Raw genomic sequence first — 121,896 nt, 5'->3', positions numbered from 1 at the left:
AGGCCCAATAACAAGATTGAGCACTCGCTGTGAACATGTTCCGTTTAGCAGCTGACGTCACGTTCACCTGTGATTGACGTCCGTTGCTAAAAGAGACACAAACAGCCAACACACATAACATTTAACTCTGCTTGGGGCCAACAGAGGGAAAAACAAAAGAAGAAAAACACGCGAACACACACACAGTCACACAAAAAACGTTAGCCAGAAACCCGAGTTCATTAATAAGGCATATGGTAGCAGAGGCCTTGAACCATCATCCGTGGGCCCTGCGACGTCATTGGCAGCGGCAGCGCTGCTTCTCTGATTGACCTTTGGAGCGCAACAGGAGAAATGCCACGTGACGTCATTGAGAGCCTGCTGCTGTTGCTGTTGCTGCTGCTACATAACCATTACATCAGGTTACGTCAATGCGCAAGCTCTTGCGCTCTCGGCAGCCACCGTTCTTACGTTCTCTCGCCCGTGTGGCAACCCTGTGCGTCGGTGGCAGCAGCGGCCTACGTGCACTTGTGAAGGTGCGTGGGCACGTGGACATTGGGTGGCCGTCCGCCCCTTTCAGCCTGTGGGTGGGTATTTGCGAGCTTGCAGTCGATACGTAGGCGGCCTCCAAATGCGTGTCAAGGCAAAAGGCGTACAAGTCCCGCACTGAACTTGAACTGCCGCCTGGAACCGGAATCGTTGCTAATTTTAGATGCCCTTCGTAATGCTGATTAAATTGAAACGTACATAGCTTAATAAACATACACACAAGAAAAAATAACTATGCTTGTGCTAATACTCAATTTGTATGGGTGGGCCGCACCTCTCAATGATGGGGCAGGCTTTCAATTGCGTAGTGCTCTATGCATTCAAAAAAAAAAGTATACATACAAATAAATAAATAAATAATGTAAATATTTCTACTGCAGCGAAAAGAAGAAGCAGAGGCAGCCCATTTACACACCCACGAAACATTATTATTGCACTTGAGTTCCGTACAAAACTTAATTCCGTTTCCAATAACAAACAAAACACGCAACAACAAATACCCACTCCCGTAAGCACTCAAACAAGCTCATGTACACACACGCACACATGCACGCGCACGCATACAGACAGCCATAAATAGTGAAACAAGCACGCCGCCTTCTGCCTCAGCCCAGCCCGACCGTCCGCACTGGCCTACACTCACTGCTGGCTGTGCTGGCAAGTATCAACAAATGTTCACGTGAACATCATGAGGTCAACGCGTGATACACAGTATGATAATTCACAGACACATTCATACACACACACACGGGCACACTCTCTCGCGCGTGTTTTGTATGGCGTGCTAGTTTCAGTCTCGCTCCCGCCCGTTGTTGTTTTTGTTGCGCAAGAGCGCAACCACAATATAAAATAGTCACAGCTGTTTGATGGAGACTCTCTTGTTGGCTCTCTCTCTCTCGTTCGTTGTGTGGCGCTCTGCCGATTGACGCCTATAAGTGGCACGAGCCCCTTTTTGCTTGTGAAACTGTTACGAACATAGCGTAGCCAGCATTGCCAGATTCAACTGTGTTTGACTAACTCTTAGCGCATTATGTGCAACGAGGAGATAAACGTGGGCATAAATTTATCATATTAACCGCAACAAGCAAAATTATTCCACACAATCTGTGCTCGATTTTCGTCACAGCTGGCAACGCTGCATTTGCTCAACTGGTGAGCGTAACCATAAAGTCAGCACCGCCCTCTCGCACCGACAAACTGGTTTCGCCCATCAATGAAATCTGTCTGCGTCTGGACTTTTGCACGACTTTGCGTTAGCTGCCCCTTGCCGAACAATGCGGCTAATGTACATGCAAATATATGCAGCCTGGCTAATATATTTTTGATCCAATGTATATATCGGCTGTCTGGCCGATGCCACTGACCAGTCTGAGCTCTAGCCTGTTTTTTATTCGTCTCTTTTATCTTCTTCTCGAAGCGCTTAATCACGAACTTCCGTAGCAACAAATGCGTCAGCCGCAGCTTCAAGCTTTGGCGGCGTCGTCAATGGGACGGCCGGGCCTTAGACTCAGCCATGGCTTCGGGGTGTGTCTGTGTAGGCCTCTCACAACTACAAACATATTCATATATGTATGTATATACATGCACGCATATGTGTGTATGGGAGTGCTGTCTTTGCTTTGCACGCTTTATATGCATGAACAGCGGCTATGAATAGATAGCTCCATGGAATTTTGTATTTCCCCCAAACGCCCCGCTGCTCATTGCCCTGAGGTAAACAGCTGATGACGTCCATGCGCTCGTTACGTGCGCTCTCTCTCTCCCACTCGACCATTCAGCCGGGTAGGCCCACTGTGCGTGGGCACAGACCTGACCTTTTTGCCGCCAACACGAGCTCCATGTCTCAGCTAAATGTCACCCCGCTGCGGAGGCGTACTGTCGAATCGCCAGCAAAAGTGGAGAGCGTGTCACGATCCTTTAGCGATAGATAACAAGAAATCAGCTCAACACAATGTGTCTACATTAGCTGAAAATCGAGTTTAATCAATCAAATCAAAGAACAAATACAAATAAAATAATGTTGCGTCTCGTGCTCGTCATGTATGTATTAAGTCGTGGGTTTTGAGTTAAAGCTCGTGCTTGGGTCGTGACACACGCACGCCTCTAGCAAGCGCTGCCCACGTTGCCAACGCCTGGCCTGGAAAAGCAGTTACAATTGTGTCCTCCCATTGCACTGGTTGCTTTGCCGACTCGTTCGATGACGATTTTTAAAGAGAGACTCCCAACACACCCGCGCACGTTGACGAGCAGCCCACTTACAACTGATTACGTCGGCAACGTGCGCTCCCATCTCTCACACTCTCTTACCGTGTACGTCTGTGGCTGTGTTTGTGCTTGTGTGTGTGCTGCGACTGCGACTGCGACTGCGATGGTCTGGTGGAAGTTCGCAGTCTGTGTTTTGTTCATTCGTCTGTTGAATTCTGAACGCTACGGTTCGCTCACACGGTCTCCTCTAGCAGCCGCTTCAAGTGAAATAAAAAGAAAGAAAAAACTTTATAAGCAACCAGCCTTAAAAGCTTGTGTAAATCAAAAGTGCTAACACCGATTTAGATAAGTGATAAGGCGGACACCAACTGAAAGAGAAATTAAAAATTATTAAATAAATATATAAACTCCAGTGCCCCTGCAACAATACTTGGTGCAGGAGCCAAAGATAGTGTGCAAGTGCAAAGTGCATCTAAATAAAAATAAAACAAAAGATAATTATTTATCACCCACACACACACATACAATGGACATGGATACGTTGCTGCTGCCATCACCGCCTGCAACGCCCCCGCTGCGAGAGAACAAAGTGGAAAATGTAAGTCCAAGTGACTCAGAGCTCGCAAGAGATTGACCTACAAAGTGAGGCGTATAAATGAGTGCAGTGCAAACTAATTAAAATTAAATGCGAAAAAATGCAGCCTACACACATACACACACAGAGACAGACTTGCACTCGTATATACAGTTACAGCAAATTCCCGCATTTTATTCGTGCCCCCAGACAACACGCCTTCGCTTTTGACAAATCACGCAACAAAAAAAAGTACATGGCAAGGCAAACCATTAAGCGTAGTGCCTGCCTGCTTGCACTCGTCGCGTTTCTAAAAACAAAAGTCTCGCATCTCGCTCGCACCGCAGTAACGCTATGCGATCACGCAGCGGGCACGCTTTCACGTGAACACCGCATGCACAGCGAGTGATACACCACATACACACACATACATATATAGACCACATGCACACACACAGGGCGAACATTGGACTCCACGGCAATGTGGAACTGTCGTAGTTATTTGCGCGCCTTGCCTGCAAATGTATATGAGTGTGTGTGTGTGTCTGATTTTTTGCTGAGAGCGTCTTAAAGAGAGCCGCCTGCTGACGTAGTCAGAGCACAATTGTTTGAGAGCATTTGCCCGAGTGAGTGTATGTGTGCGTGAGCGTATAGACTGTGCGAAGGTGCGTTGTCAATTAGAAACAGCAAGCGGTATAAAAACAAACAAAACCAAGCCCCAGACAGGCAGAGACTTCAACAGCGACGCTTCATATAAAATATGTCACATTTTTCTGCTTATCGGGTGCACAAGCGAGCAAACAAACAAACAAGACAGACACACACACTCACACGCACGCACAAAACGAAGGCAACTTGCCGAGCCCATAAAAAAAAACAGTTTCGCTGCTAGCTGCGACGCATGCTGCTCAAATTTGTAGTGCATGCTTTTGGGCTGTGCCGCTAATTCGAAAGGCGCCGCAGTGGCTCTCAACAGTTAGACAAACTGCCAGAAGAGTGTCAGAAAATACGATCAAGACTAGTTGATACCCTGTAAGAAATTCCGCTTAGCTATTCGCTAAATAAAATATATATAAAATATGTATATATATATATTTAGTATCACGAGACAAATTTTTTTAAATGACTCATTTTGTATGCTATTTGATGTGAGGCTTACTGAGTATATCATAAAGTCATAATATCGTAATGGCATTAACCCCACGTTAGGCGCACCAAATTTGCGTGGGGGCCGCTGCGTCGGGTTAAGGTTAAATGTGAACGGCCTTGCCGCTTTTAACCAACGCCGGCGTCGCCGTCGCTGTCGCCGCTGACGCTGATGCCGACGCCCGCCCACATAATTAGCGAATTTTTCTCTTGGGGGTTTTTTGCACTCGCCAAAAAGTTATTGTAGGTCAACGTCAGACAGGGAAAAAGTGAATGTGAATGTGAATTGTATTTTCGGGGCCAGAGGCAGTGAACTCGCCCGCCTTCGTTTATTGAACCCAGTTACTAATCGAATGCTTCTCTCCTCTGCTTTTGCTTCTTCCAGGCGGCCAAGGACAAACAACTGGTCAGCGAGAATCTGCTGAAGGCCAAGCTAAAGCTGGTCGCCAATCAGCAAAGCCAAAAGAATGGCATCATCACGCCCAATCCCTCGGACACCGAGGACGATACCAGCGATGTGCGACCCTGCAAAAAGGCGCGCCTAGAACAGCCAGCAGTCACATTGACACCGCCGCCAGATCAGCAGCAACAGCTGAAGTCGGAGCACGACCAGGATGCCGAAGCCCTTGCTCAACGTGTCAGCGTCATCATGCGAGTGAATAGTCTAGGCACCGTCAGCTCATCCAATGAGGAGAACAGCTCCAAATCCACCTCCAGCTCGAGCAGTTGCTCTGCTGCCGCGCTCGCCACTCCCATTTCCGATGACTATCCGGAGGAGAACGTTTGGCGCAATCTCAAGTACAAAATGAATCGCAAACGTGCCGCCGAGGTGGTGCTGCCTACAGCCACAGCCACAGCTACACCTACTCCAACAGCAAAGCCAACAACTACGGAACAGCTGCCTCAGGCGACATACGCAACAGCAGCTTGCCCTGTCTATATACAAGCGCCCGCTCCTGATTCACAGCTGCTGATCCTGAGCAACGTTGCAGCCGCTGCCGCCGCTGTCAATGTACCATCGCCTTGCCAGTCCACATCCTCTAGCTCCGCATCCTCATGCTCCTCTTCAGCGTCCTGCTCTTTGGCAGGCAAACGCATTACCGCCGCCCAGGCAGCAGCCACACGCAGTCGCATCTACGAGTGCAGCTTCCCGGACTGCGGCAAGAACTACTTCAAGAGCAGCCATCTGAAAGCCCATCAGCGCGTCCATACGGGCGAGCGTCCGTTTATCTGCAAGTGGGAAAATTGCGACAAGCGCTTCTCTCGATCCGACGAGCTATCGCGCCACAAGCGGACACACACCGGCGAAAAGAAATTCCAATGCATCGTCTGCTCCAAGAAGTTCATGCGCAGCGATCATCTCTCCAAGCACGTCAAGCGCCACAACAAGGACAAGGCGAACGGTGTCAATCGCAATGTAAACTTCAGCACAACGGCCGCCGAGGCAGTTGCCGCTGCTGCGGCAGCAATGTGTGAACCCACACTGCAGCTGCGCGCCATTGCACCAGCCACCACCACCACCGCCGCCAACAGCTCCAACTCCAGCTCCAGCTGCGCCTCGAGTCCAGTACAAACGCCCGCCACATCCAGTCACTCGCCCAGCAGTCTGCACATCTATAGCGCACAGGATCTGCTGCGACTCCAGCAGCAGGCGTCCACATTGGGTACCTTTGTGGGTACATTTGTGGCCAGCCGATAAGCAATCATCGGCAACCATCATCCACAATCTCACCTCGACACAGTATGACCAGCTCAATCGTGCAAACTCTGGAGCAGATCCACATGCGGGCCGGCTGGCGTAGTCTTAAGTTTTAGTTAGGAGCTACTTCTTGTCATCGTTATGTTAGGCTTCACATACAAATTATCCCTATATAAGCACGTGGGCACGCCTCACACACACACACTCACACCTATTCATTCACACACTTTCCTCGCACACATTTAAGTTTAGAGCTCTTCTGATTATACCTAGTGCATAAAACTATATATATAGCTACAAAATCTGTGATATTTAAGTTTTCTTAACACTTTTTCTATTGTACAATAATTATCGCTCTGAAATTTTTAAATCTGATCAAAAATGTATTTATTGCTGCATGCGAAGAAAAGATACCTGGTATACCTAAATAGTATCAAAGGTCCAAATCTCAAGAAAACATATAGAAAAAAGAAGAATACAAATACTATGTGAAAATATATTTTCCATACAATAATTTAAACCACGTCTTTGAAATGGGTTGGAAATGTTTGATTATATTTACAATCTCATAATCTTACCCTAACATGCTTTTGTGCCTAACATCTATATTTTATCTACAATTATAAGTCATCAATTACTTTCATGCATCAGTACAGCAGCTCATGTATAAAATATTTGCTAGGGTATTGCATATTCGTATATATTCAATCCAACTATTTCTTCGCATCAACTGAGATTCGAAAGCCTAAACTCCCAGGAGCGTGGTCAGCTCACACATGGCTCGGGGCTTGGCTTGTGGAGAGCAAGCCTGTCGCACGGCCATCTCCCAAGTGTCCAATAGGTGCGACAGCGAATAGTTTTTGGGTAACTTTGACATGCGGGCGATCAACGCCTGTTGCACGGTCTGCAGAAACGGCGTTGCCGAATATTCCTGTTCGGTGAGCGAACAGTCGGGCGATTGCCATGGATACTCCTCCGGCACGCTCACACTCACTGGCGGAACGCTGGGTAGACATTTATCGTCCAGGCAACAGATCAAACGTATTGCCCTATTGTTGTTCTGGGCAGTTGTATCCAGCTTGACCTTGAACTTGGTATCCAGGCGAGCTATTTCGCCCTGCAACACGTGCGGCACATCTTGTTCAAATGGCGACGACTTCTCCTCCAGATGCGGCTTCTTGGGCGCCACTGGCGCACAAATATCTGTGCCAAAGAGCAGCTCCAAGCTGGGCCTGAAAGTTCGATGCAGCGTATGATTAGCCAACGGGCTCTGTAGTGTGGTATTGATGACCTCCAGCAGCGGATTAGACGATTTCTGAAAATCAATTGGAAAAGAGTTAGTTGGAGGTCTTTTAATACGAGCATCCACTTACGCCAAACTGTTGTCCCGAGTATGAGACTAGGTCCATTTTCTCCAGCGCCTTCTCGCACTTGAGCAACGTGTCCAGTTGTACACGTTGCGTCGGGTTGCAGAGGATTTCCAATAGCTTACTCATCTTGGTCATCTTTTCGACATCTGCAAGTGGAATACATTATTTAATATAACATATATAGAATATGAGAGACAGCTCACTGGTTCCATCATTGCTAATCTTGCCCAGCATGCGCTTCAGTGGCTCAATGTACTTGGTCAGCTGCTTGTACTTTTCCCTATAGAGGGCTTCCTCTTGTGGATTAAATGGACTGTTGCCCGTCACTTGGCCGGGCGTATTGATCGACGCACTCGGCGATTGCTGCCGTATGTTGCGTTGTTGGTTCTGCATCATCATTTGCGGACTGGACTGGGGCACCAATGCCGGACTGGGAATCATTTGTGGTGTGGGCATCTGTGGTGTGGGCGGCTGCTGAGTGGGCGTTTGATTGCCCACCAATTGCTGTTGTTGTTGCTGCTGCTGTTGTTGCTGCTGTTGTTGCTGCTGTTGCTGCTGCTGCTGCTGCTGCTGTTGCAACTGCTGCAATTGTTGCTGTTGTTGCAACTGCTGGGCATCCGCTGGTGAGGGACTGGAACGCATGAAGGGCTGCTGCGGCTGCTGTTGGCCGCCAACAACGCCACCTCGATTGCCCGGAAACATTTGGCCCGCTGGTCCCATTGTCATATTCGGCTTCTGCTGCATGTTGGGTGGCATATTCACAGCCATGGCATTCAGGGGATTCATAGCTCCGCCCTGCTGCACTGCGTTCGGTGGCAAGCCACCTGGCCCACCCACCTGTTGCTGCCCAGCCGGCCCGCCGACAACATTGTGCTGCTGTTGCATATTAGAGGGCATGCCCTGCATGCCTTGATTTAGCCGCATCATCGGATTGCCCATGCCCATCTAAAAGAGCGGCAGGTATTAGTATACATACATAATGACATGACCTCTGCTTACCACCATGGGCGACATTTGATTGGGCATGCCACCAGTTGCACCACCCGTAGGTCCACTATTAGGTCCCGGGCCCACCATCTGATTGGGCATTCCGCCTGCATTGCCAACGATCTGGCCCTGGCCCTGCGCCACAGCAGGACCCATGGCATTCAGCTGCATGCCTCCTGCGCCAGGTCCATTGCCTCCAGCCATTTGCTGCACTTGCACCATTTGCTGCCCACCAGCGCCAGCGCCCATGGGCAGTTGACCGCGTATATTCGGCATCGGTTGCATTTGTTGTTGGCCGGGCCTCTGCTGGTTGAGTGTCTGCAGTAAATTGGATGCAGTGCCTGGGCCACCTGGACCAGCCATTTGATTTGGTCCCGGAGCCCCGCCCATTGGCATCAATTGAGGATTTCGATTGCCCTGGCTAGCCAGATTTTGAAGCGCATTCAATGGATCCTGCATTATATTTTGCTGCCCCATCTCGGCATTAGGCGGCGGCTGTTGCTGCTGTTGCTGTTGTTGTTGCAGCTGCTGCTGTTGTTGCTGTTGTGCCTGGGACTTTCGCGACACATCCTTATAATGCATAAACAATTTGGCCACCAACCCCAGATACTCATCCTTAGTGCGAGACTTCCGAAATATGTGATTCTCCATCATGCTAGCATTTTTATTCGAGTCCTGTCCATTTTGGGGCAAGATGTCGTGGCTGTGAAACCCATGGCAAAATTCCATTAAAACTGCTTATGCATAAGCGAACTGCTTACTTACATTTTGGAAATCACATTTTGACGAAAGTTTTGACTTTGCCACTCTTCAGCCATATTTCAATTACGCGATTGCGATTTCTTATCAAAAGAAAAAATTTTTCACAATGGACGCAGTCGCTATTTACGCTTGGGTCTTCCACAGTAATCGACAAGACATATCGCTTAAATCAGTAGAGTGGCAGCACTTTTCGCGTATTTAAATCACTTACCACCGACCGTCTGGCAGCGCTGCGTTTCTCTTACGTCAGGCTGGCAGCACAGTGTTTTTTAGGCTTGCAACTCTTAGTTATTTATGGCGCGCAAATTTGGGGACAACGGAATAGAAACATTTACCAACTAATTATGAGCCGGTACTCTTTTGTTTTGTTAACTGTAAATAAAGAATAACATGTTCAATTAGCACCAACTCTGGCTTATGTATGCCATGGCTGTCAGTCAATTACCTGCTTAAAACACCTGTATGAGGTTCTCTGCAGTACACCAAACACGCATACACATACACACACACACACACACATAGATACATATGCATATGTAGATACGCAAAACACTGAGAACAGCTCGCGCGCTCTAAACTTTTACTAGCTTTCGTTTTGGCGCGTGCTTCTGCTCTGGCTCACCGTTTTTTACCGTTGCTCATTCGTATCTCGACTTTCAGACAGAGCGCACGTCCGTTTGTTGGTTCGTTCGACGGTTCGTTCGTTCGTGTGTGTGTGTGTTTATTTCTTTGCGTTGTTATTAACTTTTATATTTACTACGTCTACGTTCCTCGTATATATGTATGTTTGTACATACAAATATGTACTAGTACATCTCTATATTGTATGGGTCGGTTATATTTAGTTCTCTACAATTTACGCGCTGATATTTCAATTCGCCACGCTGCTGCCACCTGTACAGCGTTCGTATAGTGTCTTCTGCCGCGGGCCCCTCTCCAACAGCAATCACAGCAACAAAAACGACAACAACAACAGCAACAATCATAATAATTGAAAACGCTGTCAATGCCGGCTGCATTCAAAGTCGCGTTTTGTGTACGTGTATCTGTATCTCTAACTTGAATTCGTGCAAAAAGCGCCATCGACAGCGGCAGCAGCAGTAGCAGCAGCAGAGGCCACCAAATTACTCCAAAATTGTTTCATAAACGTATCTTTTTACAAAACAGCCGTAACAACAACAACAAGAAGAACAGCGGTAACCAAAACAAGTAAAATAGAGTGTATTATCAGTTACCTTGGCGAATGAAAATTTGTGCCAGACAACAGCAGAGCAGCCGCGTCGCCGTCAACGTTGACGTTGTGTGTTTACATGTGTGGTGCGTAGAAAAATGATAATTGAATGCAATAAATAAAAATTCACAGCAACAACAATTACAACAACAAGTGCAGCAACGACAACAGGAATAATATCAAATTATATCACAACTAATAGTGCACATAGCGCAGCACAACAACAATATAATCAAGCGAAACGGGAGATACAAAACAAACACACACAGCAACAATAACAAAATAACAAACGGCAGAACGTTTAAGTGAGCAGCAGCAGCGACGCATCGTCACGACGCGACGTTGGCAGAGACAGCGAAAATAGCAACAAAATGTCGAAAAACTGTTGAGGTTCGTATTTGTATGTATGTATGTTTGTAAGTGTGTGAGTCTGTAATATTAACGTAGTGTGTGCTTTATGAATGCCGTACGCTCTTCTATATGTATGTGTATGTGAATACGTGGTTTATTTGCTGCTTCAGTGCATACGCTGGCTTCATGCTGCCCCCTCTGTGTTCTCTTGCACATGCACATTCACTCTCTCTTTCTCTGTCTCTCGCGCTATTCTCCTTCTATCTCTGCTTTGAGTGTGGCTTATGCTGCCAGCGTCGCAGTCGACGCAGTCTTGGGGTGCTCTACTTATTCTGTTCTTTTGGCATGTTTTTTTTTGCGCCCCAATAGCGACAGCAACGATGTTGATTACAGCCTACAGCCCAAAATGCCCCAACACACACACACACATGCGCACAAATTCAGACAAGCCATAACAATGGCAGCGGCAACAGCAAAAGTGTGTTGACATTTTGTTGTTATTTTTGTTGTGTTTTCCCGTCTGTTTTACTCGATATGTATGTATGCATGTATGTATGTGTAGCAGCATATATGCGTGTGTAAGTGTATCTACCGCCTGGCAGGGGTAGTGTACGTGTTTAAATTATCAAGCTGAGCTTGTCAGCGCTAGCAGCACGCATGCATATGTATACATACGTATACGTACATATGTATGTATATACATACATCTGTATATATGTATGTACATACATACATATATGGAAATACAGCTGTATAACAGTGTGTACACATGTATACATGGGTATAAGTATGCACGTATTTATGTACATGCGTTTGTAACTGTGCCGGTGGGTTGGAACTTGGACTGGTAGTGCGCAAAGGGCTTCAATTCACGACGGCAAATGACAAAATGACAAACAGACGGCGGAGAGAACGCAACCTATTGATTTTCAATCAATATTTATGGTGGCTTCCCTCACCCTGTGCTTCCGCTCGTGTGTCTTTTCTTTCTACTTCGGCCTTTCTAGCTTTTGTTGTTGTTGATTTTGTTTTACGTTCGCTTTGCTGTTCGATTTTTGAATATTGTCTTGCATTTGAATTGCTATTGCTTCTTCTGTGGCTTCGGCGCCAACGCCGCTGTCGCTGCCGCTGTTGCCGTTGCTGTTGCTATTTTGTTGCTGCTTGTTTTTTGCTCTATTCTGGTTTCACCTTTGGGCGACGCGAGACTCACTCACGCATGCATAATCAACAACTGTATTATTTCGCTGTTTTTGCGGGTGTGTGTGTGTGTGTCAGTGCGACTGCGCTGCCAACTTTGCTGCTTTTGATTTCTGTATTGTTGTTGCTGTCACTGTAATCGCGGCTTTTTTTTATTATCATTTGATTGCGCTGCTTTTATGGTTGCCGTTGTTTTTCATTTTCTTGCCTCTTTTGTCGCCTGAGTGTGAGTGTTTTATTTTTTCTTTGCTTCATATATGTATATATTTTTTTTTGCCAATTCTCTTTTTGCGGCGCAACCGCAAGACCTCTTTTGGCTTTGTTTTCATATCAATTAGTTTCTGTTGCTGTTGCTGCATTACTTTATTTATTTACTTTTCTTTTCTTTTTTCGGTTTTGTATTTATTTAATTTGCTTTGTAGCCACGTTTGGTCCTATATTTTCACCTGGCCTGTCAACGCCAGCGGCTCAAATAATTTGCCGTATATTTTCTTAATTCGTGTTTTGTTTTTGCTTGTTTGTTTGTCTGCTACTTGTCTTGTTTGTTGCTGCAGTTAACAGCTGCGTCGTTCGCCTGTCGCTTGTTTGTCACGCTTCACCATCGAACCGTTAGGCAACGGCGCGTTGCCTCCCATAATGGGAGCGTGTTCTGCATTTCAGCCGTCGCACAGTGACGCTCGGTTATAAAAATCCAGGACATAACTTTGGCTTTGTTTGCGTTTTGCTTCATATCAAGCATCCGAAGACATTGGCATGAATATTTTCTTAGATATTTATACATATATATTATATTTTGATGAATAAACAAGAATTTCATTCAACATAGTCAGTATTACTCACTTAGTAAATGTAGATTAAAAGTTCAATCATTCTTATTTTAAGCTTTATTCTTATCTATGACAATAAATATCAATTTATATATTGCATCCACTGGGGCCCCTTGCTTTTATTATTGAATGTCCGCTTAAGATTGGGTTTTTTTTTTTTTTATTTAATTCCTCTGTTTGGTAATATTGTCCCACTGTGTATCCATGCAACTGTCATGTTTGCTTATGAGTGTACGTATTGCATGTGTGTACTTGTGTACGCCTTTCATTTCCGCCGGCGCTTCAGCTGTCAAATGTGCAGAGACGTCAGGTACCAGCTATCCCTGCCCACTATCCACCCCGATAACCAAACCCTTTGGGGCTGGCCAGCCGGCGCTTTAGTTGTGTGCGCCACGTTTTCTCACCACGGCAACCACTTGTTTTCCCAAGCAAAACAACACACACAAACAGACACACATATACACAAGCACACATACACATTCACAATAAAAGCGCTCACTCATTCAGTCTCTCTCTCTCTCTCTCTCTCTCTCTCTCTCGCACACACACACACACTTGCTTGAACCCGCCCTACTTTAAGCAGGACTTTCCGCTCTGTTTGTATGTGTCGCCTGCGTTGACAGCGGCGCCAGCGTCACTGTTGGCGTCAGCATCTGCGTCGACGACAGCCGCAGCCGCAGCCGCACAATTCACACATTCCGTTGCGTCTCTAACGTTGCGGCAACAGATGAAAAAGTTTCTCGCGCGCACACATTCGAAAGCCACAAAAACGCTGCTAAGAGTTTAAATAGAATTTCGTTGTTTTCGTATTTGTTGTTGTTGTGCTTGGGTTTTATATCGAGTTATTTAATTTAAAAAAATTACCCATACGCAGCGCTGGCAGATGTCAGCCTGTAACTAGACTACACAATCGAGTGCGGTCAAAAAACGTGCACGGTCCATCAACTACAGTAATGTGAAACCTCTCTCGTTCTCTCTCACTCTCATTCTGTCTTTCTCTCTGTATATGTGTGTATGTGTGAGTGAAGCTGTTGCGCGCGTTTTTCTCTTGCTCTGTCGCCTTGAACATCAACATATGGCAACATAATTGTGTCGTCTCTGAAGTCGCTTTCGATTTGTGCATAAATTGTGTTGTTTACGGTGCAAGTTTGTTGTTTTATTCAACAGTTTGTTTGTGGAATAACTCAATTTAATCTAACATCTGGCCTGGTTCATATTATCTATATGCATACATAAATAGAAAGGAAGAATATCAGCATTGTGCTTTTTGGTCTTAAAGTTAACTTTAAATCTACTGAAAATACTTTGAAAAAGGTTATAATCATTATGTTATTAAATAATGAATATGAAGTTGGAGAATTTATAATTTTTAATCATACAGTTTTTCTTGGAGAAGTAATATTTAAGTGATGTTATGCTAAGGGGACTTGTTACAGATATTGTTTACATAAATATGTGTTTATGTACATATTGGTGTGTGGAATCGAAATATATATTATTGCTGCGGCATCACATTATTATGCTTTATGTATTATTATATATCAAGCTAAGGATTATTAGGTATAAGCTCATAAGCTTCTTAATTCCTACAAATTCCGAAGTAATCAACTCTTTCTTTTCTAAATGGAGAAATTTAAAGTTATTTGAATGTGTCTTATATTCCCTAGACTTTTGCTGTTTACCATATCAGGTTCTATTCCAGCTGCTAAGATCTTAGAGTATTCAGAAGCTCTGTGCCTCCATCAGTTTGCTCTTCAATAATCATTATAAAATTGCATATTATTATATCAAAATTCCCGATGGTATTCAAAATTTTGCAGCTTAATGCCAATGGCAATACGATTTCGATCGCGATCTCATTTATCGATTGGCATAATGATGATGATTTGGCCACTTGGCTACGCTCAATTAGATTAAAAGCCCATCAATAATTGTGACCTGCGTAGTTGACCATTAGGTGATTAGTGCTGGGCATCCAATCCAATCTGTTAGCCATCATCAAGCTAACCAGCTCCTCGGCTCACCAGGCCATATATATCGGCGCGTATGGCCAACAATCGCTATATAAGAGAGAGACGTGTGCTCGCGAACAAACGAAAGTGAATTAACATAATGGATTCCGTGTACTACAGGGCTACAGCGCCGCCTTGCATTTACCATGCGAACTGCCAGCGCAAGCGGGCGAGAGGTGGGCGTGTACGTGCTGCAACAACGGAGGCAACATCGGCTGCAACAGCGGCAGCGGCGGCGGCAGCAACAGCAGCTGCCACTTGCGCTTTCGCTGACCGCTGCCTGCTGGGTCTGCTGGTCACAGGTGGTCAGCGTCGTCGACGACATCGTCATCATCATCACCGTCATCATCATCATCGTCGTCGGATTGTGTGTCAGTGGGAAAGACTTAAACGCAGTTCATTATTTATGCTGGGCCGAGGGCCCGAGGGGACAGTGGCAGACCGCAATTAATATCACTACTTTGATGTCCATGTGTGTGTGCGTGTGTGAGCCTGTGTGTATGCGTGTGTGGCACACTTTGTTGTGGGCGTTGACATTGAGAATCGTCCGGCGTAACGCCCAATCGTGTACTCCAGACATGCTGTCGTCGGCCCACTGTCCCCTTGCACAGTGGGTCAAAAGGCCAGCTGATGGATTAATGCATATAATTACTTTGCGAAGAGCATATGAAAAATACATAATTGTAATCGTAAAATTGGCGTCGATCTAGTCAAATTATCCTGTCTGTCCGTCTGCTTAAATGTGTTGAACTCGAAAACTGTAAAATCGAATTAAATTAAATTTGAATTATATATTCCAACATATATAACGCAGAGTAAGAGCAATCATTTTTAATTTTATATACATATTCCTCAATTCCTGAATTAGAAATATTTAAATATAGTTTATTAATATATATTAAGCCGATATTTAGACATTTTTTATTGGATGCCATTCTCAAGAATTTTTCTTGAACATTTGTGATAGATTACGAGTAGAAAGAAACTGTTATATATATTATTTTAAATAATATTAAAAAATATTTTTTATTTTGTAGCTACATATTTCCACTCACATAATTCACACTTTTAGTTCTCCTACATAACCTATTGAGCTATTTAATGTAACTCATTTTGTTGTCTAGCTCTTTAGTATTAATTGAATCCACTGTGCATTGCTCATCCGTCATGTTGGCCATGCTAGCGTTTGGTGGCGGCAATCGTTAATATTTAATGAACAATCGCATTTCACAAAGTTGACGCGAGTACGTTTCATTTCGCTGACCTGAACGGGTTGGCGGGTGTCCAGCAAAGAGGGAAGGTTGGGTTATTCCCATACAGCTGGCCAGCATTTAGACATCAACCCCATTGACACACTTGAATGAGGACCTGCGCGTGGCTCGTAGTGCCGCGAAATGCGACATTTATGACCATTAAAGTCGCTAGCAGAAGCAGCTACAACAACGGCGACAACAAAAGCCAAGGGGGGAGGTAGTGGGTGCGGGGCTTTGAGAGGTTAGGTTTGGGGCCTTTTCCATTTTTCATTTAAATGCCATGGAATAATTGCTTTTTCCTGTAGTGCAGCGCACATGTGTTTGTCTTCCTATGTGTGTGTGTGTGTGTGTGTGTAAGGTAGAGGGGTGGAAGAAGGGACAAATTGGGTACACTGTAAACAAAGAGGGCATTACATACATGTACATGCACATATATACATACATATATACACACACATTACACTTCCACAAACATATGTATGTGCATGTATTTGTGTAAATTGTCAACTTTTGTTTTGTTCTAATGCCCTTCAAAAATAGCATAATGAGCTGTATTTCATTATGTCTGCTTAGCATTGGTCGATTTTTATGAAAAATAGTCTACAAAAGAGCAAAGCGCAACAGAGAAATATAAATGCAATTTGGGGGATAAATCCATTCTATGATCTAAATAGGAAGAATTGAAACCGATTTATAACAGAGATTCCCTATAGGACACATATGGGGAATTTTTAACAGGTTAGCTTAGCTTTCCCTTAAATTTCTTTGAATTTTTATAGATCTTATAGTTGGCATATAGAAAAGCTTAAGGAAATGCGTGTTGAAAGTCATAAAAAATTGACTAGATCCCCCACACATGAGCGTAAACCTTTTCTAGGAATAATTTTCATTCTTAAAATAATTTTCATGTCTAATTTGATGTTCTCTCATATTCTCGATGACATTAATCAAGTATTCTCTTTATTCTCTGCATTACCTCTAATTTGTAGGGCACTTAAGCTCTGACCTGTCGCTATTTGACGCTATTTCAGTTTTCTTTTATGTCCTTCGACTAGTTTTGCTTACCGTTTGTTGTTGTCATTGCAGCTGGCAGCATGGACTCGGCCGCCATGGCCATTGCTGTGGGCAGCAACTCGGGCCCCGGTAGCAGCAGCAGCGCCAGCAGCGGCTATGGCAGTGCCACGACCACGCCCACAACCCCGCTGAGCTCCGGCAGCCATTACGAGGGTACGCCAACGCCAATGGCCACCATTGCGACCGTGGCGCCCTTCTACAGCGAAGCATTGACCAGCCTGGATGCGCAGCAGCGACAGCAGCAGCAACACCAGCAGCACCAGCAGCAACAACAGCAGCAGCAGCAGACGCACTTTTATCATCAGAACTATAACTATGCTGGCATGGAGGCGTACAACTACAGTGCGTACAACTATAGTGCGCCAGTTGTGCCGCCCAGTGGCTATCAGAAGCTGGCGGCTGTCAAGTACAACAACAGTAACGGCAGCAGCGGCAGTAGCAGCAGCAGCAGCAATATTGGCGGCAGCAGCACAAGCAACAGCAGTGGCGGCAACAACAACATCAGCAACATAAGCAACAATAACATCAGCAGCAGCAGCAGCAATATTATGAGCAGCAGCAAGCCGCAGGCGGCAGCCACGCCCTTTTATGCACAGCCTCAAAGCATGTCGATGTCGATGTCCATGTCGATGCCCATGACAGCTGGCGGCTATATGAGCCAAGCGAATCCCTATGAAGCGTACAAGTACAAAATGCCGACACAGCTCCACACACAGCAACAGCAACAGCAGCAGCAGCAGCAGCAACAACAGCAGCAACTACAGCAGCAACAGCAGCATCAGCAGCAGCAGCAACAGCTGCAGTCAACGCAGCAATATCACAATTTGAGCCTGGCTCAGAAGCAAAACCAACACCAGCAGCAGCAACAGATGCCGACACAGCAGCAACAGATGTCGACACAGCAGCAGCAGCAGCAACAGCAACAGCAACAGCAGCAGCAACAGCAATTACAGCAACAGCTGCCGCCGCTGGAGCCCAACTATGCTGCAATCAAGCCAAGCAGTCGCTATCAGAATATGCCGCCATCTCTGTACGGCAGTCCAGGTGCGGCAGGATCGGGTGCTGCTCCCACGACTGCCCAGTTGCCCGGGTCGTACTATGACAAGTATGCCATGTCTCTCTACTCGCCGAACGGCGGCTTGAGCTTTGGCGCACCGGCGCCGCTCTACAGTCCGCCGGAGCTGGGCGCCGAGTCGGCCTATCGCAAGTCCAGCCACTGGAACGTTGACTACAATGCGGCCAATTGTCGCACCATATCGGGCAACAGCAGCGCCTATCATCATGCCGTGGCGAATGCTCCACCCCCACCTGCACATCCACATCCACATCCGCCCAATGCCAGCAGTAGCGACTTGTACTACAAGTACGACAAGTACGCGTCGTCGCAGCCAACGGCTCCTTATGCGGCCGCCAATCCCTATCAGGCAAACATCACACAGCCCTATGCTGCACGCGGCATCTGGCCACCCAATCCTGTGGAGAATCCGCTGTCCAACAGCAGGCAAAACTGCTGCACTCAGCCGTATCCACAGCAGAGCTGTTACTATCCACGCAGCAACGGCTACGGCTCGCAGCCATCGCAATATGGCGGCGCCCAGGCCAGCAGCCACAAGCTCAAGCATCCGACTGATCTCTATGGCTCCTATGAGCCACTGCCGCCCGCCCAGCTGGGCTATGGCTATGCGCAGCCAGGCGCTGCGGGCGCACCACCGAACCCAGCGGCGCCCGCCAGCAGCAGCCAGCGCTATGTGCCGCCACTGGGCCTCAACATGGGCCTCAGCATGGGCGTGGGCGTGGGCGTGGGCATGGAGGCTAATGTAAGCAGCGCCTACTACAATGATCTCAGCAGCATGGATGGCTATGGGCCGGTGCCAGTGCCCGGCCAGCAGTCGCATCGGTCTCAGCCTTACCAAAGCGCCAGCTCCTTGGAGTACACGTACAGGAAGCGGGCACCACCAACGGCCAGTGGCTGCTATTTGTCGGCAGGTGGCGCGCCGCCGCCGCCGCTGGGCAACCTGGAGGCTCACGTGGACAGCTTTGTGGGCTACGACCTGCATGCATCTGCGCCGGCACATTATCCAGCGCAGCATCAGAAGCAGCAGGCGCAGTCGCAGTCAGAGTCGCTGGCGCAACCACTGGCACCACCCAGCTCGAATAGCTCCAATATACGCGACTTTCTGTCCAGCTGGAACGACGACGAAGAGGATCAGTCGGCGCCGCAGCCAGCACGCTTGGAAACCGAACTGCAGCAGCCAACGGTGGCTGTGGTGGCGCCCGTTGCACCACCCAACCACTCGAGCTTCATGTACGAAACGCTGCCGCCGACGGGTCCGGTGGCCACGGCCGTCCTGGACGCCCAGGCGAACGAGTTGCCCCAGTGTCCGTCGATGAATTTGCCGGACATCATTATCGATCACCACCACGAGAAGTCAGCGCTGGCGCAGTCCAGTGTGGCGCATGTGGAGGATTCTTTCGGCAGCTTCGATGTGGAAAAGGAGCTGGATGAGCTGCGTCTTAAGAAATGCGGCGTGGATGCCAACGAGTCCCAGCCCAGCGATACAGACGCCCTGGCCGAGATGCTGCGAGAGCCGGTGGTATCGCAACCGGAGGAGTCACTCGTTTTGCCCCTGCCACTGCCGCTGTCCAGCCAACTGCTGTCGGACCCATCGCCAATTGAGTTTGATCCGAGCAACAGCAACTCAAATGAGTCCACGTTCGCGAAGGAGTACGAGACGTTCATAAACAAAAACGAGGGCAGCGACAGCGATCCGGATCCGAATGGCCAGCTCAACAGCGAGTATCCGGATCACGCCAATCGCTTCAAGTTCTACAAGCGCAAGCGTAAGACCACGGATCCAGCAGAGGAGGCGACGACGGAGGCAGCAGTCATAGAGAGCACAACGGCAAGTGCTGCTCCAGGTGCTATCTTAGATGATGCTACAGTTGCTGTACCAGCTCCGGAGTCAGCTCAGTCTCCGGTTTCTGCCCCTGCTTTCTCAGCGGCTGCTGCTCCTCCTTCTCCTGCTCCTACTCCTGCTCCTGCTCCGCTTGCGCCCAAAGCAGCGGCACGTGCCAGCCGCAAGCGCTTAGCGCGCCGTCGTCGCAATCGCATCAAGATGCTAAAGATCCTAGAGTTTGAGAGTCCCAAGATCAAGCATCGCTTCTATTTCCGTACGCTGAAGCTGCTGCGCCGCCGATTCGCTTTGGCTCGGCTGCGGCAGCAGCGTCTCGAGCGCATTCGTCGCCATTTGGCACTCAGCAAGGAGCGTCGCCTGCCGCTGATCAAGCGCGAGTCGGCTAAGCAATACAAGGCTCTGATCACCACGGAGGCTATCTCGGCTCGGGAGACGGTCATCAAGAGTGGCTATGCGCTGCGAGAGAATCAGGTGCACCATGAGCTGGAGCATATGAGTGGAGAGTCAGATCAAACGGTACACTCCGTGGAGCTGTTGGGCAGCTTCAAGGGCTTCGATGATGTGGAGAATACGAATCTATCGCCGAGGGCCAAGCTGCATGCCGAAACAGAAGTGCAAGAGGAAAAGCCAATCAAAGCTGCTGAGGAGACGCCCACAAGTATGGAGGCCAAGCAGCTGGAAATACAGCGCTGGCTAGACCACAGCATGGAGGAGCATCCGGCTGCAATTGAGTCCACTGAAGCCACTGCAGCCACCGTCATCTGCTTGAGCTCATCCTCCTCTTCGTCGTCGTCCTCCTCCTCCTCTTCCTCCTCGTCAGCATCATCCTCCGCCAGTTCAACTAGCTCGTCATCTAGCTCCTCGTCGAGCAGCTCCAGCGGGCAGAGCGAGAAAAACGCATCAAATTCGAGCAACAACAGCTGCTCTGGCGAGGAGAGCGACTTCAATGAGATGGCTGCACTGGAGAAGGAGCTCTCGCTAACCGCCTTGCCAAAGCCAGCGACGGATCTGCAGAGCAGCGAGAGCCTGATGCAGGCGTCCAACAATGACATAGCAAAGCTTAAGCAGATACTCGAGAGCGATGGCGATGATGAGGAGCAGCAGCAGCAGCAACAGCAGCAGCAACAGCAGCAGCAACAGCAGCAGCAACAGCAGCAGCAGCAGCAACAGCAGCAGCAGCAGCAACAGCAGCAGCAGCAGCAGCAGCAACAGCAGCAGCAACAGCAGCAGCAGCAGCAGCAGCAGCAGCAACAGCAGCAACAGCAGCAGCAGCAGCTGGCTAACAACGTACCAAAGCTAAGTGACCTTAGTAAAATTGCCTTAAATAGTTCCTTAAAATCTAGTGACATAGTCAAAGATGCCGTCGAGGCAGCCACTGAGGCGCCGCAGCCACAGCAGCACCGTGAACTCAGCGTCGAGGAGGCGCTGGCCGAGATGTATCAGCAGATAGGCGTGGCCTCCGATGCCGAGGACAATGAAACGGAAGCGGATGCCAAGCAGCTGATTGACGCCGCTGCCGGCTCTGGCCAGGATGTGCTGTTGATCAATCTGGCCGAGATTTTCGACAATAGCAGCAGCGATCTCTACGTGGTGCAGTGCGACATGAATGAGAACATCCTGGGCGTGGTCGAGTCGGATGATCTCGAGCAACAGCAGCCGCCAGCAGTAGCAGGAGCGGGAGCAGGAGCAGCAGCAGCAGCAGCAGCTGTTGCTGAGCAGACAAATACGCAACAGCTGATCGAACTGCTAGCCGAACCGGAATCGGATCACTTTGACGCCACGCCCCTCATCCATCATGAGGAGGTGGTGCCGGATAGCTGCAGCAAGCTGAGCGCCCGACGTGAGTTCCTCAAGTATCTGCACGGCAAATATGTGCAGAACAATGTCAGTCGCTACGATCATGGTCAGCGTGTGCTGCGCAAGTACAAGCGGCGACTCCTGCTGCAGCAGAAGCAGCAGCATCAGCAGCAGCAGCAGCAGCGGCGGCGGCAATCAACACATGGCACGCCCACAGCGCGTAAGCATTAACCAAAGATGGCTGCAACAAAAGAGTGTGAAGGCTTTCCATTTCCAGCTCAGTTGCTGGCAGGGGGTGGTAATCGTTGTCGCTCTAGCGTGAAAAATCAACATGACGTGCCTAATGGATTAGAAATTTAAATTCAAATTATTCACCCACATACACATAGAGACAGATTTACACCTACACACACACACATACATCTACTACACCCACACATTTGGTGAATCTCAAAAGACTTGTTTATATAAAATCAATTTTTTTGGCATTTGTTTAGTACATACCGTAGTAGATATACTAAATCTAATTAATCTATATAATTCTTCTTATTTTTTTTGTATATATTTAAAGCATAGCAAAGGCTTCGTTTTTAATACAAATATGGACATTTTCAGGTTTAAAACATTTTTCAGTGCGACACAATATTAGAAAAAGAATTTAAATTGAGTTATATATTGATATACATATATAGTTCGACTCGAGTACCTCAAGAAAACACAGTTTAAATTATTTGTATGCTGAAAAAATTGCAAATTACCAACAAATTTATAGTTTTATAAACTTATAGAAAGTTGTTTTTAAATTTTAAAAAAATTTTATGTTCATACATGAATTTGTTATCTCTTTTAATACATGTTTGTTTTACCCATACATTTTATTCTTAAAAATAACACTTTAGAATATCTGAAAATATTTTTAAGCTTTTTACGAAACCTTAATTTCAGCCTTTCTTAATGGATGCTCATAGAGTGAAAATAGAGGCAAAACCCAGAATAATAATAATATAAATATTGAATAATTAGTATTATTTTTTAAAGTAGAGCTTTATTTCTAAAAAAAAGTATACGAACTTTTTCAAGCATCTCAAATTTTAATCAAATTTTATTAAATATTTTTAAATTTTTTAAATATTTTTTGTATACCTTTTCTTCAATATAAAGTCATACCAAATCTGAAAAAAACCCTGAAAATGTCCATATAAAATGAAAGCAGTTTTATATACATATATACATACATATGTAAATTCATATTTTTTAGCGAAACGTGCAATATTTTTGTTAAATGTGCAATTAATGTGTTTTTTTTTTCTAAATAACAAACATATTTAAAAATTCGAATCTCATGCTAAGTGGGGCCACGTTGCGGCGAGGGGGCGTGTCTGGGTGCGTACACCTGGCGTATACGCGATTAGCCACATGCATCTGTGTATGCGTGCTGCTCCAGCTCGCGTGCAATTAAGTTTACAGAAAAATAAAACAAAAATCGAGCACATATGTCATTTCAGCCATACATATATATTAATACTTATCTATATATACTTATAAGTTAGCATGCTACACTGCGAGTGCGAGTGCAACAGTGATAGCTAAACAACATTTATATTTCAGTTTACTTTTTTTTTAAACTTTTTTGTTTTTATTTTTATCAGTTAAGTGTATCAGCATTTTAGTCCGTGCGGGACAATTTAAAGCCGTCGCTCATCAGAGGTCAAACAGCAGATAGCGAAAGATATATAGTTACAGATATGGATATATGTATACATATACAAGTGTATATATGTATATATTATTAACAACTATGTGGCATGTCTCTTGCGTGTTAAAACTGTTAACTTGGCTATGTGTGTGTAATTATGGCCCAAGTAAAGCCCTTTTATGTCAAGTTGATGGCCATGTGGTTTTAGAATACAAAAAAAATACAGCTAAGTAGACATAACACTCCCCCACATTGAAACACCCAAAGCGCCCTGTTGCTCATGCTCACTGCTTTCAAATTGACAAACAGAGTTGTCTGTCTGACTTGTTCTTCATTCATCTTTATCTGTCACCTTTCACTTTCTACAAAACTCTTCACAGAGTAATAAATCTTTATACATACATTCAACTTGCTATCTAGAGTATCTAGCAGTCGTTACTTGCCGTCTGTCAAAGTCTTTTATTTTGTTTAAATAGTTTCGTCGATTTTAAGTTAAGATTTTGCCAACTGCCTTTGTTTAATGAAGGCCACCAAAATGCAGCCTAGACCAAAAAATGCAACAAAAAACGGAATGAGAATAAGAGAAATATATTTAAGAGACATATACATTCATTTTTAGCGAGAAATACTGTTAGCTTAAGATTGTTAGAGAGAAGCTGTTGTTTCAGTTAGTGCAAGACATGTTTTTGTTTTCTAGTACAATTTACGTTAGGATTGGGAAATTGTTAAACATAGCAAAAATTAGAAAATATAAATATTTTTTGTAGCTATATAGACATTTTCATATACATATAGAATTATATATAGTATAGTATGTCTGGAAGACTATTGCTGTAGCACTCTGAAATGGCCTTGTTTTTACACAACTTTGATGGAATATAATATAGCATATTGTATAGTAAATCCGGAACTGTAGATAAAATCCGCTATAGAGATTCGCTATGCAGTTGAAAATGGATTCGCTATGGCTTATATAAGACCAGGAATAGAAAGCGTTGCACTTTTTAGCCTTAATTTAAAAAAAATAAGAAAACAAACAGATCTAATCATGTGAGACCAACCACCTATAGCTAAACTGAAACTACGTGCGACACCATTTCTTCTAGCAAAACAGATTCCAAAGGACCAAAAATCAAAAACACTAAATAATTGTTATTTATAATTGTAAATTACATACGAGTAAAGTCAAAGCAAACCAAAATTTTTTTCGGGCACACATTGTTGTTGTTGTTTGTTTCTTTTGCAATTCATCAAGTTTTTGTGCAATATGAAATCATATTTAGTTAAATATAATACGCTTAATTTTAGTACAAAAAGCAAAATGAAAGAAATGCCCACTTAATGTAATATTTATTATATATTCGATTTATATCTCTAAAATGTATATCATCTAAATGTCATACACATACACACACAGACACACACACACACACACCTTCTCTATATATGTATGTATAAATTTTAAAGTATAATTAAATATTTATAGCCCGTGTACAAGGGGAAAGTTTTTTTAGTCCCTAAGCATTATACGATATGTCCAGATTGTGACTATATACATATATATATTAATATATAAATGTGAATGTGAGTGTCTTTTTGAGCATATATTCAAATGAAAATTCAATATTATATAGATGGAGAAATCAACACCAGCAACAACAACAACTAAAATTGTATTGATTGAAATAAATGTTTTATGTACATGTTATTGCAGTATGAAAACCAAAAGTCTTTTCTTACTCAATATATTTATGGTATGTATAACTCTATAGACGTAATAAACTATTTTCAGATATCTGAAGAAGGCTCTAAGATACCAATTGGAACGATTAAAAATGAATTCAGATGTTTTTATAATACAGCAATATAAATTGCGATTTTATTCGTTTGTTTTTTTTTTGTAGAATTCAAAAATACAGCACAGTTCACAAATCTAGAATTTGCAGGCTAAAGTAAAAAACCAACTGGGTTTAGGTTGCTTCATTGTCCTTCGCACCAAGGACTCGCTTAGTATTTGCATGCCTTTCGTTTACGCAATTCCGCTCTCTCTCTCTCTCTCTCTCTCTCTCTCTCTCTCTCTCTCTCTCTCTCTCTCTCTGTCTCTGCCTCTCGCTCTCGCTCTCTTTGGTCCTACTCGTACTTGTCAAAGTAGCGCTTCTTCAGATCCGGCGGATACGTAACATATATGTAGTGCTCATTCTGTCCACCCACCTCACTCTGCACGATCTCGTGCGTGGAGGAGGAGGCGCGTAGCGATTGCTGCGAGGCGCCAACATGACGATGCCGCGTGTCCAGCGGCCGCGGATGTGTGTTGTAGTGAACACCACCACCGATGCCAGCACCGGCCGCACCAGCAGCTCCAGAGCCGCTCATATTGCTTACCACGCTCGTGGCGATTGGCCGGCCAGAGTTACTTGTATAGTCGCGTCGGTCTAAAATGTCCTGTGGGTAGACCAGGCTCGTCGAGTGCCGATGCAGCGGCGTATTGGCGTTGGACGAGGACCCCACCACTTGCCGGCCGCCGGCCGACGAGCTGGTGGGCGTACCCTGACCCACCGCCTGCGCCGCTGGACGCTGATCGGCGATGTAGTGACGCGGACTGTGCCGATGGTATTGAACCTGTTCGGGATACAAATCGCGAGCCTGCTGCTGCTGCTGCTGTTGCTGCTGCTGCTGTTGCTGGTAGTATAGCTGTTGTTGCTGCTGCTGATGCTGTTGCTGTTGATAGGGATCGGCAGTCCGACCAGGTATCCCGCCGGCGTCCAGCTGGAGCTCCTGCTGCGTGGCATAGTCGAGATGATAGTGGTGCGGCGCTGGCATGTAGATGCTGCCGCCGGCTCCGACGCCTGCATAATGGTTGGCATTGATTGTCGTTTCTTCGGAGCTGAAACAAATGACTTGGGTTTGCTCAATCTCACATTGACGGACAGTAGCGGTTGCTGCTGCGGCCACACAGCCACACTTACTCAAATAGTATCCAAATGATGTAGTAGCAGAAACAGATGCCCGTCGACAGCACGAATATCAGTATGACAATGAGACCCCAGGGAAAGGCACGTGGTTCCAGTGGGCCATCCTCCCAGTACCGATCACAGGTGAGGTACCAGCAGACCGCCTTGTTCATCTCCTCCTCCATCTCCTTGAACGCCTGATCGGACATGGCCAGCAGCAGGCCGCCAATGCAGCTGCGTAACAGCAGCTCGCAGCGTGCCTTCAGCTTGCTCAGCTCCTCCGGTTTGCAATTGGCCCGTACCTTGGCCTGTCCGTTCGACCCGTCCACTGTTGTGCTGGGATCTGGCTGGCCGCTGCCTTCCGCATCGCCGCTGTGCTCAGCCTCGTCCGTTTCGTTTTGCTTGGACTCGGCTGAGGTCGACGCCTCAGTTTCGGTGCGTTTCAGATGCGTCTGACTGAGCTCCTTCAGTTTCATCAGCAGCTTCTCGCCGGCCGACATTGGTTTGGCTGCTGAGCCATCGCCGGCATTGGTGGCATCGGCCGGCGACTGTTTCTTCGTGGGACTTGGCTTCTCTTGGAGTAATTGACGATTTTGTACTTTGGCTGCACGAGTGGCACTCAATGTGGAAGTTCTGCAAGAGATTGGATAAAGAGATTGTGCGAGAGAGGGAGAGAGAGCGTCCTCTACTTGCCTTGGTATTAAGCTCAAGTATGCGGCATTCGCTTTGGCCAGGGCGGAGTTCTGACCCAGAGAGTCGCCCCAAACTTCGATATCAGTGACGATGTGCTGATCGCCAAACTTGAGGCTAGATGCGTCCTCCGTTTGGAATACCTCACAACGCATTATATCGCAAAAGTCGGCCAAGCAAACGGAGTCCTCTGCCTGCGTAAATTATCTCGTCAAAATGCTTTCTGTTTTGCAATTACACTTGGTTTTACCTCATTGATGATGTGCTTGTGCCGTGTATCGAAGTGCAAGTCAAGATACTTCTCCTGGTAGAAACTCTTGCCGCAACGCCGGCAGGTCCACTGCGTGGGCCGATCCCGTTGCTTTTCCTCCTGGCGTGGCGCAAACACATCTCTCAGCGGATGCAGCGGACACTCCAAGGGCAGTTTCACCTAAAATACGCCAGAGTACAATTATGGCCTAGGCATTTTATCTGCTCCAATGGTGCACTTACCTGATGCTTATCCAAAATGGGCGTCCACTTGGAGCGCACTATCTTGCGCACCAGGCGGCTGTTATCTCGCGAGCAGAGTATCTTGATAACGTTGGATGGTGGCCATGGTATTAGCAATAAAATGAAGATTAGAAATTGCCTGGATGTCATCAAACAGAGCGTGAGTGAATGCAATCTGTAATGGATACAGAGAGATAAATATATACATATATAGTAATGCGGTGCAATCGGACCTACTGACCGACTGGCCAGTTAATTACGAATGCCGCCCACTAGTTAAGCCAGTCAAGCCCTGAGCACGCAACCCTTGGCTGCGTGCCTGCTTGATTATGTTTTTTTTCTTTTTGGGTCACTTCAAGTAATAAAAAAAAGGGCAGCGCGCACAGAAAATCGATAAAGGAATGCGGCCGAGCGGGTTGTTAAGGTGTGTGTGTGTGTGTGTGTGTGGGGAGGGATGAGGCGCAGGGGGAGTGGCTGTTATTTGGCTCATCCTGACAGTTGCTAAACAAAAATTGGCAACGTAAAGTATTTGCACTCACCTCGAATTGATGGATAATCAGACGACATTCATTATTTCTCGGCACTTTTTTGTTGCTGAAAAAAGTTTCTCTTGAATTTTTAATGACAATTTTTGAGGTTAGATGTGCCTGTAACGGTTTCTATCGCGCGGTCGTTATGAATGAGCCTAAAGTGCATTCGATGTGCAAAAGAATAAAATAATAAAGAAATAGCTTTTTTTTTTGTTTCGTTTTATTCGTTTTGTTATAAATAAAAGCTGCAGTCCCGTTACTGCACGTTCGCACTGCTGAAAGTTTCTGCGCTCTTTAACCCGCAAACGGCGAGCGCTCGCTCTTTCTCTCTCGCTCTCTATTGGCCTTTCACCTCATTGTCCTGCGCCGGATCTTACAGCTGTTTCGCAGAGTTGCCAGATAGTTGGCATGGCTTAGACTGCAAAACAATATATATTCGCCGCATACTTTCAGGCAGTGCAAATAAAAATAAAACCTTTACTTTTTAAATTTAATTAAATTTATTTTTTCCTGTTCATGTTGTTTGCTGCTACAGTTGCACTTGTGGCATGTGGAACGACTCCGAATTGATTTATATTTTTACAATTACTAGACTACATTAAGGTTTTCTTGCGCACAACTTCCTCTGGCAACAAAAGTCTTCACATCTACAATAAATACTACTTAATGTACAGCCCCGATGCATGTCCAAAGATTCACAGCCCATTGTAGACGCGATTAATGGACGACTGTTGGAGTATTTTCTTGAGAGCTGAAAACAAAAACAAAATTTTTGATTTACATATATGAAAATCCTTTGAAAATGTTGTAACCCACCTTCTTTGTCCTCCTCTGTCAAGTCCTGCTTGGGGAACTCCACATCGAATGTTATGTAAAGATTGCCCGTCAGATTGTTGTTCTCAAAGTTTGGCATGCCCTCTCCCTTCTTACGTATGCGTGCGCCCGGCCAGGTGATCTTCTCACGCGTTACGCTAACACTGTGCCCATCTAAATGTTTAATATCCATTGTAAAACCAATGAGTGCATCCTGCAGACTGATGGTCACATTTGTATACAAGTCATCGCCCTTGCGTTGGAATCGTGGATGCGGCATCTGCTGAACGCGCACAATCAAGTCTCCAGGCTCGCCATCAATGTGTGGCTCGCCTTCGGCCACAAATCGTGTCTCCTGGCCATCAACCATACCCTGCTCCACCTCAATCTCCAGGGTGCGCTCCTCGTTGACCAGCTTCACGTTAGGACACTCATCGCAAACAGTTTGTTGTATCATCTGGAAGCGTCCAGGTCCCAAATTTCGTGTCACCATCTCCTGCCGACAATTGCATTTGCGCGTACCAGAGGCTGGTTTCATTACGGGCTTGTTGCGCACGATTTCCACAAAGTTGCCTGAGTAGAGCTCCTCCAGGGAGACATACATGTTCATCACAATGTCTGCGCCACGGGGCGTATCGTGCTGGTGGGGATCACCATTGCCAAAATGGAACCCAAAGTCGCCAAAGAAACTTGAGAACGGATCACCACCATGGTCCATCATACCCTCCTTCTTAAGGCACTCCTCGCCGCAACGATCGTATGTCTTGCGTTTATCCGGATTTGAGAGGACCTCGTATGCAGCACCCAGATCTTGAAATTTAGTTGACGCATCCGGATCATCTTTATTTTTGTCCGGATGCAGCTCTTTGGCGAGTCGCCGATACGCCTTCTTTATTTCATTCGTGTTGGCATTCCGTTTTACTTTCAGAATACCATAGAAGTCTCGCCCCGCAAGCGCCTCGTCAAGTAGAAAGAGCGCTAGCTGCACAAGTAACAGGCCTTTTATTAGCTGCATTATGTGTGAATCGTTTGTTTGTTTGCTTTTTTGACTACGTGGTTAGTATTCTCGTTGTGTATTATTTCACTTAAACATTATTTCCTTATCTTATGAATGATTTTCAGCTCGTCAAAACAACACGGCTGGCAAATTTATCAAAAAAACTATCTAAGCTTGTGTGTGTGCATCGTGGTTGCCGTTGATTGGTCGAAACCGGCGTGGCGGTGCTGCCACCTAATGGCTTATACCAGCTGTTTGTACTTCTAGTATTTTTGTTCTTTGGCGGTCACACTGAAAACACGTGTACACCAATTATCGATATTAAAAATAAGTCAAGTATTAACTCTTTTACAACTTAGTCATTGCCTACTGGGTCTAAGCGGATTTCAATTTAACAATTTCATTCATTCAAGACAAGCACATAGGAAATAATATGTTCGCATCGCAATTTGGCAGCTGTATAAATAGTGAAATTAGATAAATATTCAATGGTGAATTCTATTATTTTAGATGTTTACACGCAAATCTGTTTTTCATTAATCACAAAAGCGCGAGTATATATGAAAATACCCATCTCTAATAGCAGTGTTGGTTAGCGGCGCATTTTAGTAACAAATTTGTGAAACACCAAGCGCAAGTGTTTATTATTATTTCATGAAAACAGACAAACAGTTAGGCTTGGATAACTGTTGCTGTCAGTTGTTGAAACTCTCGAAAAGTCCTTAGTTTATAAAGCTTTTTTAAATACAATTGCTTTTGTTTTTTGGTTAAATTCACGAAAATTGCAAAACCAAGGAAAGGTATAAAGCCTTGTGTTATGTATGCTCAAGGTTAACAATTAGTGTCAACAACTAACCGAAGACGAAAAGGAGGAGGAGAGGCGAATACAGAGAGGGAGAGAGAGAGAGAGCCATTTGAATAGATCAACAATAAAAGTAGTGAGTAATACATGCATTTTAATGAGCTGTTGTATTCTCAGCAACTTATTATGCACTTTGACAACTAAAATTCTAAGTGAATCACCGGCTAAAGTAGAAGTTCAGAGTGTTATATGAGTTGCATTCTTATCGAAAATATTTCTTTACTTTTCCAAACAAGGCATTATCAGCAATACCCAAGCAGTACAGTAAATAGCAAACAAAGAAGTGTAAATGCTATTTATTACTTACATATACAGTCGACTTGCGGTATTCCAAACCTCCGATATTTCGAACCTCTTATTAATTCAACGTAATTACGAGTCCCCTACGAAATCTCTATAATTCGATTTATGGCCATACATTTTTATGCACTCAGTAATTCGAACTAAAAAATCATTACTCATATGATTGAAACATTTTATTTATCTCAAAAACTTCAAGCCATTAATAAAACATTCCAAATATTTTAGAGTCCCTTGAGTTTTGATTCCTTTTTCTTTATTAATTTTATCAGCAACAGTCTTAAGCTGTGGGTAAACAAGCCTTATCGTTTATTAACTTTTGTTTTCATTATTATAACTAAAGCTTTTTTCTCAATAAAATGTCTGAATCTCAAGTGTTCGTTCACAATAGGCTTTACTGTTTGATACGGGTATTACATTACATGAATTAGTTTAGGACAAGCTGTAAACTTATCTATGTATATAAAAACGTGTTAGCTGTTATCTTATCTCTATATATAGCTGTTAGATTATCTATATCTGTATCTAAAAATATGTAGTTATTGCTCCGATGTCAAAACAAAGTTCTAATCAACCACTTGTTTTATTTAGACTATCTTATCGTAGTTATAAATAATATAGGTTTAAGCAATGGGTAAACTAGACCTTAACGGCGGTCAATATCCATGTAAACATATAAGAAACACGCCCTTTTCATCAAATATAGGAGATATCGCTGACCCTGTTAAGCTAATCTATATATTATTGATACTATATTAGCTATACAACTCTTTTATATAATTCTTCTACAATTCGAGCATATACATTTTAATATAGTATTTCTATAGAGCCCGCATTACACGCTTCCCTCATGAATAGACATGCGCTATGACCGAATCGAATTTGAAATTTCAGTCATATATCATGGGACTGTATACCACAAGGCACTATCAATTGCATTCCTAAGTAGCTCATGCACTTCAGATAAGGATTAGTTGCTGATTATGCTAAGAAGTGGTTCATTCAAATAAGCAAGCATCAAGTAATCGACCCGCAGTCTTTGGTCGTCTGTGGAAGCGTGCGTTTGTGAGCTCAAGTCAACGGATCGATTGGTACTACGTAAGTGGTTGAAAATACCCATTTAAGTTTAGCACGCAATCCCAGAAGCCCTACAAATATATTGGAAATTCTGGTACATGGGCACTCGGGAGAACTTGTACGCGGCTAATCTGTAGGACGGATATGTCCATTAGCAGATATGATATCTGCGTATCGAAAACTCTTGAGAGCTAAGCGATAAGTCGACAAGTGTCGAACGTATTTAAATGTATTATTAGACCAATGCCACTCAGCTGGGGGCACCTGGGCAATTGCGCCCATAAAAAGCCTATAAAATCTTAATCTTCACGATTAGCTTTAGTGAACTATTGATTATACAACAGTCTCTACATTTTGTTCTCCTCTACTTGCAGATGCTCTAACTTAACAGCGACTACAGTTTTCGATAATCCTCTTCTATCATCATGTGCTGTGAGTGCTGTGGCGAAACGCAGCGCAAAAGCTGGGTCTTTGGCATTGGCTCAGTTTTTGTCGTGCTGGGCATACTCCTGGTCGTGCTCTGGCCCAATTTGGCGGATAATCTAGTCGAGAGTGTAAGTTGGCCAAATCTCCCATTGTGATCATAATCTTAAGAACTCTTCGATTTTTAGGGCTTGAAACTGGAGCCAGGCACCGACACATACGACAGCTGGCTGGAGGCTCCCATACCTATTTACCTGAAATTCTATATGTTTAACTGGACCAATCCCCAGGATATACGCAATCCGAACATCAAGCCGCACTTCAACGAAATGGGCCCGTATGTGTTCCTCGAGAAGCATAAAAAGGAAAACTACACATTCTTCGACAATGCTACTGTAGCGTATTATGAGCGTCGCACCTGGTTCTTCGATGAGGAGCAATCCAATGGCACATTGCATGACATGATTACGGCGGCGCATGCCATAACCGCCACCGTAGCCGATGAGATGCGTCACTCGAAGAAGATTGTGAAAAAGATTGTTAACTTTATGTTGAACCATGAGGGCGGCACTTTATACACCACAAAGCCCGTGCACGAATGGATATTCGATGGCTATCAGGATGATCTTACGGACTTTCTGAATCTATTCAACACCTCGAAAATTCACATACCGTATACGCGATTCGGTTGGCTAGCGGATCGAAACGGTTCGCTGGAATACGATGGTCTGTTTACCATACACACGGGCACCGATGACATCTCAAATATGGGTCGCCTGACCCACTGGAATGGGAAAGGCGAAACAGGATTCTATAAGATGCCTTGCGGCATTGTCAACGGTACCACGGGTGATCTGTTTCCACCCAAGATGAACGTCCTGGATGAGATTACCATATTTGCCACCGATGCGTGTCGCTTCATGAATCTGCGACCGCAGGGAACCATGGAGATGTATGGTCTTACTGCAACACGTTGGGTGGGCACTGAGGAGACTCTGGACTCGGGCGAGAATTATCCCAATCAGGCCTGCTTCTGCGATCCACGCATGGAGGAGTGCCCCAAAACGGGCGTGGTCGAGTGCAAGGAATGTCGCGACAAAGCCCCGATATATTCATCATTTCCACATTTCTATTTGGCTGACAAGTCGTACTTGAATGCTGTCAGCGGTCTAAGCCCGGATAAAGCCAAACACGAGTTCGTTATGGCCGTAGAGCCAACCACCGGCGTGCCAGTCCAGGTGCATGGTCGCATCCAGATCAATATGATGCTGGAGCCCGATGATGATTACGAGTATGTTTTACATGTTTTTATTGCAGTTTATGCTTTGTTCATATCTAAATTGAATTGGCCAAATAATATATTGGCAAGGACTTGAGCAGAGCATTAACCAATTGGCCCATATTCTATAATACTCTATATATTTATTTATATTTCCATACTTTCTATTTATCAGCATCTATCGTGGCATTCAGAAGGTGTTGATGCCAATGTTTTGGTTCGATCAGTACGCCCAGCTCAGTCCCGAGCTGGCCTCCAGGGCTAAGGTGAGTGAAGCTAATACAAAGACTTGCGTTAGTTTTGAATCATATTTTGTTTGCTTTTAGCTGGCCATCAACTTGTCGGACTATGGCGTCTACTTTGGCATTGCGTGCATTGTTTTTGGTGGCCTCTTTTTGGTCACTGGAATCGCATTGACGGTAACCAAGAGATGGGTACGTCGGCCCGTTGACGATGAGGACATATTGACCAATTGAAAGCAGTAATTTAACTGACCAAACTCTAGCCAAATTGTGCCAGGACACACATACACATAAAGAAACACACACAGACACTTGTTAACTTTACTAGTTCATCGTTTGCCTAAGCTTGTTAATAGTTGACGACGGCCTCTAATAGACGCCGATGTATATATGTGCTACATGCAGCATTTGTGATATACACACTCTTATTTTAAGTGCAATCAATATACATGAATTTTGTAATGTATTACCTTTACTCACATTTTACCCATCCAAATGTTATGTACTTGCTTTAACATTCCCGTTGTGTCTGTTTGAAGCTGCGATTTGTAATTTTACAAAAAACCAAAACAAATAAATCACATTTATGTACAACTTACATTTACAATAAGAAACAAGTGGTTTAAATCATGATTTTTATTATTCATATATGTATTTATATATATAGTACACATACACGTATAGATAGTTATTACTATTTTGGCACTGGCTGCTGCATATATAATATATATGCAAGCAGTTGCCAGGATATATTGCTAGATTCCATAAGAAAAACTTGATTGGAATCGCAGCGTTTTGCTATAGCTCTATACTATATGGCCGATTTTGATAACATATAGCTGCAAAAGGTGTGTGTGTGTGTGTGTGTGCACGTGTGTGTGTCATATATGTGTGTGCGTGTGTGTTGTCTTTAACTGTGCCACCGGATCATTTAGCCATAGGCTTTTAGTCGAGAAAAACCTACGCAAATATTTGTGACAACAGCCAACACACATACACAAATACATTCAACACGCACACTTACACACACACACACACACACAGGGGTTAATATAAACATAATATGAATATGAATATGCATCAAAATCATCAACTTAAAATTCAAAATCATAATCAAATGCAAAATAATAATTAAAACAGAAGCGTCAACGCTCACTCGCTAAATTCAAAATTCAAATATTAAAATAATAAAACAAACGGTGGGGCAAGGCCTAGGCAATTATTTGATAAATGGCATTCCGAGGGCGCGCACTCGATTTAAGATAAATCAAAAACAAATTCTTTAGTTCAGCAAAACAGGCGAAATCAATGACCGTGCCAAAGACACAAAGGGAGAGAGCCAGAGCTGCTCATACTCTCAGGAGAGTACAATAACTGCTCACGAGAGAGCAAAACAATTGCAGATGCTCTCTTTCGTCAGCCTCGATCATTGTTTCGCCTGCGCTTCATTCGGCAGTATGCATAAATGTGTATGTGTGAGTGTATAAGTATAAGTGGGTTATGTGTGTGTGTGTGTGTGTGAGTGTATTGGGGGCGCTCTCTTTAAATGCGAGTTCTTGTCTCTACATACTAAAAATTTGCATAGTTTTTGTGCGTTTTTCATCTCGTTGTTGACTATTTGTAATTGGTTATTTTCTTCATTTGTTGTAAAGTAAGTTAAATTAATAAAAAATAATATCAATCACAGTTGTTTTGGGCGGAAGTAGTTAGTTATTTCTTTCAGCGTTTTAGTTTTAAGTAATCGCATCTGGGCCTATATATTCAAGTGCTTATTAAGCGACCCTCAGATACTGAGAGCCAACTACTAACTAGCTAATCTAGTCTAAGTATTTTATAAAAAATTGTTTTTTTTTTTTTTAATTTTATTTTTTTTTTTTTTAGTAAATTAAGTAGTTCGTATTTTATACTTGAGTATTGTTGCTTCCATTTGTTGTTGCTTGTCTTTTAAGATTCCTGTTTTGTGTTTCTAGTTCTGTCATTCTATATTCAGTTTTCCCATACCTAAATTGACTAGACTGGGTTCTGTGTGTGCTATTTGAATGCGTATTTGAGGTTCGTTTTGTTTGTTTTTGTTTTTACTTTTCTTGTTTTGTTTTTCTATTTGCTTTTGTAACTTTGTCCTTGACTGTTGTCCTGGCTGTTGAAATGTCTATCGATTGTTGTCCTGTGGAAGCGGGCCGCGTTGAAACCTGGTGTTCGAGTCTACTTTCCAGCCGCCAACACACTGTGATCAACCAATTCAATTCGCGACCTATGCAAATTCTCAGCTGGACTGCGCTGACCCACCAACACCAACACCAACACCACCACCACAAATACCAACCAACCACATTCACATCCTTAACTAGAGAATTGAGTGGGCGGCTCTGCCTGTTTGTGTGTTCTTGTTGTTGATTCGATGCTTAGGTCTGCATTCTCGTTTGCGTTTGGGTTTGTGACTGCGAGTTTTAGCTTTTGTGGTGCTTCATAACCACCGCTGGATCCATGACATAGTTGTTGGCCTCCGCCAGCTGAACGGGCAGCGGCGGCAGCTTGTCCTGCGGATGCCGATGACTGATCGTTGCGCTCTTGCGTCCCTTGCTCAGTGTGCCCGTTGTGGACGTGGCCGTATTGCCATTCATGGCCGGAGTCGGGGCAAGGGACTTGCTGGCACTGTGATGACCCGCACCACAACCAGTCGAGGTGGTTGCAGCGGGCGCCGCAGTGGTTGCCACAGCTGTGGTGGCCACATTACTGCCCCCTGTGGCACTCGTCGATTGCTTGGCGTTCTTCGGATTGACTATGACCTTGGTCTGCTTGAGCAGCGAGCGATCGTTGCACAGCGCCGAGATGAGCGGCAGATCCAGATGTTTGCTCTTCTCGCGCAGCAGCGCAATGTCCAGCGGATTGGCCGAATTGGCATTGGCCGACTGCGATTGGTTGTTGGCAGCAATGGAGGCCTGGAGCTGTGCCAATATGCTGTTGCTGTTGCCACGATTCAAGCCCAGACTCAGATCGGGTCGTGGTCGCTCACCCGCCCACTGGGCGCCGCTGGATGTCTTGATGAGCGGACTGTTCGACTGATGCGGATTGAGCGTAAGCGGCTTGCGTGGCGGCAGCACGCTCAGGCTGGGATTGGGATTTGGCTTCGACGGAACTGCAAAGGCCACAGAAATGGTGTTGGTTAACGATTGAGTTCCAATCGAATTACTTAGTTTATAATAAGAAACTTACTTGGCGGCGGCTGTTCGCTGGGCGCCGGCATCGGCGGTTTCTTGTGCCGATTGACGTACGGCGGCGGCGGCGGTGGCGGCAAACGCTTCACCTTGGGCCTCGGCATCGAGTCGAGCGAATTCAGAATATTATCATCTGATCGTGATCGTGCAAAGAGGCTGGAGGCGTTCGCCGCTGCGGCCGCAGCAAGCGCCGGATGCAACGGTGGTGGTGGCGGTGGCTCATACGAGCTGCACATGCTGGCCATGGATGGGGAGTAGAGCGGCGAGTAGCCGGCACCGGGCAGCTGCACGTACGTGTCCGACAGGTTCTGTGTGGAGGCGTAGCGCGAGTGCGTGGACAGGGCTAGCGGCAAATACGGCGTACTGCGATAGATGGCGTGACCCTTGCAGGTGTCCCAGCCGGCGGAGTAGGCCAGATAGGATGGATGATGCGGCGGTGCCGGCGCCTGCGCCATGGCGGCCAGCAGGGAGCTCTGCTTGGCATCCAGATACTCCTGCTGGCTAACGGCCGGATCCTGTATGGGATAGATGACGTAGTCGACATCGCTGTACATTTGTTGCTGGTACAGCTCCAGCTGATTTCGCGCCGCCAGCTGGCTGCTGTAGAGCCCGGCCAGATGATGGGGATGCGTGGGCGGCGGCGGCGGTGGCGGCTGGCGCGGCAAACTGGGCGGCGGTGGCGGCAGAAACTGGCGCGGCTTTATCACTGGCAACAGCACGCACGCCTGCTGCGGCGGCGCCTGCTGGTGGTGCAGCGAGGCGGTGCTCTTGTGGTGCAGCCCGTAAGGAACTATGGGTATGCCAATCGCAGCCGAGCCGGAATGACGATGATGCGAGAGCTGCTGCTGCTGCTGCTGCTGTTGGTGGTGGTGTTGATGGTGCGAGTGGTGCTGATGGTGCGAGTGGTGCTGGTGATGCAGCGACGCCTGCGAGCCACCAGCGTAATTGGAGTTGTGCAGCGATTGCTGCGACAGCTGATGGCTGCACACAGATCCACTCGACGAGGCAGCGGAGGAATAGTGCGTGGGTGCCGCATAGCTGGGCTTGGCACCGTCGGGTAGCAGGCTGGTGTGCGCCTTGAGGATGCTTATCTGTGGCCGTGTAGTGATAAAGCGGGCCGTAATCTCCTCCGATTTCAGGGAGCTCATTGATCCGGCGGCACTGGGCGCCGGCGCTGCCGAGGACGCCATCGAGATGAGCGATGTGGGTCGTGGTTTCATTGATGTGGGATAGGGAGGCGGATCACGTCGACGCAGCGCCGCAGCAGGTGGTGGTGGTGGCGGTGGTGTGGCAGGAACTGCTGGTGCTGCAGCCTTTGCTACAACCGCTGCCACTGATGTTGGTGGTGGTGGTGCAGGCGCAGCTGGTGGCTCCGGGTTGACCATCGGCATGCTCACGGGCTTGGGCATGGGCGGTACAGGCGGCGGTGGCCCCACCGGCGGTCCACACAGGCCCGTCTTCTCGTGCCTGGCGCTATATGGCGGCGGTGCAGGCGGCTGCACCTGTGCATCATTGGATTCTCCGCCCGCCAACGGCAGCGTCACATAATCGCAGTCCGAGTGAAGGCTGCTGGACACAGTCTTGCGGCTGGGATAGGTGCCCCGGCCCACAATCAGATTGGTTAGCTCCTCGGCCGAGAGCAGCGTATGCTTGTTGTCCGTGGGATCGCTGCCATCGCCGCGAAACGAGCTGCTGGTGCTGATGTTGGAGTCGGAGCGTAAACGGAACTCGTTGCACTTCTTGGCCGAGACACCACCACCACCAATGCCGGCCCCAGCACCACCGTCCACCGAGTCGCTGGCCGCATGGCTGCTCTCGCCCTTAGCTGGCTGGAAGATGCCATAGTGTGAGCTCTTCTCGGACTCGGCCAGCTCAGAGAATTGGCCGGTCAGCTCGCTGCTGTGCATGGTGTAAACTCCAGACGTCTCTGTGGGTGGTGCCATGCCGTGGGCCAGTGTGTACACACCGGATACGCCCGAGACGCTCTCGCTGTCATCGCGCACGGATGGCGCAAGGAAATCGCCGGGATTCGACTCACTCAAGGCGGAGTTCTGCGCCGTGTGACTGAAGCCCAGCTCCAGACTGGAGGATGTGGAATGTACGGCCGCTGGTGGCGCCGGCGGAGTTGTTACCACCACAGTGCTGCACGTCGACGAGCACTGCGAGCCAATGTTATGCTGCGAATTGGGCGAATCTGTGGTCGTCGTCGAGGAATCGTTGGCGGTGCTGATGCTGATGCTGTTGCTCGTTGTGGTTGTCCGCTGACTGCCAGCAGTGTTGCTGGCGAGGACCTCAGTGGGTCGCACGCTTACGCTCAGCGCAGCCAGCTGCTCCTCCAAGTCCTTGAGCGACATCTGACCCACCGACGAGGTCTGCCGGCTCACACTGGGCCTGTCCAGCAGATGCGCCAGCGCCAGACTCTCTGTGGATGGTGCAGCGATCGGTGCTGGCGGTGTATTTATCATAATCTCCAGCTCATCCTCGGAGTGCACGCGATCGCTGACAATGCCCGAGGTGGTGTTCGAGCTGGTGCTCGAGATGACCGAGATGCGTTGCTCGTTCTTGCTCTTGTAGGGCAACATCAGACTGCGCGAGCAGGCGTAGCTGGCGTGCAGGCACTGCGACTCCGCCTCCTCCTCCTCGCGCTTGCCCACCTCCTTCAGGCGCGCGGCCAGCTTCATGCTCCACTGATGCGTATCCTTGCAGAGCGTCAGCAGCAGCTTGTTCTTCTCATCCGACGCTGCGTAGAGCGTAATGCGACTCTCTCCGGACCGAATCTCGAATTTCTTGCGTTCGAACGACAATTTCGTTATGTGCGGCCACAGAAAGGTCGCCGGCTCGGCTCCCGCACCACTGCCCAGTATCTTGATGCCCTTCGCATAGATGACAAACCAGGCACTGCCCACGCCCGCCTCGCTCTTCGCCAGCCGCATACGGAACGTGTGCGCATTGATTGTCTCGTGCAGACTGCACGCCTGCTGTATGTACATCAGTTCCGCCTCGGCCTGGGCCAGACCCTTGTGCTCCCGGTGGCAGGCGCGCAGCTCGCTCTTCGCCCAGGCCGTGTGCAGTGCGGCCGGCAAATAGTCCTCCATGCGAAAGTAATCCGTAGAGCTGCTGCAGGGCACTGGGCAGGCCGGTGCCGCTTCTCGCTTGGCGGCCGCCTGACTCGTGGAGGTCACGTAGGTGGACAGACGCAGCATGCGCTCATTGTAGCTGCTCAAGCGCTTTCGAATCTTGGGCAGCGTTGTGGTCATGCCCGTGGATCTGCCGTGGCGCGCTGTGCCAGCTGTCGCCGCCTGCTCCTCGTGCGTTTCCTCCTTGCTTTGATGGATTGTAGTTGTATTTTTTGCGCCTGTTGCCGTTGCTGTTGCAGTTGTTGTCGTCGTTGTCGTTGTTCCTGTTGCTGTTGTTGTTGTTGTTGTTGTTGTTGTGTTAGCGTCTACAGCTGCCGCTGCTATGGTGGGCGCATCGCCCAGATCCGCCTGCAGCGCATAGCCAGCGAGCACGACCAGCGCCTGATCGGCATGATCGCGCGGCAGCTCACGCTGCAGCACATTGTGACGCAGCTGCAGATAGTAGTTGTGCCTGGACGTCTCGTCTTTCAGCATGAGCGGGCTCTCGATGTAGAACTGCACGCGAAAGTGTAGCTCCAGGAGAGGACGTCCATTGGCATCCAGACCCTAGAAACAATACAGATGCGTTTACAGATTCGCTCAGGATTTGCTCAGTCTTCTCTACTTACGTGCGTGTGCGAGGAACGCCAGCTCTTCGGGCCGTATTTGGAGAGCTTGCTCTCGGGATCTGCAAACATGTACTCGCCATCTGCAAGAAAAGGAAGGAGAGACATTAGAAGTTAAGCAATGGAGCAATTTCTGATTAGTTGTGATTCTTATGAATAAATTTCGTATCTCCACAGCGGCTAGAATTGGATCTTGGCAAATCTTTTTCCTACATACTTAAAGTAAGTAACTAAGCATCTAATATGTTCCGCTCTTAGTATACATTATTCAATGTCGCATTCCAGATGATCTTTAGTATGATCTTTACTAATCCGTGCATTTCTTCAGCTCGGATATACATTTCCAATGGGGCACACAGATTAAAGTACATCTTGCTTAAGCAGAAAACTTTCAGGTTAGAATGCAACATTTGTTAGTTTTTTAGGAAGTCCTGACGCCAAGGTCGCATTCATTCAGTTCGACTAATCGAAATTTTAAATGAACTTTCTGGGCTGCCGGCAGCAGCACAAATTCTTTAGCTCGACGAAGAGCCAAAAGCCAAGAGCGCCAAGAGCCCCGCCAGCAAGCCCCTTGCTCGCAACTCTTGTCAGTTTTTTGTCAGCCAGCAAACAAGCGGCCCATTGACGTCAACAGGGCCGATGACGACACGTCCACGTCCACGTCTACGTCCACGTCCATGTCAGGTTGTCAGCCTGTTGTCGTCCAAGTCCGAATTCGAGTTCGGGGACTCGATTCGACTCGACTCAGTAACTTGGCCCAAGGGCATGCCGCGTGCTCGAGAATCGATGTGCCTGCTGTAGTTGCTGTTGCTGCTGCTCTTCTTGTTTTTATTGTTGTTGCTGTTGTTGCTGTTGCTGTTGTCGAATGTCGGTTGCATGCTTGAAAAACAAAATCAACACACACTTCATCATCGAACGAAAAATTGGAATTCCTGCATACGAAACGAAGCAGCAGCCACAGCAGCAACAGCAGCAACAGCAGCAAGAGCAGAAGATGAAAAATAATAATTATGAGCAGCCGCATAAAAAATATATGGGAGTGCTCTGCTCAATTATAACTGGCTAAACGATACCCTTTAATTTGCTAATGTGGAGCGTTGCCATTTATAATATCCAAAGACTTTTCCCTTTCTCTATGTAATTTCTGTTTAGGTTTTCTTTTCTAATTTTTATAGAATCTGCATATATTATTAGTAAATTGTATTAAAATTTATTCACAAATTCATGAATATGTAGGGGAGTTCTAGGCCTTGCTAGAATTTGCACAGTATTCTAGGGTATGCATGGGGCATAAAAAAGAACGAGCTGAAAAACGATGGAATGGAAATATGTGGGCACACAAGCAGCAGCAACAGCAGCAACAGCAACAGCAGCAGCAACAATATCATAATAATCATCAGCGTCCGAATAAGTGCCTATCAATGACGACAACGGCGACGACGACGACGACGACGACGATGAGGCCCCAACGGAGTCCAACTCCAAGTCAAAGACGCAGACCAAGTTAAAGTCGCAGCGAGTCGCATACCAAAGAGACCCAAGCCCAAAACGCAGCTCGAAATGAAAAAAAAAAAAAAAAGAAAAAACCAAAGAAAAAGAAAAAACAGGTAGAAACGGGCAGAGCGAGACGAACGGACAGAGCGGACAGGTAAGAGCGCGGCGCAACGTTGCGTTGTGGCAGCTGAAACCCAAGTCAAAAAAAAAAAAAATAAAATAAAAAAAATAAAAATAAAATAAAATATAAAAAAAGCAAGACCAACTCAAAGTCAAAGTCTTCAGCGATTTCTTTTCTTCACGAAACCCCAAAAAAAAGTAAATAAATAAAACTGAACTCAAACGCAAACGCAGCGCATTCAAATTTCACCTCAACAGTTGCAGATCAGGAGCTGATGGATGGATGTGCTCTCGACTGCTGCTGCTGTTGCTGCTGCTGCTGCTGCTTCTTCCTCTAAGCCTGAGCAGGTGTGAAGCCTTCAATGCTGGCCACAAAGCAGCCCATAGCACGCAACGTGCAACGTGCAGCGTGCATCGTGCAGCGTGCAACCCGCTGTTGCAAGCCTGACGCTGGGCATTTTGGGCCAGCGGCAAAAAGCCTAATAATTAACATATTTTCCAACGCATTCCACAGCGCTTACAATTAACACGCACGCACACAATCTCACACACAAACACACGTTGAGTAGGGGTAAGCGGTGGTGGGGGCAGGCTAAATAAATCTTCAATTTGAAACACATGCAACACAAATTACAGACTCGAATGCGTTGGGATTCCGGCAGCAACAGGCAGGCAACAGGCAACACTCATCAAGTGGCCCAAAGACAGACAGTCAGAGAGAGAAAGGAGGAGGAGGTGGAAGAGGAGGACAGGAGTGAGTGAGCTAGAGAGTTGCAGGAATTTTACAACAACAAGCTAAAACAGTTAGGCGCGCCTAAACGAATAATATATACTCTTGTTAATATATAGAGGCATAGACAGATCTGTTCTTGAAAATGAGCATAAATAGAATATTTTTAAAACAATTTTCATGAAAATAGTAGCAGTATATGAATATAAATATATATTTATTTTTATACATAAGCATAAGAGCTAAAATATTCTTTTCGTCTAGTTCCATATAAAGCTGTCTAAAATATTTATTAAATATGAAAACATTTTAGAGAACCAGAAAATTCAAACATTTATATATTACATAATAATACAGTAATCTCAAACAATATAAACCCTTTTGAATAAATATCATAAATCTTAAGAAATATTGAAGTTTTTTCTATAGTTATATAGACTTCAGTTACATTGTTCATTACAAAATCAGTACTTCCACTATGTAAGGGTATCTACAGCAACACGAGCAGAATTCGAGCTCGACTCTTGGTGCCTGAACTGAGCTGAGCTCGGCTGAGCCGCAGAGACCGTTGTCCAGAGCAAAGAGACAGCTGCAGCAGCCGTCGCCAAGGCATTCTTCAGATTTATATGCCAAAGGTTTTGAGTAGGCACGCCATAGCCAGCCATAGCCATAATAACCCGAACGAGCAACAAAATAACCCAAAAAAAACAACAACACACATAGACTGTTGCTGTGTGTGTGTGTGTATGGAAACTGGCTGAGAGGAAGACAATAACAACAACAGCAACAACAACAAAAATGAGAACGAAACAACATAAAACCAAAAGAATTTTAATTTCCGATGTTATCAGATGCACGCAGCTTGGGTTGAGGCTGCGGCCAGGGCAGGCAGCATGTGGCTGCAAGGCCGGTCGTCACAGCAGCCGCAGCAGCAGCAGCAGCAGCACACAAAGGGGGCGTGACAGGGGCCGCAGAGCCCGCGAAGTCGAAGACGAAGATGAACAAGCCAACGCCATATAATAATGATTATGAGCCATTAACATTAAATGGAAAAGAAAATGCTGGTCTACAGATTACTGCAGCAGCTACAGCAACAGCAGCAGCAAATACAACAACAGCAACAACAACATGCAGCAGGCAAAGGAATGCGGCACTGGAATTCAAGCAATGCGGCAGCTAAAAATAACACCAGCAGCAGCAGCAGCTACAACTAAAGAAATTGCAGCAGCGCAGGAGCAACAGGAGCTGCAGGAAGCGACAACAGGCCAAAATAGAGCAGCTGTAGCAAGGAATATATGGAGAAGGAACTTACAAGGCGACAGCAGAAATAGCCAGAGTAAAACCAGAAAAAAGCATAGCCAAATCTTATAAAATACCTCAGCAGAAGTGGGAGAAGCAGAGACTAACAGATTCCAGGCAGCAGCAACAGGTGGCATAGTTAAGGGACAACTAGAGATAGCAGTGGGAGAAACTGAAACTAGATCAGGAGAAACAAAATCAAAAGGCGTTGATTACTCAAAGCAACAGCAACTACTCCACATTTGGCCTTAAAAGCAACAGCAATACCAACAGCAACATCTCAAGGAGCACGCTGGAGCATTGGAAAGTAGCCGGCGTAAAAGTGGAAGCTGCAGAAGGCCGAAAAAAATCAAAAATAAACGCCCATTGTGTTGGCCACTTAACAGCAGCAGCAGCAGCAACAGAGGAGCGGCAGCAGCAGTCAGACACGGTCAGCAACTGTTGCTGCTGCAGCTGCAACTCTCTGTGACAATGTTGCCAAATTGCCAGCCAGAGCAGTGGACTGCGGATGGCTGGCTAGGAGACAAGCTGCACACACTTAAAGCTGAGCAGCGACAAAAATTTGCATAAAGATGAAATTTATTGACGGCTGCGTGGCCATAAAATTGAAATTCATTGGCGACAGCAGCAGCAGCAGCAGCAGACACTGAATGGACAGTGCCCAAAAAGGGCCACAACAACAGCAGCAGCAACAGCAACAGCAGCAGCAGCAGCAGCATCCGCAGCAACGGTTGCTGGCATGCAGCATCCGCTGTGTGCCCTCTAATACAAAAGACTTAAGCAACGAACCTGGCCAACAAATAGTGAGCCACATTTTTGGCGGTGTTTGAACTTTTTGTGTGCAACGCAGTTTTGCCCGAAAAGCTAAACTGGCAAATACTATCTATAAGACAACAACAACAGCAACAACAACAACTGCCACTAAAGGCAATTTTTGTGCAGTGAAAGAGTGCGGCGTGAAATGCTCGAAAGTATGCGATGGCAATGGACGCAGGCGCAGCAGCAACAGCCACTGCAGCAACAACAACAGCCGCATGCCAGTCATGCACACACACACACACACACAGAGAGAGTCAAAATGCTGACTGATATTGGCAAAAATCCTTGCAAAATGCAAACTGCCAATTTCATAGCTAAGGCTAAGGCCGAACTGAGGATTCTTTAGCTGCTGCTGCTGCCTCTGCTGCTCTCTCCTCTTCCCATTCTTATTGCCTGTCCACTCCTTTTCCCTTGCTGCAGCATCAGCCCATGAGGCAACGTCTGACGACGCGTTCGTTGTTGTTGTTGGCATGCCCCCAACTGCATACCAAATTCTTTTTCGCTGAAGATGTTGTGGCAAGTTCTTCGCCTTGCCCCGAGCCGCTTGCACAGCCAATGCCTCACTGCCTCAGCCTCAGCCTCAGCCTCAGCCTCGGCTTCAGCCTCAACCGCCTCCTTGAAAGTGATGCCCAACTGCTGGCGACCAGATACGAAATTTACGTCTTGTGCTCCTCTCATTCTTTTTCATTCTTTTTTCTTTACTTTTTTCGTATACCCTAACTGTTGCAAAGGAAAGGTTTGCCAATTGAATCTGTTTGTCGCGCGTTTGGAATAATTCCAGTTGGGATGAGAGAATGGAATTTTAGATACTCTTAGCAAAGAACATAATCGACTTCCATATGCTTTTAATATAATATTATAACTATATTATATATATTTAATAGCTTATAAGGAGTGTGCTTATAGAACTCGTTTTTTTTTAGTGCAGAAAATATTGTAAAAATATAGACTATTAGAAATACTTCTATATACCTATATATATGTAGCTATACATCTATATATTTATCTTTATATAAAAGATTGCATAAAGTAACTCTTCATCATTTAAATACACCAAAAATTCTGGAGTTCTGTAAGCGCATTCGCAATTTAAGTTTTCTCTGGCAAGACTCTGTGTGCTCCATCTTCTATACATGTGTGTGTGTGTGTGTGTGTTTATGGAGGACGCATATATTCATATATATACAACATGTATGTGTACATATACATATATATCTGAGGCCATTGCCAAAGACGTCTCTGTGCTGCTGCGAAAGCCACTCGCCTACCAGCCAGGCTTGGATGTTGCTGCCTCTTGGCTGGCTGTTCCTGCATCTCGTTGTTGCTGTTGCTGCTGCTGTTATTGCAATTGTTGTTGCCTGAATTGCCCGTGTGTTGGCTCCGCTGGGGCCGCATCTTCTTCGTCGTCGTCGTCGTCGACGATTCGTTTGTGTTAATGCAACGCGCGACGGCTACCTGAATTACTGAACACGCGTCTTGTGTCTTGTGTCTTCTGTTGGCCGTTGCCTGAAATTGTTTGTTCGCCATCGACGGCGACGCGTTCCTGGCTGCCCTGCTCCTCCTCCTAACCCCTGCCTCGTACACCCTCCACCTTCTGCTTTGACTCCCCTTTACTCCTCTTCAACCTCTCGTTGTTGTTTTTTGTTTTTTTTTTTTTTGCCGAGTTTTTTGTTCGTTTTATGTGCCATTTTGCTGCTGCTGTTGTTGTTGTTGTTGTTGTTTTTGCTGTTAGTATTTTTATGTGTTTCGGCATAGCTGCAGCAGCAAAATAAAACGTAAAATAAGAGTAAGCTAGTCAAACGCTGAACGACTAGTTGATACCCTGTAGGCTGTGTGTTTCAGTAAAAAGAACGATATTTCGCTATCGATAAATATTAATATTACCCTAGATCACATCTTATGTAAATGAGCATAATGTAGCATATCTCTCATCTATTACATACTTGCATACTAGCTAATGATACCCTTTTAACTAACACTTCCACTGGGTATAGAGTTTGTGACCAAGCGAAGAGGTTGCCACTGCTGTTGCTGTTGCTGCCTCTGCCGCCTCTGCCACCGCTGCTGCTGCTGCTGCTGCTGCTGCTGATGATGATGAGCAGCTTTTAAAAAGACTGGTTTATGTTTATTAGTTGTATTTTTCATGCCTTATCGCATGCCACGACTATCCAGCAACAGCAGCAGCAGCAGCAGCAGCTGCCCTGTTGCCAAGTGTTTGTCAGAGTTGAATGTTTTAGGGCGTTCCACAAACCCAATTCGTTATGCTGCATGCCAGCCACTCCCAGCACCTCCCCCATATCATAGTATCGTCCACACTTGACTCACCTATGAGCACGGCCAGACCGAACAGCTCGGTGTCCTGCATGCCCTGCGTGGCAAAGTGCAGACATGTCTGTGTATAAACCTCTCGGACTCGACTCTTTGCATCGACTAGGAAGTAAAGGGTTTTCGGCTGTTGTTGGCCAAGAAGTCTGCACAGAAAATCAAAATTAAATATATATTTATATTACACAGTTATACAACTGGATAAATATGTTTATGTATAGAGTTTTAAACTTACCTCAGTGCCAAAAATCGGGAGCCGGGTGACAGTTGCTCGGCTGAGGACGCGCATACTTCCAGGGGCGCGCTGACGGTGCAAAATGCTCGCATGCTGCATCATTTTCCGTATACAGCGCGCGCGTTCGAAATACGTTGCTGCTGCAATGAGTTGGGAAAGAGATGAAATTAGACAAGTTGAGGATGAATATTCGATGTAACTTCAAGAGTCAACTCTTATATATTCAAAATAAACTTATGTATTTGAATGGAACAAAAGTGTTGTCTATCTAATAATTGAGTATGAAACTTTCAGCTTTAATTCAATCTCTATAGATGACATTGATCAAAAGTAATTAACAAACAAGTTCTTAATTGTGTAAGTTCTTAATCTGTAACATAACCCAAGATTAATGTACATCGTAGAAGCTTACTTATAGAGGAATATTCATATCCATTTAGCGCTTTTTTTTATGTCAATTTCCCAATAATTTTTTTTTAAATTTTTTTTTTTTTTTTTTGTCAATTAAAAACAATTGACTATTTAATTTTTGTCAGTTCACCTAAAATCAATATAAAATCTAAATATATTTTGTTTCTTTTGGAACTCTTCTCATTTTTACTCATTCAATATAAAATTCAAATTTTTTACATATTTTTTCTGTTTGTGAACTTTTGTAAATGTCTCAAGGCTTTTGCTGATTGCTGCGCGGCTTGAAAATGAAGCGTTGGAATTTAGACAGATGGCGCCGCTTTTTAGACAACTTCATGTGGACTGAAGTTTGAGGGGGCAGAGGGGCTAGACAATTTGTTGTTATTTTGATTATTATTTTTATTTTTTGGCTGGCAACAATTTCACCAATCAATAACGAAAGACTTAGGCGACAAACTTGATTAGGCAGCCGTGCGTGCGTGCGTTGCGCATAAAATTATTAAAATTCAGTTAAAGAAAGTTCCATACACACACACACACACACACACACACTAACACACAGAGCGGCATACTCAAGCTCGCCTCGTGATGAAAGAAAAGCATTTTATGCATAAATTAAAATCAAATCGAATCAAATCAACTTACGGACTAGCCTCCAAATGTCTGTATATATGTATGTATATATACATATATACATATTTGTATCTATGTCTTATATAGATGGTCTTTGGTAGCGTCTCGCCGTGGCCGCATAAATTTCAATATTGGCGCATTTCTGTGCGCACCGCAGCCGTCTAATAAATTTCAACGTTCCATAAATTTATTCAGAGTCAAGTTGAGAGAGTTTTAAGCGAGACTATATCTATATACATACATATAAAGGTATGTATGTATGTATATACAAATCCAGGCACAGGCTGTGACTGTGACTGCTGCTGCTGCTGCTGCTGCTGTTGGCCACAATTCATGCGGAACCGCCCTGACTTATTATTATGATCGAGTCTCCCCTTTTGTTGGTCTGCCCCTCTCTTTGGCAGTTCCAGTTGCCCCAATGTGCAGACCAATCCAAAATGGACACCGCTGCTGCTACTTCTGCTGCTGATGATCATCAATCAAAGCTCGCATTTGACATAAATTAGAAACCAAGAATATGTATATGAGTCTACACTAGACATCCATATACATACATATATTCCACAAAATAAATAAAAAGAAATATACACGCAGACACTATAGAGACACACACACACACACACGCACGCATACAGAAATACTTTTGAAAATCAATTATATCTAAGCCGATTTTCATGCAACGTGAGTGATACAGAAATAGATTCAGAAACCGGACCGAAGCCAAAACAAAAAGCAAAAAAATAAAAGAAACAGAGACAGAGAGCTGAAATTGTTTAACTCCCTTGCAGGGAGCAAAAGGGAACTCCAGAAAATATTTAAATATTTGACATTTTTTCGGTGTTGTTAAGCTATAAATATTTACTAACATGATATAAAAACTTGGGAATAGACTAAATCAGATCTTAAAACAGGTTTTTAGTAATTGTAATTGGAGATCTAATAAATATCTCATAGAAATGCAAATTTTAGTCTGAAATTCTAGAACAACTCAATAAAATTCAAAATATATATTAAAGTTGTAAACATATTCAGAATAACCCAAAGGCATTCATGGTTTATATAGATTGCAATAATATTAATAGCAATTTCTGCATATTTCTTATTTTCCCAGAGCTTCAACCACACCATAAACTTTAATTATGCAAAAAAAGCTTTTGACTAAGCAACCAAGCCGGAACGCTCGTTATTTAATTAATATTAACTACAGCACATTTAAGATCCAAGATATGCATAAGTGCGGGCCCCCTTTTCATACTTATATACATATATCAATAATAATATCTATATATATATGTATGTGGGCATTATATAATGATGGCAGCCGCAATTATCATTGTTAGCATTAAGTAAGGCAGTAGGCGAGCAGGTTGAGGTCTATTTAAGTGACTCACGGCAGAGCGAAAGAGAGAGAGAGAACAGATGGAAGAGGTGGAGAGAGAGGTAAGATCTATAGATATAGGCAAGCTAAGTGGTAGAATGTGTTTTCTTAATTTCAAATGCAAACAAATGAAAAGTATTTTAGAATCTCAATCATGGCAAATTATCCGCATTCCAGAGCTATAACGAGAGCTGGCAAAAGACAACAACAGCAGCAACAACAATTGCAAGAAGAAGCAGATAAAGAAACGTTAATTAAAACAGTCAACAGCATTGGTAGCGGCAGGGCGTGGCAGGTCAATTAAAAGAGCCGAAGAGCGGCACGCTAAATAACAATTAAACAAAGGTAATAAATATTTAACATTTTCATATATGTATATCTAAAGCTAATTAGAAAGAGCAGAGAGAGAGAGCAAAAAAAAGGGGGGGTGGTAATGGGATGGCGCCAAATTGTGGCGGAAAACCAATGCAAAACAAAACGAAATGTTGCGCATACGACACGTTGTGCAGCGACAGCAGTTGAACTGAATGCCCTGCCACAGCTGCTGCTGATGTTGTTGCTGTTGCTGTTGTTGTTGTTGTTGCTGTTGCTTGGCACCCAGCTCCAATCCGGGGCTGTGTCAACTGCATGCCATTGCAGTGAGCTCATTCGGGGCGTGTGTATATGTGTATGTGTTTGTCAATCGAGTTGGCGATTTTGTAGCGGGCTGGGGCAACACTTTGATAAATGCTTAAGCCGCATGTGCAAACCGTTTGTTGGCAACGCTTAACGAATCAGAAAATATAAATAAACATATACACGCATACATACATACATACATATGTATGTGTATTTGCAGCTATCTGTATGGATTTCATTTTGAAATTGGCTTTGGAATGCACAAGTGCCTTCGAGTGTGCACAATGTTCAATAAACATTTGAAATACCATAAAGCCTCAAATGTGATGAAAAACTAAAAGTGACATCGACTAAACGATGCGCATATACCCTGCAAAAGATTATTGCATTGCTACAAAATCTTGGAATATATTAACAGAAATGATAATAACATAATAAATACTACACATACGACATACATATATGACAATTTATGGGTTATAAACGAGATGTGTATATTTAAATTAGCTAATTCATTGAATTAAATTTAAACTTTACGTATTGATTGATTTTTAGTAAACAGAGATAAATCCTTAAATCGACATCTTGAGAAATCGTTAAATCAGATCTCAGCTAGTGCGAATTTCAAAATATGTACTTATATATAATATAAATCATTATCTAGATATGTTTATTTATATATTTAATCAAAGTATTGATATATCGGAATCTCTCTCTCTCTCTCTCTCACGCTCACTCTCTCTCTCTCTCTCTATCTCTCTCTCTCTATCTCTCTCTCTCTCTATCTCTATCTCTCTCCTTCTCTCTCTCTCTCTCCTTCTCTCTCTCTCTCTCTCTCTCTCTCTCTCTCTTTGTCTTCATATATTACTTCATTATTATTATTTGAAATATAATTTTAATAACATTGCTGTTAACATAGTTAATATACTTTACCTATATCTAAGCGTATCTAAGCCCAAACACGCACACACACACGCCTATATCTAACAAACACACACACACATGCATAGCTAGAGTTATTCTAAGAGTGGTGCGATTTTCGATGCCGAGAGACTGCTAAAACTGGAATCGTGTTGATTCTATTGAAAGTGTTGCTCGCCAGCGAACTTGAGCCAAAGCTGGAGCTAGAGCTGAAGCTGAGGCTGAGGCTGGGGCTGAGGCTGAAGCTGGAGCCCCAGCTAATGAATGACGACGTTTGACGTGGAATTTTTAGCTCATGAGTTGGCTGCGCGGCGGCTCGCATTGACGCGTCTAAAAACGTGTGTCTGGCTTTTTTCTTTTTTTCTATATATATTTTTTTTTTTAATTACGACAAACGGCAAATTGGCATTCGCTGATCGCCGATCGCCGATCGCCGACGTTCGACAGTTGGCGTCAATGGAGGAAATAGTTTAGAGCGATGGCATTTTCACACGCTCAATCGGAACAGTTGTTAAGCACATACAATACAAACATACATACACATACCCATACATATTTATTTGTTTGTATATGTTTGTATATGGCCAGCGGATGCGCGTCATGGCAAGTGCGCTATAAAACGGGGCGTGCCCTGGCCTATACGTAAGCCCAATTCGTAGCATATCAGAAAGAGAAGAGGGGAGCAGAGAGTTGGTGTAGCTCTGATTGACCGAGCTGCGGGCGAGGCACATTTCTAAAATTATTATGCCGATTATGAAGCCAGTTGTTGTCAAATAAATAACTTGGCGTTTTCTTAGCAAATACAAAACCGAATGTGGGCAGAAAACCAAACAAAAACACAATGCGGCAAATTTGCTGAGTTGTTGATTCAATTGTTTTTGCTGTGTCTGTCGCTGTTGGTTTTGTTGTTGTTGTTAGCCATGACAGTTATGCCAAACAAATTTTTAATGTGTTCGATATGCGCATGCGTGAAATGTCCCTGCGCTAATCAAAAAAAAAAACGTGAAATAATGATAATAATAAAATAAAAGTAAAGAAATCAGACGTGCCAGCGCATAAACATGCGCATGGCCTTATATTGGCACACCCAAGTCTAGTTTATTTATCGATGTTGAATGTTGTCGATGGCGTTAAAATATCCCTCAAAGGTTGATTGCTGGAATCAATGAGAGAATTTCCCTTTTTTTTAGTTTTGTCTTGTTAGCGAAATGCCATGTAAAATATCCTTATCATTAAATGTGCATTATAGGAGAAAAAGAGAGGAGGGGAGGAGCATAGCAACGAATAAATACAGAAGCTTAGATAGGCGTAAGCACAATCACAGTTACACCTAGGCGAGGTTGCTCTATAATAAGAACAAGCGGTCGACCAACGTCAACGTCAACGTCGACAGCGGCAGCAACGTGCGAGGCATGCTAAATTAAAAGGCGTGCGAAACAATTTGTGTCTTACGTTTCTATGTACATGCATGTCTGTGTGTGTTTGTGTGTGCATAAATTATGCTGCCCGCGGCGCTGCTAGAGCTGCTGCCTGCCAAATAGCTGAGCACGGCTTCAGGGTAAACGATCATATCTGCCACTACTGCTTCCTCTTCGTTTTCTTCTTCTTTTTCTATTCAGCTTTGTCATTCAATATTTAATTTTCTGTACATTTTAATTGCTTTAAAGCATATTCATATTGTCATTTTTTTTTATTTTGCTTTATACAATGTGCACGCGTGCAGGAATTTTTGTTTTCGGAATTTTTTATTTTTTTTTTTTTGTCAATTGCTATTGTTTTTTGTTGTTGTTGCCTAAGGTCAAGCATGCTTATACCCCTCCCTTCACGGCTCTTGCGCTTCCTACCTCATTTCACAGCCGCCCACTGAGGCTGTCAGTCGTCGTAACCGCAAAATAAATAAAATGGAGAAAAAAACATAGTAAACATCAAAACCAACTACAACAACAAAACAAAACAAAACACAAGACAACACAAACAGATACATACATAGGTAGACCGATAAACAACTGTGTATCGGTATCGAATCTCTGCGGTGGCAAATCGTTTAACGTTTAACGATTACCGTTTTTCTTTTTAGCGTTTAACGTGTGTTACTGCTCATTTGTTTATCATTTTGCAACTTGTGCCGCAATACAACACCGCAAATATCAGTTATGTATGAACTGCGCCCCCCACCACTCCAAGCAGTGCTGTCGTCTGTCGCTTTTTCCAGTCATATAAGGCTTTCTAATATAGCCATTGGGATTAGTATCTTAATATTTTCAAGCTAAATAATTGAAATCAAATATTTTTTATTAATAAATCTGATCATTTTTTCGATTCAACATTCCATTAAACATAAATAATAGAAAATAAGTTGAACTAGTCTTTAAATTGTAGCTATATTTGTTACCCCGACAGCTATTTACTTTGTTTTGGCTTTTTTTTAAAATGGCAACACTGTCAACACACTTAAGCTTAGCCCATGGTAGCGCACGCTCAATTAGTCGCCTGCTTGTGCCTGCAGCTCCCATTTCCATTTAATTGTTGTGGGCAAATCAGCTGCTCGATTTCAGTGGTCGCCATTTTTTAATTGCCTCTCTCTCATGTTGTTGTTGTTGGGCTTGATATTCCCGGTACCCGCATAAAGAGACATAAATCCCCATGCATGTACATGCATACATACATGTTGGTATATATGTGTGTATGTAGCTATTTACGACACCTGCTATTTACCCCGTTTACCATTGCCACTCCCCTCTGATTGGGTGCTGTGTGGTTAATTGCACAATGAGTAAGGGGACGTGTGAACTTTGAAAACTTTTGCGAACCATTGGCGAGTTTTATGGTACAGATAAGACATTTTGCATGATTGTTATTGTTGCTGCCTCGGCGACTAGTGCAATTAAAATTCCATAGAAATTCCCCGATCGAAAACACTTCAACAAAAAGTAAAAGAGAAAAACGTCCCTCAATTTAGGGATTTTTGTCTCCTCTGCTTACCTTATGCACTGCCGTCGTAGGCCGCTGCAGTAGACGGCATTTTGTTTTCGTTTTTGTTGTCAGTGGAGGGCACAAAGATGGGCGCCTTAAGCGCGTAATCCAAAAACTGAGTGTCGCTGGGTATTTTCTATTCACAATTTTGGTTTTTAACGAACTTTCCTTGTTTTTCTTTTTGCACTGAGAATCGATTGACGCGGTCGCTGCGCGATGTTAAAATAACAGTAAATTGTATTGTTGGTTTTGAATTATCGTTGTTTTTTGTTGTTGTTTCTGCTGGTGCTGCTGCTACTCGAAAGCTTTTGCTGACCTCTTCGCCAAACACTAACAAAGCGCTGCGACTGCGCAGTCAACGAAGACGGCAACGGCAGGCCGCATTCCAATGGACGGCTCGCGTCTCACGCGCTCTCTCACTGGCGTTTGTGTGGGCGCTCGACGCGATCAGGCAACAATAGAGAGGGACCGCGGAGTTTGGGGATAGTACGATTTAATCAAACGGTCGCTGCAGCTCCACACAAAAACACATACATATACAGAACACACGTATATGAACATATAAAAAGAGAACAAGCGCGACTGAACGAGAGAGAGAGCGAGCGAGCTGGCGTTTATAATGCTTGTATGTTTGTATTAGTGCTGTCCTCTCTTTAGCAACTGCTTTTTGTTGTTGCGCGAAAGAATGCCGTTTGCTTGGTTGTCGTTGTTGCCGTTGTAGTGTAGTTGCTGTTGTTGCTGGGTCGCAACTTTCTGTGTGGCTATTTGTTTTGACCAACAGCAACTTGTTGGGAGTCGTTGCAGAGAATTTTTGTCGCTGCCGAAAATGCAAGAAAAACTAAACACACACAAAAAAACACAATGGATTTGAGCACTAGCGCTTGTAATTCAACGCTACACTTTAAATCTGAATTTGAATCCGAATACGAATCCGAAATTAAATCCGAATCTCAAAACTTCAAAATCGAAACGTAACGTAATGAGACCGAAGCGAGGCGAAAACGCTTAACGAAACGCACACACTGCGATTGCGACTTCGACTGCGACTGCGACAGCTACAATCGCCAGAGTTCCAATGGGGCCGCGCAGTCGTTGCTATTGCGATCGCGACTGAGCTGGCAATGCGACTGAACGTGTTTGTGTTTGTGAGAGAACGAATTCAGCGTTCGTGTGACGGTTTGTGTATATGTATGTGGTTTTTTTTCCACACCACGCGCAACCTGCTGCCGCCAGTTCAACTGCTTCGTCCAGCTACAAAAATCAAACTGAAGTCCGAGTCGAGAGAGTTTCGTTATGAGAGCGCAACTGTATTACTGAGTGTTGAGTGCTTGTGTGTGTATGTTTGTGTGTATGTGTATGAGTATCTCCCACTGAGATTTAAGATTGGAATGCGCCGTGTACATGATAGCACTCGATGTATGCGTGTATGTGTTCGCGTGTAAAAGAGAGAAAGAGAGCCGATCGTTTTGTGGTGTAGTGTGAGCAGCAGCGACGGCGACGGCAAAGGCGGCGGTGACGGCGGCTCAGCGACCAGGTTGAAATTGATGGCAAAGAATTTGGCTGGGACGGCAAACGCTGCTTACGCTGCTTGCGCTGCTGTCGCCGTCAGCGCTGGTATGCTCAGTTCGGGCTTATAAGCAACATAGACTGAAGAATACAATAGAACAGCACACAATTCTCTGACAAACACACTCGCACATACATACATACATATGTATGTATGTGCATGCTGGAATCACCTTTTTCTCTTGCACCCGTCTTAATACTGATGGAAGCATTTGCAAATCTTCCAACTAAGATACGAACATAAAGCCGCAACCAAAAAAAGAAAAACAAAACCGAGAAACCAAAGCAGCCAAAAGCAACAACAATAGGGCAGAAAGGTAAATACTGAACAAAATAAATAAAAACTTCAAAGGAGAATCCCAGTAGCTAACTGAAATGTCAGTGTGTAAGTGAAATTCCAATGTTTTATCTTGGCAGCAGCAGCAGCAGCAGCAAGAACAACAACTATTTGGAGCCCGACACGAAAAACAACGAATAAGAATAAGAATGGAATAAACAACGGTTAAGAGATGCCCTTATCGGCAATATACATACATGTGTATGTACACAAAATGTGTATATTATATATTTGTTTAGGTATATGCTGCGCAAATTTTATGGCATACAAAATAAATTTAAGTTTCAACTGATTTTTTGGCTTCTTACAATTCTTCTTACAGTATAATTTACATATGTATATAGACATAATAAAACTAATTGTTAAAAATTGTAACATATTCTATTAAGCAAACTTCGCGGTAAATTTGAAGATAAAGTGTGCGGCATAGCTGATATGCTCGCTTTACAACCGCAGTGTGCGCAAAAGTAAAGGAGAAAAGCGCGACGCAAGGCCGCGGAGAAGGCTGAGACGACATCGACTTCAGCAACGAAGAACGCGCAAAGAAATAGCAACACATACACACACAAACACAAGCACACATTCACATGTACACACAGGCAAACCTTGGTTACTTGCTCTCTTGCAAAGGGGCTTGGAGCGGAGTGAAAAGGGAGAGCGCTACGTTGCGTTGCGCTGCCCGCTGTCCATTTGTAAGAGCGGATTGCGCGGTCGCCGTTCTCTGCTGCTACGATATCGTCACTTGGGCGCATTCCTCAGCATAATGTGAGCTTGATTTGCTGGATTCTTTTTGCCTCTTGCGCTGTCGCTCGCACTGCCGCTGCTGGCCCATCTATTCCTGAGCCCTTGTCTCGCTCACACGCACGCACACTCGAAATTATTTTGTTGCCGTTTTTTCTGCCTTCCGATTTTTTCTCAAATATGCCGCACACACATATGTATGTCCATACATTTGTATATATATACATACATGCATATATATAATACAAACATATATATAATACATACATATATAAATATATGTACATATGTATGTATATATTTATATGTGGAGTTGGACACGACGCCGGAGCCATGTTCTTGATAGGTCGGGGGTTGGGGGTCGGGGTCGCTATGGCCATAACTTGTTGGCCGCGCGACGGGAAAGCAGCACTGGGAACCTGGCGCGAGCTCTTCGATTTCTTTCAGTGTATTTGCTATGCACCGTTGTTGTTGCTGTTTCTTTGGTTCTAAGACCGGTTGTTGTTGTTGATGTCGGCGCTGGTACGTTCTTGGTCAACATAGTTTGTGTGCGTATGCGTGTGTGTCTCTATACATATGTATGTATGTATTGTATGTTTGTGAGATTGAGTGAGTGCGAGTGCTTATGTATGTGGGGAGATGCTGGAGCCTGTGCCTGTTCCGAGGCCTTGTCTTCAAAACAAAAATATTTTATGCAATTCCTTGAATGCGAGTTGGCTTTTTAGATACCCTTGACACATTGGAATCGTTAAGAAAGGTATCTTGCTGTCAAACAAAGATATGTGATCAATTTCCTAGAATATACATACATATGTACATGTATACACATGTACACATAGGCTTATGCCTAGGCTACGGTTAAGTTTAAGTTTCGCATACAGCGTATCAGCTAGTCGGTCAGCCGTAACGACCACACGCTTTTTCGCATTTTGTTGAATCGAGTCTTGACCGAATCTCTGGCAGAATTGGCGCGCAATTTGACAGGGCGCTGGCTTAACCCATTGGTAATGTTAGTTGCAGCCTTTGCTTAGCATATGGGAAATTCCAATGTTGGGCAATCTTCTCTTTATTGAAAGAAATCGCAACACGTTGGAATTTCGATAGTATAAGAATAGCAACAATAATGTACTCTCTGACATTTTTGGCTGAAATTCTGTGTTTGTATATGTGTGTGTAACCGTGCGTGTTGCTTCGTTTGCGTTACGCTTTATTGGCGTTGTTGTCGCATATTTTGTTTTTATTTTGACCGAATATTATTGACCAGTCATGCTGAACCCCCATCCATCTCTCTCACTATTTGGACTGCACCTTAAATGATAATGTTAATGAACATGGACATTCCTCTCTTTCACTCTCTCCGCACCACTCCTCTTCCCATTCTCTGAGTGCTTAAAGTATTTTTATTACCTTTGTTACACTAACTTACTTCGTGTTCGCAGTTTTTGTTGTTGTCGCTCCTGCTTTTTAATTTGTATGTATGTATGTGAATAAGAAATCGCTTATGTCTCACCCTATTTTATCTGAACTTTCCCCCCTCAGCAGCACACACTTCTAATTCTTTGCATGAATGAGCGACGTTTCCAGGAAATAATTTGCTTTATGATTTGATTCTTCGGAAGTTATCTACCCTGACCACGAGCTTATGTTTGTTTGTAAAGTCAACAGTGAAAGCTCGCCCAAAAGAACTCCCACTACTCCAATAAGAAATACGTCTTATAATTGCCCCCTTTTTGGCTGTACATTGTAAGTGAAGTGGAAGCATATAAAATGGAGCTCGAATTGACAATATTCTTAAATTTTTGGCGAATCGTTTGTGGATTGTGGAATGTGGTGTCTCTGTCACTGTGTGTGTGTGCTATGTCCACTGGTTGCGAGTCAGTCGGTGTCTAATCTGCCTACCCTACTTTCACTCCAATTCCAGTCATCGGCATCTCGCTCAATTCAATTTATTCGAGCCAAACTTTTCTCTAGCCGCATGCCAGTAGCAGCAACAAAAACAACATCGAATGCTGTTTCAATGGAGCTGCAAAGTGGCGCCGTTGTATTTGTAGTTTCCAGTGGGTGGGGAGAGAGGAGGAGTTGTGTTGTTCGCCAAAGTGCAATGAATTTCGACTGTTATTGCTGTTGTTGCTACGGCTACTGCTGAAGTTGCGTTGGGGGATTTGCCTTTTTCGGCATTGGAATGCCGCGTGTTTTTGCTGATGCTGTTGTTGCTGCTGCTGCTGCTCAACAATAATAACAACAATGCTGCTTTAAAATGTGTTCTAAATAAATTCCAATGAAATGAAAGAATCGAAGAAGAAGCATAGAGATGAGAGTGTGACGTGCAAAATTATTCCCTTTTCTTCCAGGGGCTTTTCTCTCTGCTATTAAAGCTGTGGGATTTTATTGAGTATTTCTGCCAGGCTGCGTCACACACTTTTTCCATTGGAATTTATCTATGCCTAACAGCTGCGCGTAATGTTCGTGTGGATTTAATGGAATTCCAAATAGATATACGATTTGGCATATCTGATAACAAAGAACCATCTAGCAGATGTTGTTAAACTTGTTTTATATCACCTTACTTATATAAAAATTATTTTTACGTACTCTGCATTCCTGTGCTTTCGTGCTATTTCGTGCGTACGCCTGTGTCACGCAGCCACCGCTAATCGGGCTCGGGGGCGCAGATGTACAAGTAACTCACTCGCCGATACAAATTCTGCGCTGCGCAACGTGATTGCAATCTTTGGGAGCAGCGGCAGCAGCAGCGACAACGGCAGCGGAAGCAACAACAATGCGGCACGAGACTTGACTGCGACGCAGGCAGCAGCGAGTTAGCCCCCAATGGGCCCAAAAGCGCGTTGGCCGCAACAGCGACAGCGACGTCAACGTCGCGCGTGCGCTGTCTCAGCGGATGTCTGGGCCAGTGTTGTTGCTGTTGTTGTTGTTTTGGCAATTTCTTGCTTACCTGTTTGCAGGCTGCAGGCTGTAAACCTCAGCTGCAGCTTTCATGCGCATTTTCTTGCTCTCCTTTAGTCTCTCTTTGCCACATTCCCACTGTCTCTCGCGGCTCGCGCTATCTCGCTCTCGCTGCCATAGGCCTTGCAAAAATCGAAAAAATCAACCAATTGCCGTACAGTAGCTGAGGTATTTTTTGTGTGTGTGTATTTTTTGTTTTGTTGTTTTTTTTTTTTTATGCTTTTAATGAGCGTTTATATTGCACAGGCAGCCGCTGCATTGGCATCCCAGTCTATGGGCAGTTGCTGTTATTGCCCTGTCTTATACTTATGCTTTTGCTTCTTCTTCGGCGTCTTGCGGTTGGTTCCGCAGATAACATATATATGTATGTATGTATGCATATGTATATATGTATTAATTTCATATTTTTCTTTCACATCGAAAAATTTTGAAAAGTATTGATGAAAAAACTAGTAACCGCAAACACTTGTATAAATAATCAATGCGTGAATAATAGAATAAGATTCTCATGAGTTGCTGCTGCTGTTGTTGTTGTAGTGGCACAGTAGCAATAACAACTAAATATGACAATGTTAAATACCTTGTCGAAAAGGTAAAACAAAGCTCTTAAAAATGAATTAAAGTATTCATAGAAAGGGGGTTTTTATTTAATCAGTAAATAGTGAAAGCTAAATATACATCTATATTTATATATTTAAAAAGATTGAATAGATAGTTATATCATATTTAATAATTTTGACTTAGGGATAATTGATTGCGATTTAGGGTTGAAGGATGTATGAATAACAAGCTAAGCTAATTATGTTCGAAGCGCCATTCTTCTGTGGGTCTCCCCTCAGTTTTTGGCAATACATATGTATTGGTAAATAAAATTACGCAATATCTTAGCCCGGCCAATTACTTCATTCTAGAATTTTCGCACACATGCCAGCATCCGTTCAAATATTTGCGCTAGGAATTTTTGACGGGTATGGAAATAAATATTAGTGCACTTTCATGACTAGACTAGCGCCAGCTGCGATTTCCCCAAATATATATAAGCATATATGTATATTTAACATATATGAGGCAAAGAAAACAAATGTCCAGCTGACAGCTGTGCCAGCTGATGAGAATGGGACTCAGATTACGTGGAACGTTGCGGGAGATTCGCTTTGTCGCGTCGTCTACGGGGCGTATGATTAATGCCAGGCATGTCAAAAATGAGCAAAATATAAAAAAAGAAACTCTGAGTGTACGGACTGTGATAAAAGCTAAGTTGGCAATGCTGACGCATTATGGCCAACTGATAAGCAAAGCAAATGCAGCACCAAAAAATTCGCTATACCCTGTAAATGAGTGAAGCGTGTGGAATGAAAAGCTGTAAAGTTTAGTACTAGGCTAGAATTTAAGAATTATTTATAAATAGGCATAAAAATGAGTTGACATACCCTGTAAATGAGCGCAGCGGCATGATGTGCTATAATTAAAAATTTGTAAGCTTAAGCTGTAGTTGGAATTTTAGCTATGTTACCTACAAATGGGTAACTGGGGTTCCCTTATCTATGCTATATACCCTGTAAATGGCAAATCCAAAGTATTTCAGTAATAGTGCCACATTCAATTGCAGAAACTCTCATTGCAGGGTATTAGCTAGTTGCCTACTGCCTGTAGCCGAGAGACCTGCCCATGCGGCACACTGGGAGGATATCTCGCACAAAAGTCAAGTCGAGATACAAGCGCCCAGATATGAGATACAAGATACGTGCTACATATGTCGCTTGTCGGCAGATAATGAGCTATAACTTTTTGTTCTTTTTTTTTTTTCGTTTTGGTCTCAGTTTTTGTTTTGGCAAATCGACAGACATCAGCATTCACATTTGGTATTCATAGACCTATTATGCTATCTCGTATCATTCGGAAATCGGAAAATATCTATTGAAAGTTATTCAAATTTTAATTAGCGAGTTGCCGTTTGGGCCGTGGGAGCCAAAGCTAAACTTTAAATTATGAAGATACAGATACATATAGAATTTGGTCATTCAGAAATGTTAGCGTGTGTGAGAGTGTGTGTGCGTGTGTGAGTCTATGTGCACGCAAACGCCCAGCTAGGCTGATAAATATTTGGCTTTTGCATGCCAGCGCGATGAGTTCAACGTGGACGTCAAAGCAAATGCTTGTTGCTTTAGTAGTAGTTGTTGTCGTTGTTGTTTGTCGTTTATTAGTTGTTGTCGTCGCTTGTTGTTGCCGCTCATTTAATTTCCAAACATTTATCAACAAATATTTGGCGCTTATCATTTGCTCGAGTCAAACAGCAGCGCTCGAGACGGCGTCTGTCTGAGTAGCCTCATGGTCTCCTACGCCTCCTGCGCCTTCTCTTCAGCGGCTGCAGCAGCTGCTCATCCGCAGATTTGTTCACCTTGAACACCTGCCCTGTCAGCCCCTGGTCAACTTGGATTCTATGCCACATTTTGCATCACATTTGCGCGAAGTTTTTTTTTTTCGCTTACTTAGCCAATTGCGGGAAAAGGGCGCAACTTATGGAGGGGCAAAAGCGGGTGTGACAGGTGCCACATAGTTGCAAAAGTGATGCGATCAGGAGGCAAATAAAACTCAAAGACCTGGACAGGGTCCAGTACTACGTACTACTGAACTCTATACAATATTCTTTATATATTGCGATACGACATTTGATAAATTAACCATATAAAGAATATGATCTCCATGCTAGCCAATATAATTGATATAATCGTATATTTTTTGTAAATTCTTTATGTATTGTATATTATATTACAATTATATTATTTTTAGAGCTGTATACTTAGGCTTATTGTCAGCGCATGAGTTGCTTGGAGAGTATGGAAAACGTAGTAAGGGAACCATAATTAAGAACTAATACTAAAACTAGAACAAAATACAGAGTAAGTTTATTGTATATTTTAGATAATACAATGTATTTTAAATAAGTTAAATATATTTCATTTGAAGTACTGCATCAATTTATATTGACTGAAGGAATGTTCTTCAGGAAATTCACCTATATATGTTTACATTTTTATATACATACATACATCTATATTTATATTTATATGTTTCTTTTTTTTTAGATAAGTCTCTTTACACTCTGATTATTTTCCTCCGTTGGTGTTCACAGACTTTCTACTATTAAATTATTGCCATAGATTAAGTAGCTAAAAAAAAAGTAATGATATTTATGAAAAGTCAACTCGATATAAAATAGCTTTTTTAAAAATACAAAAAAAATCCACAAAATAATTCTAATGTTTATTTAATTAAGCTTTGGGTATTTCAGTCCAGCCCCGCGCTGAGTCAGAGCCACATTTGTTGTGGCTTATTAAATAGCTGTCATGGCAACCGCAATTCCCAGTACCCAAGACCCAAGGCCCAGCGACCGGAAGGCAGAGCCTAACCAAAATTGAGCCCTAGACACAGGCCACAACAAACCGAAAGGATTTCTCAAATTAAAACTCATCAAAGAACTAAAAGCAAAAGAGATCGAAATAAAAATAAATCAAGGTAGGTACAAATTATGGGCATAGAAAAATTAGAAGAGCTGCAGACGGAATAACAAAAAAAAAAAAAAAAAAAACACCAGCAGCAGCAGCAGAAGAAATCATTAGCAGACAACAAGAAGAGAAGCAACAGCAGCAGGAGGAGGCGACAGCGGGGCGTGGCGGTCAAGGAATGACACGCATCCGGTTTTAAAATTCCAACCGACCACAAGTTGAAGAAGAAGAGGAGGAAGACAAGCGAAGGCAGCTGCCCAAAGGAATTCAAACACTTGAAATTAAGAGCAGAGCGAAATAAAGGCCTTTTCGGTTGGGTGTCCCCGCCAAATGACGCCAGCTGCGACGCTAGCCGCGACGCCGGCTGCGACGCTGGCCACATTGGAGCTGCAATATTTTCGTGCCGTCTCGCTCTATCGCCGGCGCAGCTACGAGCAATGCGCCGAGGTGTGCAACGCGCTTCTCCAAGCGGGCCACGACAACAATGTCCAACTCTTTGCCAAGCACGAGCAGCAGCAGCAGCAGGAGGAGGCGCAGCAAGAGCAACAGCAGCAGCAGCAGCTGCAGCAGCAGCAGACGGAGCACGAGTCCAGTCAGGGCTATAAATACGGTAGCCATTTGCAGCGAATTGGCCCGCGGCGAAGACGCGGCGAAGCGGCAAAGGATGGCGGCACAGGCCAGCCCGTGGCATCCATAATGCCCACTTGGCTGATGGAGGGCGTCTGGCAGCTGAAGATGCGCGCGCTCACACAGCGCGTCTACTTGGACGATCTGGAGGTGGACGATGCGGCCGATGGGGGTGAGTGGCAGAGAAGCGGAGGATACGTTGATAATGAGAAAATAAAAGGAATCTGTTAGAGAAGCGTGGAGAATAATTTTAGAGGAGTAGCTGGAAACCTTTTCGTACTATAGGAGAACCTCTACTACTACAACTACTACTATATTTTCCATCACTACTACTATACTGCTACTACTACTACTACTACTATATTTGTCATTAATACTGCTACTACTACTACTATATTTGATATTACTACAACCATACTACTACTACTACTACTACTACTACTACTACTACTATATTTGCCATTACTAATACTATACTGCTACTACTACTACTACTACTATATTTGCCATTACTAATACTATACTGCTACTACTACTACTACTACTATATTTGCCATTACTACTACTATACTGCTACTACTACTACTACTACTATATTTGTCATTAATACTGCTACTACTACTACTATATTTGATATTACTACAACCATACTACTACTACTACTACTATATTTGATATTACTACAACCATACTACTACTACTACTACTATATTTGCCATTACTAATACTATACTGCTACTACTACTACTACTATATTTGCCATTAATACTGCTACTACTACTACTATTTTTGATATTACTACTACCATACTACAACTACTACTATATTTGCCATTACTACTACTATACTGCTACTACTACTACTACTACTATATTTGTCATTAATACTGCTACTACTACTACTATATTTGATATTACTACAACCATACTACTACTACTATATTTGCCATTACTACTACTATACTGCTACTACTACTACTACTACTATATTTGCCATTACTACTACTATACTGCTACTACTACTACTACTACTATATTTGCCATTACTACTACTATACTTCTACTACTACTACTATATTTGTCATTACTACTACCATACTGCTACTACTACTACTATATTACTACTACCATACTGCTACTACTACTACAATATTTATCATTACTACTACTATACTTCTACTACTACTACAATATTTATCATTACTACTACTATACTACTATTATGCCTATTCTAATACTATTACTACTACTATATTCTACTATTAATACTACACTACTTTTACTACTACTATTAATATATTTACCATTACTAATTGAAATATGCCAATACTCTCTCTTCTCAATGGTCAGTCAACGAGGAGGTGGAATTCGAGCGCATTGCCACAGCAGCTCGTCCCGGCACCAGCATCAAGACCGCCTTTCAGCCACGGCCCAGCACCAGTCAACGACGTGGCACGGCTCTGAGTCACTCGAGCGGCAGCACACGTCCCGGCTCGGCATTGACGCGCCCGGGCACGGCCATCAGTCGACCGGGCTCCTCGCTGGGCGCACGTCCCGCCTCGAGATGCGGCACCGCGTCCCGGGTGCGCGCCACCTCGGCGGCCGCCTTCAATGTGGGCGATGCGACGGCCGCGTTGTACCAGGCCTCGCGGCTGAATCCCACCATCTATGCGGAGAGGGAGGCCATTGTGAAGGCGCTGTTCCAGTTCCTCTACTACCACGAGGCGGACGTGCAGAAGGCGCATTCGCTCTGCCAGGCCGTGCTCGATGTGCAGCGTCAGAGACCAGGCCAGGCGGCACTAGCTCCGCCGGCGGATGCCGCCTGCACTGACTGGTGGTGGCAGCAGCAGATGGGCCGCTGCCTGCTGGCTCTGCACTATCCACGCCGTGCCGAGAGCCATCTGCAGCAGTCGCTGGCAGCCTTTCCGCATCCGGATACGTATCTCCTGCTCTCGCGACTGTATCAGCGACTGCGGCAGCCGGAGCGCGCGCTGGTGCTCATCGGCCAGGCTGCGGAGCGACAGCCATTCGATGTGACCTTCAGGCTGGAGCAGGCACGCATTCACGCAGCCATGTCCCAGTCGGAGGATGCACTGCAGCTGTACCGCCTGGCCGCCCGGCTGCAGCCCATCAATGTGGAGGCCTTGGCCAGCATTGCCGTCAGCTACTTCTACGACAACAATCCGGAGATGGCACTGATGTACTACAGACGCATCCTCTCCCTGGGCGTCCACAGCGCGGAACTCTACTGCAATATAGCCCTCTGCTGTCTCTATGGCGGGCAGATTGACCTGGTGCTGCCGTGCTTTCAACGCGCCTTGCTGATGGCCACGCAGCCGGAGCAAAAGGCAGACATTTGGTACAATCTCAGCTTTGTGGCATTGGTCAGTATGATGAACAACATAAATACCCTGCAGCTATAGAAAATGAGGGTATATATGCATATATATATTCCAGCTCAGTCAATCAACTCTGTTCTCTTATCTAATCTATTGAATACCTCCACAGACATCGGGTGACTTTAACCTGGCCAAACGCTGCCTGCAGCTCTGCCTCACCGCCGACGCACGCGACGGCGCAGCGTTGAATAATTTGGCTGTGCTGGCTGCCCACGGCGGGGATGTAATGGGTGCCAAGTCCTATCTGAATGCGGCCAAGGACGTGCTGCCCGAGGCGAGCGAGGTGAACGCCAATCTGCAGTACATGGAACTCAACTACAAGCTTTAGATCTCAGTTTATTTTGCACACGAATAAAGATACTAAGAGAAATGGAATCATGGTCTTTGGAGCCAGTCGTAGATGGCGTTGAGACCCACCTTGGTCACTGCGCTAGCCTCCACAATGGTCACCTGCTGTCGTATCTGTTTCTGCAGCTTGGACATTTGCAGCATGAGCAACGCCTCGTTGCGCATTTGACGGTAGGAGTAGTCCATTTTGGTCAGCACGAGTAGGATTTTAACCTTTTGCAGACGCGGCTCGGTGAGAATCGAATAGAAGAGCACGCCTGCAGATAAATCCATTGTGAACGAGTATTTGATTTGGTTATCTTTACGTACCTGCAGCTGAGATCTGACACAGATTAGAAGCGTCCACCACATAGATGAGCTTTTTGACATCCTCAAAGTATTGACTTTGACGCCACAGAGGCGCCATGCTACCTCCAATTTCCAGCACCTGTATAAACTTAGGCAGATGTTTGACGCCATGCGGCGTGGTGACTGCATCTGTTGTTGGCGGCGGCGGTGGTTTGTGCCTGTCAGCATTAGCGGACTTTTCAGGAAAATAAATACGAAAGATGCCCGTGCCAATGGTGGGCATGGAGTAGCTCGTCTCATCTATAGAGTCCGGCTCCTGCAGAGCCTTGAGCAGATGAGTTTTGCCCGCACGCTTTGGTCCTAGGCAAATACAAGACATCGTGTCTGCTATAATTTTGTTTCATTATGTTTATCTATCGATTCAACAACCAGACTAGCCCTGGCAACCATTTTAAAAAAGCGTTGCGTTCCACAGTGTCGCCATCTGTTGCATAAATAAACACTGCGTACATTTTAATCGCGATAGTTTTAGCTCTGTACAAAAATAATATTTGAATGTAGCGATAGTTTCAGTGCTGAACAGCGTGCTTTTGTTGTTTTGTTGCCGACTCACTTCATTTATTGCATTATTTTATAAAATTAAAATTTGAATATATTTCTACTCATTTTCGTTAATATAATTCTGCTTGTATACGAAATTTGATAATAGTTCAAGAATTGTATTGATATACACAATAATTCAGCGCTTTACTTGAAACCAGCAAGCAAGCACAACGAAACCGTTGAGCGACAAAAAAGAAGCAGAATATTAAGTATTTTGTATTGGCTGTCGCAGGATGAGCGTATTTGAAACGAAAAACGATAAATGTGGCTTCCATAAACAGTTTGCGCTGGACATAAATGGGAATAGCACAGAGTTTGTGTTTCACGAATTCGAAAACAAGTGGATGCTACTGATTACACAGCTGGGAAAATTGCCGGCATTCTACAATGTGGCGTTCGATGTGAAGCGAGACCATCGAGTGCTGCCCTTTGCTCATGGTCCAGTGGATGATCCAGAGTTCCATGTCTCGGTGCCTGTGACAATGACCTGCTGCATGGGCATCGACTCGGATGAAATACGCGGTGGCATACAGTTTTTAATTAACAAGACGGCGATCAACAAGTGTCCATCAGAATTGCTCATCGCGTTGGGATTGAAGAAAATTGAATCGGAGGATCTGAGAGCTATTGCCAAAGTGCTAGAAAACGGCATATTTTAAGCGTACTCTATACCATTTAAGCCCAATAAAAATGACAAAAATTTGGGAATCACGTTAAAGTAAACTTTTATATTTCCTCGCGTTTGTACATTAAAACGTGTACGAATGTGGGAAGATTACAAAATCTTACTTCACATACACGGCGGATGTTGTTGCCTCTATGTTAGTAACTACAGTAGTTTTAGCTGCTGCGGCTACAGTTTAATCGAACAGACCGAAGCCCATGTCGTCGTCGGAGACATCAGACTCCTCTTCCTTCTTCTTCTCCTCCTTCTTGGACTCGGCAGCGGGAGCGGCAGCGGCGGCTGGAGCAGCAGCACCGCCAGCTGGGGCAGCACCAACACCGGAGCCAATGTTAGTGATCAAGTCCTTGACATTGATGCCCTCCAACGCCTTGGCAAACAGACCGGGCCAGTAGGGCTCCACCTCAACATTAGCGGCCTTCAGGATGGTCGAGATTTTCTCACCCTACAAATGATACAAGCCAAAAATATAATTAGAGTGCAGTCAAAACTCTACGTAAGCAAAGTTATAGCCACAAATCAACAATTTAGCGCGCAGGATTATCGTTAATTTAGTAGATTTGTTTTGGGTGCGATTGTTAGTAACTTACGGTGACGGCGACATCATCATCGACGAGGATGAGGGAGGCGTAGACGCATGCGAGCTCAGCTTTTGTCGACATATTTAAACTTTTAGCTTAATTAATTGGTGCAAGTTGCCAAAAATTAATGTTTTATAATAATCGGCCTTAGCTCGAAAGAGAACAAGCACACGGAACAGAATCCTAAACCGGAAAGAGAGATATGTGTTAAGTTGGCTGCGCCCTACAGTATTTTGTAATCATTCACTGTGAATTGCAGACATTTAACTTACCAACACTGCTAGAAAATGTAAACAAATGCCTATCGATTATTAAGCGAAATACTAAAAACGCGCGTAAAATGGAAGACATAGAAATAAAACAAGAAAATGATTCCATAATTGAAACAAAGCCAAAAATAGAACAAGAGGAAGATCATGTGGATATTGATAAAATCAGCTCGTTAAAGGCACTTGGGCCGTTCATTGCAGCTCGCGAAAATAGTAAGAATACAGTTTATCTAAGTGATGTGCCAGCGATATGCAAAGACCAGCCATGTATGTTGGGCGTCGACGAGGCGGGCCGTGGTCCTGTGCTGGGACCTATGGTATATGGCATCTCCTACTGTCCGCTGAATAGTAAAGAGGCTCTAGTCGAATTGGGCTGTGCAGACTCCAAGCAGTTGACAGAGGAAAAACGTGATATCATCTTTAACGATATGAATACGTTGGAGTATGCCAACAGCTGCATTGGCTGGGCCGTGGAAATAATTTCCCCAAATGTTATCAGCAACAGCATGTACAGACGCAGCAAGTGTTCGCTGAACGAGGTGTCCATGGATTCCGCAATGGGTCTTATACAGCGTGCAATCGATGCAGGTGTTAATATAGCTGAGGTCTATGTGGACACAGTGGGCCCACCGGAGAAGTATCAGGAGAAACTGCTCAAACGATTTCCAAACTTCAAGATAACAGTGGCGAAGAAGGCTGATTCCACCTACCCGATTGTCTCGGCGGCCAGTATATGCGCCAAGGTAACCCGTGATCATGCTCTAAAGGTCTGGCAGTTTCCTGAGGGGCTGGTCATCAAAGATAATGCATTCGGTAGTGGCTATCCCGGCGATCCAGTTACCAAACGATTCCTAACCGAAAACATTGATTTGGTCTTTGGTTTTCCGCGCCTGGTGCGATTCAGTTGGTCAACGGCAGAAAATGCGCTGGCCGACAAGGCCTACGAAATGGAGTTCGATGAGCCGGATACGGAGAAGCCCAAGTACGCAGGCACAAAGCTGACCAAATTCTTCAAGGGCACCACCAAAACGGGCGAAGTGAAGCGTGAGGAGTGCCGCTTCTTCAAACAGTGCCACTTGGACAATGTTACGGATTTTTAGATTGCCCTTTAATAACTATTAATAATTTTAGTATATGTTCAATAAATTTAAGATTGAGTCATTATGCATTTCACTTTCAGATTAAGCGAAAAAAAATTGGCAGCACTTTTTATCAGTATTTTATAGCACTGCAATGATTCTATATCGTTATCCAGTTTTCTCCCACTTTCAAATAAATACCAGATTAGCTTTGTTTTGAAGCTTTAATTAATTGTAGCTGCTGTTAACGGCTTTCTTTAAAATTATAATCGTTTACATACTATGTTGGGATCCAGTTACACTGTTCGAATGTAAGCGTAAATCGGGTTGTCATCCATTTGAACTTGGATCCGTTTACCAGCAAACTAAACATTTGTTTGCATGCATTTTTATGCTTAGGTCTAAAGATAAAAGGTTTTTTTGTTTAATTAAGACTTAATTGGGGACTGGACCATTATACTGCGTTGATTGTATAGAAAATAACAAAATGCATCGTGTTATACTAAACGGGTTTTTTTCTGTATAAAAAAAACTTAGAAACATATGGAGCTTACGGCTAAATTAAAAGCGCATTTCCTGCAGCTGGTTGCGATTGTGGCGCAAACTCGGTTTACGACGCCCACGAACCACAGTTCCAGAGCACAGAAACTATATCGAATTGAAATTGGGCGACACTAGAAACTCATTGAAGGACCGTGGATGATGGAACATTGAAGTAAACATTCAAAAACAGAAGCGGGAAACACATTAGAATTTAAGGTTCAATATACATAACTTAAATGGTGCTGAGAGTTGCTGGCAGATGTATCGAATGGGACTGCTGCAGATCAGAACTTTCTCAGATCAAGGACAAATACGCTGCCATCCGATGCACTGGCGCCCACTTTGGTGCCCTTGGAATTCCAGCACACCTCGAAAATGCCACCGGTTCCCTTATAGCTGTGCACCAGCTGTCCCGTCTGCGTGCTCCAGATGTGCACGCACTTGTCGAAGCTGCCCGACGCCAGATGCTTGCCATCCGGACTGAAGGCCACGGAATAGACGGGTTCTGTGTGCTTGGTTAGCGTATGTATGCAACTGCCACGCTCCACGTCCCACAGACGGACCGTCGAATCGAATGAGGCCGAGGCGAGAATAAGATTCGTATTCGGATTATTGGTGCCGGGTCCGGTGGGTGACCATTTTATCGTGTAGATCTCCTTGGAATGCGCTTGCAGATCATGACAGCAACGATCGCGCGTCATACTCCAGATTTTGAGTGTCATGTCGTCCGAGCAAGAGGCCAATAACTGGCCCTGCGGACACCATTTGATTGCATTGACTTCGTTCGTGTGACCACGGAACGTTTTTATCGGTTCGTTCATGCCTAACCGGCACACGTGTATCCTCTGATCCGTACTGCACGAGGCAAACGACTGATTAGATTGCCAGTCGACGTCCAGTGCCGGCGCACTGTGGAACGCAAACTGTTGTGTGCACTGGCCTGTGGATGCGTCCCAGATAATTGTGGTTTTATCCACGCCCGCAGACAAAATGTAATTGCCGCATTTGTTCCATTTAAGCGCAAAGATGGGCCCCTTGTGCTGGCCCAATGTGGAGGCCAAGCCGCCTTCTGTATTCCAAATGCGCGCGTAGCCATCGTAACTGCCGGTGGCCAAAAGCGAGCCGTTGCACTGCAAAAAATAATTTAATATGTCAAGATGAATTTATGGTAGCTCGAATTCGGATAAAATTCGAATATTATTAAACTTACATTCCAGTCCAACGATGTGACATCCTTATTGCTGGGCACCTCAGCACCTCCTTTCTGTATGCAATGTCGCAACACCAGCTGACTAGAGTTGGCATTTGCATCGGACATGTCCCAAATACGAGCAGTGCTGTCGCCAGAGCCACTGGCCAACAGATCCCGGCTGGGATTCCAGGCGCAGATGAACACTTCACTTTCGTGGCCACGCAGAACGCGCGCTTTCGATTCAGGTATCTCAATGCTCTGATCAATGTCCATCGCCTCTACAACGGTGCTGCCAGGTGTGCCAGCGGTGGTGCCACCACCACCACCGCCGCCGCCGCCACCTCCTCCATTACCGGATGTCGTGCTGCTGGGCACCGCGCTTTGAGCAGACGTCGGGCACGTGGTCTGCACATTATTTCCCTGAGCGCCCACTCGTGTTGCCGCCGCACCGCCTGCGCCACTGGGCGCTTTAGCGCCCGATGCTGCAGCGCCTGCCGCTGTTGCACCGGCTTCCGCATTGTTGGCGGCGGGTACTGCGGGAGTAACACCTGACGCCGGTTGTTCCACGCTGCTGGAATTACTGCTATTGCCATTTGTGGACGTGGACGAGGCAGCATCATCTGTGCTAGTTGTATTTGGATATGCCGTGCTGCTGGCAGCTCCAGTCTCATTGACGCCCGCCTTTTTGTTAGCGCCCGCAGCTCCTGCTCCAGCAGCGGTGTCCGCGTTCGTGCTGGCCGCCGCTGTCGCCGAGTTGGTGGCTGCGCCGGCTGCTGTGCCGCTGGCATTGTTGGTGCCACTGGCAGCGGCATTGTTGTTGGATGCTGTATTGCCACTGGAATCCACCTCACTGGTGTCGGCGCTGCTGCTGCCGGTGGGTGTGCTGGTGCCCGTGTTGGCATTGGCTCCCTTGCCACCGGCATTCGCCGCCGAATTGCCTGTTCCCGGCTCAATTTTAATCTCAGTTTTTGCATTGCTGTTCGCATTGGCCGCATTGGCCGGCGTGTTGGCATCCACAGCACCCGGTTTGCCCGGCTCTGTTTTGACTATCGGCTTGAGCGGTTTCACCTCCGGCATGACAGCATCTATCAGACTGAGTCCTTCAATGGGTCGCGCCACCTCACCATCTTCGCCCACACTCCACTCCACCTCTGTGTATAGCAGACCCTTCTGCAATATGGTGAGCAGGGCAGCTGGTGGCACTAGGGCTCCATTAATATTACTTTGCGAGATGTGTGACTCGATTCCAAACACATACGCCGAATGCAGAAAACCTAGTATAAATCAAAAGGAAATTGGGCGGTTAGCTTCACTCGGCGTCTCTTTAATGTTCTCTGCAGTCACTCACCTGACTCCTGCAGATATCGGAAAACCAAAAAGTTCACCTCGTCGCTGGAAAAACTCATATTGAAAAGTCTTGGCAAACACGCCGACTACCTCTTCTGCGGCTCCTGATGCTCTTTCCTATTGATTTGCTAAAACCTTGCAATTTGGTAGCCAGTTTTATGGCGGCCGCGTTGATTCTGATGATAAGACGGCGTTGGCAGTACGTAACACATGCGTAATCGCTTGTAAACAGTTCACAGTATACAGTTGTTAGACTCTTCGCGGTTCGCTTAATGCACTTTAAAATATGAGAGCATTATATTTATTTGCTTGATGCAAAAAAAAACGTAGAGTACTACAAATAGTCGGGCGACCACTCGGCATATGCAACGCTGGAGTGCAAAATGGCGGAGTTGTAAAGTGGCAGTGCTGGAAAAAGTCATGCAGTCTGATTGAAACACTGACCAGCACTGGCGCAACAAACGCTGTTGTTGGCGGCCGTTTAACAGCACTGTGTCCGCTAGATGGCTGTTGCACGGAGAGGAGAGTCGAGGAAAAATCAATAGAAATTTTCAGTTCGTGAAATGCCTGGCTGCTCTGCTTGTTTTGCGTTAGTTTACAATTAATAACAGTAATCAAACACAATTCAAATTTACACACGGGTTACATAAAGTGCTGAATCTACCACAAATACACACGCACGCACACATTCCGCGGCCAACACCCATAAGAGATCCCAAAAAAGCAGCAGACCTAGCCGCAGCCGTGGGAAAGCCAAACGAAACGACAAAAATTCCAGCAAACTCTCTGCAATAACAATTTGGCTGCATCGTTTCAAAAAGTAAGCAGCAGCAGTAGTAATAGCAGCAGCAGTGACTACCTAAATAGTTTCGCGACTTGAAGCCATTTCTGTGTGTTATGCCATAAAATAATAAAACAAAAAATGAAATTTCGGAACGTTTCGTGGTGCTGTTTTTGCGGTCTGTGCAAATAAAACGACTTCGTCATCTTGCGGCCGTTGGCTGTGTGGTTCATATGAAGAGAAAAAAAAGTGACGTCGACTATGACTGCGACTGCGACTGCGACAGCGGGACGTGACATGAAAGCAAAATAATTACTGGGCAACAACAAAGGGCTTCAGCCGGTGGCAGTGATCTTGCTCTAGTCGTATTCATATATTTACTTAAACAAGTGCAAATTGTGATAAAAAGGCTTCCTTAAGGTCATCAGAATTCAAACGTTATCAGGATTGCAGTTGTTGTTGCTATTTCAAATATACTTATTTATATGTGTTTGCTTATATACGTACATACATACATCTGTATATTTGTGTATATAGAGGCATTGGAAGTGCTGCCAACGCGCTTGCCAAGTAGAAGCTTGTGGGTGGGATGCGGAGCATTGGAGAGGGGGCGTATGCTCGCTTGCCAAATGTCAAAAGTTCAAATTGCGCCAAATATGCCTTTAAAGCAAAAACAAATTTGTTATCGATATCAATTGATTGTTAAACAAATATATATGTATGTATATATCATTTCCAACAGGTCTTCTGCTGCCGCGAGAGGGATATTCTGAGTGAATGTGAGAGAGTTACGGAACGGAACATTATTTTGTTTCTCGCAACCAAATCAAAATTTGTCATTCATCAGTCTGCAGCAAGTGGCAACGTCGCACAGTTGTCGCCGCTAATACGTACGCCCGCCATTTGTTGTTGTTGTCGTCGCTGAGCTTAAGCGATAAGAGCGCCGCATCAACTCGAGCGCTCGCACAGATTTTTCTTCGCCCCGAGTTTGCATAAAACCAGCGAAAATTAACAAGCTAACTACAATGGCGCCGGTGAGGGGGGATGGCATGAGAGGCCTGGCCGTGTTTATATCGGATATAAGAAATTGTAAGTAAACATTGTGCATGTAATTTTATTGCATACGTAACTTTCTATCATAGACTTAAATAAGGGAGAAAGGGTATTCTAGACTAGCTCGGCTTAGAGATTTCACAGGTCAATGACATTTTTCATAAATTTAATTGTTATATAAAAAGAAGTTGATTTCCATAATGAATCAATATAACAATTTCCTATTTAGTTTCCCATATAGGTATATCAATTGAATACAATAAACAGGGTATTTTTTAGTCGACACTATATCTGCTCTTTAAGTGTTTTTAGTGAATTTTATATTATTTTTAATTTTAATTTTTTATTCAATTTATCAGTGCTTTTCTTATCCAACTATATATATATGTATATTCATAACTCTCATAGGGGCGTCAATGTCTACATCTCTCGTTCAATTACGAGAAGAACCACTGTAACAAAGCGGGGCGGCATTCATATATAAGAGTGTGTATGTTGGTGTGTGTTGATGTGTCCGCAAATTGTTTGTACTCGTGTAGCCTTAACTTGTCGCTTCACCCAGCGCTCGCTCTCAACGCTCTTTCATTCATTTATCGTACAAATAAATACATAAAGGCCTATTGCTAGTTAACTCGCCAGCATATCTAATACGCAAAGACTCTCTTGATCGTGACTGGTACTATATGGTGCCTGATTGTTAGCTACAGAGAGTGGAATCCGAGAGAGTTTTAGTTTCCGGTTTATCTATTGGATTTTCCCTGACTTTTAAATAGTGAAACCTACACCGCAATTTCGGTAATGTAAACTGTTAACGATTTCTGAATAGAATGTCAGAGAATACAGAAACTTAAGTTATAATTAAATCAAATCATAAATGCTATTATATAGTTGCTACTGTCAAAAACAAGATAGCTTTTTGAAACCAGAAGTCACGTAGGTAGACTCAGAGATTCTTCCACTTGTTAAAAGAACAAACTTCTATATTATTTTATCTACCACAAACAGATTCTCATTTTGCTTTCTTTTACACAAACAGGTAAAAGCAAAGAAGCGGAAGTGAAGCGCATAAACAAAGAATTGGCTAATATACGAAGCAAATTTAAAGGCGATAAAACGCTCGATGGGTACCAGAAGAAGAAATATGTGTGCAAGCTGCTCTTTATTTTCCTGCTTGGGCATGACATTGACTTTGGCCACATGGAGGCGGTCAATCTGTTGTCCTCCAACAAATACTCAGAGAAGCAGATCGTAAGTGAATTATAATGCAAAGCAAATAGTGAAGGATACTCAAATTAAATTTGATTTGCTTTTCAGGGCTATCTGTTCATTTCGGTGCTGGTGAATACGAACAGTGATCTGATCCGTTTGATCATTCAGTCGATCAAGAATGATTTGCAGTCGCGTAATCCGGTGCATGTGAATCTGGCGCTTCAATGCATTGCCAATATTGGAAGTCGTGATATGGCCGAGTCCTTCTCCAACGAGATACCCAAGCTGTTGGTGTCGGGCGACACTATGGATGTGGTCAAGCAATCGGCGGCCTTGTGTCTGCTGCGTCTGTTCCGCTCGTCGCCGGATATTATACCTGGCGGCGAGTGGACATCGCGCATCATACACTTGCTCAATGATCAGCATATGGGCGTGGTGACGGCCGCCACATCGTTGATTGATGCGTTGGTGAAGCGCAATCCGGACGAGTACAAGGGCTGCGTTAATCTGGCTGTGTCGAGGCTGTCACGCATTGTTACCGCCAGCTATACGGATCTGCAAGATTACACGTATTACTTTGTGCCAGCACCGTGGCTATCGGTGAAGCTGTTGCGGCTGTTGCAGAACTATAATCCGGTCACCGAGGAAGCCGGCGTGCGGGCACGCCTAAACGAGACGCTGGAAACCATACTGAATAAGGCGCAGGAGCCGCCTAAGAGCAAGAAGGTGCAGCACTCGAATGCCAAGAATGCTGTGCTCTTCGAGGCCATCAATCTGATCATACACAGCGACAGCGAGCCGAACCTGCTGGTGCGTGCCTGCAATCAGCTGGGCCAGTTCCTCAGCAATCGGGAGACGAACTTGCGCTATCTGGCGCTGGAGTCCATGTGCCATCTGGCGACGTCAGAGTTCTCGCACGAGGAAGTCAAGAAGCATCAGGAGGTGGTCATTCTCTCCATGAAAATGGAAAAGGATGTTTCGGTGCGCCAAATGGCTGTCGATTTACTGTATGCCATGTGCGATCGCGGTAATGCAGAAGAGATTGTTCAGGAGATGCTCAACTATCTGGAGACGGCAGATTATTCCATTCGTGAGGAGATGGTACTCAAGGTGGCCATTCTGGCTGAGAAATATGCTACGGACTATACCTGGTAAGTTGTCCCCAGCTCAGTGTGAAGCCTTTGTTGATGATATCCTTTAAATCATTCCCAGGTACGTGGATGTTATTCTCAATCTAATACGCATAGCCGGCGATTATGTCTCGGAGGAGGTCTGGTATCGTGTCATACAGATTGTCATCAATCGCGAGGAGGTTCAGGGGTATGCTGCCAAAACCGTCTTCGAGGCGCTGCAGGCGCCCGCCTGCCACGAGAACATGGTCAAGGTGGGCGGCTACATATTGGGCGAGTTTGGTAATCTGATTGCGGGCGATTCTCGTTCTGCGCCGCTCGTGCAGTTCAAACTGCTTCATTCCAAGTATCATTTGTGCTCGCCCATGACGCGCGCCTTGTTGCTCTCCACGTACATTAAGTTCATCAATCTGTTTCCCGAGATACGCACCAATATCCAGGAGGTGTTCAGGCAGCACAGCAATTTGCGTTCCGCTGATGCCGAACTGCAGCAGCGCGCAAGCGAATATTTGCAGTTAAGCATTGTGGCGTCAACAGATGTGCTGGCCACGGTGCTGGAGGAGATGCCCTCATTCCCGGAGCGTGAAAGCTCCATTCTGGCCGTGCTCAAGAAAAAGAAACCCGGCCGCGTGCCCGAGAACGAGATACGGGAGTCGAAGAGCCCAGCGCCGACATCCATTACACAGAACAACACGCACGTCAATCACAATAATAAACTGAATAGCAATGCCAATGCTGATCTGCTGGGCCTCAGCACGCCGCCCGCGAACAATATTAACAACCTGAGCAATAGCAACAACTCGGCGTTGCTCGATGTGCTGGGCGATATCTATGGGAACAACAATGCCGCCGTCTACAACACCAAGAAGTTTCTTTTCAAAAATAATGGTGTGCTCTTCGAGAACGAAATGCTCCAGATTGGCGTCAAGTCCGAATTTCGACAGAATCTGGGCCGCTTGGGACTATTCTACGGCAATAAGACGCAAGTGCCGCTGACGGTGAGTTAGTTGTGGTTGCATCTCTAATAATGTGTACTGATCGAATGTTCTTTCCCGTTTAGAACTTCCATCCCGTGCTGCAATGGTCCGCCGAAGAGGCGCTCAAGTTGAATGTGCAAATGAAGGCCGTGGAGCCGACGCTGGAGGCGGGTGCGCAAATCCAACAGTTGCTAACCGCCGAATGTATTGAGGACTACGCCGACGCACCCACCATTGAGATCAGCTTCCGCTACAATGGAACACAGCAAAAGTTCTGCATTAAATTGCCATTGACCGTGAATAAGTTCTTCGAGCCAACCGAAATGAATGCCGAGTCCTTTTTCGCGCGGTGGAAGAATCTCAGCGGGTGAGTAGGAAACATTTGGCAAAGCTTAAACTAGTAGCTAATGTGCTTTTTACTTTGCCATACGCTCACAGTGAACAGCAGCGAGCGCAAAAGGTATTCAAAGCCGCACAGCCGCTGGACTTGCCTGGTGCACGCAATAAGCTAATTGGCTTTGGTATGCAGCTGCTCGATCAGGTTGATCCCAATCCAGACAACATGGTCTGTGCGGGCATTATACACACGCAATCACAACAGGTGGGCTGCCTGCTGCGACTGGAGCCCAACAAGCAGGCACAGGTAAGCAAATATAAACTCCCCTATTTGTATGTATTTATTCAATATTGATATTTTGTATGTTGCTCTTGTAGATGTTCCGATTAACCATACGCGCCAGCAAGGAGACAGTGACACGCGTGATCTGCGATCTGTTGGCGGATCAGTTTTAAGGCAGGCAGACGCGAGCAGCAGCTACTTCGCATGCTACTACGCATGCAATTGGATATATGTCTAGGAGGGAGCTACTGCAGCGAACTACATTTACAATGCACAATCCTAATCACCTAAAGAATGATATCAAAAACAAAGTATATAATGACATGTTTCCTCAAATCTATACGCGACCTATGTTTAAGCCGTTAATTGTGCTACGTATTTGTATGCTACGACCACACCTCTACACATGTTTACCTCCATCACTAGCACATACATATGCCTAAACGCCCACACACGTATATCTACACCAACACATACACCCACTATATAGTACTCGGCACTTTGCAGCGAGTTATACTTCTCTCCCATTTTCGGCGCATGCAATGTTCACATGTTTTATATATTTCTTATCGCGCTAGTTGTTAAAATGCGTCTGATTTTCCATTTTCAATATACTTACTATTATTATTATTATTTTTTGTAATTGCTAACGAGAGAGAATTCTTTGTAAATGTTAAGCTCAAAAAGTTCATTAGTAAAACATAATTAGATTATGTTGTATGACAAGCATTAGCAGTTGGATATTACTATATATATATATGTATATCTTTATATATACATATATATAATATATATATATATTAAATAACACGATTCATACAAGCATACATACATATACCTAGTATATATATAAATATATATATAAACATTGTTGTAATAAAGCAGCAAAAGCTAATATTATAAACAATTTATAAATGGAATGATATAAATACACAAATCGTTATGTTATTTAACAACAAATTATTACGCATAAAAGAGAAAGAAAAAAACGAAAAGAAAATTTCAATGTTTAGTGTTTTTTGATTGTGAGATTCTGGAGACGAGAGTGCGTAGTTTCTTCAGGAAAAAGTAGGCGTGGATGGTGGAGGCGGCCTTGCACGCGGTTAATCTCATTAAATGATAGACAAATAATTAGATGGTGAAAATCACATACACAAATTTTTGATTGACCCACATAAACACACACACACCGACACATATACATACATAAAAAACATTACGTAAAACATTGTTGAACTTGAACAAACTAATAATAATAATAAAGTATACTACCAATACTACTACAAGTACATATATATTAAAGGACAAGCATTACAAAAACTTATTATAATACGTATAGAAAAAATTCTCGATTGATCCTGATGAGCATGTACCATGTATTATTTCGTATATGTACCATAGATATGATTGTAAAAAAGAAAACAAAAACAATATAAACTATATAGAAATTGTTCAAAATTCAAAATTGATTCGAAGTTTTGTTTGGCATTATCATATGAAGTACATTGAATATCAATCAATCAGCAAGTATTAACTATTCCCCCGATGTGCATCTGAAGCGCCATAAAATGTTGCAAGCAGAAAACACAAGAACAAATACAAACCAATAAATAATGAATACATTTGAATAATAACTGAATATACATATATATATATATATAAATATATAAATATAAAACAAATATACACACATTTTTAAGCTATTATTTGCATGCAATTTGGAAATTTATTTTCTAAACGCTGCGATAGTTAAATTGTTAAACGAATTCCACATTTAAAAATAACGACAGTAACTATAAAAAAAAAAAAAACTACAGATAGCAAATGCAGGAATTTAACTGTAAACAAAATGAAATATGTATTTAAAGTAAATAAAAATCTATGGAAATTTAAAAAATGTAACTTGAAAGCGAAAATCTTTGATGTTTCACTCGGAAAAAAAAGGAATGCAATATAGGAGACATTCATATCTCGTAACTTTATTACAAATAATGAATAGGTATGGGTATAATATGCAATAAGTATGTCAACAATTGATTAACTAAGCTCAAATTTGATTCAGCTTGAATCTGGCATTTATATTGACGGAGCTCAGCTCGGTGACCAGAAACTTGAACGAGAAGGGTATTTCGATCATGGAGACACTGCTGCTGTCGCCGCAAAGGCGACACGTCTCTGGCATGGAGGACAAGCCGCCTGTCTCGTTGCGCTTGATGATCTGCTGCAACGGCGCCAAGATGCTGCCGCATTTGTGGCATACCAATGTGTGCGTTTTGTCCGAATTGTGAAAGAGTCGATCCTGCAGTAGGAATGACGCACCGTGCGAAATCAAGGCGTCGCGTTCCATCTCTCCAAAACGTACGCCACCACCACGCTTGCGTCCCTTGATCGGCTGATTGGTGCGTGCCTCAACGGCGCCCGTCGATCGCACTTGCCACTTATCGAAGACCATGTGACGCAGTCGCTGATAGTGCACCACGCCAAAGAATATATCCGCTGTCATTTCGCGTCCATCGACTCCAGAGTATAGACGCTCTGTGCCGTAATAGTTATAGCCTCCAGCCTCCAGCATTTTGCCAAAGTAATCTATGGCTGTGTTGTCCTCGGAGAAGCGAAACGGCGTTGCATCGTAGACACCGCCATGGAGGGCAGCGCTTTTGCCCGCCATCGTTTCGATCATCATAGCGATTGTCATACGTGAGGGGAAACCGTGGGGATTGAACACAATATCAGGTATAAGTCCGGATTCGGTGAACGGCAAATCCTCAGCGGGATATTTCTGCGAGCAGATACCCTTTTGTCCGGCACGCGAGGCGAACTTGTCGCCAATCGTTGCTGGACGTGCAACACGCAGCGTTATGCACACGGTCTTGCGAGGCATTACCTCAAAGCTGCCCAACTGCCGCACGCTGTCCACAATGCACTCCTCCTTCTCATCCATTTTTACCACTTTGAATGTGGAGACCTCGCCATCGAAGTAACAGTATAGAGGCGAACCATAGCTTAACTTGGTGCCCGGATGCGGCAGTCCATCAGTATCCAAGTACTTGATCAGTTCCGGCATATGCGGATGGCGCGCGAAATAGCTTTGCTTCTTGGACAGCTGCACAAACTTGGATTTATAGATGCTGCCATAGGCGAATCCACGCTCGTAGGCTGACTTATTGATAATCATGGCGTCCTCCATGTCATAGCCAGTGTATGAAATGACAGCCACAATCGCATTAGTGCCCATGGCAAAGTCATCCAAGTTTATGTTGTCATAGTGTACCGGACGGAACAGCGGTGTCGCTGGTGTCTGCAAGCGGTAGAGCTTGTTGGCTGCCTGCTTGGACCAGTTTAGACAGGGCGTACCCATCGTCTGCTTGCCCATCTGACACTGGTACATGTTACGGGGCGATTGATTGTAGTCCGGCATGGGTATCAAGTTGGCCAAATTGCTCATGAAGTGAGTTTTCGACAATTCAAGATGTGTGGTAAAGTCCGGATACATTTCCTTCTCGTCTATGGCTATTTCCATATACAGTTGCTCCAGTGTGCCAATGTATTCGACACGCCGCCATTTAAGATTCCATACGGGACGCATCATACGTGTGGGGCCCGTGCAAAGAAACAGACCAGGGAACTGGCCATTTTTCTTATAGGGTATAAAACCGATTTCCATCATTTCGGGAACTTTACCCGTTATTTTGGCATAACGCAACATCTCCACTATTTTGTTAGCCTCGGTCTGGAATATGTGACCCAAGTGCTTACCATCCAGGAATACCACATACAGCTTAGCATCTGGCTGGGCTTGCTGTGATAAGGGTATCATTCCCATTTCTAAGAGCATAGCTGGAATAGCCTGTAAAGAGTATATTAAGTATAGGAAAGATAAATGGTTGGAAGACTACTTACTTGCACCAGTTTGGGATCCGGACGCTTGGATATTTCGCAAGTCAGGGTCAAATGGTTAAGAAGACCACAGGGCGTTCCATCGGGCGTGTGCACTGGGCAAATGAAGCCCCATGCATCGGGAAGAAGCTGGCGTGCCTCTGTAGTTCGCATAGTTGTGAAATAGGAGCCACGATGGATAGCGCGAAAATGGGACATGTACCGCATGCGATTGATATTCTCGGCCATTATTACAAGACCAGTGCTCTGCATCAGACCCAGGCCACTGCGTGAGGCTATGTTGCCCGTGGCCAGAAAGGATTCAATGGCTCGGCCAATACCTCCCGCCTGTCGCATGCACTGTGTCATGATGCTGCTGCTCACCAGCGAGTCCGGGGTATTGAGCTTCTTTTGCAGACATTTACGCAGATACATTAGCCACATCTCAAGGCGTTCACACAGGTATCTTTGATAGAGATGTCCGGGCAGCAGAACTTCTTGCATCATCGCTGAGTCGACATTTTCAACCTTGTATTTTCCCTGAGCGCATTGGAATAGCTTTTGCACCATGAACACGATTAGCTGGAACTTCTCCTCATTAGTGTTCAAATGGACCATAATGCGTTCGCGCATGATAAATTCCGTTACTGCCTCATCTGGCAGCCACTCCGGTACCTCGGGGAAACGTGACCGAAACAGCGTGCCGATGAATGAGCGACATTGGGCCGATGTGTAGACGCCCTCGTTCTGCACTTCACGTAGCATGCTCTGCACACAGGTCAAATAGTATTGATCCGATTCGTAACCCCGAACCAGACAATTATATATCTGCTCGTCTGTGTAGTCCATGAGACACTTGAGTATGAGACAAACGGGTATATAAGACAGCCGTTTGTAGTGCGAGAACATGAAACGAGCGGTGCCATTGTTAAGATAGTGCAACACATTAGTAAAGGACATCTCATCGTCTCGCACTGTCTGCACCATGATGCCTAGTTCGCTGAAATTGTGACCGCGATCCTTCCACGAGGAGCGCTTCACACAGATCGGATAGTTGCGTCGCGTCATGATGAGCATGCGAACGATTTTCTCATTGCCGCGTATGATGAAAATACCGCCCCATTCGCTGTCGTGTTCGCCATGCTTCACCATCTCCGCGGGCGATGCGCTGCCCAAGTTGCAGGCTTTTGAACGGAGCATGACTGGCACTTCGCCTAGATCTATATTGATGGAGGGTTTTTCTAGTTCATTCACAGACCAGGCAAGCCGCACCGAGCACATGCCCGAGTAGGAAGCGTGCAATTGTCGAGCATCTGTTGGATATATTTCACGTGTGCGCACGTCAATCACGTCCATCGGCACCTGTGGCTTGCTTATGGAAATGCTGTCAATAGTTATCCAAATCCTCTCGCCGGCAGGTGTTTGCAAATACTGTGGCACTATATGTTTGGCCACATGCCCCAAGCCGACACTTAACATTTCATCGAAAGAGTCCACATGCGGTGCACCCAAATTCGCTAGATGCTGAAAAAAATCATATGAAAAGTTGTATTCGGCGGGACTCAACGTATTTACCTTATTTAGCTTTTTTGGTATTTGCTTGAATTCGGGTCGTGAATTTGTCAGCACTGGATAATCTTTCATTTTGTCCATTATTCAATAATTCTTTTCACAAATAAAAACGTAAACAAAGTCAAACGGCTCTTCCCGTTGCACGTGCTGATAACGTAATCGATAATTTGCTGATGTCTATCGATGGTGCTGCCAACCTGTTGCAGCCAAGGAACGATGAATATTATAAGGTCGCACGTGGGTAATTCCGCTACGTCATATCTGCTACATTCTGATTGGATAGGCTATATTTGTGACGTTACACTTTAATCTTCTTTTTGCGTAAGTTGCTTGCTCAGCTGATTCAAAGTTTTTGCGCCAAACATGATAGTTATTTAAAAATGTGATGATATTCACCAGTGTGTTGCAAGTGTAAGGATTAGATAATGTTCAAGTAGTATTGCAAGGAAGCCTAAGTACGTAAGTCCTGCAGCAATTTGTATGTATGAATGCACAGCTGCGGAAATGAAGCTTAAGTCGGAAGTGTCAACGTGTTGCTGCTTAATGAAGTTGCCTGCTTGCCTTGTTATGATTTTGCGGCTATATCTGCTGTTGTTGCTTTTCTTGATGTTGTTGTTTGGGCATACTCAGCCGCAAAATATGCACAAGTTTGTTGCATTAGTTATGCGAGCTTCTGCTGCTTACAAATGCACAGCTTTAAGGCTTGCATCCTTGGCCTCTACATTGTAGATTAACTTAAGCTTTCGGATAGCGTGTACATTAGTCCAAGTAACGTTAATTAACCGCAGGGACATATGCCATACTATATGACAGTTAGCTCTATGTGTGAGTCCGTTTTTGGCATAATGAAGCTGCAAAAGTTTCATTAGTTATTATTAACTTCAGCCAGTCAAAGAATAACTGCTGAAACTTGAGAAAACACGAGAAGCCAAGCGACAACAATAATAATAACAGCAACAACAACAACACCAAGAGCAACACTGGCGCTTCGGTTTATTATGCCATTATAATGAACACAATGCACACTTTCTCAAGCACGCTATCTCCCTCTATTATCTCTCTTTCTCTCTCACTCACTCTCACTCGCCTTGGCGTCAACTTTTTGCTGGCACTGTCCTTGCCGCTTGCACATTTGCCTGGCGCAATCTCGACCAAAGTTGATCAAGGCATCCGCTGGTATTGGAGGCGGGGGAGAGGGCGGGGCGTGGCACGGTTTTGCCAACTTTGGCAAACGCGCTTCAAGTTTTAGTCGCTTACATTTTATATTATTTTCACTTTTTGTTGTTGTTGTTGTTGTTGTCTCTTTCTGGCCGGGCTAACAAAGAGGCAACATGGCAAATTGCATTGTTGATTTTCATTTTCAAGCCTGAGCTGCTCGCTGCTCAGTGTCTCTACGCGTGTGTCGCTCTACGCCCGCTGCTCTAGTGCAGGGCGACACTTAGCAGCAGCAGCAGCAGCAGCAGGAAACCCTACCAAATGTGTGTGTGCCCTACACCAGCCGACACCCGTAGCTCCCGCCTCGCGCCTTCACGTTGTGCTCATTCAAAGTCATTGCTGCGTGTTTCCCACTTTTTCAAATGCCGTCGACAATGGGCAAGTTAGCCGAAAAAAGAAAAAAAAAAAAGCGGCATCCAGTAGGAGGAAAATTGGCGCTGCCTGTGGAAAAATCTGTTGCAAAATGCATTTTCATTTGAAACTTTTGCCAAAAACTTTTCGGTGGGAGTGCATCTGAAAAAACAATGCAAACACTACAGCATCTGCACAAATGCTACGCCATATAGAGAGAACCAGATATTTTTGCTCTGATTTAAAATACTTGCATTTGTTTGCCTTCCTAATAGGTAATATGCCAGATTGTTTGTAAGTCTCATTAGAGTTAAGTTTAGACTCACAGCTAACGTTCATTTGATAGAAAGTTCTCTTTCGAATACATACATTAAATAGTATGGGGGGTAATAGTTAGGAGAGTTTAATTTTATTTTACCCTGCACACATTGAAAATTGGGATTTAAGGCAAAGCTGAGGCAGCGTTCCCTTAAAAAGAGATATGTATATTTTTTAAGATAACAGATCTAGTTATAGTACAGAGTATGTCCAAATCAGGCACAGCCGACTCGAGTACTAGACTATATACCTGTGTGAACTGAGCTGTCAGCGAAACTGTTTCTATCAAATTTTATGCAATTGTTTATTTTGATTCTGAGCAGTATTTTCTTATATATGTGTATGTATATGACTTAGCTGAGTAGATAATCAGCTACTTAAATAACTAACATATGATGTATATTTAAACTGGATAATACCCTCAAAAATTTAGCTATGTAACTAACATGCGGTGGTCACATATTTTTAGATATTTCTCGAAATTTACTTAAAAGCTAAATCCAATCATGAATCCAATTTTAGCACATATATTAGATTAGTGTAACAGAAATCACAGTTATTCATATCTATAAATGATTGCTAGGGTATTTCATGTTTCATTTCATATAAGTATATTGTCGAGTTTGATAATGCTCTCAAAATATTAGCTGTGCTATAAACATATTATGTTTTAAAATATTTTGGTGAGACTTACTGAGAAATGAATGGCATATAGTAATGATAGGAGGGATTATCTATTTCCATCGTATTTATTAAAGCTTTTCCATTTTAGTAAATATATTGTAGTAGTATATGCTTCCATGTCCATAAGAAGCAGCGTTAATCGTATGTACATATATTTTGCCATTCAACTAGGGTATCCTAACTTTCATCTCACATCATCTAACTCATGTTTCTAAATATTTATGCAAGATTCTGTGTGTAGATGTTTCAGTGCCAAGGCAATGGCTCGCTACTTATTTTGTTTTTGATCAAATGTGGCAACTGTTTTATTTGTCTCTTAGTCATAATCGGACTTGACGTGTCGCAGCTAAATTTAAATCTATTCATGTGACAGATTTTGATATGAAATGCATTCAAATAAAACCATGTATAAACTAAGGGATTCGGGGAAAATCCTTTCTCGAACCAGAGAGTCGAATTGTCTTCTCCGTCTCACTTATTTTTTTTTATTTCTTTCTTTTGCCTATTTGCCGATGCAACAAAGCGTTTGGTCAGGCAGCCCTGACCGAGAGCCAAGCATAGAGCGCATAGAGCATAGAGCAAGAGAACATCTGATTTTTCTTGCTTTTTTCATCGGGTTTTTTTAAAAATAGCAATCCATTAGAAAATGTTCACTCAGTTTTTCACGAGCTGGCCAAGCGAAAAGTGCCTCGCGACGGAAGATAGAAAATCGAAAATTTTCCATACGAACACGCGTATGCTATGCGCATGCATATGTATACTAGGGAATTACTTCAAAGCTTTTTGTAAACATTCTTCTTTAACTATTCAAATTAGTTAGTGAACGAAGAAGTAAATTGGTTGGCAATATATACGCTAGGATATATAAATAGATAAGCCAACTAGTATAACTTCTTAGTCTTGTGATTCTTGTGAAAAGCGAAAGTCAATAAAAATTGCGAAATCGCGCGTGCGATAGAAATATATAGATATATATACATATATCTATATATATACATATATAGAGAGAGCGACAGAGGTGTGTGTGCCAAGTTTTTTTGTTGTTTGTTTCTGTTGGTGTTTATCTTGAAACAGTTCGCCTGATCGAAATTGTGGGAGAAGGCGCAGCTGGCTGGGCGGTCGTCTCTTTGTGTTCTCTGGCTTTAGAAGAAACGTAAAAGAAAAGTCGCATTAGCGTAAATCTCAACGGGTGCCACAAAAAGTAAACAGACGCAGTAGCTGCTGGCCATAACAACGACAACAACAACAACAACAACAGCAATAAATCGAGTGCATTTGGCATACCAGAAACAGGGGCAGCCAGCGGATCGTTTCTTTGTTCTTCGGACTGCAGCATTAAAAAAGCAACGCAAGAATGGGAAACGCAGAGTCAACGAGTCAGTCAGGCCATGAATCAGTGCCAGCCGCAACGTCCTCAGACGCACCCGACGAGCCCTGGTGGCAGCAAATAGAACACGAAAACTTAATACTTCAGCAAGTTCAGGAGCAGCAGCTGCAGCCGGTGCAGGCTATGGACACGTCGCCTAAGACGGAGCCAACGGATGCGGCAGCAACAGCAGCAGCAGCAGCAGCAGCAGCAGCAGCAGAGGAGGTTAAGCCCGAGAGCGATGGCTCCTCGCTGGAGGAGTTCCGGGAGCAATTGGCCTCTAAGCGTCTGGCACGTCAAACAGCTGTGCAGGAGATGCGTGAGGAGCTCACTAAATTGCGTGAGCAGCTGGCACAGGAGAAGGCGGAAAATCAGCGGCTAAGACGACAAACACCATCGGAACCAGTAGAAGCAGGAGCAGCAGCGTCTGCATCGGTGGTTGCTCAGGAGTCGCAACCTGATCCGGATGATGAGAATCCCAGCAGTCGCAGTCGGCATGCCAACATTGAGCTGGCCAACGCCCAATTGGCCCTGCAATTGGCCAATGCCGATAATCTCTCATTACGCAGCGAACTGGATGTGGTCCAACGGCAAGTGGGCACCCTGAAGGAGGTCATTTGCTGTTGCAAGCAGATGCTCAGTGTCAAGGAGGAGCAATGCGCACAGGTAGAGCAGCAGCAAGCCAGGAGGATTACCGTTCCGAACTAACACTAGGTTTCTTTTGCTCGCCCCCAGCTCAAGATGAAGCTGCAGGAGATCGAGAATTCGTTCAGTGAGCGCGAAATGAAGATCATGTCCAACAATTTGCGCCAGGAATACGAACGGCAGCTGGTCAACATACGCCAGCTGAGGCAATTGTACGAGGAGCGTCAGCGGGTGGCCGCTGCGGAGTATGAGAATCTGCAGCGCCTCATCTCGATTAAGAAGGACGAGCTAATCGCCGAGCAGGAGAAGTAAGTGTGGGCGTGGGTCTGTGGGAGTCTGGCTGGCTGTCAGTGTGCATCACTTTCAATTTCCTCTTCGCAGAACAAAGAGCTGCGAAGAACGAAATCAATTGCTGCTCAAGGAGCTGGAAACAGCCAACGATGAGCTGGCCAAGGTGCGCGAGGAGTGCGCCGAGCACAAGTACGAGAAACGTGCCCTCAAGGAGCAAGTGGGCGCAGTTAATTTGGTAGGCATCAACAACATTTTCAATTGCTTTTCGGTAGGGGACAACCACGCTGAGAAATACTACTTAGCTATATATAAATCGGAGTTAGGGAATTACATAATATCGCAGCGTCAGCAGCAGGGAGAGCCGTTAAAGTTCGTTTAAGCCATAAGCCTTGTAAGGGAAATATAATTGGGGGGAAATTCGACAGTGAAAGTTAAATGATGAAAGATGCGAAACGCTTTCCTAAACAACAACAACAAATGTTTCTACATAAATTTCCATATTACAAATAGTTGTTCATGTAATTAGTAAAAAATACTTTATTATCATTTCAAATTCCTTAGGCTAACATAAGACTCGATAAATAGATTAGCAATACATTTTCTTAAAGAGGAAGAAACGTTTATAAAACAGAAATTTCAGCAAATGTGTATGGTTAGATAGAAAAGAGAAATAGTTGTCCTATTGTCTAGAATATATCGCTTGGGTGATAGGGCATAATATAGATAGAACATTTTTGTTCTTTGTTTTGATTTTACGTGTTCTATCTATAGCCTAATATGTTAAGAGAGATATAAAAGGACAATATTTTCAACAAATAAATAAAGCTGTTCAAGAAAAGAATATGATTAATACATATAAGAAAGGAATAATAGAAAGAATAGTAAATATTTTCTTTTTTTTTGTATTTCTTTTCTTATATGTATTTATCATAATAGAAAGATTATAACTCTATGATTCTTTATATGTATTTATAATTTTCTTTTCTACAAGTTTGTTTAATTGTTGAAAAGAAGAATAAGAGGAAGAATCACTATGAGAATATGATAGAAGAGCGATACGTTAGCTTTGAGTATAGAGACTGGGAGAGAATAAAATTACTTGCAATAGAAGGGAATACCCTTAGCGAGCGATGTCTTAGTTAATATGAAATATGCGATACTCAAATTCTAAAGAGAATCATCCAACAATTTTTATTTTGTTCTCAGCTATTCAGCCAACTTGTAATGGGTTTCAATGGCAAGAATAATCTGAACATTGATCGGCTGACACAAATGCTGGAGGAGAATCGCGACCTGTTGAACGAGATGACACAGGCGGAGGGCAGCTGCAGCGATGGAGCCACACTGCCCAAGCTGCTCTTCGAGCTGGTCGAGCAGGCGGCCAAGTCGGGCGACGTTGAGCCAGATAGCGACAAAAGTCGCAGTGCAACGCCCACACCAAACACTGAGAGTGAGGTCAAAGCTATGGGCGAAGATATCACGGACTCTGTCAAGCCGGAGCCGAGCGTCAAAAAGCATCGCAGGCGCAGTGCAGGGGGAGCGGGTGGAGCGGGAGTGACCGCTGCTGCGGCTTCGTTAAAAAGCCATGAGCCCGAAATTATGGGAAAAGTTGCCACGGCCCAAGAAATCATTGGCAACTTGCCAAAAGTTTGGAAAGTGTTGATGGAGCTCTTGAGTCACCACAAAATCGAGCGCGTGCAGTTTGAAGAGCAGCCGGCAGCTGTTGAGGATGGCCACAAGGCAGCGCCGACAGCAGCTCCAACAAGAGGAGTAACAGCAGCAGCGGTCGTTGGAGGAGGAGGAGGAAGCGTAACAACAACAACAACAACTGCTGCAACTGCAACAGGCAAAGCTCCAGAGCTGAGCGTCAGCAAGACCTACATCAAGCTGAAGGTGAGTATGAAGCAAATGCTGCCGCTTCAGTTGCTCAAGTGCTGCGGACAATCGGGCTTGTTAGCTGTCGCATCCGGTTTGCTGATGAAGTGCAGCCAAGTCCCCAGCCTGGCCCATGACCGTGTCTGGGTCGGTCTGGGCTCTGGTTTGGCTCAGTCTCGTTCTCGTTCTCGTACTTGTCCTGGGCTGTTGCAAAGTTTTGCATTATTCACTTAAGCGCTTTATTTAGTAAAGTGCAGGCCAAGCAGGCGTAGCTTCATTATTGCTGACGTCCGGGCGGGTGCCCCCGGCTGGCTTTTTCGAGTCAGCAAAGCGCCAGTTGTTGTGCACATAATTGAATTTATCGGTTGAGCACAAAACATGTTGCACACTCTTTTGCCAGAGTGGGCGAGACTTGGCTAACGGGAGCGGTAAGCGGACTTGCTGGCTGCGGCAGCCGGGTGTTGCCTGCTTGTGGATTAGCAAAGCGAAAGGCTAACAACAAATCGAAGCCAGTGAGCAAGCATTTCGGCACTCCATTTGGGGGCTAGTGTAAGCCTTTAAAGTCGGCGCCAACAGAAAGTATGAAGCTAAACATATACCCCATCGAAAGTTGGCTTCAGCAAGCTTGTAGAGCTCTGAATGGCTGAATGGAGTTCTGGACTGGGGGTAAATAATAGTGGAGGTATGGTCATTGTAAGTTTTAATTTTTTAAAGTACTTCCGCTCGCTTGAAGAGAATCAAATGTGGGGAAAGTCATAGGGATTGCCTTTTTGCATTTTCAAGAAGCTATATACTACAATATGACTCTTCTAGGATCTGATTATGGAAAAGAAATCGCTGGTGAAGGAAACGAATCGCCTGAAGACCCTCAACTGTCACTTGGACAACAGGCTGAACGAGCAGGAGAAGCGTTTGAGTGCGGTCAGCTTAGAGCTGACGAAGACCTGGCATCTGGTTGGCAAAATGCAGCGTCAGCATCGCCAGCTGCACACACAGGAGCAAATACTGCGCTATCAGCTGCAGCAGAAGCGCCGCCTGCTCAGCGAGCTGAAGGATGAGCTGGAGTACTGTCGACGCAAATGGGCGGCAGCGCGGGCCAAGAACGATGAGAGCCAGGAACAGTGCAATGATTGGCGACGCGAATTCGCGCGACGCAAACTGGAGGATGCCAATCATTCGGCGGAAAGTGGTTATAGCGACTCTGGACCCCAGTCGGATGAGGACACAGCCGCAGCAGCAGCAGCAGCAGCCGGGGCAGTGGCAGCAGTTGCTGATGAAGCGTCAGCTGCGGCTGCAGCGGTGGCGGTGGCGGTGGCTGGGGACGGTGCGCCCCGTCGCAAGCACTTGAGGGATCAGTTTGAGCATACACGTAAAATAAAACGCATGCAGAGCACATCGCCGGGTCGCCAGGCGGCAGCAGCAGCCGGACTGGAGGCGGAGGATGAGGAGATTGTGTTGCGCTGGAACAGTGCGCCGCCCACTTGTGGCTGGCGCGAGACGGAGACGGAGGAGGACGAAGAGGAGCAGGAGCAGGAGCAGCAACAGCAGCAGCAGCTGCAGCGAGATGTGGCCAGCACATCACGTGGAGCAGTGGCCAGAACTGCACATAGCTCACGCAGCAGGCAGCGGGGCAAGCTGCAAGCAACCGCAGGCAACTCCCCACACTCGTCGGCCGCAGACGCGGGCACAGCCAGTCGCATACAGAAGCTGGAGCAGCAATGCCAATCGCTGATACAACAGGTGCTGGAGACCTCTGGCAATCGGGAGCGCCTCGAGGTGCAGCTGTGTCGCTTCCAGGACGAGATTGCACCCGTGCAGCATGCAGTGCCGCTCGATGAGTTCATCAACCGGAAGCGCTTGGAGCGCATGACCCGCGCCAGCTCCGCACCGGCCACAGGCGGCGGCAGTCTAACGCCCCGCGAGGAGGAGTACACGCGCAAGCGCTCCGAGCGCTTGGGTCGACTGGAGGAGGAGTCGCGTCAGCTATTGTCACGCATCAAGCGCACCACAGATCGTGGACACTATTTGAAGAAGTCCCTGGATCGTATTCGACGTGCGCCCAGTCGCGAGGCCAGCTTCGAGAGCAACACCGAAGAGGAGCCCAAGGAAGAGCCCGCTGCAGAGGCCGAATCGCCCTTGACTGCCGAGGAGCAGGCGTCTATCGATCGGCGTGCAGCGCGTCTGCAGCGCCTGGAACATGAGAGTCAGCAACTGATCGCCCAGCTCTCTCGAAACACAGAGCGAGGCGAGGGCCTGGCCAATCGATTGGACACGCTGCACGAGCGTTACGATAGTCAGGATCAGACTCAGGCTCAGGGTCAAACTCAAGCTGAGACTCAGACTGCGGCCAGCCTTTCGCTGACCGTGGAGCAACGCCTGGAAGACATTGAGCGCGTCTCGGCCAATCGAGCGGAGCGATTGCGTCGACTCGAACAGCAGGGCGACGAGCTGATCGCACGTCTGAGCAACACCTCCGAGCGAGGAACCGCCATGATCAATCGCATAGCACAGCGAGAGGCCAGCAGGAAGCAGGAGGCAGAGCTGCTGGAGCAGACGTTGCCCGTAGGCCAGCAGGTGAGCAGCAACAGCATCAGCAGCAGCAGCAGTACCAACATTGTGGAGGAGACCAGTGGAGCTGCCTGCTCTGCGACGGTCACAACCACTGCCAGCCAGTTGGCGTTGCGTCAATCTACAGGCGCTATACCCAAGACACCGTCAGCCAGGAGTCGGCCCCAGGCGCAGCTCTGTGCCGCCGCAAGGCATGAAGATGCCCACAAGAAGCGCAGCAAGGCGGATAAAGCTGAGACTGGGACAGAGACGAAGGCAGAGACACTGGAGGATATGGTTCTGCGATTGCGCTCGCTGCCCTATCCCACAGCGGGTCAAGGCGAAGATGAGGAGAAGGTAGATGAAATGCTGGAGAAGCGGGAGGAGCAGATGGGCGCTAGTGAGCTAGAGAAGCAGGAATGCGACAAACAAGAGAAGTTGGAGCAGACGGAATCTGAGCTGGAAGAGAAACAGGCGGACGATAATATGGCTGAATTTGAGAAGTTGCAAACGCAGGACCCGGAGCAGTAGAACGAAAAGGGAAAATAATAAAACAAGACTTTCTAACAGGACTCTATTCCAGCCAGATGGAATCGGAATGGACTCCTTTATAACTATTATATACAAATCATGTTCATTAGAATTTAAATATATATGTACTACGAATACTCGCTGGATTAACTGCTCAGCCCGATTCCTATAACTATTTTGTATACATATGTATATTCATATATGTATATGTGTGTTGTATATGTATATCAATTGCTTACTCTGGGCTTTATTTTTGGACTTGAAATATGAAAAAGTCTTTACTATATATGAGTTTGTAAGATTCCGAAAATAAAAACATATAAATTATAATAAAACAAACCAAGCAAAACGGTTTGAAAATTAATAGGAATAGCGAGAAAATTCCCCTCAAGAGCTGAACGAAGTCAACCCGGTTAATTGCTGGCCATAAATAAGGATATTGGCTATAAAGAAGAGGCAGCAGAAGAAGAGTAACAAGAGTATTTCACTTAGTCAACTTTATGTGGAGTGTGGGCGGCTGGGGGGCGGCGCAAAGATTACAGTTTTTAGATTCGTATGCATGACAAGAATTTCGCAGATAGATTTACGTGGGATTTGCCCGCTCACTCACAGGCACTGTGGGAAGTCGGCACAGCTAAAGAGTTGACAGAGACAGGAAGGGAGCTGAATGGCTGCCGCATTATCCTTAGCATATGCAAGCAAAAAGTGCGACTAGTTAGCGCATCTTCTACTGACTTCCCCGTCTGTAAGCAAACCCCCCTGGACTGTAATGCAAATCGGGTGGGGGTGGTGGCGCGATGGAAAGTAGTCAGGCATAAAGAAAACACAGTCTCATATGCTTGCGAAAGACGAACAGAGTTTCTACATTAACTTATCCGGCAAACGTCTTTAACAGCGACATCTACCCACACGTCCCTTTCCAAGTAACTCGCACACATTGAATGTAAATAACATAGCTTAACAGAGAATTTTCGTTTCATTCATACTGCTGTTAAATGTTCACCAATAACAGTCTCTGTTAGCTTATTAACATTACAGTGCTGTTACATTTCCCCTCTATTGCTGAAAATGAACACTTCCAGTTGCAACACGCAACTTGTTTGAGCCAACATGCTGCGCAGGATTAACAGCTCGAGCTGCAACAGGTTTCATTGCATACTTTACAGCGTATAAGAGTGCAGCGCCATCTGCTGACAATCAGCTGTACTACATCCAGACTGTTGAACTTGTCGTCAAAAGCTCTTTTCCAATTTCTAAATCTTTAGCATGGTTTACTTTTAGTTTGCCGCTAACCTTTAAGGAGGCAGTTCGCATAACAAAACGGAGTTTGAGTGCACTTCGAATCGAGCTCCGACTGAAGCACAGCTTTACGTTAAGTGCTTTTAATTTCTGTAGGTGGTTTGCGACACGCCCCCCAAAAGATTGGGCTCGGCTGCTGCTGGCTAAAAATGTATACAAATTGTTGCAGACGGCGCGCAACTTTGCGCCGCGACTGCAACTGGAAACGTCAAATTAATAAACAGCCGGACGTACCACAAGCTGTGAAAAAGTAATCTTTGTCTGCGCGTCATTTCCAGGCCAGCTTGGAAGTGAGCCAGCCGCAGCTAGTGATGGGCGCGTGTTGATATTGCATATGAATTAGAAATAATACAGGCACGAATATTCTGCATAGGTAGGCTGAATTTTTGTTTGCTTTATTAAAAATTAAGAAGTTAATTTGAAAAAATAAAACAATAATGATAACAATAACATTTAGAATAATATTAAATAAATTAATAATATTTATAAATAAAGAAATATATTCATTTTAATTTGCAATTATTAGAAATGAATACAAAAAATAAAATAAAATAATACGAATATTAGTATATTATTTTTATATTTTATAATAATTTTTTTTTTTTAATTCTAAGTTCTCAAGCTAGAAGAATTTTTCATACCACTTTCGGTAGACTTGTCTCCTATCAAAATTTATTTAGTTATAAATCGTGCTTTTATCTGCTCGCCTGTCCTATCTTCAGCTTTTGTGCGTGCTCGTGTCACATCAGCTGCTTCTTTATTAGAGATTCGTCCTACTCTAGGCTCTCGATGCGCAAGATTTATGCAGTTAGCACGAAGGAAGCGCCGCTGTCCCTGTTGCTGCCGCCTCCGTTATGCGCAGCAAGGTAATCTAATTTATTAAAAGTGCAGCCTCTGAAAGCCGAAGGGGATGGAGGGGGGCACGAGGGCAGGAGGGCTGTTGACTGTGGAGCACAGCTCGTTTTGGTTTTGATTTACGCTGAAATAAATTAAAATATCATAAAAAGGAAATTAAAATTCACTCACACAACAAAAGCGACGCCAAGCTTCGAACTCCACTTGGAGAGGTCTCTTGCCCCGTGTCCAACTTTAACTCCGATCTTCAACTCAGTTTGCGTCTCGCCGCGGGCTTTTAACTAATTTTTAAACAAGTAAAAATACAAATAAATATTTTAATGTGTGATTTACGACAATGAGACGCGCAGGGGGTCGCTCACACAGCTCGGTCGACTTGGTTTGGTTCGGTTCGGCTCGGCTCGGCTTGACTTGGATCTGGTCTGGTCTGCGCTTTTGGGGCCCGCGATCTGCGTCTTCAGCTGCATTTAAATTGGATTTGTGCGCTTCTGGCGCAGCCGGCCACGCCCACAGCCCACAATGAAATACAATTTAAGCGCCTTTAATGAACTGCGGGTAGCTTGAACAGAAAAACAAAAAAAAATAAACAAATCAAATACACAAAGAAAAATCAACACAATCACATCGCTTACACACAGAGAAAATAATCAAAATTGAAAAGATTTCGAATTGAAATTTGAAATTATTTGAGCCTCGCATTTATTGGCGCATAAAAAGTTTTAATTTAACGAGCGTTGCGCATTTTTATTAATTGACCATAATTAATTGGGGATTTATATGGAACGTTTGAAGCAGCAGAAATTCAAAAATCCAAAATCATAAAATTCCCATTAAAGAAGCTCTATCAAAAAAACAAATAAATTAAAGCGCAACAGAAACTAGTTAGCTTACGAGAGGCTTGCTTCACTTGAATATACTCTCGATTATATAGATTAAAGTAAGTTTTCAAATTAATATTGTTGATTTTGATGAACTCTAGAACTTATAATAATTGTTATATTTTATTTAGTATTATATTAACCATACGTATTTGCATTCGATTTATGCACTGCCTTATCGAGGCTGAAACCAGTTCTAATTGGTATATTTTATAGACTCAACAGCAGTACCGGGGTGCGTCTGTGTGCCTGCAGGGCATACGCTTAAATAACATTAAATGCAATTGCATGCAATTAATTAAAAACCCATTGACATTCATAAAAAGTAAATTGTGGCAACAGCAGCGCCAAAAACATGGCCAAGGGGCAGCTGTGGCAGTTGCCAACAACGGCAGCAACTTGAAACAACTCAGGAAGTCGTCGCCTCATATAATAATGCACGAGTATTAGCCGCTGCAGCAACAATTTACGAACGCCTCACTCTCTCCCCCTCTCCTGCCCCTTCCTCTCTGTGTCTCTCATTTGGTCAGTCTGTCGGCTGGTGGAGTACGAGTACAAGTATTTATTAACAGCCTGAACGATCGATGCCAAAACACCTGCCAAGCAGCCGATAGTGATGCATCCTCAAAAGATGCTGCAGTCGGCGGCCCCTTGCCTGGCGGCTAACGAGCGCTAAAATAATGCGCGAAATGTGGAGCAGAAGCATTGGTCGAGACTTGAGTCCAGCTACAGCGAGAGCGACAGCTACAGCTACAGCTTCAGCTCCATCTGGAGTTTCATGGGTGCGCATCCCGTTGCCCATCGACGGTGGCGACTGACAGAATTATAATCAATTAGCGTAGCGGACGGCGTGAGCGCATAAAATTATATGCGAGCGGAGCTGAAGGTGCTGAAGGTGCTGGGGCTGTGGCTGTGGCTGTGGCCGCTGCGCAATTTGGTTTAAATTAAAATAAATTCAATTACGAAAACATGAAAATCCATTACGCAAATTATTGTCATTAAAAGCGCAATTTTCGTGCTGCATTTATGAAATTTTTTGATTAAATTTCTGACGCCAGCTGCAATGGAAAACAAAGAAAAAAACAAAAGACTTAGGCAACGAACGTGCTATTGCATGTACTCACACTCACAACCTCTCTTTCTCGCCTTTTAACTCTCTCTCTATCTCACTCTCTCTCTCCTTTCCGCTCATCCGAGTAGCTAATTAATTAATTATAAGCCAAGCGATTAGCATAGGCCCCCCTCTCAAACTGAGAGAAAAATATAAAAAAAAAGATTGGCCAAAGCCAGTCGAGCAGCTGCCTCCGCTTTCATCGTCTGTCCGTCTGGCCGCCTCTGGGATTAGCTCGATGATTACGTCGCATCACATACGACACACACGAAAAACAAAAACCGCTTTCATTCATAGATAGACGCCTCGGCTCACAACGGACAAACGGGTTATAAATGTTAAACGATTTAATAGATAAGATATAGCTAGTATATATAGACATATCAGTATGTATGTAAGCGCACGTGTGTATGTGTGTGGTTTTTTGCCGCTGGGAACACGCTGCCGAGTGTCGCACTTAATTTGTTTAATTTCCTTGACGCTCACAACTCTCATATCACAGCTCCATACACTGTGCAACAAGTTTGTTTGCAGAGATATCGATCCAAGTAGTTAGCCAGTCTTTATATTACATTTATATTATATGATCTATAATCTTCAGACTTCAGTTATTTGTAAGCTTAAAGTATATGGCATGCATAATTTAATATTTTTGACAAACAGAAACATTTAAAATTTTATTGGATTTTATATTTTATTTTTCTTATTTTTATATATTTTTGTATATATTATTTTTGTTAGCTTAATATGTGCATATATCCTCAGTGGAAATATTCGAAAATAAAGCATTATATTATTTGCGATTAATACTTTTTGAAAGCAAAGTCCGAAGAAGAAGTCAGCGAAGAATAGTTAAATTCGAACTGTTCCTTGATACCCTTTAAAGTTTGCTTTTTTCCAAGTGCTTCTCCCTAATTAAGCATAAATCTACTATATGAACTTTCCTTATGTTCTACCCAAAATATTCTCTTGCCTGGTGCGTTGCTAAATAGTTGGACATTGTGTATGTTGCTGTTGACCGGGTCCACGGACCATGTCCAGCTGCAGTTACGAAAATTGCTAGACCAAACAAAAACCAAACTACTTAGCCGCACACTCGCCCGGTAATTGAAAATCGATAATCTCTTTGAACCAGTTTGGCTCTGGGGCTGCGAGTGCATCAGGCATCCAGCCAGCTAGCATGTACGCCCTGTTGTTGTGTCTTTGTTACGCACACATATACACAAAGAGAGAGAGAGAGAGAGAGAGAGAGAGAGAGAGAGAGAGAGAAAGAGAGAGACACACACACATATTCATATACATAGTGCAACCGCAAGTTGAACCGCAAATCGTCTGCAAATTGCAACCACAAGCTAACTGAGAGGAGGATTCGTGGTCTTGGACCTCAACGCACACACACACACACACACACACACACACACAAAGTGAGGCTGCGTGTGGTGCGCGGGTGTGCGAGGGTTCGATTGATTTTAGCACGCTTAATGGTTATTGGTTTAGGCTATGCCAGGCGAGACCTGACTGTGGCTCGTTGCCAGTTGTTATTGTTGCTCTCCTCATTGCTGTTGCTGGGCTGGTAATAACGTCCATTTATTCAACAACTGCCACACCATAAATTACAAATAATTCGATTTACACAAGATTTTCACTCTTAATGGCCGAAAATGGGCAACGAATCAACGGATCAACGGTTCAGCCGATCACCCGTGAAAATAATGATGAAAACAAACAAAACTTAATAAGATTTTTCAAGCCAGGTGAAGTAGATAATTGGCGGCAGGGGGAGGTAATTGCACCACTGATTGCAAAATCTATATAAAATCGCCAAAGATTCAGCTCGAATGGCACCTGAAATTGTTAATTATCAGCACTTGAGCTATTCGCTGGCCAGCAACTCTAACTTCTTCACTCGCTTCTCTGCATTAAGCCATTAAGTTGGAACTTTTCTGCGGCTGCTTTTCTTGCTTTTGCTTTTGCGTTTGCCTTGTGCCTTTTGCCTTTGCCTTTGCCTGTCACAAATGCCAGAGATGCCTGCCTAAATGGCAAATTAGTGAGCGGGTCGGTCGGCTGCTCCTTTTTGGGCATGCCTAAATATGTCCCCGAACTGCAGTGTCTCTCTCCGTCAATCTCTCCGTCTCACTGCAGCTCTGCGAGCAGCTGCTGCGGCCTATTTCATTTCACATTTTTCTTATGCATACCCTGTAGTAATCGGAAAAATTAGGTAATACGACATGAGATTGAGTTGCACATATGAAGAAGCTAAGTGAAATAGAGAGCGAGAGTGATAGAAAGAGAGGAAGAAATAATGAGATTGATAGCAAAAGTAAGAGAGAGAGAGAGAGAGAGAGAAAAGGAAGAGCTCTGAGAGAGGGAGAGAGAAAGAGAGAGAGAGAGAGAGAGAGTAACGAAGAGAGAGAGATAGAGAGAATGCAATATATGTATAGATAGAGAGAGAGAAATAATAAGAAACGGAATAATATGACAGATCAAAGAAACTGTCTGATATATTAGTAGACAGAAGTTATAATTTTTATAAGGAAGATCTGATTTCAGCATAGTTAGCAGAGCAATTTATCATTAAATCAGTTGACAAAATTTAATATTGTGAATCTAGCTCAAATTTATTTGCCTCGTCATAGTCTTAGTCCACTTTTTAGCCACTTACAGGGTATCATCCGAAGCAACAACACTTGCTTTGACACATTCCTGTCAGTTTTATGCTGTTGTTCTGGCTTGTCAGATTTTGCGCCGTTTCATATGAGTTGCATGCCACAAATGCCACCAATGGCAATTTTAATTTGTGGCGAGCAGAAATTATAAATCGCATTTCGATTGAGTTAATTATCGGCAATTAGAGGCAACTGCTCTTTCTATCTCTCTCTCTCTCTCTCTGCCTGATGCGTGCACCAGCAGAGTTGACTATTGGCGGGCTTTACGCCTCGGCATTCAGCTCATCTATAACTATGGCTACATATGCGATAGTGCGTGACGGAGCTGCTTTTGATGTTGCGTATCCATAGTAGAGATCTCGCCTGCCTGATTAGCCTAATCTAATCTTACACGCTAAACACCTACGCTTCGCATGCTGAGGGGACAGCTCATTAGCAGCTGCGTAGGGGCCTATGCAAATGGCTAACAGCAACAGCAACAGCAAGAGTCACAGTTTAAGCCCTACACATGTCGGTGGTGTAGATAGATAAGCTAAGGAGGCGTAGATAATGCCCTCTAGAGTTTTTATGCTTATTTAATATATTTAATTAGTGCATATTTGATTCACATTATGCATTCAAGCGTTTGATAAACGCTATGCTCGAAAACTCGTTAAAAAAACACAAGAGAAGCGGGATAAGATCTTTACGATACGAACAAAGCTGAAAAAAAAAAAAAAAACAAAATATATAATAATAATACATTTATTTCAAGCTCCCACTAAACTTTGACAAAATAAATGCGATTTTGATTTCGATTTCGTTTTTCATTCATTTTTAATTTGCCAAATACATTTGTATTTTATTTTTAATTTGAATAAATGTTTTCGTTCGTTTTTGTTGTTTTCTATTTTCGAAATATTTTGACCCACTTCCGTTTGCTCAGAAATGTTGGCTGAAACCGTTTATGCTAAATATGAACTTGTAAATATTCCAACTTCTTATTAAAGACTTTTATTATACTTTTATGGTGGGTTTTATATTTTACGCGTATTTTGATGAATAAATGATGGAATATATGAATTCGTATTGAATAAATAAATATATTTACTCATTTTGAAGTATGTATATATGGAGTATATTGGCTTTATGTAATCCGATCCTAGCTCCATTTCTATATATATATTACTTTATATATTGAGACCTTAAACATTGTATACAAAATATGTATCAGGCCTTATATAAACATGAGCGAGCATATCTTGTACAACATCAAGTCTGTAGATTGTAATTATTTTCATACATATCTCTTCATTCGCATCATTCACACTGCTTCAACTGCTAGCCTCTCAGGGGCGTGGCATATGAGAGTAATCATGTCGTCTTCATAAATTTAGCTCTTCTTGTACTACGAGCCAATCAGTACAATCTGCTACAATGCCCTTCTTAATTTTTAGAATCTAGATATAAATGAGTCAATATACACGCACGCACACACTGCACTTACTCACATACATGCATAATGGGCTGCATGCGTAGCCTGATGTATCTCCTTGGTTTTTTGCAGCTTGCGTGCCGTTTGTGCCTCGTGTTAAGCTGCTGCAGTTGCCGCTGCTGCGGCGACTACTGTGTGGCTGACATGTCGATAGGGATCAATGTTTGGCTGGTCTCACTTTTTCTCAATTTCATGTGCGCGCCCCTCACTCTCCGCAGTGCGTGGTCTACACATCTGGGTGTCTCCCTCTGGCACAGGTTGCCATGATTTGGGGCGTTGCCAACAGGCAGCGGCTCGGGAGCTGCTGTGCCACTTACACAGGCCACGCGTATGAGTCACTTATTTAACGCTTTATTATGTGCTTAAATATCGTATATACTCGCATTCATGTATAACTGTGTGTATATACAGATAATCCGCATATGGCTTACTTGTTCTTTCTTTCTTTTGGGTGGCTCGAAGAGTGCTTTGACTTTTGCTTGTCAATGCGCGACGTCTTTGATAACTAATTGCTGCGGCGCCAAATGTTTCTCCACTGTCTCGCTGCAGTTCTTACACTCTCTCTCTCTCTCTCCCTCTCCCTTTCCGTTATTGTGTTGTCTCGTGCGCATAATAAAAGTCACGTCGTTACCGTTTGGTCGCTTATAAGGGTCACTCTGCCGACTCTCCCTGCATGTGTATGTGTGTGTATGTGTGGGGGGGCTCAGCTATAAACTTAAGTGTGTGTAAAGGTGTGTGTAATGACTTCCACAGAAAAATTTGTAGCACTCGCCAATGAGCTGGGCAGGAAGCCCTGTTGCAGCGTGTCACATGCAACACACAAATGCAAAAGTGAGCAATTATGGCAACAAGTTAATTACGAATCCAGTGGCGGCAACAACAACGACAACAGCAGGAGCAGTCACAGATGGACAAGCTCCACATGGGCTGCATAGGACCCCAAGGAATTGGCTGCTGTACTGCAGCTGCAGCGCCAATTTCAGCGTTAATTTAATTTATGCAGACGGACAAAGCAACCAACGAACAACAACAACAACAACTGCAGCATTTCAATCGACCAAAAAAAAGGCGAACAACAACAACAACTTTTAGGAAAGGCATTTTACATTTTACATGAAGGCGAAGCGCAGCTCTTGAAAGTGTACCAGGTCGCACAAGGGGCAGACGTAGCGGTACAAGCTGCATGCCGCAGCATCAGCACCAGCATCAGTATTCGGTGTACATGTAACGCATGTGTCATTCATTTGCGAGTGCCTACAATTGATGAATAGCTCTTCGATATGTCTATTGAATGCTCATGGAAATCGTTAGGAAACCGTTATTATATGCACAAGTCTCGGTATAATGTAATTTGTAAATATGAGGAATTTATTCAAGGAACTCAGCCACATGAAGGAGAGTGTATCAGGAGTTCAACTAATAGGCAACCGAAAATAACTTCAAATATAGATTTTTAAGTGGGTCAGCTCAAGCTGTCTAAATTTAGCTAGACATTTTATTGGGGACAATAAATTGACAACTTTGCCGTAGCGTGAATAGCAAATAAATGGAGCTTCGCATCTGGTTTTGATTTGTTGTTGTTGTGCTTAAGCGCTTAACTTATGTTTCGTTAGCCAAGTTCGTTGCCTAAGTCTTTTGTTTGGGGTGATTGAATTTATTAAATTAACTTTATGTTGCTTCTCACAATCGCCAATGATGACGACGGCGACGATGATGATGATGTGCATCGCTCTTTAAAACATATATGTTAGGCAATCTGTTAGATAAGAGCCAGCGCCACGAATATTCATGAAGCATTTATGTATAAATAATAAATGAAAAACTCTTCAATTTGCCGGTCTCAAGCTGGTTGTGAATTCTTAAAATGTAATTAAATTCTGCATGTAAGCATTTCTTATAACATTTTTTGCTTTTGTAATTTTCTCTGCACTCAATTTTTTTTTTACTTTTTTTTTCAATTTGTTTCTTCAGTTTTTCCGTTTTGTTGGGGTAAAAAAAATAAAAAAAATTGTTCAATTTTGCAAAGTTTAATCAAAGTGGCGCTAATTAGTTTGAGTCGTTTGGATAATTGCAAATTAAACGCAAAGTTAATTGCGCCGACACACGAAACACACACACAGACACACACAGACATGCAATTACGTATGCAGCAACAACAACATTTGGTTTACAGCGAAAACAAAAAACTGCAGCCGTTGCCGTCGTCAATGTTCGCGTATCTTAAAGTTGCTGTTGCTGTTGCTGCTGTTTGAATTGTTATTGTTGCATTTTGTTGTTCTCGTTGTCGTTGTTGTCGTTGTTGTTGCAGAACAGTCCTCATTGCTCATGAAAAACAATTAAGTTGTGTTGAAGTTAAATTGAATTAAAAAAGCGTTTTTTATCGAATGTTTGTGCAAATGAAATGCAGCCACAAATAGAGATGTTAACCGGGGTTAGGCCCCCCGTTGCATAGGAGAAGAAGAGGCACAACATAAATAATAATAAATAAGCAAGCAAGTTGAGCACAAATAGAAACAGAAAAGAAAAGAAAACATTAGCAACAAACACACTTCTGTTTACAATATCTAATTCTATAGAGCTAGATCCTATAGAGAGGTAGGGTGCGAGCGGTGTCCAGTCGATGGGAGGCCATATGATTTGATCGTAATTAAAATGCAGTCTTTTAATGTCAGCGTTAATTAGTCGCCTTAATTAATGATTATTAATATCGGTTGTTGCCCGATATTTTGTATCACATTTCTCAGCCTCTGGCTGTATGTATATGGCTCTCTGGCTGTCGCCCTGCCACCTCTGTCCCGCCTCCTCCAGCCCAAACTTGATTATTATGCAAATTAACGGGTAGCCTTTGCATTTGACGAACTCATTGAAATGCATGAAGCGTTGCCACATCGGAGGAGAGACCCTTGAGGGCTCCGCTGGTTAAACATGATTGTCACAGTTCCACCTTTTGGATGCCAATTACCATGCAATGTGCCCCGTTTGTTGGGGCCATCTTTCACAGTCAACCACAAATATCTGGTAATCGAATTAAGCCGCTTCGTGTTTTATAAATGTTATCATAAATATTCCATTTTATTAATTACCACGCATAATTCAAGCCAAAATTTAAAAACACAATGACCAAAAACAAAAAGAAAACGTGAGCAACTGCCTAGGCGGCCGTAATTGACTAGCAGGATACCCTATGTAAAATTGGGTAATTATTTATATAAGCCCTAGATTTCAACTAAAATATGATAAATGGTATTAAGTTCGTGGCCTAAGTCTTTTGATTTTTGATAATTTAGTGTGTTATAAATTCTCATTTCTCATTTTTGTCATGATTAATTTGGGCAAGAGGAAAATAAATGCTGGGTATGCATCAAGTTCGTTGCTTAAGTCTTTCGATTATGCAAACCTGAATACCCGATTTTTTATAGAAGCTCGAATATATTCTTGACTCTTACATATGACCAGACTAGGGCATGCCGCTTCTTCAGCTCTTTTACAGAGTATACAAAGAAAGATTCACAAACAAGAGAAATCGCTAAGCGGCGTTCGACATTCGGTTTTTGATTCGTTCGATTCCTACGTTTCATTGGGCTGGCACTCATTAGCATACTTAATTTGTTTCTAATTTATTCATAAATTTATATTTGTAGCACCCGCCCGGCCTGTATTTTTGTTTCTCTTTGTATTCTCTCTCTCTCTCTCCCTCTCTCTCGCTCAGTGTATTTATTTTTGGCCAGCGCTGATTTATGTACAGTCCGCTGATTAATGGCAGCTGACCTGGCTGGTAGCTGTTTGCCCGGCTGTGAATCAGTTGTTGGCTCTGTTAGCGCTCGCTCCTAAGTAGGTGTTGTTACGCACATTAAGGCCAGGCCATTGTGATGCCCGGCTTAAATACAATTTGTTGGGCATTAACTGATTTTGATGAAACACTAAAAATAGGGAGAGAGACAGATCAAGAGAGATAGAAATAGTAAGAGATGGAGAGAGAGAGAGAGAGGATTTATTTCTGTGTATATCACAAACACTTTGACGTCTGTGCTTGATTTTATTAATGGAAAATCCGTGAATTCTTTTACAAACATAAGATGCAAGGTCCGTTTTCGAATAACTTAAGGGCTTAGAACTACAGTTAACCAATTGAATTATATTGCTGCTTGGCTAGCTGACCACATCGCCACTGTGGCCATTCTGGCGCAGCAGCTCCAGCTTGAGCTCGTGCTCGCGCGCTTTAAGCCGCAGCGCGGCTATGGACGAGGTGCGTCGATCCTCGGGTGGCGTGGCGGATCGTGTTGGCTGCGCCAGCTGCCGCTGCGGTGAGTGCGAATGCGAATGCGAATGCGTATGTGAATGCGAGTGCGAGTGCGCATGAGCCAAGGTCAGGGCGACAGGCGCCGTTTGTGTGGGCGAGCCGGCGGGCGGCGCCTGATGCGTCAGCGAGATGCCAACTAGCTGCTGGGGCGACAGCTGCGCCGGCGGTGGGGGCGGTTGCTGCGAGGGCGTCACTGGCGCCGACTGCGACAGCTGCGAGCTGGGCGAGTTGGGCGGCGAGGCCATCAGATGATTGTTGGGCGAATGCATATCCGGCGAGCCCACCAGCATCGGCGGCTTGGCTGCCAGGGTGGGCATGGGCGGCGCACGGCTATGCGGCACAGCCGTCATATTGGCCAGCAGCGACTGAAAGGAGCTTGAGGGCGAGTACATCGATGCCATGCCCGGCGGCAGCATGTGCGGCGGTGCACTGCAAAGGGCGAACGTTTAGCTAACAGAAATAAGAGAGAACGCTGTGCAAATATCTTACCGCTGGAACTGATTGAAGTAGCCGGATGGTATCATTGGAGCCGCCGACAAGTGCGGATAGCGAAAGGCGGCCAAATTGGCGGGCGAATCGAATGGCTTGCGCAGCTGGAAGCCCAAATGGGTAAACGGATTGGGCGGCAGGGCGGCACCCACCACAGTTTGCATGCTCGCCGCGCCGCTGGGCAGATACGGATTGTATGGATGTGACTGCGGTCCAACCTTCTCCTGCTTGCGCCACTTGGCGCGTCGATTCTGGAACCAGACCTGCAACAACAACAACAACAAGCAGAGGGGGGGGAAGAGTTGAGACGGAGTTGAGTTATGTGTTTCATGCAGGCTACTGTATCCTGCCCGCTTCTGTGGCAGTCAATTAATGGGCGTGACTATTGAAAACGCCCATTTAATTAGTTTTTAACATAACAATCTGAATTCGTGTCGAGAACGGTGGCTGATTGCAGCCAGTACCAGTGACCGTCACAGTCCAACTTGGAGCTGAAGTTGAAGCTGAAGTCTGAAGTATGAAGTCTGAGCTGGACTTTTGAGTGTGTGTAAGACCCTTTGGGACCTGCTCTGGCAATTACCGCTAGAAAATGTACGTAAGCAAATAATGTTGTTTAGCATGAGCGGTAATTAAAAACCAGATCAAAGCCATGCCCCAAAACCGGATCAGCCCGCATAATGACTGGCACTAAAATTGGTTAGCAAGTGAATTTCCCCCACCCCATGCTCTAATCTATGGCGCTTGGTCGCTGGGCGTCTTTGGTCTAGAAGTGTTTTCATTAGGGACGACATGCTCCATTATTTTTCAATTTTCAACATTGTTAACTCTGTTTGGAGCACGCGAATCAAGCTAAACCACACAATTGGCTAGACGATTAGGGTGCTGGGCTTTTACCTGAATCCGCGCCTCGGTTAATCCAATTTTCATCGCCAGCTCTTCCCTGTAAAGAGAGGGGAAAATGAATGAGTATAAAAAACATGATTTACAAACGGTTAAGCATGAGTAGGGTTACGGCTTTCATACACAAAAACAATCAAGTATCATGTTATTCAATTAATTTTAATGCTAAAGTAATGGGGTTATTAGAGAAATTATCTGCAATAGAAATAAATCCTAAATGATTCAGATTCATCAAACAATAGGAAATCAGAAGCTTCTTATTTTCTAAAGATTTTCTCTATCGACCGTTGCTAACAAGATTAAGTTAACCCCTCTATTCGATTCTCATTATACAATATGTTAACTAGCCAAAGCCTAAGCTTTACTAACGCCTCCTGTCTCATTTCTATTACAGTTAATTAGACAACTGTTGCCGCTCTATGTGATTCTCAACCAATCTGGGTAAGTGTAACCAAAGTCACTCTGATATAGTTGATTAATTAATAGTGAAGCATTTAAACTGGTTGCGTTAATGAAATGTAAACCCGTCGACTGTCTACAAAAAGTTGATCTAATTGTTGTTATTATAATTTCCTTTTTTTAGTTTTATTTACTTATTTTTATTTTGTGCAATTCCCATTAGCGTTTGGCTGTAGACAGTTCTGGTTGTTTGGCCGGTCAGTTAGAGGCGGGTCTCTAATTTATGGCAATTATTATTGCAGTTTTTCATATCTTGTTACATTTGTGCATGTTAATTGAATTTGCCTGTACCCTAGGGGATCTCAATTGACACTGATTTGAAAGGTTTGTGGAGCGTAATTCGAAACCCAGCTCCAAATAGTTTGGGCTCAACTCCCAAGGGGGTCATATCATATGCATGTCATAGGCGTATTCACCATATATATATCTGGCGTATAAAAACCACATTAAACTTTCGATGCTGCAAACTCACTGGAGAATCGATTTATGTAAATTTCGTTTATTCTCTTTTATCTTTGGTCATTATGCTTCACACTCACCTCGTAAATACGTCGGGGTAATGGGTGCGCGAGAAGGCCTTCTCCAGCTCCTCCAGCTGAAAGCTGGTGAACGTGGTTCTATACCTGCGCTGCTTGCGCTTGGGCGCATACTCGTCCGCCTCGCAGTCGCTGTTGGGGTCCGAGATGGGGCTGTTGGTGCCGCCGCTGGCGCCGCTGGGCACCGCGCCAGAAGCTGAGACCGCGGCTGATGCCACACCACGTTCGGCCACGGCATCCGGATGTGGGTGTGCTAGCTTGGCTTCTTGCGGTAGTTCCTCCAGCTTGACCTCCTCCGATATGCCCATAATCCAAAAGCCAGCAAGTCGGCCAAGTTACCAGCGGGCAGCTGCACATGACACGTAGATGGGGGACGAAAGAGAGAAAAAATGTACAGCGAATTAGTCTCACATTAGAAGCTCGTAATTCAATCATAACTAAACATGTAATTATCGTACACTTTATTACGCCAATTTCTATAATTTTCAATAGCCATGAAGGCTCCAAGTAGACGCAAAGGTTAGTTGCGGTTGCGCTTTGCGTTCAATAATTACACTAGACAGCAGGCAAAATGAGTACTCGATATGCGGGATAGTTAGAGCCTCGAACTAAAGTGCAAATCAATCTACAAATTCTCTTAAAATTATTAAGACAACGGTGTTTAATTGAAAATAGCACAGTATAGTCTGCCTGCAGCTAGCTCTCTCTTTGTCTCCTACGAATTTGGGTTTCTCTGTCTCTAGGAATGTGTATTTCAAAGCTTTCTCTATCTCCCTCATATAATCACTCTCTTTCTGGTCTCTCTCATATACAGTCCATCTCTATATCTACCTCTGTCTCTCTCTATCTCTCACTCGCTTCCTAAGACACACTTTTCTGTGTCACAATTACTTCACTTTTATAGATGCTCTCTAATTTGCCTCTATATCTTTATTTATCAATATATACTCTTTCTCTCTCTCTCTTTCTTTCTCTCTCTCTCTTTCTTTCTCTCTCTATATATATATGGTGCATTACTAAATGAAATGAGAAATGAACCTTTCAGACCCCACTATCTCTCTAGCTCTCCCTCTCTATCTATCTATCGTTTCAATCCTCTTTCTCCCTCTCTATTGCTCACTCCCTTTGCACATTTCTCTCTCTCTCTCTCTCTCTCTCTCTCTCTCTCTCTCTCTCTCTCTCTATCTATCTCTTTCTTAATTAATTTTGCCTTTCTACACATTTTTATTGTATATCCATACATACTCAAAAAGCTTCCATTACCCTGTTAAATAGTGTTGTTAGTGGCTGCGCTGTATTGCGGTCTAGCCGCGTGCCTTATGATCGTGGTCTGAGCAACAGCAACAGCAACAGCAACAGCAGTAACAGCAGCAACAGCTGTAGCAGCTGCTCAGTCAATGCAAATCGATGGCATCAGCCGTCAGACTTCAGTCAGCCAGACAAACACTTGGGCACATCGAACTCAGCTGATCTATCATCAACACGTTTCAGCGAGCTGCGTTTATTTTGCTGGTCATTTCATGTGCAGATCGTTTGGAATTTTAATTAAATTGGGCGGCAACTTCATTTTCATCATCATCAGCGGCTGGCAGAGCAACCGCAACCGGAGTTGGTTTGGCTACCCGCTGGCCAGTTGACCAGTTGACCAGTTGATCAGATCAAACCGAATACCTGCATATCAGGTGGCAGGCTTGGGTTGAGTTTCCTCATACGGCGTTTTGTTAATTTTCAACATTTTTGTTAATTTCATGTTTTGCTAATTAATATACAATGTGCCCTAATGACAATTAAATAAATGGTTAGCTCCAAATTGGAAATTGTCATGCCGCATTGTCTCCAAGTCTTAAGACCTCACTACCTCGGACATTTCTCTTTTGGTTTTGCTGTTTTTGTTTTCAATGTTGTTGGTTGTTTTTTTCCCCCCTCTCTCTCTCTCTTCACTCTGTTGCCCATGCCGGGTGCTTCAATGGCTGCTTGATTGATGGCCCCGTCCTGATGTTGGCGTTGTCTTCGCTGCTACCGTTGACATTTCGCCTCGGCCCTGGCTGAATACATATATCAAAATTGTCCAAATACCTTGTTAAATGGCAAATTAGTGTGCTTCTGATTGATTTAGTTGCATTCTTGCGACGAATGAAGTTGCAACCGCTTCTGCAGACAACAAACATCATCATCATCATCAACATCATCATCAACATCATCAGCAACAACAACAGCTACTACATCATTAATGGGCAATACAGTGATGATTGTCCACTGTGTTGCCATGTCATTCCTTGTGACAGCTTGCAAGTAAGGGCATTCCCACTTTTTTAAGTAATTTGTCAAGGCAGTAGACTAGAGTTTTATGTGAGGTCGATCATTCTCATCTATCGTTAGGCAAGTAAATAATCAAAGTTATGAAGAAAAAAATGCATTAATTCTAAATTTAATTATAATTGTATTTGAATACAATCATCGATAGATAATTAAGTAATCGAAGTTATCCAGAAACATTCTGATTTATCGGCTAGCTAATTTACTATCCATTGTCTATAGGCGATTTATCGCTTGTAATGATTCTAGACTTAAAATAAGTATGTTTTTATTACACATAAATTTTACTATTGGTAAATGCCAAGATGCCAATAAAATCGATTATTATTGAATGACAAGTCAATAATCTCAACGTATAATTATAATTAAATAATTAAAGCAATTTAATTACTGATATTTATGAGAAATCCATTCGAGTTTATTTTTATTATTATTAATTAATAAAATGTTACCTTTGACAATGCTAACATATGCCAATACCCACGTATATAAAATGTGAATTTATCTGCAGTATTAGCATTTGCATAAATTATCCACGCACTGAATACATTTGATTTCTGCTCTCAGCTCCAATCGGATTTTCCTTGTCATTCAGTTTACAGTTTTTTTACTGCGTTGCTAGAGCAGTCAATATTCGTTGTGGCCCCCCAATTCGAGTTTTTATTCCTGTAGTTATTTTTGTACACACATACATCCGTCAGTTCATAACTCATTTCTCATCATTAATAACTTTTATTATGATTCGCACTGTCAGTTTTCAATGTTGTTAACAAATTCCGCGCATTGACAGCTGACAAACTTAATTTGTGTAAGAGTCGGCTGCAAATTATTAAATTAGTTGTACGAATTGCAATTATGCTGACGATGAAGAACGAGAGGGAAGTAAAGAGAGAGGGAGAGTGGTAGAGGTAGTTCCAAGCTATGCCAACCCCCACATACTCACCTGTCTAATCACACAACATCAAGATCATAAACTAGCGCTGATTAATTCATTGCATGCGAACTGTATCTGAGACTACTGTGTGCAGATACAGTGCCAGTACAGTAGACACTCGGCTCAACAAAAAAAAAAAAAAAAAAAAAAAAAAGGAAAACAAGAAAAAACGCTGAAGTGTTCGTTCGGTTCGCTGAGTTATGCGGGGAATGTGTGCCGTTTGGCTTTGTTGTCGTACCGCCTTATAATTGTAAGCGCGTTACGACTTTATTATTGGAGGATGGAACTGGAAATGGAATTGGGATTGGAACTGTGATTGGAAGTGGGGCTGGGCCGAAGGAGTCGAAGGAGGCAGTTGATCCAAACAAACATCAAAGTCTTTCGGGCTGATTGACGCCGGTAATTAAAAAACTTTTCAGTCAAACTGTCAATCCACTCGAGCGTCCACACGTATTAGCTCTTGGCCATGTTTTGTGGTATTTGGTGCTCATGGCTTTATTTACGAGCTTGGCCAGAACTAATCCAGTTAGCGCTGCGCTGCTGCAGATAGTGCGATTTCCCGCTATGGTCAATTGGCCATAGCCTTGTTGAGCGTTTCCAGCGGCGCGGGGGCCTTGACTTGTCGTGCCTAACTGTTTGACACACTGTGGCGACGGTCTTGCTTAGGGCTCACATGCTAATCAAGTCAAGCGCCAGTCGCAGGACTGAGTTTTCTCGTCTGCAGTCTCAGTCTTTCGTACTCAGTCACTCAGACTGTCAGTCACTGTGTCTATCAGTCAGTCCGTCAGTGCAGCTGCTGCTGCTTCTTCTTCTTCTTTTCTTCAACGTCATCATGCTGGCCAGACTTGTTTGCGGTTGCTTGTTTCGTTTAGAGATAAGCTCCATTAGTGTCTGGAAATTATTTAAGAGCAACTTTTGCTGCCAACATTGTGAGAGCTGCGTGTGGGTTTCCAAGTTCATGATGCTCTGTGCGGCAAGCGGAAAAGAGGTATATTGGTTTTGCATTTTATTAGTCTACGACTTGGCTATTGTTTTGATTGTTGTGATAGCTCGTAGAGCTAAACGTAGGCAAGTATTCCCCCAAGTAGCTCGCCAATTCGCGTTTCATACTGAGCAGAGCATTGGGCAGTCTCTTACACTCGACTGCAACACGCTTTGTTGTTTTATACATGCACGTTTTTTCTGCTGCCCTCCGACAAGTGCAGAAATTAAGAAATTAATTCCTAATAACAAGCTGGGCTATATGTGCGTACTCTATAGGTTGCGGTACAGCAGCACAGTTCCATAGGGTCCTCCTGCTGTCATCTCGATAAGCATCAATGTTTTGCTCTGTTCTCGCATCCATTCGCTTCCCCTGCAGCGCCCCCTGCGCCCTGCCCATCTGCCTGCTGTGCTGAGCCATGTCGCTTGGTGTCGTTTTTATGGCTGCACTTTTGTGTTCCACGCTCCTGATGCGGCGGACTGCAACTGGGACTCGCATATTTCATTAAATGGAGAGCAAGCCAAGGCGAGGCGAGGCGAGGCGAGGTAAGGCAAGGCGAGCCGAGACGAGACAAGTCGCTCGAGTCGATCGACTCCAGGTAGAGCAGCCCAAACAGAAGCTCATTTCTGGCATTTTGTTAATGCGTCTGCCCGGTCCACTTGGCTCGCTCTGGTATCTGCTGCAGCTTATTTATGGGTTTACATTAGGCTAAACCACTTTAGTCACACTTTGATGATCAGCATTGTAATACCCCCTCGGGCAGCCAACTGATAATGGCGAGCTTTTTGGGTGGCGCCTGCTCGAAAAGTCGAAGCTCATCATATTAATAAAAGTGTGTGGTCCATTCGCCCCCAAATGAAGTTGATGGATTAGAGAGGCACAAAGAGACAGAGAGAGAGAGAGAGAGAGAGAGAAGGAACCCACCTGCTTTGTCTTTCATTTTACATACTTGATAAAGTCAATTATTAATTTCACATAAGCGCAGACAAGCGACAATTTCGTGAGTCACCCAAAAAACATAAAAACGATAGCGAGCGCAGAGGCCAACTGCAGAGGGATTGTGTAGCCAGGGCAGGGCAGAGGCTGCACCTGAGCTGCTGCTGCGGCTGCTGCTGCTGCTGCTGCTGCTTGTGTTGGCGCCGGCTTTGGACGCGCCAGGTGCGATAAGGCAGCATTCTTCTTGTGCTCCAGACGCCGGCAGAGAGTCACAATGCCATCGGTACATTATGGACCTCTAATGCACACACACACACACTCACATACACACATGTATATATTCACAATTATAATTAGTTTATTCATATCCTGTGTCGAAGCCTCAGCAACCTCATTTGTTGATGGGGCAATCTTAATTCAATTTACTGCTTATCAATGAAAATCTGACCGACTGATGCATACTCTAACAAAAACAAAAAAAAATAAATGGATGAAATAAATTTGAGGCTTTCAGTTTGATTTAAAGTCTACGATTTTCGTGCAGCACAAACCCATTTAGTAATTCTATAAAATCTGTAATTATAGCTGCTGAATCTTCCAACACTAGTTGATATGCTTTGTAATTTATTAATCAGTTTCCCCTATGGTCACTTTGAGCTTAACTAAATAAAAATCTAATTGAATTTGACCAATTGACCAAAATTTTACATAAATATTTATTTATGTTTCTTCCTGGTAGCTATGAGAGACTTTAAGTTAAATTTATTCAAGTATATCAAAAAATCCCAGTTAAGGGTATTTTTTCGTCGTTGTAGCAGGTGCAGCTTTTCACTTTCTTGTTTTTCTTTGCGCCTTGGCCACCCTAATGGCTGAGTTGTTGACGGTAGCCAAAGGTAGTCGTCGACGCAGGTTCCGAGCCGTGACTCAGGTCCAGACGTACCGAGCTGTTGATGTGGATGATGCGAGACCAATTACTCATAAAATGCATGTTAAAAACGTTGACCAAGGAGCTGGACGAAGCGAGGAGCGAGTGAGAGGCAGGCGGCAAGAAGCTGTGTAGTCGAACAACTGTTGTTCGACGCCTGGCGCTGACTTTCTGTTTTGTTGTTGTTGCTGGCCAAGTTTAGTGAAGCTGAGACAGCGTCAGGGACTGAGACTGAGACTTGGATTTGAGCCAGGGCGACTTGGCGCATCCGTGTTTCCGCCCTTTGTCATTGTCTTGTACGCTTTGATAAGCGACGGAGAGCAATTTGGGAACGCGTCTGTGGTTGATATTTCATGCATGTTTGCATGTTCCATTTGGGACCGGACTCTGGATTTGGATTTGGCTTGAATTAATGAAGCATATACGCATAGCTCTCAATGAGCTGGGTTCGAACCTTGGCGCCAACTCTTATCGCCGCCCAAAAGCCGAGCGTGGGCGTAAGCCATGCCGCGCTGCGTTGCACAGTTGTCTAGTCAACGCCTCTTTGGTAGCGCTTTCGACAACTGGAATTGGGAAATGTGAGCATACCCAGTACGAAGTTTGATAGATAGCAGTCATTGTATCTATTAGATACGAATTGCAGAGAACGAAACAGAGACGCTATCTGCGGACAAGTTTTAATTGTGTGTTGGCCTAATTGAATTGAGCTGCAAATATGTCGAATACCATTTTGGCCTCGAAACATATTTTAATTTACCCAAAATCGAAAGAAACAAAACAATCTATCTAATTAGATGTGAAGATCTGTGGAGGCATTCGCTATCTCCTGCTGATTCTTGCTCAGAGATAGGGCAGCGAGTTCGATTTGCGTCACAGCTAAACGAAATTGAAAATTGGTTGTGACAAGTCACATGCGCATTATTATTAATTAAATCAGAGCTAAGAAGTTGATCGATTATCGCCAGGAAACCGAAACTCTTCAATACGGAAAGAAACGGAACGGTGCGAAACGGAAGGGAAATACGAATTGACGTGACGTTGATATGACTGACTGGGACTTATCTGAACGCTAGTATTGTACTCGTATTACCCGACTGACCCAAGCATATCTCGAGTCCATACCGATATTTCGACGAGCTTTTTGACATGATTATCTCGGCGAGATAAGCTTGGGCAGTTAATTTCATTTATTCGGTAGGTGTACACATATGTACGAGTGGAAATTTCATTGCTTTGATTAGCGAACACTTTGAAAACATCACAATGACAAAACGTGATTTATTTACCATCGGCTCAGGCGCTGACAATATTTTGTACTCTTTTAATGGTGTTTAATTAAAGCCAATCAGCGATAAGCCCATCGACCTATCAGCATGTGGCATAGCCCATAAATACACCTAGCCTATGCAGCTAATGAAAAATAATGAATAATAATAATATTTTGTCGATTGTTTCGGCCAGTTAAGCTCCGTGCTCGTACAAGGCGATATGATATGTCCAAGTGAATTAATCAAATTTAATGATATTTAATTTACGTTTTCTTAGTTAAATTTTGGAATGAGCCAGCGTACGAGCTGCTCGGCGATTGCTGATTGCCGATTACTCGACTTGGGCAATGTGTAATAGTGTCGGGTCGTGACGACAATTAGGTCGTCTTTAAGACAATCACTGAGCTGAGCTGATCGCATCATTGAATATTAGATAGAGAGGACACATAGAAGAAGATAGAGTAGAGGGAAAGAGTACGTTTCAAGTGTCTCTGATTAGAAGATCAGATACCTATAATAGGAGCAACTGATAGCAGTATTTTAGCTTACAAAGAAGGTCAATTGAATATGAAAAGAATCAAGGGTTTTTATATATCAAGAATATTTCCTAATACCAATTTGAAGCTGATTTATATAAGTTGAAATCTAAGTTGGCTTGTGAATGGAGAAATAGTTAAATTCCCAGGACAATATCTGAGTTTATATTCAATGATATTTTATTCATTTTCTTTCATAAATTGGGGAAAGCTATAGGAAAAATCTTGCATTATTTTGCTTCTATCTATTCTATTGATGTTGTGCTCTTTTGTAAGAATTATATAATATGAAGTCAATATGGAATTTCGTTAGTCGAGCATTAAAAATTGCGAAATTAGGTGGAAAATTGACAGAATCCTCAGATACGCAGAAAGAACCAACAGATAATGCCTAAACAACAACCAATCGGTGAAAATGAAATGAGTTAAATGTATTAACAACCAATTTATTTCTTAAGATTAAAATTTTTCAGTTTTGAAATCTTTAAACTATTTCCTATTTGGATTCATTAATATTTAGTGCAGTTAACTCACCTTCTATTATAAAATTTTACTAATTTAAAGTTTATTTATTTTATTTCTCTGCTGTGATCTTTGGACGCTTATTGCAATCTTGATCTTTATATTTATTTAAATTTTGGTTACGGTATTTAATATTTCAAAGCACACTATCCAAGAGAAGTTGCCGACGGTCTTTGCACAGAAGCCCTGTTCCGATTGTTGTCAAGTCTACGGCTAAGCAGCACTCCAACTAGATTTTATATTGCATTTAATCACGTAACAAGATCTTAAATTTCGGTTATTGTTAAGGCACTTTTCCGCACACTCACACACACACACACATGCACACACAAACATGCAGGCATACACGTAGAAGAACTGCGGCTGAACGGCAGCTGAAACACACTCGGGTTAAGCGCGACGACGGCTTCTGATGACCGGGCTCCGTCAGTGCCGCAAGCGAACTACACAAAGAGCAGGCGGCTGGCAGTGAGGCCGGTACCGAAAAATAATTCAGGTGGGCCGCAGACGCCAAAAACCGGTTGTCGTGCTTATGGAGCAGTCGCTGCCAGCTGCTGGCACATGTGCTGAAGCGAGAGAGCGCGATGCACGATCGTCGCAGGCGAGATCGCAATGAACGATCGATTGCTGAGGCAGGTGTCGGGCTGGCAGGTGAGCAGCGCAGCAGCGCTCCGCCTCGCTCGCTCGCTGCTTCGCACACTCTCTCTCGCTCGCACTGCACCAGCACAGAGCGCGGCCGAGCGAGAGAGCGCTTGCTGCTGTAGCCGCCAATGAGCATTGACCTATGAGAGCAGCCGGCGCTCAGGCGCTCAAATAATGGCGGCTAACCGGCCGCTGCTGGCTTTGTAATGCTGTAAAGCTCGCTCTTCAACCCTACCTCTCTCTCGCTCTCTGTTCCTCACTCTCTCTCTCTCTCTCTCTTTCTCCCACTCTTTGTGTAAGTGTGTGTGTGTGGAGTGGCACGTAATTGAATAAGCCTCGCACAAAGTGCAATAAATTTGATTAGCAAAATGGAAATTTATTTCCCTGACTTTTGTTTGCTTTCGCATACGTTTTCCATCGATGCATTCGCCTGGCTGTGCTGCCTTTTTCTTTCTTTTCGCTTGGCTTTGTTGTTGCGGCTCATAAATTAAATAATTTAGCTATCACGCATATGCTGAGAATTGCTGTTGCTTTTGCTGTTGTTGTTGTGTTGGATAGTGTTAAGGGCCTCGTAAATGACTTTGTTGGTTTATTGAATCCAACTGCGAGACGACTGTCAAGGGCCTTAATTGCTTGATATGGTTAGGCGTTAGAGCTAGAGTGAGAGGAAACGGAAGGGAGCATGAAGGGAAGGGCGGGTGCCAAAAGAACAGTATATATGTATATATTTATTCAATTCATACAGGTAATTTTTCTTTTAGCGCCCTCCATTCAGTTTTCCTTTCCTAAAAATCAAGCGTGTATATTTTTAAATGGTAAATAATTATGTAAAAAAGATTCCGAATTCGTGTAAAATTGAACGTTTGTTTATTATATATGATGTTTTGAATTCAATAATTATCTTAATGTTGTTAGTCTAATTATTTCTGGTCCAATAATATCATCAAATCTCATATATATTCTTAAGAAGAATTTATTATCTTCAGATCAAATATCTAAATTACATTTTAATTTTCATACTTTTTCTTCGAGCCAAAATTGTTTTTGTTTTTATTTTTTTGCTCTTATTCATACTCTTCACTAAAAAGTCAGTGAACTGTCTTTGAATTATTGTTAACGTTTATGTTACATGTAAGTGCTTCATAAGAAAACCTTCTACGTATAAATTGAATTCAATTTACCAGAGATATAAATAGGCCCTCCTCTCATATGATTATTTTTTTGCTAACCATTTGTAAGCATTCCATACCAAGCTAACTACTTCATTAAACCTCGTCCCAGCTTCAGGCAGAGTCAGCTCCATTTAACTGCAGAGTCTCTCCTCATCCGCCTGCACCCCCCTGCACCCCCTGTCTCTGGTCTAGCTGCAATCGTATGGCCCGGCAATAAATAAAGTGTTAATGGCAATTGCATACAAATAGTTTGGTGTTGCCATTATATGGACATTATAGGTATAATACCATTGTCGGGGGCCCATAACAAGAAGTAAACAATGCGACGCAGCAGTCGCTGCACTTTGAGCCAATTTCACGCTTCATTTACAGGCGAAATGCAAACAAAAGGCCAGCCGAGCCGACTAGTCGACCATTCCGGCCGGGTTCGAACTTAAGTTCGGGTTCAATGTACAGCAGGTCGTCTGGGGACGCTATCTGAGAGTCGCTCGGCTAGCGGTACGGCTTTCACGTCCCCATGTGGCCGTGTCAATCAGCTCGTCGCGCAAGGTGTGCGCTCATTTTGGAGTAGCTGCCCAGACGCTGCATACCCTGGTCCCTGGACTCTGGTCACTGGTCTCTGGTCAGTCCATATGCTCAGTCCGCGTCAGAGTTGCGCATGCGCGCACGTCCTAATGTAATTATTATCTCAACAATTGAATTTCCGGTCTCGGTCTCGGACTCGGACTCGAACTCTGCCTCTGTCTCTGGGTCTGAGGCCTTCGGTCTCTCCCGTTTCGTCTTTGGCCTGGGACAGATGTCGCGCAAAACGTTACAAATGTGCACTTAATTGCGCAATTAAATAATTTTATTTCTGCTGCGCGTTTTCCTTGCCTTTTCCCCAGCTTTCCTCAGCGTCTCTCGCCCGACACATTAAGTGCCAGTTGAATGTTGAGAGACGGTCCTCCGAGCCAAACAAATTGCAGCTCTGTGCATCCACTCCACTCTACACACACGTTCTATATGTGCCAGTATGTGTGTGTACGTGTGTGTGAGCCTTATCGCTTTTTCGAGTCGTCCTCTTCATTAGAATGCTATAAATTCAACTGCCAGATGGAATGATGCCAAATAGATCATAGATTTAATACGCTATGCCATGTCAGGCATTAAAGGGTTAAGTTTGCATTAACATGATTTATATTATATATTTATAGTACAATAATTCTTAGGAGTTGGTGCAGCTTGCGAATTGAGCCAGTAATAGATCCTAACGTCTGCTCATGCTCCATCCAAAGTAGTTTTAGGTTTATCTAAGGCTTTTTATATTATATTCTATATATTCACTAGATATACATTTCTTTTACTTGTCACCCACTCTTTGCCCAATGGAATAGAGTCTAGTCCCAGTGCTGA

General features: G+C 44.2%; 17 protein-coding genes and 1 long non-coding RNA gene across 27 annotated transcripts; 8 read left to right on the top strand and 10 right to left on the bottom strand.

The window, feature by feature from the left end:
* Positions 1–2,914: 2,914 nt before the first annotated feature.
* Positions 2,915–6,613, top strand: cbt (Kruppel like transcription factor cabut). The gene is made up of 2 exons (XM_030382679.2): positions 2,915–3,331; positions 4,839–6,613. Exons 1-2 carry the CDS (start codon positions 3,260–3,262, stop codon positions 6,150–6,152), a joined length of 1,386 nt encoding a protein of 461 aa, XP_030238539.1. The 5' UTR covers positions 2,915–3,259; the 3' UTR covers positions 6,153–6,613.
* Positions 6,614–6,634: 21 nt separating this feature from the next.
* Positions 6,635–9,444, bottom strand: MED15 (mediator complex subunit 15). Its single transcript, XM_030382662.2, has 5 exons — positions 9,275–9,444; positions 8,522–9,212; positions 7,726–8,467; positions 7,526–7,668; positions 6,635–7,467 (listed from the first exon to the last, which is right to left on the bottom strand). The coding sequence occupies exons 1-5, from the start codon at positions 9,325–9,327 to the stop codon at positions 6,898–6,900; spliced, it is 2,199 nt and encodes a 732-aa protein (XP_030238522.1). The 5' UTR covers positions 9,328–9,444; the 3' UTR covers positions 6,635–6,897.
* Positions 9,445–9,895: 451 nt separating this feature from the next.
* Positions 9,896–22,468, top strand: LOC115562005 (uncharacterized). 2 transcript variants are annotated; one of them, XM_089258453.1, is made up of 2 exons: positions 9,896–10,588; positions 17,229–22,468. In XM_089258453.1, the coding sequence occupies exons 1-2, from the start codon at positions 10,582–10,584 to the stop codon at positions 22,157–22,159; spliced, it is 4,938 nt and encodes a 1,645-aa protein (XP_089114579.1). In that variant the 5' UTR covers positions 9,896–10,581; the 3' UTR covers positions 22,160–22,468. The 2 variants fall into 2 exon arrangements, with proteins under 2 accessions (XP_089114579.1, XP_089114580.1); XM_089258454.1 differs by having other exon boundaries at positions 9,896–10,892.
* A 3,004-nt stretch (positions 22,469–25,472) lies between these two features.
* Positions 25,473–28,692, bottom strand: LOC115561983 (uncharacterized). 4 transcript variants are annotated; one of them, XM_089258459.1, is made up of 6 exons: positions 28,297–28,692; positions 27,758–27,932; positions 27,516–27,695; positions 27,269–27,459; positions 26,591–27,208; positions 25,473–26,508 (listed from the first exon to the last, which is right to left on the bottom strand). In XM_089258459.1, the coding sequence occupies exons 2-6, from the start codon at positions 27,905–27,907 to the stop codon at positions 25,755–25,757; spliced, it is 1,893 nt and encodes a 630-aa protein (XP_089114585.1). In that variant the 5' UTR covers positions 27,908–27,932; positions 28,297–28,692; the 3' UTR covers positions 25,473–25,754. The 4 variants fall into 4 exon arrangements, with proteins under 4 accessions (XP_089114585.1, XP_089114586.1, XP_030238527.1 ...); XM_089258460.1 differs by lacking the exon at positions 28,297–28,692 and adding an exon at positions 27,991–28,204; XM_030382667.2 differs by lacking the exon at positions 28,297–28,692 and adding an exon at positions 27,999–28,204.
* A 136-nt stretch (positions 28,693–28,828) lies between these two features.
* Positions 28,829–30,439, bottom strand: shv (DnaJ heat shock protein family member shriveled). The gene is made up of 2 exons (XM_030382685.2): positions 29,104–30,439; positions 28,829–29,038 (listed from the first exon to the last, which is right to left on the bottom strand). Exons 1-2 carry the CDS (start codon positions 30,113–30,115, stop codon positions 28,983–28,985), a joined length of 1,068 nt encoding a protein of 355 aa, XP_030238545.1. The 5' UTR covers positions 30,116–30,439; the 3' UTR covers positions 28,829–28,982.
* A 232-nt stretch (positions 30,440–30,671) lies between these two features.
* On the top strand, positions 30,672–34,878 carry crq (croquemort). Its single transcript, XM_030382676.2, has 5 exons — positions 30,672–31,035; positions 32,711–32,890; positions 32,948–34,050; positions 34,214–34,304; positions 34,365–34,878. Exons 2-5 carry the CDS (start codon positions 32,762–32,764, stop codon positions 34,512–34,514), a joined length of 1,473 nt encoding a protein of 490 aa, XP_030238536.1. The 5' UTR covers positions 30,672–31,035; positions 32,711–32,761; the 3' UTR covers positions 34,515–34,878.
* A 1,243-nt stretch (positions 34,879–36,121) lies between these two features.
* ex (FERM domain containing expanded) lies at positions 36,122–56,441 on the bottom strand. The gene is made up of 6 exons (XM_030382656.2): positions 55,203–56,441; positions 48,260–48,399; positions 48,025–48,170; positions 41,241–41,320; positions 37,494–41,178; positions 36,122–37,416 (listed from the first exon to the last, which is right to left on the bottom strand). Exons 2-6 carry the CDS (start codon positions 48,349–48,351, stop codon positions 36,728–36,730), a joined length of 4,692 nt encoding a protein of 1,563 aa, XP_030238516.2. The 5' UTR covers positions 48,352–48,399; positions 55,203–56,441; the 3' UTR covers positions 36,122–36,727.
* A 7,572-nt stretch (positions 56,442–64,013) lies between these two features.
* Positions 64,014–67,707, top strand: BBS8 (tetratricopeptide repeat protein 8). 3 transcript variants are annotated; one of them, XM_089258462.1, is made up of 4 exons: positions 64,014–64,317; positions 64,403–65,106; positions 66,284–67,317; positions 67,442–67,707. In XM_089258462.1, exons 2-4 carry the CDS (start codon positions 64,638–64,640, stop codon positions 67,658–67,660), a joined length of 1,722 nt encoding a protein of 573 aa, XP_089114588.1. In that variant the 5' UTR covers positions 64,014–64,317; positions 64,403–64,637; the 3' UTR covers positions 67,661–67,707. The 3 variants fall into 3 exon arrangements, with proteins under 3 accessions (XP_089114588.1, XP_030238531.1, XP_030238532.1); XM_030382671.2 differs by having other exon boundaries at positions 64,400–65,106; XM_030382672.2 differs by having other exon boundaries at positions 64,397–65,106.
* On the bottom strand, positions 67,649–68,532 carry LOC115561998 (ADP-ribosylation factor-like protein 16). Its single transcript, XM_030382692.2, has 2 exons — positions 67,990–68,532; positions 67,649–67,937 (listed from the first exon to the last, which is right to left on the bottom strand). Exons 1-2 carry the CDS (start codon positions 68,345–68,347, stop codon positions 67,708–67,710), a joined length of 588 nt encoding a protein of 195 aa, XP_030238552.1. The 5' UTR covers positions 68,348–68,532; the 3' UTR covers positions 67,649–67,707.
* A 22-nt stretch (positions 68,533–68,554) lies between these two features.
* LOC115562003 (uncharacterized) lies at positions 68,555–70,029 on the top strand. Its single transcript, XM_030382699.2, has one exon. It carries the CDS (start codon positions 68,805–68,807, stop codon positions 69,228–69,230), a length of 426 nt encoding a protein of 141 aa, XP_030238559.1. The 5' UTR covers positions 68,555–68,804; the 3' UTR covers positions 69,231–70,029.
* RpLP1 (Ribosomal protein LP1) lies at positions 69,280–70,064 on the bottom strand. Its single transcript, XM_030382700.2, has 2 exons — positions 69,844–70,064; positions 69,280–69,698 (listed from the first exon to the last, which is right to left on the bottom strand). Exons 1-2 carry the CDS (start codon positions 69,913–69,915, stop codon positions 69,432–69,434), a joined length of 339 nt encoding a protein of 112 aa, XP_030238560.1. The 5' UTR covers positions 69,916–70,064; the 3' UTR covers positions 69,280–69,431.
* Positions 70,065–70,173: 109 nt separating this feature from the next.
* Positions 70,174–71,261, top strand: LOC115561994 (ribonuclease H2 subunit A). The gene has a single exon (XM_030382686.2). The coding sequence runs from the start codon at positions 70,175–70,177 to the stop codon at positions 71,201–71,203; it is 1,029 nt and encodes a 342-aa protein (XP_030238546.1). The 5' UTR covers position 70,174; the 3' UTR covers positions 71,204–71,261.
* Positions 71,262–71,387: 126 nt separating this feature from the next.
* ebi (transducin beta like ebi) lies at positions 71,388–74,647 on the bottom strand. The gene is made up of 3 exons (XM_030382663.2): positions 74,266–74,647; positions 72,936–74,191; positions 71,388–72,855 (listed from the first exon to the last, which is right to left on the bottom strand). Exons 1-3 carry the CDS (start codon positions 74,321–74,323, stop codon positions 72,010–72,012), a joined length of 2,160 nt encoding a protein of 719 aa, XP_030238523.1. The 5' UTR covers positions 74,324–74,647; the 3' UTR covers positions 71,388–72,009.
* Positions 74,648–74,722: 75 nt separating this feature from the next.
* Positions 74,723–80,663, top strand: AP-2alpha (adaptor protein complex 2, subunit alpha). Of its 2 annotated transcripts, none has more exons than XM_089258458.1 (8): positions 74,723–74,853; positions 75,788–76,134; positions 77,135–77,346; positions 77,413–78,458; positions 78,520–79,435; positions 79,498–79,781; positions 79,853–80,057; positions 80,129–80,663. In XM_089258458.1, exons 2-8 carry the CDS (start codon positions 76,071–76,073, stop codon positions 80,204–80,206), a joined length of 2,805 nt encoding a protein of 934 aa, XP_089114584.1. In that variant the 5' UTR covers positions 74,723–74,853; positions 75,788–76,070; the 3' UTR covers positions 80,207–80,663. The 2 variants fall into 2 exon arrangements, with proteins under 2 accessions (XP_089114584.1, XP_030238521.1); XM_030382661.2 differs by having other exon boundaries at positions 74,771–75,084.
* On the bottom strand, positions 80,594–81,631 carry LOC149091817 (uncharacterized). The gene is made up of 2 exons (XR_016196572.1): positions 80,843–81,631; positions 80,594–80,799 (listed from the first exon to the last, which is right to left on the bottom strand). It is a non-coding gene; the product is annotated as an uncharacterized LOC149091817 (long non-coding RNA).
* A 351-nt stretch (positions 81,632–81,982) lies between these two features.
* Polr1B (RNA polymerase I subunit Rpl135) lies at positions 81,983–85,664 on the bottom strand. Of its 2 annotated transcripts, none has more exons than XM_030382660.2 (3): positions 85,485–85,664; positions 83,934–85,433; positions 81,983–83,880 (listed from the first exon to the last, which is right to left on the bottom strand). In XM_030382660.2, exons 1-3 carry the CDS (start codon positions 85,560–85,562, stop codon positions 82,081–82,083), a joined length of 3,378 nt encoding a protein of 1,125 aa, XP_030238520.1. In that variant the 5' UTR covers positions 85,563–85,664; the 3' UTR covers positions 81,983–82,080. The 2 variants fall into 2 exon arrangements, with proteins under 2 accessions (XP_030238520.1, XP_089114583.1); XM_089258457.1 differs by having other exon boundaries at positions 83,934–85,426; positions 85,477–85,634.
* A 2,547-nt stretch (positions 85,665–88,211) lies between these two features.
* Positions 88,212–95,643, top strand: LOC115561979 (uncharacterized). Of its 2 annotated transcripts, none has more exons than XM_089258456.1 (6): positions 88,212–88,783; positions 89,124–90,081; positions 90,151–90,368; positions 90,442–90,586; positions 91,558–92,244; positions 93,040–95,643. In XM_089258456.1, the coding sequence occupies exons 2-6, from the start codon at positions 89,404–89,406 to the stop codon at positions 95,302–95,304; spliced, it is 3,993 nt and encodes a 1,330-aa protein (XP_089114582.1). In that variant the 5' UTR covers positions 88,212–88,783; positions 89,124–89,403; the 3' UTR covers positions 95,305–95,643. The 2 variants fall into 2 exon arrangements, with proteins under 2 accessions (XP_089114582.1, XP_089114581.1); XM_089258455.1 differs by having other exon boundaries at positions 88,212–88,804.
* Positions 95,644–107,577: 11,934 nt separating this feature from the next.
* On the bottom strand, positions 107,578–119,153 carry al (aristaless related homeobox). Its single transcript, XM_030382682.2, has 5 exons — positions 118,703–119,153; positions 110,275–110,620; positions 109,271–109,316; positions 108,377–108,639; positions 107,578–108,316 (listed from the first exon to the last, which is right to left on the bottom strand). Exons 2-5 carry the CDS (start codon positions 110,577–110,579, stop codon positions 107,737–107,739), a joined length of 1,194 nt encoding a protein of 397 aa, XP_030238542.1. The 5' UTR covers positions 110,580–110,620; positions 118,703–119,153; the 3' UTR covers positions 107,578–107,736.
* Between the last annotated feature and the right edge of the window lie 2,743 nt (positions 119,154–121,896).

Source organism: Drosophila navojoa, chromosome 3, assembly GCF_054131105.1.
Source record: "Drosophila navojoa isolate 15081-1374.11 chromosome 3, UAZ_NAV_1.0, whole genome shotgun sequence".
Lineage (NCBI taxonomy): Eukaryota > Metazoa > Arthropoda > Insecta > Diptera > Drosophilidae > Drosophila > Drosophila navojoa.
This window is presented reverse-complemented; position numbering and strand designations above follow the sequence as displayed.

Coding starts and splice junctions, on each gene's coding strand:
- LOC115561998 (XM_030382692.2), bottom strand. CDS start 68,347: ATGTCTTGTATTTGCCTAGGACCAAAGCGTGCGGGCAAAACTCATCTG. Junction 67,938..67,989: donor GTGTCAGATCTCAGCTGCAG/GTACGTAAAGAT, acceptor ATTTATCTGCAG/GCGTGCTCTTCTATTCGATT.
- ex (XM_030382656.2), bottom strand. CDS start 48,351: ATGCGAGCATTTTGCACCGTCAGCGCGCCCCTGGAAGTATGCGCGTCC. Junction 48,171..48,259: donor TCCCGATTTTTGGCACTGAG/GTAAGTTTAAAA, acceptor TTTTCTGTGCAG/ACTTCTTGGCCAACAACAGC. Junction 41,179..41,240: donor GGCGTTCCTCGCACACGCAC/GTAAGTAGAGAA, acceptor TATTGTTTCTAG/GGTCTGGATGCCAATGGACG.
- crq (XM_030382676.2), top strand. CDS start 32,762: ATGTGCTGTGAGTGCTGTGGCGAAACGCAGCGCAAAAGCTGGGTCTTT. Junction 32,891..32,947: donor CGGATAATCTAGTCGAGAGT/GTAAGTTGGCCA, acceptor TTCGATTTTTAG/GGCTTGAAACTGGAGCCAGG. Junction 34,051..34,213: donor GAGCCCGATGATGATTACGA/GTATGTTTTACA, acceptor TCTATTTATCAG/CATCTATCGTGGCATTCAGA.
- LOC115562003 (XM_030382699.2), top strand. CDS start 68,805: ATGAGCGTATTTGAAACGAAAAACGATAAATGTGGCTTCCATAAACAG.
- RpLP1 (XM_030382700.2), bottom strand. CDS start 69,915: ATGTCGACAAAAGCTGAGCTCGCATGCGTCTACGCCTCCCTCATCCTC. Junction 69,699..69,843: donor ATGATGATGTCGCCGTCACC/GTAAGTTACTAA, acceptor TATCATTTGTAG/GGTGAGAAAATCTCGACCAT.
- ebi (XM_030382663.2), bottom strand. CDS start 74,323: ATGAGTTTTTCCAGCGACGAGGTGAACTTTTTGGTTTTCCGATATCTG. Junction 74,192..74,265: donor CCGATATCTGCAGGAGTCAG/GTGAGTGACTGC, acceptor GATTTATACTAG/GTTTTCTGCATTCGGCGTAT. Junction 72,856..72,935: donor TCACATCGTTGGACTGGAAT/GTAAGTTTAATA, acceptor TATTTTTTGCAG/TGCAACGGCTCGCTTTTGGC.
- AP-2alpha (XM_089258458.1), top strand. CDS start 76,071: ATGGCGCCGGTGAGGGGGGATGGCATGAGAGGCCTGGCCGTGTTTATA. Junction 76,135..77,134: donor TATATCGGATATAAGAAATT/GTAAGTAAACAT, acceptor TTACACAAACAG/GTAAAAGCAAAGAAGCGGAA. Junction 77,347..77,412: donor AATACTCAGAGAAGCAGATC/GTAAGTGAATTA, acceptor TTTGCTTTTCAG/GGCTATCTGTTCATTTCGGT.
- LOC115561979 (XM_089258456.1), top strand. CDS start 89,404: ATGGGAAACGCAGAGTCAACGAGTCAGTCAGGCCATGAATCAGTGCCA. Junction 90,369..90,441: donor CTAATCGCCGAGCAGGAGAA/GTAAGTGTGGGC, acceptor TCCTCTTCGCAG/AACAAAGAGCTGCGAAGAAC. Junction 92,245..93,039: donor AGACCTACATCAAGCTGAAG/GTGAGTATGAAG, acceptor TGACTCTTCTAG/GATCTGATTATGGAAAAGAA.
- Polr1B (XM_030382660.2), bottom strand. CDS start 85,562: ATGGACAAAATGAAAGATTATCCAGTGCTGACAAATTCACGACCCGAA. Junction 85,434..85,484: donor TACCAAAAAAGCTAAATAAG/GTAAATACGTTG, acceptor GATTTTTTTCAG/CATCTAGCGAATTTGGGTGC. Junction 83,881..83,933: donor CGGATCCCAAACTGGTGCAA/GTAAGTAGTCTT, acceptor TACTCTTTACAG/GCTATTCCAGCTATGCTCTT.
- cbt (XM_030382679.2), top strand. CDS start 3,260: ATGGACATGGATACGTTGCTGCTGCCATCACCGCCTGCAACGCCCCCG. Junction 3,332..4,838: donor GAGAGAACAAAGTGGAAAAT/GTAAGTCCAAGT, acceptor TGCTTCTTCCAG/GCGGCCAAGGACAAACAACT.
- MED15 (XM_030382662.2), bottom strand. CDS start 9,327: ATGGCTGAAGAGTGGCAAAGTCAAAACTTTCGTCAAAATGTGATTTCC. Junction 9,213..9,274: donor CAAAATGTGATTTCCAAAAT/GTAAGTAAGCAG, acceptor TGGGTTTCACAG/CCACGACATCTTGCCCCAAA. Junction 7,468..7,525: donor ACTCGGGACAACAGTTTGGC/GTAAGTGGATGC, acceptor ATTGATTTTCAG/AAATCGTCTAATCCGCTGCT.
- BBS8 (XM_089258462.1), top strand. CDS start 64,638: ATGACGCCAGCTGCGACGCTAGCCGCGACGCCGGCTGCGACGCTGGCC. Junction 65,107..66,283: donor GGACGATGCGGCCGATGGGG/GTGAGTGGCAGA, acceptor CTCAATGGTCAG/TCAACGAGGAGGTGGAATTC. Junction 67,318..67,441: donor ATCTCAGCTTTGTGGCATTG/GTCAGTATGATG, acceptor ATACCTCCACAG/ACATCGGGTGACTTTAACCT.
- LOC115561983 (XM_089258459.1), bottom strand. CDS start 27,907: ATGACATCCAGGCAATTTCTAATCTTCATTTTATTGCTAATACCATGG. Junction 27,696..27,757: donor CCATTTTGGATAAGCATCAG/GTAAGTGCACCA, acceptor GGCGTATTTTAG/GTGAAACTGCCCTTGGAGTG. Junction 27,460..27,515: donor ACAAGCACATCATCAATGAG/GTAAAACCAAGT, acceptor TAATTTACGCAG/GCAGAGGACTCCGTTTGCTT.
- al (XM_030382682.2), bottom strand. CDS start 110,579: ATGGGCATATCGGAGGAGGTCAAGCTGGAGGAACTACCGCAAGAAGCC. Junction 109,317..110,274: donor TACCCCGACGTATTTACGAG/GTGAGTGTGAAG, acceptor CTCTCTTTACAG/GGAAGAGCTGGCGATGAAAA. Junction 108,317..108,376: donor TACTTCAATCAGTTCCAGCG/GTAAGATATTTG, acceptor CGCCCTTTGCAG/TGCACCGCCGCACATGCTGC.
- LOC115561994 (XM_030382686.2), top strand. CDS start 70,175: ATGGAAGACATAGAAATAAAACAAGAAAATGATTCCATAATTGAAACA.
- shv (XM_030382685.2), bottom strand. CDS start 30,115: ATGCAGCTAATAAAAGGCCTGTTACTTGTGCAGCTAGCGCTCTTTCTA. Junction 29,039..29,103: donor GACAGAGGAGGACAAAGAAG/GTGGGTTACAAC, acceptor TTTTGTTTTCAG/CTCTCAAGAAAATACTCCAA.